Genomic DNA, 109,002 nt, shown 5'->3' with positions numbered 1-109,002 from the left:
CAACGTGTGCAATTATGGCACAAATTATTGCAAATGCTTCTCTGGGATCCCCCTTTGTTCAGAAATGGCAGACATTTATGGCTGTGGCATTACTTTTTGGTAATTAGAAGGCTGCTAAATTCCGCTGTGCACCACACTTGTATAAGGCCCAGCAGTGAAGGGGTTAATTAGGGAGCTTGTAGGGTTCATTTTAGCTTTAGTGTAGTAGACAACCCAAAGTATTGATCTAGGCCCATTTTGGTATATTTTATGCCAACATTTCACCGCCAAATTCGATCAAATAAAAAAAAAAAAAAAAAAAAGTTCACTTTTTCACTAACTTTAGTTTTCTCACTGAAATTATTTACAAACAGCTTGTGCAATTATGGCACAAATGGTTGGAAATGCTTCTCTGGGATCCCCTTTGTTCAGAAATAGCAGACATATGGTTTTGGCATTGCTTTTTGGTAATTAGAAGGCCGCTAAATGCTACTGCGCACCACACTTGTATTATGCCCAGCAGTGACAGGGTTAATTTTAGATTTAGTGTAGAGATCAGCCTCCCACCAGACACATCCCACCCCCTGAGCCTTCCCAAACAGCTCTCTTCCCTCCCCCACCCCACAATTGTCCCCGCCATCTTAAGTACTGGCAGAAAGTCTGCCAGTACTAAAAAAAAAAAAAAAAAGCTTTTTTTTTTTTTTTTTTAAATATATTCTGCTGTGTAGGATCCGCCCTTAGCCTCCAACCTCCCTTATCCCCCCCCACCAAAGAGCTCTCTAACCCTCCCCCCACTATTTGCCACCATTTTGAGTACTGGCAGCTGTCTGTCAGTACCCACTTTGAAATTAAATAGGGCTTTTTTGTTTTTTTTAAAAAACAGACTTTTCTGTAGTGTAGCTGCCCCCCTCCATACCCTAACCCCTCCCCGATCGCTTTTTATGTTTTTTTCCCACTCCTCTGCCACCCACCACCCTCTCCCACCACTTATTTTTTGGAACAGTCAGACAGACTAGATCACGGAAGTGCGTGCACGCCCCCCACCCTCCCGCGCGCACCCGACAATTTCCCACTGCTGGCCAGAAGTTTGCCAGTGATGGGCCGCCCACCCGCCTCCCTACAGTTTCTCCCAACCCCCAACGATCTGCACCATCGCTGGCCGATGCAGAGAGAGCCACAGAGTGGCTCTCTCTGCATCGGTGTGCCAAAGAAGGTATTGCAGTGATGTCTCAATATCGAGGCATCACTGCAATACCTTAAAAGCTGATGGAAGCGATCAGGATCGCTTCCAGAGCTTTAAACCCCAGAGGACGTACAGGGTACATCCTTGGTCACTAGGGGTCCTAGAGGCAGAACTTATTTTCACTTTCTGCAATGAAGAATTTTTAGTAAAAAAAATTCTGCAGGTCATTTTAAAATAAAATTCCATTTTAAATTAGGCAGTTACAGTGAAGCACCAGTTCAATTGCAATGTGTTGGTTAACTAAAGAATAAAACCACTTTTAATGTTTTATAATATAGTGCAATAGTTGAAAATTGCATTGCAAATTAGCTGCAGACAAAAAAATGAAATTGTAAAATATCTATTGAAAAAAATTGTTTCCTTTTCTCTTAGTCTAACATAGAAATGTAGTAATAAAAAGGTGCAATGCTCATAAGAGCGTCTTACATTCAAAACAAACAGCTTTGCAGAGTGGGAAAGGCTAGGGGAGGGTTTGAAAAAAATTCTGAGAGCCAGTTAATGATCAATGCACTACTGCTTTGCAGCGCTACTGCATATTTGACTTAACTTCAAACAGCACTTTGCTCTAGATGCAGTGTGTTATGGAACACTTACATAGAGCAGCCAGAACACAGCTCAGAGACCTGTCTGATGTGGAGCAGAGCTGCAAAGTTAAAGTGCTAACAGTTCCTGCATGTGTTCTGTTCTTTCTGTAGACATGCTGCATTTTCTGCAATGACATCTCAGATCACTGTATGTTCTGCCTTGGGGCTAGGGGTTAAAGAAAACAGTCAAAGCACACTGTGAGCAATGCACACCTTTTTTATTACTACATTTTTACCATATAATTAGAGCAAAAGAAAAACTTATTCAAGACACATTTTAAAAACATTTTTTATTCTCTGCAGCTAATTTGAAATACAATTTTCGCTGAGATGTTATAAAACGTTAAAAATTGCTTTATTCTCTAGTCAATCAACACATTGCAATTGAGCTGTTCCTTTAGTGTAACTACCTAATTTAAAGTGATTGTAAAGTTTAAGGAATTAGTGTCCAGTATCTAAAAATATCCATTAAACTTTACAAACGCGTTTTTTTTTTTTTTTTTTTTTAAATACTTACCATTTCGTCACGCATTTCCTTCTGTATTTTGCATATTGATGACAAATCCTCCAATCATTGCATGCCCCACGAGCTGGACGCAACTGGGGGCATGCCCTGAATGGAGGAAGCCGGATTCATCATTCATCTGCAAAATACAGAAGGAGATGTGGGCGGACGATCGGTTGTCCGTTCACTGTAACGAAATAGTAAGTATTAAAAAAAAAAAAAAAGGTGTTTTGTAAAGTTTAATGAATTAAAGTGCCCCTGTTTTTAAGAGTATTTTTAGATACTGGACACTTATTCCTTAAACTTTAAAATCACTTTAAAAGGTAGATTAACCTCTTAAGGACATATGACGGATGTTTTCCTTCATAAAACCATTGAGCAAACTGAAAGCTGTGTCCTTAAAGGGTTAAACACTGAGACGGTAATATAGAATGACAAATCATTAAAAAAAAAAAAAAAAATTGCAATTCCACACAGCCATTAGCTGCACACTCTAGTGACCTATTTATAACTGTCCCTAATTGGTCACAGCAGGAGAAGGTAACTTAAGTTACAACATGGCAGCGCTCCCTTTGTTTTACAGACACTAAAACTTTACACTTATTTTGTCAATATTTAAATTCCTAATGTTACTTTGAAAAATACATCTACATGTTATTCTCAGACTATTTTTTTCTTTGAATGCATCATTATATATAGCATTTATTTAGTGTTTAATGTATATTTAATTTAATTTCAAAATGACCTGCATAAAAATTTTCATACAAAAAAAAAAAAAATCTCATTACAATACATGTGTCTTGCACTGATGAGAGGATTCTGTCTGGCCCCTCTGACATAAAGCCCAGATCGATGAAGGGTTGCAATGATGGTTGTCCTTCTGCAACTTTCTCCATCAGGTTTTTGGTCACCTCTCTTACTAATGCCCTTTTCTCCAGATTGCTCAGTTAGGCCACATATTTAAAAGGGACAGCCTACTTGAAAATATTTATTGTTTAAAAAGATAGGTAATCCCTTATTAGCCATTCCCCAGTTTTGCATAACCAACACAATTATATTAATACACGTTTTACCTCTGCAGAGACTTAGATACAAGATAATCACAAACTGCCACGTTATTTCAGTTCTTTTGACAGACTTGCATTTTAGCTAATCAGTGCTAACTCAAATAATTCCACAGGAGTGAGCACAATGTTATCTATATGGCACACATGAAATAGCGCTGTCTAGCTATGAAAAACTGTCAACATGCACTAAATAAGGAGGTGGCCTTCAAAGGCTTAGAAATTAGCATAGGAGTCTACCAAGGTTTAGCTTTCAACAAAAAACACCAAAAGAACAAAGCAAATTTGATGATAAAAGTACATTGGAAAGTTGTTTAAAATTTCATGACCTTTCTAAATTACTAAAGTTTTATTTTGACTAGACTGAAGAAGCAAAAACTAGGTTTGTTTTTCACCTCAGAAGTGGCGAGATCAATCACCCCGACCCTCGCTCGTTTGGGGAGATTGACATTCCATGCTCTAGCGCCGAAGTAGGGGGCAGCTTTGCACAAGAATTCTCTTGTGCAATGATAAATGTGGCCCTGCAATGAAACATTTCAAGTGGTGACTGCAGTTGGACAGGTTCACTACTTGTCCACCTGCAGGTATGGTAAAATTACCCCGCCCTGTATATTGAAAATAAAAGAAAAGCATGGCTTGCCTGGCCAGACTAGTTTGATCTACAATGTGTACGAGGGTCAAACCACTTTATCAGATGCTATAGAAGCATTGTGTCTACACTGTTTTTTTATATTTTGTTGAATATTTTTATTATTTGCAATTGATTGTTTATAAATATATTAACATGACCCATATTAGTTTTATTCATTTTCTTCTGTATATCGCAGTCTTAAAACGGTTTGTTTTTCCATCACTCTCTAATTATTTAGATAGCACCTATATGAATGTGTTTTATACTGATTAAACAATTTAGATGCTCCTTTTAGATAGCAGCCAAGAAGCTGCAATATTTGGATTTAAGTTACCGATTAGGAATATGTATTGTTTCCTTGCAGGAAATATGCTATTCACATAGAAAACCATTATGTTGATCAGATGGGATGTCCCCAAAATGGCAAATTGAAAGCTACATATGTGCAAAAGCCCAGACAAGAATGTTTATCATACAGAAACAGACACACATACACACTGCCACACCTTGCAAATGTGGAAGCAAACAGCATGAAGACAGAGATAATTATAAAAAAAAAAGGGAAAGACTATAGGCCACTTACAGGGGTAATATGCATACTCAATGCCTACTCTCATATAGCGAAAGTGGAACACATGTATTGCTACTAATAATATGTGCATACATTTTCTTTTTATAATTACATTTTTTTTCCATTTTTAATGTTCTAGCCTACAGAAGTTCACTGCAAACTGTATAGTTTTATATGAATATATATGAATCTATTACTCATTTTGTCACCTTATTAAGGACTTTAGTTAATTTAGGTTTAAGATACCTTTTGCTGTCTGTCAAAACTGTAAAAATAGCTGGTTGAGTTTAAGGCAAATACTGTTTAGCACTTTAATTAAAACAATGTATTTTGTCCAGTGTTACACAAATAAATAACCTCTGCCCAATATCCAAGTGTAAATCTGCATTGCATAAGCAATGCTAGAGGGAAATATGTCAAAGGAATGTGCTAGTATGACACAGCAGAACTGCTTTGTGGAGACAAACCTGAAAAGCATAACACATGTAATAAACAAACCGTTGTTAATGTTACAGGTTGGTATTGTTAGTTATTTAATTCTTAGGAAAGTCTACTAATATCCTTTATACTATTATAACGTCAAAGGGGCTTAAAAGGCAACCCCCTCTTTAAACTGTCCCCAATGATCCATTTTCCTATTGGAGAGTATTAAATAGTTTATTAATACCTCATTTACCTTTATTTTGTCATTTCAAATAGCTGTTTTTTGCCTATTGAATCTGCCACTGTGCTAAAAAAAAAAAAAATCAAAACTGCAGTAATGGGTAAAGAAAACTTAAGTAAACATGAGGCAGCAGTTCTAATCATTCACCCAGTGGGGGTGGGACAGCAAGATACTAAAATTGTAATTTTCAGTTGTTCAGTATTAGACTTTTTAAATACAGAGATAAGGATACTTTTGAGTTTATATTGTGATAAGATTAAGTTTGCTCTCCCTACAAGCCCAACCCATTTTAATGGGTTGTGGTTTCAAAGAGTAAAAACAGCCATTTCATATACAAAGATAAATATATTTTATAACCTACAGCTAGAATATCAAGTCATTAGAAACATATTAAGAGGAAACCAATGTTATGGTAAAATGTCCCTTTAAGCTCACTATGTTCCTAGTCATCACATAGCAATGCACTGAAGTCACAGCGTCAAACAAATTTTCATTGTCTTTTATGGCTACTCAATGGGAAAAATAAACTAATAGCTGTTAAATATTGATGCAAAAACGCAAGACAATTGAGTTTGTCAGTTTAATAGAAAATGGTAATGTCCCCCACTATAAACCATCTGAATATAAATGTGCCTGGGTAAGAAGCAGTGGTCAAGTTACCTGCCTCCTTTTTGTGACACAGACAGATAGCAAGTATATTACATTTTCTGAGACAGTGGCAATTTATGAGCTAGGGAAATATGATATTTTGATATTTGTAGAATAATTACAAAAAATAGCAGACAGAAGAAAATACTAGGGGCCAGTGCTTGACAAATGTGTTTAAAAATTAGGAGCCAGTAAGAATATTTAGGAGCCAGGCATATTTTTAGAAGCCAGACCGTTGGATTTGTATATAGACATATGGAGAATAACCCAAAAAGTTAGGAGCCAGGGGTAAAATTCTAGGAGCCAGTGGCTACCAGGCTCCTGGGTTTGTCGAGCCCTGCAAGGGGCTATGGCACCTAAGAATATGTCAAACCCTGATATAAACAAGATAAATAAAATAAGACTTTAAGCCTGTATTTTTAATTTGTATTTGTCAATTATTCAATTCTACTGTATTACTTAGTGCAGGGCTCGACAAACCGAGCAGTCCGGGAGCCACTGGCTACTAACTTTTTGGGTTATTCTCCATATATCTATGTACAAATACCAGAAGCAAAGCACAATATGTGAGGCTTCATGACTTGGTGATCTATGATAAAACACAGCTCGTGATCCCTGGTAAGACAGAAAGAACTGTCAGTGAAAAAGTACATTGTGGTATTCATGCAGATAACTGCTTGCTTTGAGAGTGTTTTTGCAAGTTAATTAAAAGAAAAATAATGCAATGGAACCCATTTAGCACAGAAAATAAATATAAGTAATGGTGGTTTAAATATATGGTATAAAAAATGTGTTGCCATATTTTTCGCAAAAGGCTTACAATGATAATAAAAGGTGAAAAAATGGCAATCACACACTTTTATACTATTAATGGAATATATATATATATATATATATATATATATATATATATATATATATATATATATATATTGTATGTATTATATGAAAACAAGCATTAAATGGACGTAAAGTCAAAAGTAAACAAAATGAATAGGACAAAGTATAACATCATAAAACAACTTTCCAACATAACGTAGCTATAAATATTGCTGCAAAGTAGTGCAAACACTGCTATGAGATTGCTGACACATGCACTCTCCTCAGCTTAAAGGGAGATTAAACACTTTGAGATGGTAATATAAAATGATAAATCATATATATAAAAAAAAAAAAATTGTGAGCATTTCAGTTCCTGCACACTCTAGTGACCTATTAATAACTGTCCCTAATTGGCTACAGCAAAGAAGGTAACCTAAGTTACAACATGGCAGCTCCCATTGTTTTATAGACATTAAAACTTTACACTTATTGTGTCAATATTTAAACTAATGGAACTTTAAAAATACATCTACATGTTATTCTCAGACTAATGTTTTCTTTGAATGCATCATTCTATCTAGCATTTATTTAGTGTTTAATGCCTCTTTAACTAGAGTTAACCTTTAACAAAGAATGCCAGAATAAAGTAAATTGGAAAATTGTTTAAAGGGACATTCCAGTCAAAATATAAATGCACATAGATTTATTGCATCTTTGTATAGAAACATATTTGCAATATACATGTATTGGCAAAAATGCTTCTATTAAGAGTTATAACTGTTTTAGTGTTAACATTTTTCTCTGCATCTGCATGTGAAGCATGGCTTGATATTTTCACTGCACCCACGTTTTAAAAATGCAGCTGCTCAGATCATCACAGTGGGACTTGTATCATGTCAGCAATTAACAAATTGAATCATTACCAGATGGTACAAGCACGTTAGGCTCTCCGAACAAGTGTTGTGTTTAAAATGCTGGTGCACGGTGCATACTTAAAGGGACAGTAAAGTAAAAAAAATATTTCATGATTTAAATAGGGCATGTAATTTTAAACAACTTTCCATTTTACTTTTATTACCAATTTTGCTTTGTTCTCTTGGTACTCTTAGTTGAAAGCTAAATCTAGGAGGTTCATGTGCTAATTTCTTAGACCTTGAAGACTGCCTTTAATCTGAAAGCATTTTGACAGTTTTTCACCACTGGAGGGCGTTAGTTCATGCGTTTCATATAGATAACATTGAGCTCAGGCACGTGAAGCTCCTAGGAGTAAGCACTGAGTCGCTAAAAATGCAAGTCTGTCAAAAGAACTGAAATAAGTGGGCAGTTTGCAGAGGCATAGATACAAGTTAATCACATAAGTAAAAAGTATATTATTATAATTTTGTTGGTTATGCAAAATTGGGGAATGGGTAATAAAGGGATTATCTATCTTTTTAAACAACAAAACTTCTGGTGTTTACTGTCCCTTTAAATACGCTTTTGAAACAGCTATAGCTTTTATTAGAAGCATTTTTGCTAATGCATGTATATTACAAAATTGCTTCTGTTCAATACCGAAATGCACCCATGTGGTTTCCAATTTTGGCTGGAATAGCCCTTTAAAATAACAACCTTTATCTCAGTCGTAAAGATTTAAATGGATATGAAAACAAAAAAAAATATTTTGTGATTCAGACAGAGCATACAACATTAAAATAAGTTTCCAATTTACTCCTATTATCACATTTTCTTTGTTCCCATGATATTCTTTGTTGAAGAGATACCTAAGAAGGCATCTGGAGCACTACATGGAAAGAAAAAGTGCTGCCATCTAAAGCTCTTGTAAATTAATAACATTCTTGCAAAACTGCTGCCATATAGTGCTCCGGACATGGTCTGGCTCCAAAGCTTATGTCCCTGCTTTTCGACAAAAGATATCAAGAAAACAAAGAGATAGATAATAGAAGTAAATTAGAAAGTTGTTTAAAATGGCATGCTCTATCTGAATGATGAAAGCAGTTTAGGATCATTATTATTATTATTATCAGGTATTTGTAGAGCGCCAACAGATTCCGCAGCGCTGTAAACATAGAGGGCCCTACCGAAAGTATCACTGTTGTAGTCGGCTCTTATGAAGCGATCTGTAAACAGCTGGGCCCATAGGCTTGCAATCTAAGGGGTTCAAGGGGAAAGCAATGGCGTTAGGAAAGGTTAGTGTTGGTTGTATGCATCCCTGAATAGTAGAGTTTTTAGGGAGTGCTTGAAGCTGTTAAAACTAGGGGAGAGTCTTATGGAGCGATGCAGGGAATTCCACAAGATGGGAGCCAGTCTGGAGAAGTCCTGTAAACGTGAATGTGAGGAAGTAACAAGAGAGGTGGAGAGGAGGAGATCCTGAGCTGATCGAAGGGGACGGGAGGGAGAGTATCTAGAGACAAGTTCTGAGATGTAGGGGGGAGCAGTGCAGTTGAGAGCTTTATATGTCAGGGTGAGGATTTTATGTTTAATCCTAGAGGCAAGAGGAAGCCAGTGAAGGGATTGGCAGAGAGGTGCAGCAGATGAAGAGCGACGAGTAAAGGATAATATATACTTTGATTAGCAAAATCATGACAGTGGACTGTACTGAATAGAAAAAATTGGACACTCCAGACAAAATTAGACTGTACATGGGTGCATTTCAGTTTTAAATAGAAGCATTTTAATATACATGTATTAGCAAAAATGCTTCTAATAAAAGCTATAGTTGTTTCAAAAGAGTATTTAAATATGCTCAGTACACCAGCATTTTAAACTCAGCACTTGCTAAGGTGTTTGTATGATCTGCTAATGACACAATTTGCATAATTGTTGACCTGATAGAAGACCCACATGCTCTCTGAGCAGCTGCAGTATTTAAAACACAGGTGCACTGAGAATATCTAGCTATGCTTCACAAGCACGTGCAGACAAAAATGTTGTCATTAAAACAGTTATAACTTTAAAAGTATTTTGCCAATATATGTAAATTGTAACTATATTTATGTCCAAAGATGAAATTCAACTGTGCATTTCCTTTAAGACTAGTTTAAGATCTATTTTTTTTTCTCTCACTACATTCTGATAGGATATGTTAAAAAAATCTAATGGCTCACTCAACCTGATTCTTATTTTATCCCTTGCTAAACACGTTTTCTAATGAGGCACCACAAAGGGATTTATATGGGCCATATTCCTGCTGTTTTTGTCAACTAGGTTATGATTAATAATACTCACTTATTATCCTTTTCCCATAATCCGTGTAATTATCAGGAGGTATCCCATGGATTTATATACAATTGATTGTATGTAGCCCTATTGCAATAGATAAATAACTGCTTCAGATGGACACTGCAAAGATCTTGCCTTTGTTGGGCAAATTCTCTCTTCCTAGACAAAATCCTTATAAATTTGTGATAGCTTACATTATTGAAGGGTAACTGATATTCCATCACCTCTTCACTCAGAAGGAGGTATGTTATGGAGAACAACAAAATAATAAACATCATGCTTGAAAAAAACTTTGTGTTGATTATTAGTTGATAAAGATGTCTAATCAGTTAGGAAAGTGTTAGCTACAGCATATGTGATATGATTTAGCTGCTCAACAGAAGTCAAGTACATGTTAAAAAGATAATCAAGAAAACTGCCTGTTAGTGGGTCCTATGCTCCTGGGGACAGTACTTGAAGAACTGGTTTACTGTAAAGTTCGTCCTAATAAAAGCACAATGAAATAGAGATCTCAGGGTCCGACAGTAAATAAATATCAATAGGGATGCAATGTCAGATTTATTTATTGATCAGATTAAAGCGATAAACTATTCAACTTTATTTTTAAATTCCATAGTGATTTGGCAGTCAAGATGTTAAATGACAACCCATGCTTTCTGATTTAGTCATGTGATTCACTGTATGCTTCCATCATTGTACCCTCTCTGATGTCCTGCATGACTCTCTACCCTCCTGTCACTGGTTTGCCTTTCTAGCATGAGTGTCTCCATTAACAACACATTTCACTCCTCCGTTTTCTCACCTTGTTGTCCCCCTTCTTCGCACTTCTGTGTTTTAATTCCCTTGGGTACCAGCAACTAAGCGGCCGCTTCAAATGAAGTAGGAAAGTCTGCTTTCGCCTGGGAAGACTGAGCACCATGAGCAGCGCCATGTCTGGGACCGCAGAGCGTAATGGGAAACTGGAGGACTTCCCCCACAATCCTGGTACCATAGAGAACGAAGCAAATTGTGGTTCAGCTCTATGGTGCGCGCTGTTGTGTATTGAAGGATTGTAGTGGTTTTTATTGTAACAGTGTTGCAATAAGCACGGCCGATGTCATCCCTTACAAGTTGCAAAACACATTATTTACAATAGAATGCTCGGTTTATTGAACTGATGGGACACGACACTGCGTCACAAGTGAGATATATCTACCATACCAGTGGTACTCATTAGATGAACTTTTTGAATGTACAGTACATAGAATATTTAGAAATACTTTTAAATAAACATTTTTTCTAACAATAACAATTATGTCAATAATGGTTTTGTAAAGGCTTTATTATTGCCATATTCTTTGGAGGGACATTTGAACATGCGTGTGTGAAAAACATGTAAAATAAAAAAAATTTGAGCATTTGAACTTTAGTGTTTTGCAATATAAAGATGTACCCTTTAAAAGCATCGTATTTTATTAAAAGTAGGAAATTTGTGGTATGTAACCTATTGTCCCTTTGTGTGTTTCCTAATTCGTTTGTTTTTTAATCATGCTCGCTGGAAAGATATTGACAGGCTGGGTCAAGCAGAGCAACAGAGTTGAACGACCCTACTTGTCAATTCCCCAGTTATAACAGAGAAGTATACACTGACTTAAATTAATACATAGGGCTAATCCTGCTTCTGATTGACCCCTGGGGCTTCTTTTGTATATAGGGAACTCACAACCGTCCCAAATCCTGCTGGACCTGCCTGCAGCTTTTCCAGTCAGTTCAAATGTCCCCAGTAACACGAAACTCAATATTTTCATGATTCTGATAGAATACACAACTTTTCATGTCATTCGTTAACTATTTCGTTCATTCCAACTATGTTGCCCAGTGAAGATGTCAGTTTTAGGGCTATAAAAGTACAAAAACTACTGTGTGCCTGCTGGTGAGTGCCAGGTTTTCTGTGTGTTGTGTTCATAATTTGTGTAATGTTTCCCTGTGGGCTGTCACCCAGGCAGCTCAGGGCTTAACTGCCTGGGTTGCTGGTAACTGTCTGTCAGTGTTTAGGGCTGCAGAGTTTACAGTGCCTTAGGATGTATACCCGGTCCAATCTGAGAAACCTTGCTTGGCCAGACGTGAAAAACAAACTGGGGCTGCCCTAAGGAGATTCTCTAAAAAAAAAGGGTCTGTCCCTGTAAGTTGTCTCGCATAGAAAGTAATATAGATCACTGGAAAGGGAAGAGCTGGGGAGAGTGAAGTTAGCAAGGAGCAGGGAACGCACTTTAAAAATTAAATCCTGCAACAAATTCTACATTTTGATCATTGGTGATCTCAAGATGGATCAAAGAATAGTATCTCCTCTTTTAGTTGGTCTTCTGAATCATCTTATATGTATGTTTTTTGTTTTCTATTTGTATAGCACTCAGTTGGCTACAAGTGCATTTTTACATGTCCAAATCAGTAAAGAACACAGTATATATGAAATACCTGTCCCAAAAAAGCTTACAATCTTAATTTTTTTATATATATTGAGAGCTCTGCAATCAGAATTTTAGTTTCTGCATAGCTCATTTTCATCCAAATGTATTTCATTTGGGGGGAAAAACACATACAAAAAGCTAAAAATGTATAGGGTAAAAAAGATACAAAAGGGCAGACCCCACCCACTCAATCATGATAGGAGCAAAGCATAAATATACATTTGTAAATAAATGTTAAAGTGAATGTCAATTTTGATGCTAAAGTGCCCGGTTTTTAAAACTTTGATTAAAAACAGGGGCACTTTAATTCATCAAAATTTACATTTCACTCCTGTTGTGAACAAAAACTTACCTTTTAATCTTCACAGCAGCTCCAGCTTCCTCCACCCGTTTCAAAGCCTCTTCCTGGGTCTAAAATGAGGCATCCGGCTTCCTCCAATCACAGTGTTGAATCAGACACTGAATCTCCCGGGGATGACCTATCAATCATTTCTGACATCAGAAATGGCTTGTGAGACCGGAGGAAGCTGGAGCTGCTGTGAAGATTAAAAGGTAAGTTTTTTTTCACAACAGGAGTAAAATGTAAATTTTGATGAATTAAAGTGCCCCTGTTTTTGATCAAAATTTTAAAAACCGGGCATTTTAGCATCAAAATTTATATTCACTTTAAGAGCATTAAAAATTGCATGTTAAAACATACATGACTGATCTGGGAATGCGAACCACTTATGTGTAAGCCATGGTCGCAGCACCCAGTATGAAGATGAGGTGCTTTACCAAACAGAACCAATAACATGGTAATAATCGTGCTACTGTTGTATCTAGCTGTTTATTTTTCCTTTAAAGGGATACTGAACACAAAAAAAATTATTTCATGATTCCGATAGAGCATGCGATTCTAAGCAACCTTCTTATTTACTTACACCAATTATCAATTTTTCTTCTTTCTCTTACTATCTTTATTTAAAACAAACAAAGAGTAGGGAACAGCAGCCAAACAATTAGGCACAGGAGCCAGGAGACAGCCACTTCATCCACATCAGTGGAACTCCAAAAGAAAGGGTGCTCCAGCCTTGGCAATTTGATATAAAAGACCTTTATTGTGCCATGGTCCACAAACAAACAACTTTTCAGACCTACATTAGGTCCTTAGTCATGTCTACCTGAATATACAGAGAGACTACCTTTATAACAGATACACAGGTGTGAATCAATTATGCAGGTGCACATCAACTACACATTGATTATAAAACATCGCCATCTAGTGCTTACAAATTTTATAACATTTAAAGATATTTGACATCTTAAACAAGCACTATGTAAAGTGTGTAATGACAAAGTTACCAGAATTCACAATTAAAACATATACATATAGTCCCTATGCATATAATTAAAAAATGAGAAGCTACATTTGCAATAATCAAGATAATAAAGCAAAATCTGGAAACAATCCTAGTGATAAAATTGTTAGAAAATGGCAACAAACATGTATGCAGCCATGCAGATACAAAAGATATGAATAACACACAAATATATATGCAAGAGTATGTTAGTACATGTGGTTCATAATAATATCATAGGTACCTCTATATCAATAATAAATCTGTACAGGCATCATAATCAGTATATGTTGCATACAGATAGAGTATTTATTTAATTGAAGAGCGACCAATCAAAGTCCTTGTTAAGACCCTTTGTTTTCAGAGTGTGTAACTTATTGATCCAAAACATTTCCCTGACCTTAAATTCTCTTATCGTCGCCCCTCCTGGGGATATCTACTCTCTCTATAATCTGGAAGTGTAATTGGCTGATGTTATGGCCAGCTTCTATAAAATGTGATGCGACAGGGGCATCCTTATTTTTGCATCTTATATTCGATTTGTGTTGTGTAATCCGCTCTCTAGCTTCCCTACAGGACTCACCAATATAATAAAAACCACACAGACATTTAATAAGATATATTATAAATTTGGACCTACATGTTAACTATTGTTTGATCCTATATTTTGTACCTTGTGTGGGATGGTGAAAAAATTCACCTTTTATCATAGAATTGCAATTACTGCACCTTAGACTGGATAACAACATGTCTGTCCTGGACCTATAGTTTTCTGAATATCTGTTTTATCACTACCTATACAGGGAGTGCAGAATTATTAGGCAAGTTGTATTTTTGAGGATTAATTTTATTATTGAACAACAACCATGTTCTCAATGAACCCAAAAAACTCATTAATATCAAAGCTGAATATTTTTGGAAGTAGTTTTTAGTTTGTTTTTAGTTTTAGCTATTTTAGGGGGATATCTGTGTGTGCAGGTGACTATTACTGTGCATAATTATTAGGCAACTTAACAAAAAACAAATATATACCCATTTCAATTATTTATTTTTACCAGTGAAACCAATATAACATCTCAACATTCACAAATATACATTTCTGACATTCAAAAACAAAACAAAAACAAATCAGTGACCAATATAGCCACCTTTCTTTGCAAGGACACTCAAAAGCCTGCCATCCATGGATTCTGTCAGTGTTTTGATCTGTTCACCATCAACATTGCGTGCAGCAGCAACCACAGCCTCCCAGACACTGTTCAGAGAGGTGTACTTTTTTCCCTCCTTGTAAATCTCACATTTGATGATGGACCACAGGTTCTCAATGGGGTTCAGATCAGGTGAACAAGGAGGCCATGTCATTAGATTTTCTTCTTTTATACCCTTTCTTGCCAGCCACGCTGTGGAGTACTTGGACGCGTGTGATGGAGCATTGTCCTGCATGAAAATCATGTTTTTCTTGAAGGATGCAGACTTCTTCCTGTACCACTGCTTGAAGAAGGTGTCTTCCAGAAACTGGCAGTAGGACTGGGAGTTGAGCTTGACTCCATCCTCAACCCGAAAAGGCCCCACAAGCTCATCTTTGATGATACCAGCCCAAACCAGTACTCCACCTTGCTGGCGTCTGAGTCGGACTGGAGCTCTCTGCCCTTTACCAATCCAGCCACGGGCCCATCCATCTGGCCCATCAAGACTCACTCTCATTTCATCAGTCCATAAAACCTTAGAAAAATCAGTCTTGAGATATTTCTTGGCCCAGTCTTGACGTTTCAGCTTGTGTGTCTTGTTCAGTGGTGTTCGTCTTTCAGCCTTTCTTACCTTGGCCATGTCTCTGAGTATTGCACACCTTGTGCTTTTGGGCACTCCAGTGATGTTGCAGCTCTGAAATATGGCCAAACTGGTGGCAAGTGGCATCTTGGCAGCTGCGCGCTTGACTTTTCTCAGTTTATGGGCAGTTATTTTGCGCCTTGGTTTTTCCACACGCTTTTTGCGACCCTGTTGACTATTTTGAATGAAACGTTTGATTGTTCGATGATCACGCTTCAGAAGCTTTGCAATTTTAAGAGTGCTGCATCCCTCTGCAAGATATCTCACTATTTTTGACTTTTCTGAGCCTGTCAAGTCCTTCTTTTGACCCATTTTGCCAAAGGAAAGGAAGTTGCTTAATAATTATGCACACCTGATATAGGGTGTTGATGTCATTAGACCACACCCCTTCTCATTACAGAGATGCACATCACCTAATATGCTTAATTGGTAGTAGGCTTTTGAGCCTATACAGCTTGGAGTAAGATAACATGCATAAAGAGGATGATGTGGTCAAAATACTAATTTGCCTAATAATTCTGCACTCCCTGTATCTGCTCGGACCAAATAGTCTTTAAAGGGTTATAAATTGTTTCTAATTTGTATGAATAACAAATACATTATAAGATACTTCAATACTAAAAGTTTTAAATGCATTTACTTTTATCCCAAAACAAAGCTTCTTCTTATATATAATTCATATTTTTATATCTTCTATAAATGGCTCTAAAGACCGCCCCAAAAACGGCTGGAATTCAGAATTATTCAGGCTCTCACATACTCCAATCGCACTGCAGTTTCATGTCTCCAATTTGAATATTCATTATGTTATGCCACTTGAAAGATCGCATGCGCTGTACAATTTAAAAACAACCGCTGCCCGCATACTTGCTGTTTACCTTAACTACCGTTCAGCATTTTTATTTTTCTACAAATAGAATCTTCATTTACTGAAACCAATTAGGTGTGATGGAGCCAATTACCCCTATTCACTGCCATCTACCAGCCCCAACATCGTACCCACCCCAGCCGTGCGTGACACAAGCTGTAATTGAGGGGAAGGGCTGAGCCTAAACAGTGATCGGTTCCAGAGCATACAGCCCAGCACTTTGTGACTGAGAGACACCCTTCTCTTAAACTGACAATATTCTAACAGGCACATTTCATCTGAAATGCTCCTTCCCTGACCTGTACTACTAATAAATGGAGAATGGGGGCTGAGGGGGAGGTACAAACCGGTGAGCAAGAGCGGCTGCCTGTCAGATTCTGTGACCCGTTTGTCCCATGCGCACATTGTGGTTGCAAAATCTGATGACAGACATCTATTCTGTCAGATTTTGCAACCAGTCATGTGTGCACTCAGAAATGGAGTGACTTCACGGTCGCATATTTCGACAGAACAACAGCGTAGGGATGATGCTGCGCCAGCTGACACAGAAAGATCAAATTTGCGCATGCGTGGGCCAGAATCGATAGGAAATGCGCATGCGGGCCGCCATGATTGTTCTACTCAGGTAGAACACAGTAATTTGCTGTGCATAATGAGGTTCCTGAAGGGTTTGGCAGCAATAATAATTTTGTCAGGAAAATAAAGGTAAACGATTCAAATTGGCTAATACATGTTATTTGCAATATTAAAGTACTTAGTAAGTTGTTTTGAAAGATGTAAAAAAAAAATTTGGGTTTACTATCCCTTTAATGTTTTTATTGCGTTTATACGCTGACATAGGGGGATTGTCAAATGTTCTCACTAACGGTTTAAGATCCTTTAGAATATACCAGTGTCTTCTGAGTATACAGTTAATTTTGTTGCTCATATGGTTATAGTTACTTATAAAAATCAACCTATCTTCCTTATTGTCCCTTCTCTGATTAGTTGCCTTTTGCAGCATGCCCTTTTTTCTGTTTATCTATTAGATAGTTGGTATAACCCCTTCTCTTGAATTTATTACCCATCTCTTCCAGTCTATCATGGCATAATTTAGGTTCTCTAACTATCTTCTTAACCCTTAAAAACTGACTTTTTGGTAAAGCTTTAAAGACATTTGGAGAATGATGGCTATTATACCTGAGTATGCTATTCCTTTCTGTTGGTTTGGTATAGAGGACAGTTTTAAGAAAACATCTTTCTTTATAAACTACCGTATCTAGAAAGTTAACAAAAACTTCAGTGGCCGTCAATGTAAATTTTAGTCCCAAAACTGATCTATTCAAATCATCTACAAACAATAATAGGCTCTCAATGTCGCCCCTCCATACGCCAAAAATATCCTCTATGTACCTCCACCAGGAGGCACCATAGCGTATGAACAGCTTGTGAGGATAAACAAAGTGCTCCTCACAGCTGCCCATAAATATATTGGCATATGTAGGGGCGACATTGGAGCCCATAGCAGTGCCCTGTCTTTGCTGATAGAAAGTGTCCTTAAAAAGAAAATAATTCTGATACAGAATAATGTCAAGAAGTTCTATAAGGAAGTTGATTTGATCCTCGTCATAAAAACCTTCAGTTCTTAATAATGCCTGTACAGATGTTGTACCACTCACATGTTTAATTGATGTGTATAAGCTACATACTGTACATCAAGGGTATAAATAATACATTTATCCCCTACAAAATCCATGTTGTTCAGTTTTTCCAAAAAGTCACTGGTATCTTTTAGATATGAAGTCATTTTAGTTACTGAAGGTTGTAGCACCTTATCAAGAAAAATGGCAATTTTAGAAGAAACTGAATTCATACCAGCCACTATAGGCCTACCCGATGGTCTAATGGCATTGTTGTGTATGTTTGGTAATGTATATATAACAGGCCTAAGTGGATGTTGAACCAAAAGGCAATTTTTTAATGTGTCTGTGATAATACCTCTTTTCACAGCCCTCATAGTTATTTATTCAATTTCCTTTTTTATTTTGTTAGTTGGATCTGCATCTAGTTTCTGATATATCTGGGCAGGGGCGGACTGACAAGTCGGGCAAATCGGCCCTGGCCTGAGGGCCCGACTTCTTAAAGAGGCCCCATGCATCATACTGCTGCTGCAGTTTTTTTTTTCTATTAATTTTTTTTCTATTAATATATATATATATATATATATATATATATATATATATATATATATATATATATATATAAATTGCCTTGAATTATTTTTTATTTTTTTTGCGGAGGGTGTGGGGGTGCCCCGGTGCGGTGGTGGAGGAGACGTGACTTGTGTGAATGAAGTCAAGGAACTTAGCTCAAGCAGGAGCCGGTTAGCCTAGTAGGTAGCGTGACAAGTAGGAAAGAAAAGACTGGAGCGTGGAGCCAGTGTAACAAGTAAGCGGCAGCCTGCCCTGCAATATGTGGACCGGCCAGTGTGTATAAATCCGGAATCCGGTCCACATAATAATGATCACCTGCCCAGCTGCCCTGGCAGCTCCGCCTCCCCACGCAGTGCGCACACAATTTTAACTGTGCATTAGAGGCTTAGGCGGCAGCTGACAGACAGTGGCCACACATGATTTTCAGTGAAGGAGCCGAGCTGCTGAGGAGGACTGAGTCAGGCGGGCTGAGGCGACAACGAAGACGACTAAGGTAAGTGATAGTGAAGTAGCCGGCTGCTGTCGAAGGGGGGGCCAGTGCCAGATCATGTCAAGAGGAAAGTGGTAATGAACCAATAATCATGTGTACAATTAATGGCAGGAGGAGGTGATAGATCATAGACGGATAATGTGATGGAACATGGTGGAGGTTAAATATAAGGACAAAGGCCGGGTGATGTAGAGTAGAGTTGTGTATTATAAATACAGGTTAGTGATATATGGGGCATTAAAATGATTGGGGTAATGGCGACCGTTATAATGTTATTATGTATGGGTAATACAAGGAGGTGGTCATAGAGGACAAATGGTAGTATTATAGGCTGATATATGGGCAATACAGAGGGTGACAAAGGGGTCTTATAAAGTTATAGAGGGGTAATATAAGGGCAGAGGGTAATGGAGGTTTTTATAAAGTTATGGGTAATATAAGAGGAAGAGCGTGAAAGAGGGATATTAGGTTATAGTTGGTTAATATAAGGACAAAGTGTAATTATAATGTAGGGGTATTATAAAGTTATATATATATAATTATCTGTATATAAGGTACTGGGGAGGCGCTGTGTGTGTGAGATAGAGGTAACCTCTCTATAATATATTTCTGTATATAAGGTACTGGGGAGGGTCTGTGTGTGTGAGATAGAGGGAACCTTTCTATAATATTATATATCTGTGTATAAGGTACTGGGGAGGGGCTGTGTGTGTGAGATAGAGGGAACCTCTCTATAATATTATATATCTGTATATAAGGTACTGGATGGGGGGGGGCTGTGTGTGAGGCATAGAGAATCTCTATATAATATTATATTTCTGTATATAAGGTACTGGTGAGGGGGCTGTGTGTGTGTGAGAAAGAGTGAACCTCTCTATAATATTATATATCTGTATATAAGGTACTGGGGAGGGTGCTGTGTGTGTGTGAGACAAAGGGAACCTCTCTATAATATTATATATCTGTATATAAGGTACTGGGGAGGGTGCTGTGTGTGTGTGTGAGACAAAGGGAACCTCTATAATATTATATATCTCTATATAAGGTACTGGGGAGGGGATGTGTGTGAGACAGAGGGAACCTCTCTGTAATATTATATATCTGTATATAAGGTACTGGGGATGGTACTGTGTGTGTGAGACAGAGGGAACCTCTCTATAATATTATATATCTGTATATAAGGTACTGGGGAGGGTGCTGTGTGTGTGTGTGAGACAAAGGGAACCTCTATAATATTATATATCTCTATATAAGGTACTGGGGAGGGGGCTGTGTGTGTGAGACAGAGGGAACCTCTCTGTAATATTATATATCTGTATATAAGGTACTGGGGATGGTACTGTGTGTGTGAGACAGAGGGAACCTCTCTATAATATTATATATCTGTATATAAGGTACTGGGGAGGGTGCTGTGTGTGTGTGTGAGACAAAGGGAACCTCTATAATATTATATATCTCTATATAAGGTACTGGGGAGGGGGCTGTGTGTGAGACAGAGGGAACCTCTCTATAATATTATATATCTGTATATAAGGTACTGGATGGGGGGGCTGTGTGTGAGGCATGTGTATAAGCTACATACTGTACATCAAGGGTATAAATAATACATTTATCCCCTACAAAATCCATGTTGTTCAGTTTTTCCAAAAAGTCACTGGTATCTTTTAGATATGAAGTCATTTTAGTTACTGAAGGTTGTAGCACCTTATCAAGAAAAATGGCAATTTTAGAAGAAACTGAATTCATACCAGCCACTATAGGCCTACCCGATGGTCTAATGGCATTGTTGTGTATGTTTGGTAATGTATATATAACAGGCCTAAGTGGATGTTGAACCAAAAGGCAATTTTTTAATGTGTCTGTGATAATACCTCTTTTCACAGCCCTCATAGTTATTTATTCAATTTCCTTTTTTATTTTGTTAGTTGGATCTGCATCTAGTTTCTGATATATCTGGGCAGGGGCGGACTGACAAGTCGGGCAAATCGGCCCTGGCCTGAGGGCCCGACTTCTTAAAGAGGCCCCATGCATCATACTGCTGCTGCAGTTTTTTTTTCTATTAATTTTTTTCTATTAATATATATATATATATATATATATATATAAATTGCCTTGAATTATTTTTTATTTTTTTTGCGGAGGGTGTGGGGGTGCCCCGGTGCGGTGGTGGAGGAGACGTGACTTGTGTGAATGAAGTCAAGGAACTTAGCTCAAGCAGGAGCCGGTTAGCCTAGTAGGTAGCGTGACAAGTAGGAAAGAAAAGACTGGAGCGTGGAGCCAGTGTAACAAGTAAGCGGCAGCCTGCCCTGCAATATGTGGACCGGCCAGTGTGTATAAATCCGGAATCCGGTCCACATAATAATGATCACCTGCCCAGCTGCCCTGGCAGCTCCGCCTCCCCACGCAGTGCGCACACAATTTTAACTGTGCATTAGAGGCTTAGGCGGCAGCTGACAGACAGTGGCCACACATGATTTTCAGTGAAGGAGCCGAGCTGCTGAGGAGGACTGAGTCAGGCGGGCTGAGGCGACAACGAAGACGACTAAGGTAAGTGATAGTGAAGTAGCCGGCTGCTGTCGAAGGGGGGGCCAGTGCCAGATCATGTCAAGAGGAAAGTGGTAATGAACCAATAATCATGTGTACAATTAATGGCAGGAGGAGGTGATAGATCATAGACGGATAATGTGATGGAACATGGTGGAGGTTAAATATAAGGACAAAGGCCGGGTGATGTAGAGTAGAGTTGTGTATTATAAATACAGGTTAGTGATATATGGGGCATTAAAATGATTGGGGTAATGGCGACCGTTATAATGTTATTATGTATGGGTAATACAAGGAGGTGGTCATAGAGGACAAATGGTAGTATTATAGGCTGATATATGGGCAATACAGAGGGTGACAAAGGGGTCTTATAAAGTTATAGAGGGGTAATATAAGGGCAGAGGGTAATGGAGGTTTTTATAAAGTTATGGGTAATATAAGAGGAAGAGCGTGAAAGAGGGATATTAGGTTATAGTTGGTTAATATAAGGACAAAGTGTAATTATAATGTAGGGGTATTATAAAGTTATATATATATAATTATCTGTATATAAGGTACTGGGGAGGCGCTGTGTGTGTGAGATAGAGGTAACCTCTCTATAATATATTTCTGTATATAAGGTACTGGGGAGGGTCTGTGTGTGTGAGATAGAGGGAACCTTTCTATAATATTATATATCTGTGTATAAGGTACTGGGGAGGGGCTGTGTGTGTGAGATAGAGGGAACCTCTCTATAATATTATATATCTGTATATAAGGTACTGGATGGGGGGGGGCTGTGTGTGAGGCATAGAGAATCTCTATATAATATTATATTTCTGTATATAAGGTACTGGTGAGGGGGCTGTGTGTGTGTGAGAAAGAGTGAACCTCTCTATAATATTATATATCTGTATATAAGGTACTGGGGAGGGTGCTGTGTGTGTGTGAGACAAAGGGAACCTCTCTATAATATTATATATCTGTATATAAGGTACTGGGGAGGGTGCTGTGTGTGTGTGAGAGACAAAGGGAACCTCTATAATATTATATATCTCTATATAAGGTACTGGGGAGGGGATGTGTGTGAGACAGAGGGAACCTCTCTGTAATATTATATATCTGTATATAAGGTACTGGGGATGGTACTGTGTGTGTGAGACAGAGGGAACCTCTCTATAATATTATATATCTGTATATAAGGTACTGGGGAGGGTGCTGTGTGTGTGTGTGAGACAAAGGGAACCTCTATAATATTATATATCTCTATATAAGGTACTGGGGAGGGGGCTGTGTGTGTGAGACAGAGGGAACCTCTCTGTAATATTATATATCTGTATATAAGGTACTGGGGATGGTACTGTGTGTGTGAGACAGAGGGAACCTCTCTATAATATTATATATCTGTATATAAGGTACTGGGGAGGGTGCTGTGTGTGTGTGTGAGACAAAGGGAACCTCTATAATATTATATATCTCTATATAAGGTACTGGGGAGGGGGCTGTGTGTGAGACAGAGGGAACCTCTCTATAATATTATATATCTGTATATAAGGTACTGGATGGGGGGGCTGTGTGTGAGGCATAGAGAATCTCTATATAATATTATATTTCTGTATATAAGGTACTGGTGAGGGGGCTGTGTGTGAGAAAGAGTGAACCTCTCTATAATATTATATATCTGTATATAAGCTACTGGGGAGGGGGCTGTGTGTGAGACCGAGGGAACATCTCTATAATATTATATATCTGTATATAAGGTACTGGGGAGGGGGCTCTGTGTGTGTGTGTGAGGCAAAGGAAACCTCTATAATATTATATATCTGTATATAAGGTACTGGGGAGGGGGGTGTGTGTGAGACAGAGGGAACCTCTCTATTATATTATATATCTCTATATAAGGTACTGGGGAGGGTGCTGTGTGTGTGTGAGACAAAGGGAACCTCTATAATATTATATATCTCTATATAAGGTACTGGGGAGGGGGCTGTGTGTGAGACAGAGGGAACCTATCTATAATATTATATATCTGTATATAATGTACTGGGGAGGGGGCTGTGTGTGAGACAGAGGGAACCTCTCTATAATATTATATATCTGTATATAAGGTACTGGGGAGGGTGCTGTGTGTGTGTGATACAAAGGGAACCTCTATAATATTATATATCTCTATATAAGGTACTGGGGAGGGGGCTGTGTGTGAGACAGAGGGAACCTCTCTATAATATTATATATCTGTATATAAGGTACTGGGAATGGGGCTGTGTGTGAGACAGAGGGAACCTCTCTATTATATTATATATCTGTATATAAGGTACTGGGGAGGGTGTTGTGTGTGTGTGTGAGACAAAGGGAACCTCTATAATAATATATATCTCTATATAAGGTACTGGGGAGGGGGATGTGTGAGACAGAGGGAACCTCTCTATAATATTATATATCTGTATATAATGTACTGGGGAGGGGGCTGTGTGTGAGACAGAGGGAACCTCTCTATAATATTATATATCTGTATATAAGGTACTGGGGAGGGTGCTGTGTGTGTGTGATACAAAGGGAACCTCTATAATATTATATATCTCTATATAAGGTACTGGGGAGGGGGCTATGTGTGAGACAGAGGGAACCTCTCTATAATATTATATATCTGTATATAAGGTACTGGGAATGGGGCTGTGTGTGAGACAGAGGGAACCTCTCTATTATATTATATATCTGTATATAAGGTACTGGGGAGGGTGCTGTGTGTGTATGAGACAAAGGGAACCTCTATAATAATATATATCTCTATATAAGGTACTTGGGAGGGGGATGTGTGAGACAGAGGGAACCTCTCTATAATATTATATATCTGTATATAAGGTACTGGGGATGGGGCTGTGTGTGAGACAGAGGGAACCTCTCTATTATATTATATATCTGTATATAAGGTACTGGGGAGGGTGCTGTGTGTGTGTGTGAGGCAAAGGGATCCTCTATAATATTATATATCTGTATATAATGTACTGGGGACGGGGCTGTGTGTGAGACAGAGGGAACCTCTCTATATAATATTATATATCTGTATATAAGGTACTGGGGAGGGTGCTGTGTGTGTGTGAGACAAAGGGAACCTCTATAATATTATATATCTCTATATAAGGTACTGGGGAGGGGGATGTGTGTAAGACAGAGGGAACCTCTCTATTATATTATATATCTCTATATAAGGTACTGGGGAGGGGGCTGTGTGTGAGAGAGAGAGGGAACCTCTCTATTATATTATATATCTGTATATAAGGTACTGGGGATGGGGCTGTGTGTGAGGCATAGGGAACCTCTACATTGTGTTAAATTTGTATATATTAGGTTTTGGCAGGCGTTCGACCTCTCTATAGTACTGTATATCTCATGAGATGCTGTAGGAGGGGAGCAGCAATGTTCTACTGGGAGCTACCTGAACATGTTGGGTGAGCCAATAACAAGAGGCATATATGTGCATCCACCAATCTTCAGCTAAATCCAAGTAGTCCATTGCTGCTCCTGAACCTACCCAGGTATGCTTTTCAACAAATGATAAGAAGTGAATTAAGCAACTTAGATAATAGAAGTAAATTGTAATGAATTTGTTTAAAATTGTATGTTCAATATGAATCATTAAAGGGTCAGTAAAGTCATAATTACACATGCATTATTTAGACAGAGCATAACATTTTAAACAACTTTCCAGTTTACTTCTATTATTTAATTTGCTTCCTTCTCTTGTTTTCCTTTGCTGAAAGGTTTAGGTAAGCTCAGGAGCAGCAAAGAACCTAGGTTCTAGCTGCTGATTGGTGGCTGCATATATATACCGATTGTCATTGGCTCACCCATGTGTTCAGTTAGAAACCAGTAGAGCATTGCTGCTCCTTCAACAAATGATACCAAGAGAATGAAGCAAATTTGATAATAAAAGTAGACTAAAAACTTGTTTAAAATTGTATGTTCTACCTAAATCATTAAATAATTTTTGGGGTATCATGTCCCTCTAAAGTTTAACTTTGACTTTATTCTCCCTTTAAAATTAATTTCTCTAAACCTGCCCTGGTTTCAGTTAAAATAGAGATAGTTTTATCTTTATTTAGTATAGATGCACACTTATAGAATCATGCATCTCTTATTAAAAGGATTTGTTGTTGTTGCCATAAGCACTTGCCAATTTACAATATTTAGTTCTTATAAAAAAGATTGAAGGAATCAAATAGTCTCTTTATATGGCAATTAAAAGCATGGTGGGGGAGGGGCACATGAGATGGAAGGGGCAATAGGGTGGAGGATTGCAGATGAGGTACGTAGGTGGAGCAAAGAGGGGGTGGGGGCCCTATCACACTTTTGCCCGGGGGCCGTGGTTGGTCTCAGTCCGTCCCTGTATCTGGGTGTCTTGCAATTATTTTAAAATTTCTTGTACATAATCAGTTTTATTCATAATTACAATAGCACCGCCTTTATCGGCTTCCTTAATGGTTATATTGGTATTGCTTTTCAGCTTATTTAACCTCTTAAGGACATATGACGGAATTTTTCCGTCATAAAACAATTGAGCAAACTGAAAGCTGTGTCCTTAAAGGGTTAAAGCCTGTCTATCATGTCTAGAAATGCTACCATGGGTTCCAGCTGTGCATTTTTTATCCAATGCTGTATAAGTGGATATGCTATGTGAAACAGTGGGGGGGTGTAAAATTACTCTTATTTTTAATGCCATATTTGTTAGGGTTATTAAAACCATGATCAATAGTGTCTTGTGTAGCTGTACTTGGTAAAATTGTGCCAAAATAGGCTTTAAGCTTAATTTTTCTAAAAAAGTTGTGTAAATCTTTATTTAATTCAAACTCATTAACCTCACTAGAAACTGAAAAGGACAAACCTTTATTCAACAGTGCTAATTCATTCACACTTAATTTGTGATCTGAAATATTGTGTACCAAATTTTCAACACTCAAAATAGTCTCCTTCTCTTTACATATATTAGTATTTACATTACCATTGCTCTGTGATACCTCAATGTAGCTTCTCATTTTTTAATTATATGCATAGGGACTATATGTATATGTTTTAATTGTGCATTTTTGTAACTTTACACAGTGCTTGTTTAAGATGTGAAATATCTTTAAATGTTAGAAAAATTGTAAGCACTAGATGGCGCTGTTTTATAATCAATGTGTAGTTGATGTGCACCTGCATAATTGATTCACACCTGTGATCACAGTTTTAATAACCCTAACAAATATGGCATTAAAAATAAGAGTAATTTTACACCCCCCTCTGTTTCACATAGCATATCCACATATACAGCATTGGTTCAGCAAGAAATTAACAATGCCCTATGGATGAATACAAAATGCACAGATGGAACCCATGGTAGCATTTCTAGACATGATAGACAGCGGCTTTAAATAAGCTGAAAAGCAATAACAATATTACCATTAAGGAGGCCGATAAAGGCGGTGCTAATGTAATTATGAAAAAAAACTGATTATGTACAAGAAATTGTAAAACAATTGCAAGACACCCAGATATACCAGAAACTAGATGCAGATCCAACTAAAAAAATAAAAAAGGAAATTGAATAAATAACTATGAACGCTGTGAAAAGAGGTATTATCACAGACACATTCAGAAATTGCCTTTTGGTGCAACATCCAATTAGGCCTGTTATATATATATATATATATATACATTACCAAAAATACAAAAATGCCACTAGACCACCGGGTAGGCCTACAGTGTTTTTTTCTAAAATTGCCATTTTTCTTGATAAGGTGCTACAACCTTCAGTAACTAAAATGACTTCATATCTAAAAGATACCAGTGACTTTTTGGAAAAACTGAACAACATGGATTTTGTAGGGGATAAATGTATTATTTATACCCTTGATATATGTAGCTTATACACATCAATTAAACATGTGAGTGGTACAACATCTGTACAGGCATTATTAAGAACTGAAGGTTTTTATGACGAGGATCAAATCAACTTCCTTATAGAACTTCTTGACATTATTCTGTATCAGAATTATTTTCTTTTTAAGGACACTTTCTATCAGCAAAGACAGGGCACTGCTATGGGCTCCAATGTCGCCCCTACATATGCCAATATATTTATGGGCAGCTGTGAGGAGCACTTTGTTTATCCTCACAAGCTGTTCATACGCTATGGTGCCTCCTGGTGGAGGTACATAGAGGATATTTTTGGCGTATGGAGGGGCGACATTGAGAGCCTATTATTGTTTGTAGATGATTTGAATAGATCAGTTTTGGGACTAAAATTTACATTGACGGCCACTGAAGTTTTTGTTAACTTTCTAGATACGGTAGTTTATAAAGAAAGATGTTTTCTTAAAACTGTCCTCTATACTAAACCAACAGATAGGAATAGCATACTCAGGTATGATAGCCATCATTCGCCAAATGTCTTTAAAGCTTTACCAAAAAGTCAGTTTTTACGGGTTAAGGAGATAGTTAGAGACCCTAAATTATGCCATGATAGACTGGAAGAGATGGGTAATAAATTCAAGAGAAGGGGTTATCCCAACTATCTAATAGATAAACAGAAAAAAAGGGCATGCTGCAAAAGGCAACTAATCAGAGAAGGGACAATAAGGAAGATAGGTTGATTTTTATAAGTATAACCATATGAGCAACAAAATTAACCGTATACTCAAAAGACATTGGTATATTCTAAAGAGTCTTAACCTGTTGTGGGAACATTTGACAATCCCCCTATGTCAGCGTATAAACGCAATAAAAACATTAAAGACTATTTGGTCCGAGCAGATATAGGTAGTGATAAAACAAATATTCCGAAAACTATAGGTCCAGGACAGACAGGTTGTTATCCAGTCTAAGGTGCAGTAATTGCAATCCTATGATAAAAGGTGAATTTTTTCACCATCCCACACAAGGTACAAAATATAGGATCAAACAATAGTTAACATGTAGGTCCAAATTTATAATATATCTTATTAAATGTCCGTGTGGTTTTTATTATATTGGTGAGTCCTGTAGGGAAGCTAGAGAGCGGATTACACAACACAAATCGAATATAAGATGCAAAAATAAGGATGCCCCTGTCGCATCACATTTTATAGAAGATGGCCATAACATCAGCCAATTACACTTCCAGATTATAGAGAGAGTAGATATCCCCAGGAGGGGCGGCGATAAGAGAATTTAAGGTCAGGGAAATGTTTTGGATCAATAAGTTACAAACTCTGAAACCAAAGGGTCTTAACAAGGACTTTGATTGGTCGCTCTTCAGATAAACAAATACTCTATCTGTATGCAACATATACTGAATATTTTGATTATTGCAAATGCAGCTTCTCATTTTTTAATTATATGCATAGGGACTATATGTATATGTTTTAATTGTGCATTTTTGTAACTTTGTCATTACACACTTTACATAGTGCTTGTTTAAAATGTCAAATATCTTTAAATGTTATAAAAATTGTAAGCACTAGATGGCGCTGTTTTATAATCAATGTGTAGTTGATGTGCCCCAGCATAATTGATTCACACTTGTGTATCTGTTATAAAGGTAGTCTCTCTGTATATTCAGGTAGACATGACTAAGGACCTAATGTAGGTCTGAAGCGTTGCTTGTTTGTGGACCATGGCACAATAAAGGTCTTTTATATCAAATCTTTATTTAAAAAGCAGGAATTTAAAGCTAAGGAGCCAGCCCATTTTAGGTACAGTACCCTGGATAGCGCTTGCTTATTGGTGACTACATTCAGCCAACCAATAAGCAAGCATAACCCAGGTTCTGAACCAAAAATGGTCCGGCTCCTAAGCTTTACATTCCTGCTGTTTAAGTACAGATAGCAAGAGAACGAAGAAAAAATGATAATAGGAGTAAATTAGAAAGTTGCCTAAAATTGCATGTTCTATCTGATTCATTAAACAAAAATTTTGGATTTAGTATCCCTTTAAGCGTTATATGAATTACATACATAAAACTGTCTAAATTATTTTTTTCCTAATAATTTTATAGTAAAATTTATAATTTGACTATTTCTATTTGTAACTAAATTTAGGTATTGACTTAAAACATTTAACCTACTTCAAATCTGTAACCATTCTTTTCTTCTCTCTTTCGCCTCAAGTATATTTTCTGACTGCTTCAAAATTCTATATTGTAATGTAGGTGTAAGATTAAGTAAATATAGATTAAATTTCCTCAGAAAGAAATGCATTCTGCTATTTATATCCTCTAGAACAAACTGTTCTACAATAAATTGGCTATGCATAGATTTAATAACCTTTTTAGAAAAAGAAGAAAACTTCTTCAGCATCCATTTCAATCTGTTTTTTTCCATCCAGCCATCACTACAATTATAAACAGAGGTATTACGTCACTTGATAATCCTGGTAACCAACCAATTTATTTTAAAGTGACAGTCAACACCAGAATCCCTTTCGCCCGTTCCACAAAAGTTTGCGTTCGCCGTTCGCGAACCCAATTTTTTAGGTTCGCGACATCACTACTGTATGTTGCACAATCAAGCTTCTTGCCCAAAAAAACCCTGGATATAGACTGCTCGAGCTTGGACTCCCAGAGCATTGTGCTCCAGGAATGGGTCGATGAATTGACCATACTCATTGTCCAAGCTCTCCATATCTATATCCGGGATTTTTATGGCAATATTGTGCAACATACAGCAAACCATAAAAATTAAGGAGACTTTGGAGGGGGCGTACTGAAGAACACCACCAGAGATGTCCAAGCAGCGGAAACGGCTCTTCAGCACGCCAAAGGTGCGCTCAATAACAGATCTTGTCGCAGTGTGTGCATGGTTGTAGCGCTCTCTCTCTCCCCCATCTCTTTTGTGCTCTCTCTCTCTCTCCCCCATCTCTTTTGCACTCTCCCCCCTCTCTTTTGCGCTCTCTCTCTCTCCCCTCTCTTTTGCGCTCTCTCTCCCCCCTCTCTTTTGCGCTCTCTCTCCCCCCTCTCTTTTGCTCTCTCTCTCTCTCTCTCTCTCTCTCTCTCTCTCTCTCTCTCTCTCTCTCTCTCTCTCTCTCTCTCTCTCTCTCTCTCTCTCTCTCTCTCTCTCTCTCTCTCTCTCTCTCTCTCTCTCTCTCTCTCTCTCTCTCTCTCTCTCTCTCTCTCTCTCTCTCTCTCTCTCTCTCTCTCTCTCTCTCTCTCTCTCTCTCTCTCTCTCTCTCTCTCTCTCTCTCTCTCTCTCTCTCTCTCTCTCTCTCTCTCTCTCTCTCTCTCTCTCTCTCTCTCTCTCTTTCTCTCTCTCTCTCTCTTTCTCTCTCTCTTTCCCCCCTCTTTCTCTCCCTCTCTCTCTTTCTCTCTCTCTTTCCCCCCTCTTTCTCTCCCTCTCTCTCTTTCTCTCCCTCTCTCTCTTTCCCCCCTTTCTCTTTCTCTCTCTTTCTCTCCCTCTCTCTCTTTCCCCCCTTTCTCTTTCTCTCTCTTTCTCTCCCCCTCTCTATCGCGCGATCGTACCCGGCCATGCCCCCTTCACGGCCATTCACACCCGGTCACGCCCCCTTCACATCAGCCACGCCCACTTCTGCCGCAGATCAGCTAGGGACTCAAAGGCCAGGTGTGTTTGTCTTTGTGCTGTCTCTACTGCGCATGACAGCTTCGGAAAACACACTTGGCCTTTTATATTATAGGATGTACTTTAATTACTTTACCTGCAAATTTATACTGCAGTACCTCATCATTAACACTTTCTTTTAAGTGTCTGAATTGTACAGCTCTAACTCCCCCCACACAATTCCTTTTTATGGCTGCATATATATCCACCAATGATATGGTAGAATGCAAGACTTTAACACTCCTAACCTGCCGGTGCATGCCTAGAAGCAAATAAGCTGCTGTGAACTCAATTAAAATACAATGCCACCCCCCATCGGTCTACTCCAGAAAGCACAGCTATGTAAGTCGTTTTGCTTAATTTTGAAAATTATTTTAAAATACTTGCCAGCAATTTTTAAACCATTTTTTTTATGCAAACTATTTTTACTTAATTAGCCCTTTTAAATATGCACAGATCTCAACATGTTTTATGACACTTTAACTCTCATGAGATTTCATAGTAAACGTCTGAATACGGAAATGACATGAGTGTGCATGAGGCTCACTACCTTGCCGGTCCCGGGACAGACATACTGATTTGCTGCTTAAAGTGCTTTGCAATACTTTGGACATTTTGAGGTAAAATATCTTTCTTTTTTACATATAGATGTGCAGGTGATATTTTCTAGTCAGCTTTTTACAACTATGCTGCATCACTTTCAAGTGTTTCAACATTTGGGTATCATGGCCCTTTAAGAAGTATGTACTTTTGGTAACCTAAAATAAAAGACATCCATATATGTAATACTATATTATATAGACAGTGGGCGTTTATTTACATTAAGAAGCATCTGTTACAGGGAAAATGGGATACTTTCCTTGTCTTTAGATTATATTAAAGGGACAATCAACTCCAAAATTTGTATTGTTGAAAAAAAAATAGATAATCCCTTTATTACCCATTCCCCAGTTTTGCATAACCAACATGGTTATATTAATATACTTTTTACCTCTGTGATAACCTTGTATCTAAGCTTCTTTTGACAGCCCCCTGATCACATGGCTATTTATTTATTATCTATTGACTTGAATTTTATCCAATTAGTGCTGTGTTGTGCACAACTCGGGAGTGAGCACAATGTTATATATATGGATCACATGAGCTAGCAGTCTCCTGTTGTGAAAAGCTAATATAAAAGCATGTGATAAGAGGCTGTCTGTAGTGGCTTTGAAACAGGCAGACATTTAGAGGTTTAAATGTTATACAATATATCATAATATGACAATGTTGGTTGTGCAAAGCTGGGTAGAGTGAAGATGTTATTTATCTTTGTAAACAATAACGATTTTGGTGTTGACTGTCCCTTTAAGGAAGGGTCCCATATAAATGGATTATTTGTAATCAAGCTTTTGTATACTATCTGACTTGAAGGTTAAAAAAAATGTTTATGGAGAATCAGAAAGTATTGCTGCAATACTTTAAATGATCAAACCATTTTAGTTTCTGAATGTTTTGTGTGTGTGTGTATGTATATATATATATATATATATATATATATATATATATATATATATATATATATATATATATATATATATATATATATATATATATACATACACACACACACACACACACACACAATTACATTGATTACAAAGTCTAAACAGTTTCAAACCTAATCCTGACAGGCCATCTATGTTGTCATAAAAAGGATACAAATAGAGAGAGCCTAGTGTTCATTTCCAACTGCTTAGAAACATTGCAGCATGCCAGTATCATAAATACTATATTAGATGCTAATTGAGGTGAGGGGCTATGTTGTTATAAGTCTTCTAAGGACAGATGATCAAAAATTCTCCACCTTGGAGAGAAATTATAGTGCAGACTTCACAGCGGCTGAATTCTCTAAGAAAAATGACAGAATCTAAAAGCTTCCGAAAGATGAGATCTGACTCCTATAGAAAGAAATCAAGCTCTCTGGGATAGATAATCTCACAGGGAAGTGTGAAGTTAACAGTGGAGCACCTGAAACTGATTATTGCCGGTGCTCAATGATCAAAAGTTTGCTTGGCCAGACGTGAAAAACTAGTCTGACTCAAGATGGGGCTGCCCTAAGGGAATTATCTTAAAGGGACAGTAAATCCAAACATTTTCTTTCATTGTTTAGATAGAGAATACGATTTTTAAAATGTGTTCAATTTACTTCTATTATCAAATTTGTTTTATTCTCATGTTATTCTTTGTTGAAGGGATACCTAGTTAGGTAGCGTGCACATACCTGAAGCACTAAATGACAGGAAATAGTGCTGCCATCTAGTGCTCCTGCTAATGTATAACATTGTTGCAAAACTGCTGCCATATAGTGTTGTGGACACGTGCACACTCCAGCTTTTCAACAAAGGATAACACAAAAACGAAGAAAATTTGATAACAGAAGTAAATTGGAAAGTTGTTTAAAATTATATGCTCTATCTGAATCATGAAATTTTAAAAATTGGGGTTTATGTCCCCTTTAGAAAAGGGGCTGAAGTTGTGAGGTGTCTCTAATAGAAAGTAATAGAGATCACTAGAAAGGGAAGAGTTGGGTTGAGTGAAGTTAGCAGGAAGCAGAGGACACACTTAAAAAATTAAATCCTGCAACAAATACAGATCAGATTTCTTTGCTTTCAGGTACTTTGACACACCCTTCAATTTGCAAGAAAAAAACAGTGAGATCTGCATGGAGAACATTTTGAGAAAATATGCCAGACCTGAAGGAGAAATTTCAGCTACATCCATGGAACATCTTTGTTCAGTTCACTAGCAGAGACAGGAAACTCATTCCTAAACCAGTACACTTTGAATTTCTTATTATTGATACAAATTTTTAACAGAGGTTTTTGCATATGCAGTGTAGTTTTATTACAGTTCTACTGTGTGTCTCAAATAGTTTTTTTCCCTGCATAATATCAGTGATTTTTAATTTTTCTCTAAAATACATTGTTTGCAGGACAATGTCATTATGATTTAATGAATTAAACAATAGTTACATTTTTCAATTACATATTTATTTGTTTGTATGGTTTTTAAAGGGGCAGTAAAGTAAAAATTAAACTTTCATAATTATTTAAACAAATTTCCAATTTACTTGTATTATAAAAAGTATGTTGTTCTCTCAGTGTATTTTAAAGTCCCTTTAATAAGTGTATTGTGAATTTTGAGCAAACGTTATCTGCATACAGCTGGTGAGAAAATATGAGACTTGCAGAAGTAAAATGCTCAGAGAATATGATGAGAATTGTGAGAGCGATTCCGACACATCCAGGGAACTCCTGGGTTCAGACCAAATAACTTGTATGTCCTTGCCAATTGCTGGAACTGTCAGGCTTATTTCACAAAGGATAAATTCAAAGTGCAATGTAATTTGTAAAAGATACAGAGAAATATACCTGGTATGTACAGAAATTTGTAAAATCACAGTCCTAAATGAACTGCTGTATACAGAATTTAAATGCATTAAAATACAAACTACAAAGTGCAAAGATTAAATTTAATACAACTTTAAGGACAAAACCAGAAGTTTTAAGCACACAATGTAAATGTAAAAACAACTCTCATATCATGCAGCGCTATATTGCATTGGGTTTGTCTCTCCTTCACATACAGAATTGCAGGGAACACCCCTCATATAAAAATAACTTTTGCCTTTCTAGAATCTTGTGAATGATCTTGCAGATCATTTTACATCATCTCAACTGATCATTTTAGATCATCTCATCTGAGCAGAGGGCTTTAGATCATCGGGCCCTAACTGAGATATAGTGAAATTACCTAATCCTGTAAGCCCTTGTTTCTCATACTGTGTTACATTTGTCCTTGGTGTACCTGGAGTATTGGTAAGGGTTACGCAGTGGTCTATGACCTTACATTATTGTTTTCCCTAGTACAGCTAAGGTAAACATTTAAAGGGACTATAACTATAAACTACATTATTATAAACCTTCATATATAAGAATAATTTTGCAATAATAACTGCAGCTTTATTTTGTCAAATAAGTATATTGTTTTTATATAAACATGGGAATAAGGGAGCTGTTAAATAATTTTGGATATGTGTATAATTACAACAGAGGTGCAGACCCTATAATACTATAATCAAAAAATATGGAGAAAGAAAATAAGGATAAGTAATCCTTATAAAAAGATAGGGAATTCAGCACTCTCCACTACACATTTAGGAAAATGAATATAAGTAAAAATCCTAAATATCTATATATATATATATAGATGAGCGTGGAACCTGGTGGGTACAAAGAATAGAAACGTGACAATTAGCATGCATTCAAAGCACCAATAGTTTATTAATTACAAAAAGCAAAAAAAATGAAAATTCATATATATGAAGCTTAATATCTAAGAGAGACGTCTCATGGGAAAATAGGTCATATGTATAAGCATAACAAATAAAGTGGCTTAATATAATAGTGAACCTGCAACACCTCTATCAGAGGACAACCCCAAAGTTATTGGTTATATAAGGGTAATGTTGTCATAATAATATCTTGAGGATCTATGCAGTTCACTTAGACATAAAGCCATAGTAGAAGGTAAAACCACAGTTAAATCGTTATGCAAAAAGTGACACAAATACAACAATTTCAATATACCAAATCTTAAACACAACACCAAAATCAGAGGACAGTCCCGAATGGAAGGGTTAATACTGTCATGATACAAGCATAGGATCTATGTGTTTGAAGATAGGTATTATCCAGCAGATTTGAACAGTGTGATACAATTATTATATGACTCAACAGCATAAGAAAAAGAGAGCTGATAATTAGTCCTTCCAGACCGGCTGTAAGAAGCGCAAACCAGGCATCCACTTATTGTGCGGGAGGAAAGAAGAAGTGCATTTCCACTGCCTGTATGTGATATTGTATATTTCTCATGCACTCACAGTCTTTTCAATATGATGAGGTGCTGAATCCTTGAACTGCTGCAATACGGTAAGTGTTGAAGTTGGAAGCAAACAATGAGTCACTTTGAGTAATCCAAAAGACAAATCCCACAAGTAAGCGTCTCATCAGAGAGATCGGCTGCTGCGACTGTCTACACGCGTTTCATCCCCTTGACTGACAGGGACTTCCTAAGGGCTGACGTCATAGTCCTAAACTCGGCCTTTTATAGGCCAAATTGAAACACGCCTCTGGGAATCAATGAAAGTGTAAATGCAACAATGAAACAATGATTAAGATAAAATATATATACATAATACCTACGTAATATAAAGTAAGTGATAAAACTAGGTACTTATAAATGCATGCAAACAAATTTCAAGTAAAGCAAAAAATCATGTAAATGATATCACTGGGGGCGGAACCCGTAGGTGAGAGTAGCTCCAAAGACACAGAGGGCACCAGTAAGGGTTCAATTATATAGTGCTTAGACACAGAACTTTGTCAGTATCAAATCAAAATATATATGTGTGACAGGTACAGGACTGTTTAATGCGGTAGAGGTCAAAAATTGTATAAAGAACATTCCTTATATTTTTAAGAGACCGCTGCAGGATCGAACCTAAGACTTCAAAGCTCCCTGACTTAATAAAAATGATTACCTATACTAGTCTTAACCCACTCTTCTAAACAGGAGAACCACATATGGTGGTAGTCTAAAGCCATTAGGCATAAAGACCCGATTGCCAATTAAATCTAACACATGAATTTGCAGGCAAACCTCAGAAATTTGGGTAATTTAAGAAATATGAAGTACAGCGCCCAAATTATGGGACAAAGGATAAGGCAAAGAAAATTTCATCAGGAAAGCTTGTTTTTAATATTATTGATTTAGTTATTATTGGGGCGAGGGTTCGAACCTAGAACCTAAAAGGTATCTGAATGTTCAATTAAACTGAAACAGTACTAGTCCACTAGACCATAGTAACCAGAGATCAGGCTTTATTAAAAGATAAAGAACATAATCTTGAAAATTACTTCATCTATAATTAGAAAACAATAGTACATCATTCATTAAAATGATGACCAAACGAAAAGGCAAGAAAAAATCAATCAATCAAGAGTATTACAGAAAGGAAGCAAATTCAAGTTTTTCATTTAACCCAAAAGGTGCACATGTATGCAAACAGTATATCCAACCAGTTTCTTTTTGGAGGAGACATTTGTCTTGATCTCCTCAAGTATATTGTTTTATGTTTATTGTTTTCACTGATTTCCCTGTCCGCCAAAACAAAAGAACCCCTGCTCACCAATCACAAACTAATATTGAGATATAGCACAAACTCTGTTAGCACATGTGCAGACTGGGGTAGCCTGCACTCTTGTATTGCCTTAAAGGGACATTTTGAAAGTTTTTTACAGTTAGACAGTACTAGTTCATGTGTGTCATATAGATAACACTGTGCTCACTCCCGTTGAGTTATTTAGGAGTCTGCACTGATTGACTAAACTGTATGTCTGTCAAAAGCACTGAGATAAGGGGGCAATCTGCAGAGGCTTAGATACAAGGTAATCACAGAGGTAAAAAGTGTATTAATATAACATTGTTGGTTATGCAAAACTGGGTTATGGGTAATAAAGGGATTATCTATCTTTTTTAAACAATAACAATTATGGTGTTTACTGTCCCTTTAAGGTGGCTTAGCACTGATTCAACTTAGTTAATATTGTAAAGAATAAACTGATAATTCGCCTTTTAAAAGCATGTGACACCATAGAAGCTGGGAGATAGTCAAACAAGCACAATTTTTAGATGTATTTTACAGCAAAAGGCTGCAAAATAAATAATTAATGTATATTGCAATAATGTTTCATTTGTAATAATGAAACAATTTCTGCGTTGTTGAAATGTCAAGTTTAATGGTCCTTTAATATCACAGAAATCACTCACTGGGGTAAATGTAATAAATCCCGGCGAACATGATTCGTTATAGCGAATCATGTCTGCCCGGCATCGCTAAATGCTGATAGCAATCAGCCTCTAGTTAAGGTGGCGGATAAGTTAAGGAGCAGCGGTCTTACGACCGCTGCTTCTTAACTTTTGTTTCCGGCGAGCCGGAAACTACAGGCGTAGATAGCAGCATCCGCTGCTTGTTAAATCTACCCCACTGTATCTGACTCACCTGCACACAGTTTGTGACATTTGAGGAATCCAGCTGATAAACACTGATATAAAATGTGTCACAGGGAACGTGCCAGGTAAAGTGTATAGAACTATGAAAAAGTGTTATAGAGAAATGTGCCAGATATAAGAAAATGTTCCTAAATAAAATGTGCCATGCAAAGTATGACTTCCCTCATCATGGGCCCGATCCGATATGCAGCGTCGCCCGCAAAAGCTGGCGACGCCAAATTTTGTGCTGGTTTGGTATCTTATATACGGCGTAACCTAGAAGTTACGCTCGTATATTTTTGCCTCCAGACGTAGTTTTTTGGCCCATAGACAGGTATACCAAACCAGCGCAGTTTGGTATCCAATATACAGCGTAAGGAAATCTTACTCCATTTTCACCTCGCCACAAAATGCAGGCGTAGTAAACCTTACGCTGAGTATTGGAGCCTCGTAACTCCCTAAACTACCTGCAAAATAAAACCTAACACCTAACGCATGCGCAATGTCTATCTACCTGTCAACCGCAATCCCCCGCCGCAATCCCTAATAAAGTGTTTAACCCCTAAACCACCGCTCTCAGACCCCGCCGCCACCAACATTAAATGTCTAACCCCCTAATGTGATCCCCCTACACCGCCGCCACCTACATTAAAATTATTAACCCCTAATGTAATCCCCCTACACCGCCGCCATCTATATTAAAATTATTACCCCCTAATGTGAGCCCCCTACCCGCCGCTACCTATTTTAACTATATTACCCCCTAATCTAATCCCCCTACACCGCCGCCACCTATATTAAATGTATTAACCCCTAATCTAATCCCCCTACACCGCCGCCACCTATAATAAATGTATTACCCCCTAAAATACTAAAATGTACCTACCCTAAACTAAATTACAAATAGCCCTGAAAAGGGCTTTTTGCGTGGCATTGCCCCAAAGTAACCAGCTCTATTACCAGCCCTTAAAAGGGCCTTTTGCGGGGCATTGCCCCAAAGTAACCAGCTCTATTACCAGCCCTTAAAAGGGCCTTTTGCGGGGCATTGTCACAAAGTAATCAGCTCTTTTACCTGTAATCTAATCCCCCTACACCGCCGCCACCTATAATAAATGTATTACCCATTAATCTAATCCCCCTACACCGCCGCCACCTATAATTTATGTATTACCCCCTAAAATACTAAAATGTCCCTACCCTAAACTAAATTACAAATAGCCCTGAAAAGGGCCTTTTGCGTGGCATTGCCCCAAAGTAACCAGCTCTATTAACAGCCCTTAAAAGGGCCTTTTGCAGGGATTGCCCCAAAGTAACCAGCTCTATTACCAGTCCTTAAAAGGGCCTTTTGCGGGGCATTGTCACAAAGTAATCAGCTCTTTTACCTGTAATCTGGAGCGTGGAGGATCCTCTTCATACGATCACCGCCGTACACTGAATAGGAATTCAAGGTACGTGATTAAAAATGGCGTCCCTTGAATTCCTATTGGCTGATTTGAGCCTTCAAATTCAAATCAGCCAATCGGATGAAAGCTACTTTAATTCTATTGGCTGATTTGAATAGCGAATAGAATAAGAGCTACTGTAATTCTATTGGCTATTCTAATCAGCCAATAGAATTACAGTTGCTCTTATTCTATTGGCTATTCAAATCAGCCATTTTTAATCGCATACCTTGAATTCCGATTCAGTGTACGGCGGTGATCGTATGAAGAGGATCCTCCACGCTCCATGGCTCCGGTCTTCAGTTCCAGCGTTGCCGATCTTCAGTTCCTGCATCGCTGGTCTTCAGTTCCAGAGAGGACGGTCCTCAGCTCCGCGGTCATCGGTCTTCAACTCCTCCGCTCCGCGCCGGCTGGTTCCTGGAAGAAGAAGAGGTCGCCGCCTGGAAGAAGACTTCTCCGCCTGGAACAGGACCTTCTCCGCAGGTCTTCAGGACAGGTAAGGAGCACTTGGGGGTTAGACTTAGGTTTTTTAAGGGGGGATAGGGTGGGTTTTAGAGTAGGGGTGTGTGGGTGGTGGGTTGTAATGGGGGGGTTGTTCTTTTTTTTCACAGGTAAAAGAGCTGATTACTTTGGGGCAATACCCCACAAAAGGCCCTTTTAAGGGCTGGTAATAGAGCTGATTACTTTTTGTAATTTAGGGTAGGGACATTTTTTTATGTTGGGGGGCTTTGTTATTTTATTAGGGGGCTTAGATTAGGTGTAATTAGCTTAAAATTCTTGTAATCTTTTTTTATTTTTTGTAATTTAGTGTTTGTTTTTGTAATTTAGTTTAGAGTATTTAATTATATTTTAGTTTAGATCATAATTGTAGTTTAATTAATTTATTGATAGTGTAGTTGTATTTGTAACTTAGGTTAGGATTTATTTTACAGGTAAATTGGCAATTATTTTAACTAAGTAGCTATTAAATAGTTATTAACTATTTAATAGCTATTGTACCTAGTTAAAATAAATACCAAGTTACCTGTAAAAAAAATATAAACCCTAAAATAGCTACAATGTAATTATTAATTATATTGTAGCTATCTTAAGGTTTATTTTATAGGTAAGTATTTAGTTTTAAATAGGAATATTTTAGTTAATAAGATTAATATTATTTAGATTTATGTCAATAATAATTACGTTAGGGTTAGATAGGGTTAATATTTATAATATATTAACTATATTAATTATTAACTATATTAATAATATATATAATATAATAACTATATTAACCCTAATATAATTAGGGTTAATATAGGTGGCGGCGGTGTAGGGGGGTCAGATTAGGGGTTAATATATTTAATATAGGTGGCGGCGGTGTAGGGGGATTAGATTAGGGGTTAAAATATTTAATATAGGTGGCGGCGGTGTAGGGGGGTCAGATTACAGGTAAAAGAGCTGATTACTTTGTGACAATGCCCCGCAAAAGGCCCTTTTAAGGGCTGGTAATAGAGCTGGTTACTTTGGAGCAATGCCACGCAAAAGGCCCTTTTCAGGGCTATTTGTAATTTAGTTTAGGGTAGGGACATTTTAGTATTTTAGGGGGTTAGACATTTATTATAGGTGGCGGCGGTGTAGGGGGATTATATTAGGGGTTAATAATTTTAATATAGGTGGCGGCGGTGTAGGGGGATTAGATTAGGGGGTAATATAGTTAAAATAGGTGGCGGCGGGGTAGGGGGCTCACATTAGGGGGTAATATAGTTAAAATAGGTGGCTGCGGTGTAGGGGGATCATATTAGGGGTAATATAGTTAATGTAGCTGGCGGCGGGGCCTGGGAGCGGCGGTTTAGGGGTTAATATATTTATTGTTAGGAGTGAGAGGGGGGATTGCGGATAGAGGGGTATACGTGTCGGGCTAGTTTTGGGAGGCGTGTTAGACAGTTACGGGTGATTTAATATTTTAGTAAGTTTTTGTAGGCGGCGGAAGTTTCTAAAGTGCCGTAAGTCACTGGCGACTCCAGAAATTTGTACTTACGCAAATTTCTGGACATCGCTAGTTTGTCAGACTTACGGCACTTTAGCATCTGACGGCGCCGTATATGTGATAGCTCGAGTTGCGAGCTGAAACTACGGGCGGCGCAGGTTTCCACGTTTGCGCCGAAACCTGCGCTGTATATCGGATTGCGCCCCATATGTTTTCTAATTTAAGGGACATAATATTGAGGAACGATTTGCATGTTCTTGCTGTTATCTCTATAAATTGCTATCTATATTATTTGTTGCTCTAATATTTAGTATTTGGATAAAAAATGGATTTTAAAATAACTTAAAAAAGAAAACTATATTTTATATCAAATAGTCACATTCTGGGGTATGATTGCCTCTTATTTTTTATAAACTTATGATATTTATGTGTTGCAGTTAGGGAACATATAGGGGTACTTGCTACAAAAAGGTTGAGAAACACTGTAGTAAGCCAGTCCAACAAGTACTTACATAAATCACATACATCATCAATTAGGTTTTTCAATACTAGGTAGCTGTAAGGAATCTTTAGAAACCGACGCTGATTATTTCATTAAAAGGACAGTCTAGTCAAAATTAAAGGAATAGTCCAGGCAAAAATTTCTCCCCTTTAAATTATTCCCAATGATCCTTTTAACCTGTTAGAGTGTATTAAATTGGTTACAAGTAGCTCCTTTACTCCTGTTTCAGCATTTGAAATAGCTGATTTAGCCTGTTGTATCGCCACCTACACTGAACAAATTAATACTGGAGTATAGGCTATTGAATAGCCTAAGTATACACAGCCAGCAGAAGAGATTACACTCTCAGTGGGATGCAGGATAGTTAAGTAATAAAATGATCATTTTCCATTGTTGTCTCTATGTATTGAGCTTTGGTGTTCCAGCCAAATAAAAGATAAAGAAGCAAGTCTGTTTACACAAACTTAGAACATAATGAGATCTGATATCACCTTTAAGTTCAACCCATTGTAATAGGCTGTGGTTTCAAAGCACAAAATCAGCTACTTCATATACACAAATAAGCATGAAAATGGAATTTCTCAAATATTTTATACTCTGCAGTTGGTATAACAAGTCATTTAAAATACATTAATGGAAAAACAATTTTACAGAGTACTGTCCCTTTAAACTTACATTCAAATTAAGATACCAAGAGAACAAAGAAAAATAATAGGAGTAAATTAGAAAGTTGCTTAAAATTGCATGCTATGAATCATGAAAGTTTAATTTTGACTAGACTGTCCCTTAAAAAATTCATGATTCAAATAGGGCATGCAATTTTAAACAATTTTCCAATTTACTTTTATCATCAAATTTGCTTTCTTCTCTTGGTATTCTTTTTTGAAAGATAAACCTAGGTAGGCTCATATGCTAATTTCTAAACCCTTGAAGACCATCTCTTATCTCATTACAGTTTGACAGTTTTTTTTACAGTTAAACAGTGCTAGTTCAGTTGTGCCATATAGATAACATTGTGCTCACTCCCATGGAGTTATTTATGAGTCGGCACTGAATGGCTAAAATGCAAGGCTGTGAAAAGAACTGAGATAAGAGGTCAGTCTGCAGAGGCTTAGATACAAGGTAATCACGAAGGTAAAACGTATAACCGTGTTGGTTTTGCAAAACTAAGGAATGGGTAATAAAGGGATTATCTATCTTGTAAAACAAAAACAAATTCTGGTCTAGACTGTCCCTTTAAGCTGGAAAACCGTGGATTTTTGATCCCTAAAAACTTAAAGCGCACATGGCAGGATTCCTAATTTGCAGCTTGTTGTCTTTTCTGCTAAAGCTGAATAATGTAACAGTGGAAACTCTAGTTGGCTACAGACCAGGGACATGCACTCAAAGGAGGCAGGGGAGGCAGTGCCTACCCTGCCATATGTGGCCAAAGCTTATTATTAAATTTTAATTAAAACAAAAACAACAAAAAAGTCAAAAAAAAAAATATTTCCACCCATGTAATGCTATGGAGAGGCAGGTATAGGAACGCTTCTCTCCATTGCAGTACATGGGTCAAAGGAAAAGCTGTGCTGCAGCGCCACCTGTGTTCTATCAATATATTAGCAGCAAAAATTGAGACCAATAGGAGGCACCCCTCTTGATGCCTTCTAGCAAGTGAAGGATATATAGAATAATCAGAAGGAGGATGCAGTGAGCAGGGTCATGTGACACAACTGGAAGCTGAGGTAACCTAAGAACAGAAGACACCAAGCAGAAGAGTAAAGTAGTATTCTACATCTCTTGTGAATGTGATTCACAAATTGTGTTCAGATACAGCTCATTAACAGGGGGGGGCAGTAAGTGAGCATAACCCAATACTGACAGGAAGTCAAAGGGTCAATTCAAACTTAAATCCATAATTTAAAACCCAGAGTTTGAAGTTAAGTGTGCAGTGTCCACATTATTTAAATTAAAGTTTTTGACATTGAATATTGCTAAGCCTCCCTTTTTCATGGTTATTTTATTAAATTTAGTACAAACTCCATATATGTTATGTCTGTTCAGTCAGAGGATGCAGTATCTATTTTTATTTTTCTCTGTGTCTCAATTTATTTAGAGACTGCTGTTAACTTGTAATTCACAAATCAATTGAAAGCTGTTGCATTGTGTTTATATTAATAAAAAGGAGATGAGTCATTTAAAAAAAGATATGTAATTATTGCAGTTAAATGTTTTTAGAAATAGTGCCACTGTAAAGTAACTGGTTAAACACATAGTCAAAGGGAGACATTTAAAATTAAACTTTCATGATTGAGGTAGAGCATGCTATTTTAATAGACTTTTCTAGTTATTTAAATTTTGAGAATTAGCATCAACTGTTACTGGCCCCATGTCAGCAAATCAAATTAGTTTTTGAAAGGAACATGAAAGTCATAATTACATTTCCATAATTCAGATAGAAATTGCACAAAAAAAATAAATAAATAAACTTTATATTTTACTTTTATTATTATTTACTTCATTCTTTTTGTATCCTTTGGTGTCCTTTGTTGAAGAGCATACCTACGTGGGATGTGCACATGCGTTTCTTGAACACCATATTGCAGCAGCTGTGTTGGCAGTATTGATAACTTGTCCTTTGTGTAAAACTTGTATGGTAAACTATTTATATTTTTACAATACAGTAGTGAGTAGAGAAGAGATTGTGTATCATTCTAATTGCTTAGTAACTGGCACTGTGCCACAGAATTGTGTGAGTGTGTATGTGAGCAGAGTGTGTGTGCTTTATTCTCCAGGTAATCAATACATTTCCGATGAGCTGGTGCTTTAGTGCACTGTTTCTCAACAATGGTCCTCAAGTACCCCCAACAGGCCAGGTTTTCATTATAGCTGAACCAGTGCACAGGTGAAGTAATCAGCTGATCAGTAACTCAGTGGTTACTAACTTGCTCTCACCCATCACCTGATTATGTCACCTGTGCACTGGTTCAGCTATTATTTAAACCTGCCCTGTTGGGGGTACTTTTGGCCCTCTGTACATGTGTTTCTCCGGCGTATCATATCTAGTGCCTCACAAGCCTCTGACCTCACTGCACATCACTGCTACAGACTCAAGTCTGGGTTGTCTCCTCCAATTAAAGGGACAGTTTACTTAAAAATGTTATCCCCTTTAATTTGTTCCCAATTATCCATTTCACCAGCTATAGTGTATTAAATTGTAGCTTGTTTACCTTAATTCGGCATTGGAAATAGCTGATTTAGTCTTTGGTATCCCCACCTTTACTGAATGTTTCTGGTCTTAAATAGACAGCCTACACTAAATTAAATATAGGCTATTTTAAATAAAGCTTTAAGTGTAGATAAAATTTGCAATTTACATGCATTACCTATTTTGCAGCTAACTCTAGTAAAAATGGGAAAAACCTTGCTGGGTGTTTTAATGAATATGTTTACTTATGCCCTATACTCTAATCATTGAGCTGTTTTCTCCTCACTCCCTAACTAACTGCCTACAGCCAGGAAGTCACTAACTGGGAAGCAAGTGTGTACACAAAGTGATAACATAATGAGATATTTTACATGCAAGCTCAACCCATTTCTATAGTCTGTGGTTTCAAAGCACAAAACCAGCAATTTCATATACACAAATAAACCTTTTTATACTCTGCAGCCGGTATAACAAGTCATTGGAAATACAGTAAAGGAAAAACTATTTTACAGTATACTGTCTCTTTAAGTAAACTGGAGGGAGGCATTTGGCAAATGAAAAACAATTGCAACAAACAAGGCATTAAGCTGTTCTAATAACATTCAGATTCTACTGATAAATTATTCTATTGGAAGAAAGTGTTATAAGTTCAAGGGGGTCTATTTAAGAAGCAGCGGATGTTGCCTCCTACCCACTCTGCTTTAGTTCCGGCTGAAGCAGAAGTTAAGAAGCAGCGGTCCTAAGACCACGGCTCCTTAACTCGTCCGCCACCTCTAAAGTGGCGGACAACAATCCGCCCGATCGAATACGATCAGGATGATTGACACTCCCTGCTAGCGGCTGATTGGCCGCAAATCTGCAGGGGGTGGTATCACAAGAACTGCTGGTGCAATGATAAATGCCAACAGCGTAAGCTGTCAGAATTTATCGATGTGCGGCGGACATGATCCGCTATATCGGATCATGTCCGTCCGCACATTAATAAATGGACCTCAAGGTGTTTACTGCCCCTTTAACTGTAAGAAATTGAATAACACTTGTTCAGTATGACAAAATAGGCACTAAGGGGCTAATATCTATAGGTCTCTGGGATGGCGAGATGATTGAAGCAGTCTTGTCATATTGCAATATCCTTCAAAGAATTTTAGAAAGGCAGATTTTAGCATGAGAGTTGTTTATCTAGATAAGTGGGTTATGGATGTGAAGAGACACATACATTGTAATATAATGTTCAAAAATGCCACCAAAGATTTTGCTTTTGGTCATCAGGTCCCCTATAACTTGATAAACACCATAAAGTTTTACTAAGGTGTTTTTAACATATGTTTTAAAAACCTTGAATTCACTGAGTATTTGGATGCAGATGAGTTTATATTTCTGTATATACAAAACTTTTAGATATACACAGAACTTTACAACAACCCTAGCGGTATATTTTTATGCAGGGAAATGCTCATTGTACCAGTCTGGGAAGTAACTTAGGTTACCAACACAATAAATGTATTTTGCTCATTGATTCTTCCTTTTTATATCTTGTCCTGCTGTTCTCCTCCCAGTTCCCTGATCGTACTCCTATTCAATATATGTTTTCTGTAAGTAGAATATACACAGTGGCCTGCTCACCGTCCCCTGGGAAGCATAAATCTATTTTATTCTACCATGCAATGTAGCACAGAAGCTTTGGCTGAGGATCCCCTGCTGGTACCTATTACAGACGAAATGGAAGTTTCAAAGCAGGATCACAGACTATGTTATTTCCCAATTATCATTATAACACATGGCCAGTCAAGGCCCTGTTTTATGTATCCAATGGGGTCATTACAGCCATCCTTTATAATGATCTGGAACAAATACAGAGGGGAAGAACCATTTTCTTAGGACACTATCTTGTATGATTTAATTTAGAGGGCTGATAAGCGTACGCAATAAAACACATTTATTGTCAATTTATAGAATTTATCAGATTGCTCTATCTTTTATAATGAGATTATGTTCAAGAATGCAACGTAGGCTGCACAACTGGTAGTCTATGTGCAATCTAACTTTTCACTTCATATTTTATTTTATTTTTTCACTTATAGAACGTTGTTTATTTTGCTCTCCCTACATTATTCCAATAGAAAGTACATTGCACCCAGAGAAAGCAAGTAAGTTAAAAACACTACTGATGCTCTTTTTTTGGAAGTAACACAGAAAGCAGTGTGTGTTACAGAATGAAGGGCATATACATAATGTGATAGAATGATACATAATGTGATAGAATGTAATATAATGTGATAGAATGAGATAGCATATATCATATGAGACGGTATGGAAGACAGTCTGAAGAAACAAGTGTCTTAAAGGACGAGTAAATACAGTAGATTTGCATTATAAACGAATACATGATAAAAAAGATGATGCAATAGCAATTAGTCTAAACTTCAAATGAGTAGTAGATTTTTTTTCTGCCAAATTTCAAAGTTATGTCTATTTCCCCTCCCCCTCTATCATGTGACAGCCATCAGCCAATCACAAATGCATATATGTATATTCTGTGGATTCTTGCACATGCTCAGTAGGAGCCAGCAACTAAAACATTATAAATATTAAAAGACTGTGCACATTTTGTTAATCAAAGTACATTGGAAAGTTGTTTAAAATTGTGTGCACTATCTAAATCTTGAAAGTTGAATTTTGACTTGAGTGTCCCTTTAAAGGTGGAACAGACAGCCAGTGCAAAACAGAGTAGAGGCACTGAGAGCAAGTAGTACGTCAAATACAGGCTCCTACAACTATAGCCTTGAGGTAGAAATGTCCCAAATGTTTTGTTGTATTTGCCAAACCCAATTAGGAATTGATATGTAGCAGAGTTAGTCCTGGGAAGTCTGCAGTGTGCACTTTAAAGGGACACTGAACCCAATTTTTTTCTTTCGTGATTCAGATAGAGCATGCAATTTAAAGCAACTGTCTAATTTACTCCTGTTATCATTTTTTCTTCATTCTCTTGCTATCTTTATTTGAAAAAGAAGGCATCTAAGCTTCTTTTTTTTTTGGTTCAGAACGGTGGACAGAACTTTTTTTTTTTTTAATTTTCAAAAAGCTTTCTTGAATAGCTTAAAGTACACTATAGAAACATAACATAACACAAATCAATTCACTTAAGTGTACAGAGTAGAATCAAGTTTTGTACATATCCAACATATGAATTATTTTTCTTTTCACATAAGAGTCAATTGTATCCAATGAAAAAACTTACTTTCTTTTGTACTTAGGGTAAAAGATCTCATAGGAGGTATTTTCATCTCATATGCAAAGCAATATAAATCAATACCGTAACGGAGTATTGCAAGGATGTGTATTCCCTATGTTGCAGTTTAAATGTGTGATGTATGGTAATGATACATTACTCCCAGCAGAATCTGTGTAGCCTGCACATCACATGAGTACAGTACATAAGTGAAAGAACACAAGGCAGGAAAAGAGAGAAAGAAGAAAAGAGAAGAAAGGGGAGAGAAAAAAAAGGGGGGAAGGGAGGGGAAATAGGGTAAGGGGTATAGGTACATCCAAGGGGGAAAGGGAAGGAACCAGTCCATAGACCTTAGTGGTTATTAAGTACCTGCAGGTACCTAAAGAGGTTTAAGGAGCCACATACTCCAGATCATCCAGTATTTGTTCATACGCTCAGTCACGTTATAGTAGCCCCGTTCCATAGAAGCTAAATAGTCTATGAGTTGTGTTAACTGAGCCAAAGTAGGAGCTCCGTCTTTTTCCATGCCCTAGCAATACAGACTTTCGCAGCAATCAGAATCACAGCTATTAACTTTTGTTGAGAGTTTGGCAAATCTTGTAGACCTATATGTAGAAGAGCCAGAGCAGGAGACCTGGGAAATGAAAAACCTAGGTCTGTGAGTAAGGAAAATGTCTCGTCCCACAAAGGGGCAATTTTTTCACAGCCAGTACTGCTGAGAAGCAGAGGGTTAGATCTTAGATAGTTTAAGGGGAGTTAGATACCATTTTAGGAGGACTTTAAAGTAGGTCTCTAAGTGTGATACACAATGTATGGCCAATTTAGTAATTGTTGTCGCATGGTCTACGTCTTCTAGGGTAATCTGGACATTCATCTCACGACCCCAGGCCTTTATCTGCCATGGTATTGTCTCACTGAAATCATTTAGAAGGATTATGTGGTGATTCGTAAGAGGTCTTATAAGCTTGGTCTCTTGTGTCCATCTTTTTTCTCAGTTAGTGTTTTCCCTAAGATTTGTCTTGGGGAATCCCCAAGCCTGGCAATATCCCAATATTCTGTGGCTTTCAAACATAAGCCACCTGGGAGCCTCATCCACTCGGTCCACTATTTGCCTAGATGTCAGCATCCTCTTTTGGTGATAGAGGTCTCCTGTACAAGTAATGTTCCATGAGGACCAGTCCTGTACATGAATATTCAGAAGGCCTGTCAAAAGATCCTGAAGACTGTGGATAGGTGAGGGGTGTGGAGCTATTCCCTTATAGTGTCTAAGTCTATGCCAGGTCTGGCAATTGTCAAGGATTATGCTGTTCGTGATTAACAGATCAAGGAGCCTATGTTTGGGAACCCAAATTAGATCTTTTAGGTGAAGATACTTAGGAATAACAGCAGCTTCAATCAGAAACCATGCAGGTTTCTCTTCTTCATTGCTCCAACCAGCGATATGGGTCAATCTAGTAGCGTCATGATATAAGTATATATTGGGAAAAGCAATGCCGCCTCTGCATATAGGCCGTTGGAGAATACGATACGCCACTCTCGGTTGTTTGCCTTTCCACACATAGTTAATGAACAAGGAGTGGAACTGAGAGAGGTAGACTTTCAGGATAGTGAAAGGTATGCACCGAAAGAGGTAGAGGATTTTGGCAAGGATTTTGGGCAAGATGGACATTTTCAAGGTAGAGATTCGTCACATCCATGAGATTTCCCTGAAATCCCACCTCTGTAGGAGTTTCTTGATTTCAGCAATCAGTGGCTCAAAGGTGTGCTTAATGACCTTATTGATATCAGGGCCAAGCAATATCCCTAGATGTTTTATAAGTTCTGTATGCCAGGTGAAAGAGAATCGGGTTTTGAGATTTGTCAGGGTCACTGGGTCTATATTGATAGCCAAGGCTTCAGTCTTGAGTACATTTACTTTATAGAGACTTAGAGTCCCAAAAAATGCTAGAGTCTTAAAGACTTCTGGTATTGAAGAGCTTGGGTTAATTAACAAGACTGTTAGATCATCTGCGAAGAGAGCAATCTTCTCAAGCCTCTCACCTATCATTACTCCTTCAATTCTTTGGGAGCGTCTAATTTCTTGAGCAAGAGGTTCCATGGCTATAGCAAAAATCAAGGGCGAAAGAGGGCAACCTTGATGGGTGCCATTCGCTATGGAGAAAGGTTTAGATCTAAAGCCTACTCCTCTAATAGTTGCAAAAGGCGCAGAGTATAGTGCTTGAACCATTTTAATGAATGGTGGGGGAAAGCCAAATGTCCTCAAAACCTGCCAAATGTACTCCCATCGGACCCTGTCGAACGCCCTTTTAGCGTCCAGTGACAGGGCCACAACGGAAATTCCCTGTTTAGCTGATTCCGAAAAGACCTGTAGCAATTTTCGGGTATTCTCAGGCCCTTGCCTACCTAAGGTGAAGCCAACTTGGTCTATCTGGATTATATTGGGCAGCATATGGACAATCCTATTAGCCAATAGTTTAGAGTAAAGCTTGACATCTAAATTTATGAGCGAGATAGGTCTGTAACTGGTACAGTACAAGGGGTCTTTCCCAGGTTTAGGGATTGCAATAATAGATGCTTCCAGGAACTCTTTAGAGAAACTACCCGAATTGGCCACTTCAGTAAATAAGGAACATAAAATGGGAGCCAAGTGTCGTCTGAATTCCTTATAGAAGGAGCCGGTAAAGTCATCTGGTCCAGGAGACTTGTTTGGCTTGAGCTGAGAGATGACCTTATATATTTCCTTGTTGGTGAATGGAAGCAGATGTGTGCTTCTTGCATCCTCCGAAAGTTCAGGGAGATCAAGGGTATCCAAAAACTCCTGAATCCTATTCGAAGGGGGTGTAGCTAAATTTTCTGCCTCCTCTATATTATATAGCTTATAATAGTAATCGGCGAAGACATCACCTATCGCTTCAGGTGCTAAGATTTTGGACCCATTGACATCTATGGCCTGAATCCTGGAATGAGCAGTCCTAGCATTAAGCTTCAGCGCAAGAAGCTCATTCGCCTTATTGCCCTTATAATACATTAGTTGTTTAAATTTTGCTAAATTAGCTTTAACTTTATCTTGTTTCAGCTGGAGAATTTGCTGTCTAAGGATACCAATTTCATCTGACACGGAAACGGAAGGATTACTTCTGTTGTTTTTCTCTAAGTTTCTTAAGTTCGCTACCAGTTGACCCAAAGGGCCTCCCCTGTTTTTCTTAAATCTGGAAAATTCAGTAACACAGAATCCAGTAATAAATGCCTTTAGCGCCCCCCATAAAGTTTGGGAAGAAGTCTGCTCTGGTTTATAGAATTGAATAAATTCCTCAAGCACTTTAGTAAGGGAATCCCGAAATCCTGGCTCTTCCCATAAAGAGTTAGGAAATCTCCATGTGTGTCCACCTTTGCGAGCGATCGCCGGGAAAATATCAAAGGACACTGCATCATGGTCCGACCAAGTACAAAGATGTATACGAGAATCGGTGACCTCGTTAAGAAGTCTAGAATTCATAAAAAAATGGTCCAGCCTGGAATAAGATTTATGTGGGTTAGAGAAAAAAGTAAAATCCCTATCTTCAGGATGACATGACCGCCAGACGTCATATAGATCATGTCTTGCAATCAGAGACCGAAATTTGGCTGCTGTAGAGCTAGTATAGGAATCAATGGATTTACCAGACATAAGTTTATCTAGTTTAGGAACCTCAACGACATTGAAGTCGCCACCTATTATAATGTGTCCCTGTCTTACCAATTTCGCCTTATTTAGGACAGTTGTGAGAAACTGTAACTGCTGTTGATTAGGGGCATATAAATTGATCAGAGTGTACCAATTGCCATTAAGTTTACAAACACAGATGATAAATCTTCCCTCTGGGTCTTTTTCTAGATAGATTTGGTCGAACTGGAGATCTTTATGTAAGAGTATTGCAACTCCTCTAGTTTTGTCAGTGTAGGAGGCTGTAATAGGGTCTGGATACAAAGAGGACTTATACAGATGGAGCCGGTCTATAGTCCAATGGGTCTCCTGAAGGAGCAGGACATCTACCTTAAGCATTTTGCCATAGGCCGTCAATAGACTGCGCTTACCAGGTGAATTTAGACCCTTAGTATTTAAAGGGACACTCAATCAAAATTAAACTTTCATTATTCAGATAGAGCATGCAATTTTAAACAACTTTCTAATTTACTTCCATTAACAAAATGTGCACAGTCTTTTTATATTTAAACTTTTTGAGTCACCAGCTCCTACTGAGCATGTGCAAGAATAAGTGTGTATGCATTTGTGAATGGCTGATTGTTAACACATGGTACGTGTATGCATTTGTGATTGGCTGATGGCTGTCACATGGTACAGGGGGAGTGGAAAAATACATAACTTTTAAAATTGTCAGAATTTTTTTACTACTCATTTGATGTTCAGACTAAGTGCTATTGCATTGTCTTGTTATCTTGCATTTGTTGATAATGCAAATCTACAGTGTTGACTGGTCCTTTAAAGTAAGGTATCTCAGAGAGGTCTCCATAGATGAAACGAAGGCTGAGGGCTAGGGAGAGGTAAAACAAAAACAAACAAAAAAGGGGGGGAGGGAGGTGAAAATAGAGTGAGAAAAGGGTGAAAGAGGAAGGAGGAAGAGGGCAAAGTAGAAAAGTGAAAATTAAAGATGAGAAGTCAAATAGAGTAAGAGTGTGATGATTGTTACTAAAGGAGTCAGATGTACAAATAGTGAACAGAAGTATGAGACATATAGGGATTCGTAGTGATCCACAAGTTTACAACCGTAAACTTTAAAATAGTGTGTGGGGGGGAGGCAAGGCCAGATTAGGAAGGCCCTGTTTAAGATAACCAATTGTTTGGAGAAGGAGAATTGAGAAAATTTTGTAAAAATTTATTCTCTATTAGTATATTAGATGTGTAGAAATGGAAGTAGGAGAAGCAAGTGCCCTCCCTTAAATATTATATGTGTGAGATCCAGTGGGGAGGGGTAAGGAAAGATGAAGAATCGTAATACTATGGAAAATATAAGAAAGTGTCTATTATGGACCTAGATGATTATAACAAAGAACTGGTGACTCAAGGCTTTTAAGCCTTAGAGATCTCCACCCTCAAAGTATGAGCTACTGTAGTATCAGCAGGCAGATTCACCCATACTAACTTTCTGTACCTGGTCCATTGTGCTCTTGTAAAATATCTCACCAATGTATTGATCCAGAAGCTAAGGGCAACAGTACTCTTGGGGCGTCAAGCTACCCCAAGGAGACTAAATATGCCTCTGAAAACAATCAAGACCCCCAAGGGGATCAAGACATTGATGGTGTCAGTGTAGAGCTGAGATGCTGTGGGGAAAGCAAATGAGGCAACCAGTATATTAAGAGTCATAAAAATATACCTTAGAGCATGTCTAAACAATATCATGTGACACCAGAAGGATCCAATTAGTTTAGGGAGGTCAAAATCTTTGTGGAATATTGTGGGGATGTTTGTGCTTCTAGATGTATGTTCCGCTAGTCTCTTTAGTAATAGTAACAATCTATGAGGGTTAATTAACCTGATGATAGTTAAGAACAAAGATAATAATATTTAGGTAAAGGTGTCTCCTGCTCCCAGCTCGATTTCCCCACAGAACACGGCAGCATCACCTTCGATAGTTAACCAGATAATGATAGGGGAGCTGGAATATCAGCCCGCTATCCTGCCCCATGGGGAAAGCAAACCCAAAACCACGAAACACCCAGTTTTGTGGGTGAGGGAATATACTTGTATTTTAAGTGTTGGTCTTGTATGGTTAAGATAATATGTATACATTTACAGCAATGAGCACTAAATATAATGTACCGATGGGTTACCTTCAGAGCCCTATCCGACAGTGCTTCCTAGGCCAACAGGGGGCCACAAGAAGACTAAGTCTAATTCGATACGCTGTCCAATCTGGCAAAGGAGGCAAGACATGAGTGTTTACATGGCATAGCAGCAAACGAACAGAGCATAAATTACACAAACAAACTGGAAACAAGTTTATGAAGTTCCCCTGAGAAAAAATAAAGCTCAACCTGTAAGGAATAACGAATAGTATCTATAAGGTCTTTCTGAGAGTCCCGGTAGACGTCTGACAAACTTTTTCGTCTAAGGCCTATAACAAATAATGCATGATGCTTCCTTAGATATGCAGTAAGAAGATCTTAATATGCAAATAGTAACCACATAGACCATCTAATATAGTTTACCAATGGCTTGCTTTTAGAGCCCCAATTAACAGCCAACAGTGGGCCACAGGAAGACTAAGTCCCTCAGATTACGCTGTCAAAACTGGCAAAAGAAGCAAGACATGAGCTTTTACATAATAGAACATAGAACACATAAAGAAAACAAAAACATAACAAGCAGAACATATATTACATAAACATACTTAGCATGTGAAGATTAATAAACCATATCTATAAAGTCTTTCTTATAGTCCCAAAAGGTGTTTTAAGGGGCACTTTATATCTTAGTTCTGCAACAAATATTGCAAAATTCTTCTTAGGATATATTGTGAGAAGAAAGGCCTACAGAAGGGGCAGGCCTAAGGGGGAAAAAAAAGAATAACAACAGCACAATTCAATTATAGAGGTCTATACTTATCCGCTTATCCTGGAGAAGAATCCCTGGAAATCGAGCTTCTTTTACTCGGATGTGGGCGTTGTGGGAGAGGGTTCCATTTATCTGCAGTCGGACGAAGCTGCGAAGGACTGGAGGAAGAATGAGCAGCAGAGGCCTCTGCCTTATCCCATTTTTTTAAAAGGTCTTCACCTCTGGCTGGAGAATCGATTGTAAAAAGAGATACCTCCTTGTGGATAATTAACTTAGTGGGATACCCCCATCTATATTTGAATCCTCTCGCACATACAGATTGAGTCAGCTGATGAAAGGTGTACTTGGATATGGCTTAGAGTCTCCGGTAGCTGAGGTTTGTTAAATGCTGCCCTCATAAGTTGCTCCTTATAGGTAAAAAAGTGAAACCTCGCTATGACATCTCTGAGCTTGTCTTTGGGAGCATTTCTACCCCTTGGAATCCAGTGTACTCTATCTATCAGCATGTCATTGGGTTCTGAAGGAGGAGCCAATGAGATACAAAAGTTCTTGACATAAGACTCTAATTCAGCCTGCAAAATCTCCTCGGATATGCCCCTAAATCTAACGTTGTTACGGCGTGACCTATCTTCTAGGTCCGCCACTTTCTGTTCAACTTCTGAAATATAATCTGCAAGGTTGTGGGAATGGGCTATTATGTTTTGCTGTTCAATCGCCATGTCCTCCTGCTTGCGCTCCAGCGCCTCTGTCCTTTCCCCCATTTCTGCTAAGTCCTTTTTAAGGTCCGCTACTGAAGACTTAATAGTAGATGTCAGATTGTCCTGGAGGTCATTCAACCTCTTAGTTAGAGTATCAACAATATCAGGCCTATAGGAGGGCTCCATTTCTTCTTCCCTTTGTTGGGACATAGGTGATTTGGGGCTATTAGACCTCTCTTGGCAGGAGTGGGGTGACAATGCTCCTTTAGAAACAGTCGGATCTTTAAGTTTAAAGTGATCTGCTACTGAATTCCTAGACCTGGTTGTTGTTTTCCCTTTATTCTTGCAGGGTTGAGACATTGCTTATATAAAGCTAAGAGAAAAAAAAGAGAAGGTATAGAAAGTCTTATGCCTGGCCTGGCCAGAAAATTGGGAAAAGAAATGGGGGAAGCACTTAATTTCTGTATCTCATCCAACAGCAGAGTATAAATATCTAGCTAGGGGAGGGCACCCCAGCACAGGCCCCTCTAGCCCTGCATAGTAGTTAAACCCTTATCTTTAGGAATTAGGGAATATGATCACCCAAACACTGCAAGGGTATTATAACTAGGCGTGGGGGTAATATATACCTTTACAGAGCAAAGCACTAGGGGATAGAAAAAAGAAGAAAAAATATATTTTCTCTCTACATGCTTTTAAGTGTACACAAAAACAAAATATATGAGGATATAAGATGATGGCTTCTATTCACCTCACTTAGTTGATGTAGTAATATCAAAATAACACAGTCACTGTAGCTTGTATCTCATTAAAAGTCAATATACGAGGTAAAAAGCTGAATCTAGCAGTCCAGGGCTATGTATCCCTTAATATTAAGGCAAGCAACTTGCTACTTACAGTCTGCCACGTGGGATGCTTCTGAAAGTGCTGTGCCTTAAACTCTGTTAAAAGGAGTTTCAGCCAATATTAATACCTCTCACAGGGCTGATGTCCCTCAGAAGGGATCCTGTTGCTGCTGGGTAAACGTTTTCCTTTTTGGGCTGCTCACGAGTGCCGGTGTAGGCCGCAGCCGGGGCATTTCCTGAGAATTGAGCGTCCTGGTGTAGCGTCCGAATTTTTTTTTTTAAAAACGGACAGAAAACAGCCTCAGATGCCTCTACTAACTGCCCCAGGTGTTTTGTGGGCAATTTCGCCAAGTTTAGGGAAGGTTAAGAGGTTAAAATTCACTTTTATGACCAGAGCTCTTTCTCAACACATCCAAACAGTTATGCTGCAGGCTCCACCCCCCCGGACAGCACTTTTTTATTGGTGGATGAATTTATCCACCAATCAGCAAGAACAACCCAGGTTGTTCACCAAAAATGGGTCGGCATCTAAACTTACATTCTTGCATTTCAAATAAAGATCCCAAGAGAATGAAAAAAAATTGATAATAGGAGTAAATTAGAAAGTTTCTTAAAATGGCATGCTCTATCTGAATCACGAATTAAAAAATTTGGGTTCAGTGTCCCTTTAATTTTCAGAGTTAAAGGGCCATAATAGTAAAATAAACCTGCAGGTTCTAATTAATTAGAGCATTTAATTTTAAGACAATCTACCCTACACTACTGTGCATTTTACTCCCCTTAAATAGAAGAGCCCCTCCGGACCGACAGAGAACTGATTTTCTGAGCAGAACCCACTACTGATCCAATCAGCAGTACTAGTCGCATGACTCAGCAGTAGCCTATGTGTCCTGAGCGGTACTTTGAATGTGTGTTCAACACCTTTGACAAAGTTAAACCCACAGTAGTGTAACAAATTAGAGCATGTCATTTATGAACCTTTAAATGACAGGAAAATTGGGCAAAATTATATTTGTACTAAAATGAAACATTTTATATTACAGCCTCAAAGTGTTTATTGTCTCTTTAAACGAAGTGAGCAATACTACAGCTCAGAAATCTTTAAAACTCAGTTAAAAATAAAATGGCAGTACCTTAAGCTACCTGTGAGCTGCTTTTCTCAGAAAGTAGGAGGGTTTACAGGGCCTGCCAGTTCAACCATGAAGTCATCCAGCATTTCTTAACTCCTTCACTACCAGGAGTTTCAGAGAACTTGCCCAAAATATTGGAGAATGTTTAGTATTTTTACTATCACTCCATTTAAACAGAAATAGAGCCTTGTTTTTTATTATTTTATTATTTACTTATCAAAACTATATATTTTTTTTAACCCAAGGTATTGATCTAGCTCCATTTTGGTATATTCCATGCCACCATTACACCGCTAAATGCAATCATATAAAAAAAAAAAAAATGTTAACTTTTTCACAAACTTTTGGTTTCTCACTGAAATTATTTACATACTGCTTGCGCAATCATGGCACAAATGATTGTAAAAGCTCCTCTTGGATCCCGTTTGTTCAGAAATAGCAGACATACATGGCTTTGCCATTGGTTTTTGGTAATTAGAAGGGCACTAATTATTCTTCCCGGCATTGAAGGCTTTAATCGGGTAGCTTGTAAGATTAATTTTAGCTGTAGTGTAGAGATTACCCTCCCATCTGACACTTCCCACCCACTGTTCCCTCCCAAACAGCTCTCTTACCCCGCCTACCCACGCTCATCCCCACCATCTTAGGTACTGTCACTTACAATTTTAGGAAATATTGTTGCTGTTTCTAAAGCAATGAGTATACAATCACCAGCCACTTTATTAGGTACACCTTGCTAGTACTGGGTTGTACCCCCTTTTGCCTTCAAAACTGCCTTAATTTTTCATAGCATAGATTCAACAAGGTGTTGGAAACATTCCTCAGACATTTTGGTCCATATTGACATGATAGCATCACGCAGTTGCTGCAGGTTTGTCGGCTGAACATTCATGATGAGAATCTCCTGTTCCATCACATCCCAAAGTGTACCTTATAAAGTGGCCGGTCAGTATACATTAGGCAGTTCTTAGCTTTAATTAGTTAATGGCTTGTTAATTGTTTAAAGGGACAGTCAACACCCAAAATACACTTACTTTATTATATTAGTTTCCACTCGATAAGTCTATACATCGGTATTCACAGGAGTAGTCCACACGGAATAGCTACTTTTTTTGTAAAAGTTTAGTGCCGTTTTGAAAAAAAAAATGGATCCCAAACTCCTCCTAAATCTGTCACTTTGATCCTGATTTTCCCCGCAAATCGCCTGAGTGTCGGCCACGACGACTCCTCCTTGTTCACAGTCAATTGCGCATGCGCAGTTTGTTCAAATTGTCGCTCTGTCTTTTTATGTACGGACATGACACAAAGCAAAGAGAATTCGCATGCGTTAAGCTAAAAGCTCGGCCTCCTGATGTCATCAACTTTGCCAGGCACGAGAGCATTAAAAAAAAGCAGAAGAAGCTGTGGGGAAGAAGACAATGAGAGCAGGAGTTTGGGATCCATGTTTTTTTTCAAAACGGCACTAGAACTAACCCCTTTAATTCAGGCATAGTTTTGTTTGCAGCAAGCTCCTCCCTGGGCATTTCCATATATGGAAGGTGCTATCCAGGCCATAGCTTCAGCAGAATGCACTCATGCACAGTCACATGGCACTTGACTAATGCAGTGCACACTATAATTCTGAAGCTTTTACAAAGCATGTGACATTATCCCTATGGAAACAAGCACGCCTCTTGGCAACAAACAATAGCAGTACCTGCTGTCCATCCTCAACCCCCCTCCAAAATTTGCATAAGTAATTATCCTCACTTGCACACTTTGTTACATGATACCACAAGGTTTGGAGTAAGACTCTGATAAGGGGGTGGGGCAGGCTACACTTGGCAACACTAAAGTGTAAGTCATTTTGCATATTTTTGGAAATTTTATTGAAGGGACAGTACACTGTAAAATGTTTTTTATATGAATGTATTTTCAATGACTTGCTATACTAGCTGCAGAGTATAAAATTGCATTTTTCAGTTTATTTGTGTATATAAAGTAGCTGGTTTTCTGCGTTTAAATCACAGTCTATTATAATGGGTTGAGCTTCAGGTAAAATCAGATCTCATTATGTTATCACTTTTATGTACACAGTCTTAAGACTGCTGCTCCTTAACTGGTACGCCGCCTCTGAGGTGGCGGACAGCAATCCGCCCAATTGTATGCAATCGGGTTGATTGACATCCCCTGCTAGCAGCAGATTGGCTGCCGGCATTGCACTAGCAGTTCACTAGAATGATAAATGCCATCAGCGTATGATGTCGGCATTTATCGATGTGCAGCGGACATGATACGCTACTTCATAACATGTCCGCTCGCACATTGTTAAATACACCCCATGATCTTGCCTGGTCTCGGGCCCCATTGTGTTGGAAAGCATGACAATTCACAACTTGAAAATGTTTCTAGTATTGCCCTTTTGTGTTTTGCTATCTAATATATAATTTTATGAGGGGGGACTCTTGTATCGGTAGACATATACGACAGGCTGAGTTTCTGCCAGATACATATTTCCACATAGGTTAAGAGTTCTTACAAGCAGGGTCTTCTATGATCTAAATTCTCCAATGATCCTTTTGCTTAGGCTGATCCCTTTATGCCCTATACAGAATATTGTTTTAGCCAATGACTAATAAATTGCAAGAATTACTATTTTACTTAGAAAATGGAAGTCCTGTTAGTTTAATATATGCTTCCATTGTGACCATGGATATATTTATGCCTTGCACAATATTTTCTTTATATAGTCACCGGGTTTTTCATTGTTTCCATATAGATATGTTTTATAATTATATTTTTTGGTTGCTCTGCCCTACTCCATAACATTGAAATGTCGTCTGTGGCCGGAGCAGCATATTATAGTCTTGATGAAAAAAAGACAACCAATCATATTATTAAATTAAAATCTTTGTGACTAGTACATGAAAGGGTATACTATAGTTGGAGGATTGTTCTTGTTCAGTTTTGTTTACTTCACAACTTTGGTGTTAACGCAGTATAGTGCATGAACATAATAGCAACCACATATTTTATAGAATTCATTGTATATTCACATTTCTATATATTTGGATATATTTTAGATGTTGATGGTTCCTCTATTCATATACTTATGTGTAACTTTTCTGTTCTTTTTAGTAAATGGCATTCTAATTATCATTTATCTAAACTTCGCAAATAATAGGTTCCAAAAGAGGCCCTTCTTAGTATTCTCCCAAAGAGTCATATTTATATAATTAGAAGTCAAAGAGTGACTTCAATTTATGTTGGGAGATCTCCTCATTAAAATATAAAAGAGGTTTGATTTTGATATTTCCTGTTTGCTCTTACCCTATTAGTATAATGTTGTACTTGAGATCTGCATGATTTGAACTTCTGTTAACTCAACTAGTTTATTATTATATGTATGATGTATATGCTTTCCTGTATTTTATTTATGTTTTGAAACCTAAAAACAATTTATAAAAAAAATGCTATATATTTTTTATTTTGCACTTGTATGTTCTTTTAAAATTAAGTTATAGTATCAGGAAGCAGGACTATATAATAGCAGTATTTTGTTTAAAGCAACTTTTTAATATTGATGTGTAACAAATGTTTGCTATTACCAGTGAATACCTCCTGGATTAGCAAATTTTACCCACAGATGGTGCTGATCTTGGGGCATACACTAAGAGCCTTAACATGCTTTAAACTATAATATCTCTTAAAAGATTTTGGCGCTCCATAAATATGAGCATATTTGTTTTTAATATTCATAATGACCTTGGATATTAGATTGAAAACAGCAAAATTATTTTGCTTCAGCAGTCAGAATATTTACAGTATAGCCAATGCATGGTGTTGTTTTTCTTTAAACCCCAATGAGATAATAGACCAGGCAAGATCCCGGGATATATTTACCAATGTGTGAGCGGACATGTTATGAAGTAGCGTATCATGTCCGCTGCACATCGATAAATGCCGACAGCATACAATGTCGGCATTTATCATTGCACCAGCATTTATCATTGCACCAGCATTTATCATTGTACCAGCAGGAGCTTGATAAATATGCTCCCATAAGACTTTGCATTTATTTAATATTATAAAATCCTAGGGAATTAGTATCAAGTTATACCAGTCTTATAGTCTAATAGCAAAATAAGCAATTGAATATCTGCTTACAATACAATATATAAAAGCGTGAATAAACGTTAAATTAGGCTAGCAGAAATATTGTCTAACAAGCATGTTTCCCAGATATATAAAAAATAAAGTCCAACCCAGGTATGTAACAAGCTTCACACAAAACTTTCCCTTTAGTCTACTTTTTACTCCCACATAGCTCCTGTTACCAAAGGGACCATGGCAAAGGACTTACACTGATACCCTTATGTGAAATTATAAACCGTGAGTCTTAAAGAATATATATCAGAGATGGGCTCCATTTATCAACCTGTCAATATCAATTACGCTGTGAATTTCCCGTCAAAGTTGATGCGTGGATCGAGTGTCAAAGTTATTAAGTTGTCTTCCTTTTGGCATTGTAGTAAAAAGAATTTGCACTCACTATAGTGCAAATATAACTGAACAACAATATATCTTTGAAATCGGCTGATTTTATAGATGTTCGGTGGTTAAATGTTTGAAACTCAAATGCATTACTTGAAGTGTAGATGACACACGTATTATTTGTCAAATAACTTATTCAATTCGACCTTCTGAGAGTAGCGATATCACTAGTCAGTAAGAGGTGTTGCCAAGAAGCTGTCAATTTAATAATGGAGGTTGCAAACACTGGTCTGAATCACAAAGAGAATTGTGATTCAAAGATTGCACTTATCTAGCACTTCTATTACCCCTGTAAGTGTCAGACATCAAACTGAGCAAAGAAGAACCAATGGGCAGGGTTCTACAATTAAAACATAACTTTTATTGTTACAAAAAATTACATAAAATCAATGTGTGAGTGTGTGTAATTTAAAAACACATAGAATCTCGAATCTGCATCAATATTGCAAGTGAGTAGCGCTAAGGTAGCTAACACACTCACACAATGATTTTATATCATTTTTTGTAACAATAAAAGTTATGTTTTAATTGTAGAACCCTACCCATTGGTTCTTCTTTGCTCAGTTTGATGTCTGACACTTACAGGGGTAATAGAAGTGCTAGATAAGTGCAATCTTTGAATCCCAATTCTCTTTGTGATTCAGATCAGTGTTTGCAAGTTGTTTTGTTGCACAAGCACTCTAGCTCATAAGGTATATCCACATTTAAACCCGACGGAGCATCCCCAACTAATTTCAGTAGTGCTTATGCTATTTGTCTTTTAACTCTAATAATGGAGGTTGTTGTAGCATTGATTACAACTACTATTTTATTGTAACAACATAGAAGATTGAAAAATTTGCATCAGGATCCCTAGAATTTTTCAACCAAGATGTGGACTAAATGCTTTGACAGACAGAGAGATTATCCAGCATTTTAGGCTCAATACAGAGTCTTTACTAATGCTTTATAAACAAATGGGAGATTGACTGGAGCCTATTACATCTAGGACCCAGGCCGTTTCGGCTAATGCTAATGCTAAAGCTGTTGGCAGTGCTTGATTTCATGGCAACTGGTTAATTTCAGCCAGTGACAAGTGTGGTGATAGGGAAGCAACGTTTCCCTGTCATTTTAATACTGTTTTAGATGCCTTGATGAGTATTATTTACCTATTATGTTTGTTTGCCTAGATCCTCTGAAGAGTCACAGTCAATTAAATAAGCTTTCTTTAATATTGATGGTATGCCCAATGTTATAGGGGCTAAAGACTGTATGCATGATCATGTAAAACCACCAAGAGAGCATGAGGAGTAGTATCGCAATAGAAAGCAGTATCATTCTCTTAAAGGGCCATAATACCCACATTTTTTCTTTCATGATTTAGAAAGAGAATGCATTTTTAAACATCTTTCTAATTTACTTCTATTATCTAATTTGTTTTATTCTCCTGATATTCTTTGCTGCTGATTGGTTGCTGCACATAGAAGTCTCATGTGATTGGCTCACCCATGTACATTGCTTTTTCTTCAAATACGGATTTCTCAGAAATGAAGCAAAATAAATAATAGAAGTAAATTGTAATGTTGTTTAAATTTGTATGTTCTATCTGAATCATGAAAGAAAGATTTTGGGTTTAGTGGCCCTTTAATGTCCAAATGGTGTGTGATACACAAATGCACATTCTAAATGTCTGTGCTGGATTTCATGTCATGATGCCTTTATATTTCGTCTTTTGCAGAAAGATTGAAAATGGAGAAATGCCAGACGGATTGCTTATCAGTAACAGATGAAAAATCATAACATTTGTGCTTTTTTTTTATCTAGGAGATGCTGGCTACCCATCTATGCCATTTTTTTTTACTCCTGTAAACAACCCTCAGACTGCAGCTGAAATAAATTATGATGCACATACAAGCACACAAGCAGTTATTGAGAGTACTTTTGGTGTCTTAAAAAGCAGCTTTAGTTGTCTGGATCACTGGACATGTTATTGTTCTCCTTTTTTAAAATGTTGAAACATAAAGTAATAAAAATAATTAAAATGTCTAATTATTTTCAATGGATCTTATTTACAAGATTATGATAGTGTGATAATACTAAATTATAAATTTGTATTTTGATGATTAGTTTCAAGTATCTTACACACTATAGTGCTTAATAAAACAACAAGCATATTGACTTACACATAATTCCAAATGTTCCATTTTTAAAAGTTATGCGATTGGGGTATGTGTATTATATTGTATGTGCATATGTACCATGAAGGGTGTTAAAACAGAAGAAGGTAATTGTGTCAATCCTCTTTTTTATTTTTCCTTTTTTTATTTCAAACAAGCTTTATTGCTTAATTTAAACAGGATACAGGTCATGCATATATCTACATCAAGAGTTTAAATACATTGTAATAAAATGGTATGGAAACAACGGTTTGATCAGAATGGTCATTTAAATAAACTGGTTTCCATGGTGAGGTTAGTCTTCTCCTACTGGTTTCCAAATGGTTAGGCAACTCTGGTAGTTAAGTTCAGTGGCAATTAGGTAATATACAGTTATAAGGGGTGTTATGTCCATATGGGCTGAATAGAGGAGCATGTTTTAGATCCACAATAGCTTGTTTTTTTGTTTGCTTTTTAAACAGTATTATGAAGAGTAGTAAAGAATACAAATTCAACCTCGAGGCCTTCGTGTTAGGCCTAACTATTAAGAAGGTAAATGTTTAGTTAAAGGGTATGTGTAGGGGACAGAGAGAGGGAGAGGGAGAAAAAAAGGAGGGGGGACATAGAGTGTTAGTGTATATATATATATATATATATACTGTATATATATATATATATATATATATATATATATATATATATATATATATAATTTCCTAATGGTTTCCATAGTTCCAGAATGCACTCATGTACTTCCGTTGACCCTGATCTTAGGTAATGGTATCTTTCTATATGGAAGAGTTAGGACACTTGATTCTTCCAGTCCTCCTTAGTCGGAACAGATGGGGTTTTCCACCTTTGCGGTATTAGAAGTTTTGCACTGTTGATCATTATCTTTTAGAAGTGATTTTTTTGCAGTGTTCTTGAGTTTGGGAAGGGAGTGAAACAGTAATGTTTATGGAGATGTGGGGATAATGGTCTCTAGGACAGCAGACTTGGAGAGGGTGACCTCTTTCCAAAAGTTCTCCAGTTTGGGGCATTGCCACCAAATGTGTAGGATGGTTCCAACTTCCCTGCATCCTCCCCAGCACTTCTCGCTCTTGCGTTTGTAGATTCATTTTATTCTATCAGGGGTGAGGTACCATCTGGAAATTAATTTAAAATTGATCTCTTGAATTCCGGTGGAAACAGAGTGGTGCTTGTGCTCAAGAAAGATTTTTTCCCAGTCTTTCTGAGTAAGGTTCTCATTGAGTTCTCTGTTCCATTTGTGGATACATGATGGTGTAGAGGTGTTATTCTGCATTAATAAAAGTCTGTAGAGGGTAGATATCTTGTGTCTAGTGGGGGACTGTAACATACACAGAGTCTTGTAAAGGGAGAGGGGGCGTGTTATTTTTTGTTTGGGTGCGAGGTTACTGAAGTAGTGTTGAAGTCGAGTGATATTGTACCAGAAGGTGAAGGGCGGTTTATCAAGTTTGGCTAGATCAGAAGGAGATTGTAGTTTATCATCCAAGATAGTTTTGTGTACAACGCAATCACATATATGTTGTCTTTGTGTTGGGTCTGTTTTGCATGTAAGGAAAGGTAAATCAGGATTATGTTTGATAGGGGTCATGGGGGATAGACGAGAGGATATGTATGTAGAAGTATTAATAAGAAGAGGGTATTTTAAAATGTTATGGTTTCTTTGGTGAGGGGGAATCCAGGTCTGCATCCAATTGCACCCAGCTTTTCTGTTGTGAGTTTTGGCACCATTCAATCAATCTCTGGAGCAACCTAGCGGATCTATAAATGTGTAAGTTTAGTACTACAAGGCCTCCCCTCACCGTGGGTAGGTATAAAGTGTTTTTGGGGATGCGGGGTCTTATTTTCTGCCAAATTAACTGTTCTAGTTATGTGATGTATGTTTGGGGTAGGGGGTATGTAGAGTTTGCAGTATCTATAGTATTCTGGGTAAAATGTTCATTTTTGCTACGCTTATACGTCCTAGCCACAAAAGAGGTTTGCTATGCCATGAGAGTAAGTCCTTAGTGATTCTGTCCATGAGAGGTTTATAATTATGATCAAATATCATAGTCATAGTTGATTATGGTGTGGAAATGTTTAGGAGTTCTGATTTGTGTAGGTTTAAATGGAAATTGGAGAGTTTTCCAAATTCCTCAAATTCCGACAACAGGGCAGGAAATGACTGGGAGATATTTGTCAGGGATAATAAAATGTCGAAGGCGTACATTGATAGTTTATGTTCTGTATTGTGTACTTGTATACCCTATATAGTGGGATTATTTCTTATTATTTGGGCTAAGGGTTCAATAGAGAGTGCAAATAAGATTGGGGATAATGGTCACTTATTCTTGCAGAGGGGTTAGAATACAGGTGGAATATCTGGTTTATAAACTCTTAACTAAAGAGTATTTGGGCTAGGGTAGATCTAAGGAACAACCAGTTTACCCTTTTCAAAACCAAATTATTTTTCAGCATTGGTTGATACCAGTACCAATGGTGTGATGGTGATGTGGGCATGCGAGGATAACTGAAGAATTTTTAGGGTATTGTCTTTTTTCTCTCTCCTGTGACAAAGCCTACCTGGTCAGGGAAAATCAGCTTGGTCAAATATTTGTTAACATGTGTCGCTAGGATTTTCCCATATAGTTTGATGTCAGTGTTTAAGAGAAATATGGGATGGACATTTTAAGGTTTAGTTGGGGATTTCCCAGGTTTTTGGAGGACCACTATGTGTGCTGTTAGCATTGTATCGGGAAAGTCGCCGGATTCCTCTATAGTATTAAAAACTTGAGCAAGTTCTTTTTTTATTTTTAACTTAAATAGTATAAGATTTATAAAATTATAAGCTCACATCATTCAATTACTAGTGATTTTTCAATGCTGTATCGCAGTGTCTTTTTCTCAACTCAAGTCCTCAATTGCCACTAACAGGCCAAATTTTTAAACATGTTATAATTGGAGCATAGGTGTAAAAAGAAAATTTATGCTTACCTAATAAATTGATTTCTTCTACGATACGACGATCCATGGATTTCATCCTTACTTGTGGGATATTATCCTCCTGCTAACAGGAAGTGGCAAAGAGCACCACAGCAGAGCTGTACATATAGCTCCTCCCTTCCCCTCCACCTCCAGTCATTCGACCGAAGGTTATAGGAAGAGAAAGGAAAAACTAAAAGGTGCAGAGGTGACTGAAGTTGTAAATAATAAAAATATAATCTGTCTTAAATTGACAGGGAGGGCAGTGGATTCGTCGTATCGTAGAAGAAATCAATTTATCAGGATGAAAGGGAGGGACAAGACAGAGACCTAAACGGAAGGCACCACTGCTTGAAGAACTTTCCTCCCAAAAACAGCCTCAGAAGAAGCAAAAGTATCAAATTTGGAAAATTTGGAAAAAGTGTGAAGAGACGACCAAGTTGCAGCCTTACAAATCTGTTCAACAGATGCATTGTTTTTAAAGGTCCATGTGGAAGCCACAGCCCTAGTAGAATGAGCCGTAATTCTTCCAAGAGGCTGCTGTCCAGCAGTCTCATATGCCAGGCGGATGATACTTCTCAGCCAAAAGGAAAGAGAGGTAGCCGTAGCTTTCTGACCTCTACGCTTTTCAGAATAAACAATGAATAATGAAGATGATTGACGGAAATCCTTAGTTACCTGCAAGTAGAACTTCAAGGCACGGACCACGTCCAGATTATGTAACAGACACTCCTTCTTAGAAGAAGGATTAGGACACAAGGAAGGAACAACAATTTCCTGATTAATATTCTTATTGGAAACAACCTTAGGAAGAAATCCAGGTTTGGTACGTAAAACCACCTTATCAGAATGAAATATGAGATAAGGTGAATCACACTGTAACGCTGATAGCTCAGAAACTCTTTGGAGCAGAAGAAATAGCAACCAAAAACAGAACTTTCCAAGATAACAATTTAATATCTATGGAATGCATAGGTTCAAACGGAAGCCCTTGAAGAACTCGAATAACTAAATTCAAACTCCAGGGAGGAGTAATTGGTCTAAAAACAGGCTTAATTCTGGTTAGAGCCTGACAAAAAGACTGAACATCTGGCACATCTGCCAAACATTTGTGAAATAAAATTGACAATGCAGAAATTTGTCCCTTTAAGGAACTCGCTGATAAGCCTTTCTCCAATCCTTCTTGGCGAAAAGACAGAATCCTAGGAATCCTAACTTTACACCATGAGTAACTCTTGGATTCACACCAATAAAGATATTTACGCCATATCTTATGATAGATCTTTCTAGTGACAGGCTTTCTGGCCTGTATCAAAGTACTGATAACCGAATCAGAGAATCTTCGCTTCGATAAAATCAAGCGTTCAATCTCCACGCAGTCAGCTGCAGAGAAAATAGATTTAGATGTTGGAAAGGACCTTGAATGAGAAGGTCCTGTCTCAAAGGAAGTTTCCATGGTGGCAGAGAGGACATGTCCACCAGATCCGCATACCAAGTCCTGCATGGCCATGCAGGCGCTATCAGGATCACTGAAGCTCTCTCCTGTTTGATTTGAGCAATCACGTGTGGAAGCAGAGGAAACGGTGGAAACACATAAGCTAGGCTGAACAACCAAGGCACTGCCAAGGCATCTATCAGTTCGGCCTGAGGATCCCTCGACCTGGATCAGTATCTTGGGAGCTTGGCATTCTGTCGAGACGCCATTAGATCCAACTCCGGTCTGCCCCATCTGAGAATCAGTGAGGCAAATACCTCCGGGTGAAGTTCCCACTGCCCCGGATGAAAGGTCTGTCGACTTAGAAAATCCGCTTCCCAGTTCTCTACTCCTGGGATGTAGATTGCTGACAGATGACAAGAGTGGGCCTCTGCCCAACGGATTATACTTCTCTCATCGCTAAGGAACTCCTTGTTCCCCCTTGATGATTGATATAAGCCACAGTCGTGATGTTGTCTGACTGGAATCTGATGAATTTGGCCAAAGCCAACTGAGGCCACGCCTGATGCGCATTGAATATTGCCCTCAGTTCCAGAATATTGATTGGAAGTAGAGACTCCAAAGACCCGGAGCCTTCAGGGAATTCCGGACTGAGCCACAGCCCAGAAGGCTGGCGTCCGTAGTCACTATCACCCACAAGGGTCTGTGGAAACAAGTCCCCTGGGACAGATGATCTGGCGACAACCACCAAAGAAGAGAGTCTGTAGTCTCTTGATCCAGATTTATCTGAGGAGATAAATTTGCATAGTCCCCATTCCACTGTCCGAGCATGCACAGCTGCAGTGGTCTGAGATGAAAGCGAGCAAATGGAATGATGTCCATTGCCGCTACCATTAATCCAATTACCTCCATACACTGAGCCACTGATGGTCGAGGCATGGACTGAAGTGCTCGGCAAGTATTTAAAATCTTTGATTTTCCGACTTCCGTCTGAAATATTTTCATCACTACCGAGTCTATCAGAGTTCCCAAGAAAGGAACCCTTGTCTGTGGAACAAGTGAACTTTTCTCTATGTTCACCTTCCAACCGTGAGTTCTCAGGAAAGACAACACTGTGTCCGTCTGAGACTTTGTCAGTTGATATGTTGACGCCTGGATCAGAATATCCACTGCTATGCTTCACGGTCTGAGAACCGCCAAAAGAGACCCTAGAACCTTTGTGAAGATTCTGGGTGCTGTGGCCAACCCGAAGGGGAGAGTCACAAACTGATAATGTTTGTCCAAGAATGCAAACCTTAGAAAATGATGATGATCCTTGTGGATAGGAATATGAAGATAAGCATCCTTCAAGTCCACGGTAGTCATATATTGACCCTCCTGGATCATTGGTAAAATTGTTCGTATAGTCTCCATCTTGAAATGATGGGACTCTGAGAAACTTGTTTAGGCACTTGAGGTCTAAGATGGGTCTGAAAGTTCCCTCTTTTTTGGGAACCACAAATAGGTTTGAGTAGAACCCCTGTCCCTGTTCCGATCTTGGAACGGGACAAATTACTCCCATGGTAAAAAGGTCTTTTACACAGCATAAGAACGCCTCTCTTTTTATCTGGTCTGCAGATAATCTTGGAAGATGAAATCTCCCCCTTGGGAGAAAGTCCTTGAATTCCAATTGATAACCCATGGGTCCTATTTCTAGCGCCCTGGGGTCCTGAACATCTCTTGCCCATGCCTGGGCAAAGAAAGAGAGTCTGCCCCCTACTAGATCCGGTCCCGGATCGGGGGCCGCCCCTTCATGCTGTCTTGGTAGCAGCAGCAGGCTTCTTAGATTGTTTACCCTTATTCCAGTTCTGGTTGGGTCTCCAAACTGACTTAGATTGGGTAAAGTTCCCTTCCTGCTTTGTGGAAGAAGAGAAAGCAGAGGGTAATCCTTTAAAGTTCCGAAAGGAACGAAAATTATTTTGTTTACCCCTTATCTTGACAGACTTATCCTGAGGTAGGGCATGGCCTTTACCTCCTGTAATGTCAGAAATAATCTCCTTCAATTCAGGCCCAAAAAGGGTCTTACCTTTAAAAGGAATAGCCAAAAGCTTAGTTTTTGATGACACATCAGCAGACCAAGATTTGAGCCACAACGGTCTACGTGCCAGAATAGCAAAACTTGCATTTTTCACTGCTAATTTAGCAATCTGAAAATCAGCATCAGTAATAAAAGAATTAGCTAGCTTGAGAGCTTTAATTCTATCCAAAATGTCATCTAACGGGGTCTCCACCTTGAGACACTTCTAGAGCCTCAAACCAAAAAGCTGCTGCAGTAGTTACTGGAACAATGCAAGCCGTAGGTTGTAAAAGAAACCCCTGATTAATAAATAATTTCTTTAGAAGACCCTCTAATTTTTTATCCATAGGATCTTTGAAAGCACAACTGTGCTCAATGGGTATAGTTGTACGCTTAGCCAGGGTAGATATTGTTCCCTCTTTGCCCCCCCTTTGCCACGAGTCCCGAATGGTGTCTGATATGGGAAACATTTTCTTAAAAGTAGGAGGGGGAAAAAACGGTATACCTGGTCTATCCCATTCCTTTTTAATAATTTACGAAATTCTCTTAGGAACAGGAAAAAACATCAGTGTAAGTGGGTACTTCTAGATATTTATCCATTTTACACAATTTCTCTGGTGGTATCACAATGGGGTCACAATCATCCAGAGTCGCTAAAACCTCCCGAAGTAATAGGCGGAAGTGTTCCAGCTTAAATTTAAAGGACATAGTGTCCGAATCTGTCTGAGGCAATACATTCCCCGAGTCTGAAATGTCTCCCTCAGACAGCAATTCCCTGACCCCCAACTCAGAACACTGTGAGGGTACATTGGAAATAGCTAATAAATCATCAGAGGATTCAGTATTTACATTAATACCTGACCTACTGCGTTTACCCTGTAACACTGGTAATTTAGATAATACCTCCGTAAGGATGGTTGACATAACTGCAGCCATCTCCTGCAGAGTAAAGGAATAAGACGCACTAGATGTACTTGGCGTCGCTTGCATGGGCGTTAAAGGTTGTGACACTTGGGGAGAATTGGATGGCATATCCTGATTGTCTTCAAACTGAGAATCATCCTTAGACACACTATCTTTACTTAAAACATGCTCTTTACAACAGTGGCGGCTGGTGACTTTTGAAGATGGGGGAGCACTAGCCCTGCCCCTCAGATGGCTCTGCCTATTTTATATATATACATACTGGGTAGTGGTACAAAAGTCCTGTCACTGGGGCAGTATAAGGACATATATATATATATATATATATATATATATACACACATATATGAACTGGTATAAAGTATTTAACAACAAAATTGTGCACTTAACTGAAACATTCTCTTTTTGTGAAAGAAGCTTTCACTTTTTAATTCACAATTTATTAGATTATTTTTTTATAGCACCCTCTCACAAAGTTAATATATGCCTGGTCATTGCAAGCTGTAATGCTCCTGAGCTGATCTCTGCTTGCTCTAATCTCATAACCAGGATAGCAGCTGCCACTCATTAGCTTGATTACTTGAAGATGATTAGCCGATTATTCAGGCTCATTTTATAGTCATGCAGGGTGGGAAGACAGCAAGGACAGACACACAGTACAGAATCCCAGAACTAGAGACGCAGTAGTAACATAGGAGATGGAAGCAGCAGTGATAAGAGATGGGATAGTGACAGTACAGGACAGGAGAAAGCCAGTTACATATTGTAATTTATTTGTGACTTGCCACAACTGTTTCTTTAGGAGTTTCTTTATATTTTTTGTTGTATATTTGAGTTCAATAAACTGTCTTTTAGCTGCATAATAAGAATCACTGATAAGCGTTTAGAGGTGTCGAGGGGGTACAGAGATCACTAGCTGGTTCTTCAGAGGGTAGTGGGAGGAAGAGGATGTTAGCAAGTGAGGTGGTGTGGATTAAATTTAACCCGTTACCCAATATTCCCTCAGTTATCCCACCAGAGTTAAGGTCCACACGTCACAAACCCTTGGCTTCATTATTTATAAATCAATAGAAGAACGATGACAATCCAGTCTGCAACTATGGGCCCGGTCCGGTTGCAGCAATGGCGACCCTTGACTGCAAATAGTTATGGTGTAACTGTTACACCCCTGCCTCCTCCCACACACACAGTCAGCTCTTAGTGTGCGATGTGTCACGTGACAGCTGTCTCTCACTCACACACTACGAGCTGTGTGATTAAGAAGGCTATGGGTTGGCCTGTAGGTGGCGCTGCAGTCAATGCAGTTTTAAAGTGGAAAGTTATTTTGCCTATACTTCTATCTATCGCACTGCACAGCATGTGATATAGATAGAAGTATTAGGAAAAAGCCCATTCCACTTTCAGCCTAAAGATTTAAAAATAAAAATGTTAATGTTTTTTATTCAAAACTGCAGTGGAGCCTGGAGGATTTTTTTATTTTAATAAGCAATAAAGGTTTAAAATTTTTATTTTTTATTTCTCACTCTTTTTTTTTTTTTTTTTTGTTAATCAGGGGGTCAGGGTCGTCAGGGGGTTCATGTGCTCAAGTGCTCCTATAGAGGAGCCTCCACTGCTTTACAATGTAAGGCCCTTTCAGTACAAGAGGCACACAATGTAAGAGGGGGTTCCACAATGGCATCTAAACACATAGAACACTGAGTTTCCTCAATATCAGACATGCTGAACAGACTAATAAGTCGTTTCAACACTTTAATAAATGCTTTAAACCGTTTACAAAAAAACGTGTACTGTGCCTTTAAAAAATAAAAAGTGAACTCTTTTTTCAAAAATTCTTATAAACGTTAATTTGACTCCAAAATTAACACTATCCTAAATAATGCTTCCAAAAATTATTGCACACTAATTATTGAGGGAAAAATAAACTGCTAAACAGTATTTATAGCCATATAAAATAAGTCAGCCTAAAAATACTCTCTACACCTTGCCACAGCACTGCTGTGGCGCCTACCTTCCCCCAAGGTTTTTAAGAAAGGACTTGACAGTAATCCGGAGAGGAAGAACTTCTGTTTAAGCACCACCGGAGCTAAAGCCAGCTGCCTTCTAGTCAGAATACAGAGCGCGTCTAAGCGCGTGAAAAATAGGCCCCGCCCATCAGGACTGATGACTGAGTAGGCCCCAAAACAACCGCATGGGGAGCGGTTTAGCAAACTTAGCCATGTGGAATAAAAACCCCAAGTAACGGTCAGTAATGTTAACCACCGTAAACATATAAAACCCCAATGTCTTATAATGAAAAAATGCAGCACATAGCCCTCATTATAAACCTTGCCCAAACGTCAACAGAAAATCAAAATGAACAGGTTTCAGTAACACCCTCATTGAAAATAGGTCTACTGCTTACCCCTTCCCTAAAAGGAAATACATATTCAGCCATCTTCTGACATACTAAGTCTCTTCAGAATAAAAGGCTGCACATACCTCAAATGCTGCAGACAGCATGACACAGTCTCCACACTGAAGATGTTTCCTGTATTACCTTCAGATCTGTGGTAACCAACATGGATCTTAGTTACAGCTGCTAAGATCATCAACCTCAGGGCAGAATTCTTCTTCCAAACCCCCCTGAGGGAAACAGTACACACCGGTACCATTTTAAAATAAAAAACTTCTTGATTGAAGAAACTAACACTAACACCTCACTTTACCTCTTCCTAGTATAACACAGGCAAAGAGAATGACTGGAGGTGGAGGGGAAGGGAGGAGCTATATATACAGCTCTGCTGTGGTGCTCTTTGCCACTTCCTGTTAGCAGGAGGATCATATCCCACATATCCCCTCGTCGTATCTTGTAGAAGAAAATGATATAATTAGTAACCATACGATATTTAAGAAACACTACTTTAACATATTTGCATCTTTCAAATCTGTTAACTTCACATACATTTTTTTAAAGCTTTTTTTTTGTCTTTTAGTATTTGGTTTACTTTTTTCTTTTTTGATTTTCTCTTTAGTTCTATATCAGTTGTTTCTGAAATAAATAAAGGTAAAATATATTAAAATAATAATAAAAATATATAGTGAAGATTTTTAAAATTCAAAGCAAATTACTATTTAAGAATACCTTCCAAAGGTGTCCTTGATGACTTTGAAAGTTCTTCAGGCTGTGATGAACTCTCAAATTGTGGAGGACTTCCAGGGATTATGGAACTTTCAGACTGGGTTGGACTGCCATGACCAGGAGAACTATGAAAAAGTGGAGGACGGTCAGAGCGTGGAGAACAGTCAGGGCATGGAGAACTGTCAGGACCTGGAGGAATGTTAGGTTGTGGCAGACTGTAAGGGTAGGCATGTCTGTCAGGGAGTAGAGTAGTTTCAGGTCTCTGAAGAATGTAAGGGTGTAGATGCCTGGTAGGGTGTCGGTGCCTTTGGAGAGCATTACGCCTACAGTGCCCCCCACTAATATTGGTACTCTTGGTAAATATGTAAAGTAAAGAGTAAAGAAGGATATGAAAAATTGTCTTTATTGTTTATCCTTTTGATCTTTTGTTAAAAAATATATAAAAAATACTCTGCTCCCATGGATATCAAATAATGTCAAACACAACACAGGTTTATATAAAAAAAAAGTTAAATATACTGTATGTGTGGCACAATTATTGGCATCCTTCAAATTTTGAGGTTGACACTGGTGAACTGTTCTCTTCAGTTCACCCCACAGGTTTTCTATGGCTCTCAAGTCAGGGGACTTAGATGACCATGACAGGACCTTGATTTTGTGGTCAGTAAACCTTTTAGTGTTGATTTTGATGTATGTCTTGGATCATTGTCCTCCTGGAAGATCCAACCACGGCCCATTTTAAGCTTTTTGACAGAGGCAATCAAGTATTACTTTAATGCCATGTATCCTAACAAAATGTCCAGGTCCTCTGGCAGAAAAACAGCCCCAAAACATTAAAGAGCCACCACCATAATTAAAATTGGGCATGAAGTACTTTTCCATATGGCTACCTTTCTGTGCGCCAAACCCACCCCTGGTGCTTATTGTTAAAAAAACTCTATTTTGGTTTCATCTGACCATAGAGCCTGATCCCTTTTGAAGTTCCAGTAGTGTCTGGCAAACTGAAGACGCTTGAGTTTGTTTTTGGATGAGAATAGAGATGATGTCGGATTGTAGTTTTGGAGACTTCCTGACCACAAGTCGCAACTAATTCCTGCATTTTTCCAGCTGTGATCTTGGAGATATTTTAGCCACTCAAACCATCCTCTTCATGGTGTGTTGAGACAATATATAGACATGCTCTCTTCCAGGTTGATTCATAACATTTCCAGTTGAATGGAAATTCTTAATTTTTGCCCTGGTGGTGGAAATGGGCACTTTCAATGCTTTTGCTATTTTCTTATAGCCACTTCCCATTTTGTGAAGCCCAACCATCTTTTGCTGTGCATCACAGCTATATTCCTTGGTCTTACCCATTGTGATGAATGACTAAGGACATTTGGAATATGTGTTACCTCATATTTATACCTCATGGGAAACAGGAAGTTGTGGTTGAACCATTTCCTGTTCCTAGTCACCCAGGTTTACTTAAAAAAAGTTAAATATCAATGGGAATATGCTTCAAAAGGAAATTTATGCTTACCTGATAAATTGATTTCTTCTATGATACGACAAGTCCACGGATTCATCCTTTACTTTTGGGACATTATCCTCCTGCTAACAGGAAGTGGCAAAGAGCACCACAGCAGAGCTGTCTATATAGCTCCTCCCTTGACTCCACCACCCAGTCATTCGACCGAAGGTATAGGAAGAAAAAGGAGAAACTACAAGGTTCAGAGGTGACTGAAGTTTTAAATCAAAAAATATAATCTGTCTTAAATTGACAGGGCGGGCCGTGGACTCGTCGTATCATAGAAGAAATCAATTTATCAGGTAAGCATAAATTTCCTTTTCTTCTATAAGATACGATGAGTCCACGGATTCATCCTTTACTTGTGGGATACAATACCAAAGCTACAGGACACGGATGAATAGGAGGGACAAGACAGATACCTAAACGGAAGGCACCACTGCTTGAAGAACTGTTCTCCCAAAAATAGCCTCCGAAGAAGCAAAAGTATCAAATTTGTAAAATTTAGAAAAGGTATAAAGGGAAGACCAAGTCGCAGCCTTATAAATCTGTTCAACAGAAGCATCGTTTTTTAAAAGCCCATGTGGAAGCCACCGCTCTAGTAGAATGAGCTGTAATTCTTTCAGGAGGCTGCTGTCCAGCAGTCTCGTATGCCAAACGGATGATGCTTTTCAGCCAAAAAGAAAACAGAATTTATGCTTACCTGATAAATTACTTTCTCCAACGGTGTGTCCGGTCCACGGCGTCATCCTTACTTGTGGGATATTCTCTTCCCCAACAGGAAATGGCAAAGAGCCCAGCAAAGCTGGTCACATGATCCCTCCTAGGCTCCGCCTACCCCAGTCATTCGACCGACGTACAGGAGGAAATATGCATAGGAGAAACCATATGATACCGTGGTGACTGTAGTTAGAGAAAATAATTCATCAGACCTGATTAAAAAACCAGGGCGGGCCGTGGACCTGACACACCGTTGGAGAAAGTAATTTATCAGGTAAGCATAAATTCTGTTTTCTCCAACATAGGTGTGTCCGGTCCACGGCGTCATCCTTACTTGTGGGAACCAATACCAAAGCTTTAGGACACGGATGAAGGGAGGGAGCAAATCAGGTCACCTAAATGGAAGGCACCACGGCTTGCAAAACCTTTCTCCCAAAAATAGCCTCCGAAGAAGCAAAAGTATCAAATTTGTAAAATTTGGCAAAAGTGTGCAGTGAAGACCAAGTCGCTGCCTTACATATCTGGTCAACAGAAGCCTCGTTCTTGAAGGCCCATGTGGAAGCCACAGCCCTAGTGGAGTGAGCTGTGATTCTTTCAGGAGGCTGCCGTCCGGCAGTCTCATAAGCCAATCGGATAATGCTTTTAAGCCAAAAAGAAAGAGAGGTAGAAGTTGCTTTTTGACCTCTCCTTTTACCAGAATAAACAACAAACAAAGAAGATGTTTGTCTGAAATCTTTAGTAGCCTCTAAATAGAATTTTAGAGCACGGACTACGTCCAGATTGTGTAACAAACGTTCCTTCTTTGAAGCTGGATTCGGACACAAAGAAGGTACAACTATCTCCTGGTTAATATTTTTGTTGGAAACAACTTTCGGAAGAAAACCAGGTTTAGTACGCAAAACCACCTTATCTGCATGGAACACCAGATAGAGCGGAGAACACTGCAGAGCAGATAACTCTGAAACTCTTCTAGCAGAAGAAATTGCAACCAAAAACAAAACCTTCCAAGATAATAACTTAATATCTACGGAATGTAAGGGTTCAAACGGAACCCCTTGAAGAACTGAAAGAACTAGATTTAGACTCCAGGGAGGAGTCAAAGGTCTGTAAACAGGCTTGATTCTAACCAGAGCCTGAACAAATGCTTGAACGTCTGGCACAGCTGCCAGCCATTTGTGAAGTAAAACAGATAAAGCAGAGATCTGTCCCTTCAGAGAACTTGCAGATAATCCTTTCTCCAAACCTTCTTGTAGAAAGGATAGAATCTTAGGAATTTTTATCTTATTCCATGGGAATCCTTTAGATTCACACCAACAGATATATTTTTTCCATATTTTATGGTAAATCTTTCTAGTTACAGGCTTTCTGGCCTGAATCAGAGTATCTATTACAGAATCTGAAAACCCACGCTTTGATAAAATCAAGCGTTCAATCTCCAAGCCGTCAGTTGGAGGGAAACCAGATTCGGATGTTCGAATGGACCTTGAACAAGAAGGTCCTGTCTCAAAGGTAGCTTCCATGGTGGAGCCGATGACATATTCACCAGGTCTGCATACCAAGTCCTGCGTGGCCACGCAGGAGCTATCAAGATCACCGAAGCCCTCTCCTGATTGATCCTGGCTACCAGCCTGGGAATGAGAGGAAACGGTGGGAATACATAAGCTAGGTTGAAGGTCCAAGGTGCTACTAGTGCATCTACTAGAGTCGCCTTGGGATCCCTGGATCTGGACCCGTAGCAAGGAACCTTGAAGTTCTGACGAGAGGCCATCAGATCCATGTCTGGAATGCCCCATAATTGAGTTATTTGGGCAAAGATTTCCGGATGGAGTTCCCACTCCCCCGGATGGAATGTCTGACGACTCAGAAAATCCGCTTCCCAATTTTCCACTCCTGGGATGTGGATTGCAGATAAGTGGCAGGAGTGATCCTCCGCCCATTGAATTATCTTGGTCACTTCCTCCATCGCCAGGGAACTTCTTGTTCCCCCCTGATGGTTGATATATGCAACAGTCGTCATGTTGTCTGATTGAAACCTTATGAATTTGGCCTTTGCTAGTTGAGGCCAAGCCTTGAGAGCATTGAATATCGCTCTCAGTTCCAGAATGTTTATCGGGAGAAGAGATTCTTCCCGAGACCATAGACCCTGAGCTTTCAGGGGTTCCCAGACCGCGCCCCAGCCCACCAGACTGGCGTCGGTCGTGACAATGACCCACTCTGGTCTGCGGAAGCTCATTCCCTGTGACAGGTTGTCCAGGATCAGCCACCAACGGAGTGAATCTCTGGTCTTTTGATCTACTTGAATCGTCGGAGACAAGTCTGTATAATCCCCATTCCACTGTCTGAGCATGCACAGTTGTAATGGTCTTAGATGAATTCGTGCAAAAGGAACTATGTCCATTGCTGCAACCATCAATCCTATTACTTCCATGCACTGCGCTATGGAAGGACGAGGAACAGAATGAAGTACTTGACAAGAGCTTAGAAGTTTTGATTTTCTGACCTCTGTCAGAAAAATCCTCATTTCTAAGGAATCTATTATTGTTCCCAAGAAGGGAACTCTTGTTGACGGGGACAGAGAACTTTTTTCCTTGTTCACTTTCCATCCGTGAGATCTGAGAAAGGCTAGGACGATGTCCGTATGAGCCTTTGCTTTTGACAGAGACAACGCTTGAATCAGGATGTCGTCCAAGTAAGGTACTACTGCAATGCCCCTTGGCCTTAGAACCGCTAGAAGGGACCCTAGTACCTTTGTGAAAATTCTCGGAGCAGTGGCTAATCCGAATGGAAGTGCCACAAACTGGTAATGCTTGTCCAGAAAAGCGAACCTTAGGAACTGATGATGTTCCTTGTGGATAGGAATATGTAGGTACGCATCCTTTAAATCCACCGTGGTCATAAATTGACCTTCCTGGATGGTGGGAAGGATCGTTCGAATGGTTTCCATTTTGAACGATGGAACCCTGAGAAATTTGTTTAGGATCTTGAGATCTAAAATTGGTCTGAATGTTCCCTCTTTTTTGGGAACTATGAACAGGTTGGAGTAAAACCCCATCCCTTGTTCTCCTATTGGAACTGGATGAATTACTCCCATCTTTAACAGGTCTTCTACACAATGTAAGAATGCCTGTCTTTTTATTTGGTTTGAAGATAATTGAGACCTGTGGAACCTTCCCCTTGGGGGTAGTTCCTTGAATTCTAGGAGATAACCTTGAGAAACTATTTCTAGTGCCCAAGGATCCTGAACATCTCTTGCCCAAGCCTGAGCAAAGAGAGAAAGTCTGCCCCCCACCAGATCCAGTCCCGGATCGGGGGCCATCCCTTCATGCTGTTTTGGTAGCAGTGGCAGGCTTCTTGGCCTGCTTACCCTTGTTCCAGCCTTGCATCGGTCTCCAGGCTGGTTTGGGTTGTGAAGTATTACCCTCTTGCTTAGAGGATGTAGAATTAGAGGCTGGTCCGTTTCTGCGAAAGGGACGAAAATTAGGCTTATTTTTAGCCTTAAAAGACCTATCCTGAGGGAGGGCGTGGCCCTTTCCCCCGGTGATGTCTGAAATAATCTCTTTCAAATCAGGACCAAACAGTGTTTTACCCTTGAAAGGGATGTTAAGCAATTTTGTCTTGGAAGACACATCCGCTGACCAAGACTTTAGCCAAAGCGCTCTGCGCGCCACGATAGCAAACCCTGAATTTTTCGCCGCTAATCTAGCTAATTGCAAAGCGGCATCTAAAATAAAAGAGTTAGCCAATTTAAGTGCTTGAACTCTGTCCATAACCTCCTCATACGAAGATTCTTTATTGAGCGACTTTTCTAGTTCTTCGAACCAGAAACACGCTGCCGTAGTGACAGGAACAATGCATGAAATTGGTTGTAGAAGGTAACCTTGCTGAACAAACATCTTTTTAAGCAAACCCTCTAATTTTTTATCCATAGGATCTTTGAAAGCACAACTATCTTCTATAGGGATAGTAGTGCGTTTGTTTAGAGTAGAAACCGCCCCCTCGACCTTGGGGACTGTCTGCCATAAGTCCTTTCTGGGGTCGACTATAGGAAATCATTTTTTAAATATAGGGGGAGGAACAAAAGGTATGCCGGGCCTTTCCCACTCCTTATTTACTATGTCCGCCACCCGCTTGGGTATAGGAAAAGCATCGGGGGGCACCGGAACCTCCAGGAACTTGTCCATCTTACATTATTTCTCTGGAATGACCAAATTGTCACAATCATCCAGAGTAGATAATACCTCCTTAAGCAGTGCGCGGAGATGTTCTAATTTAAATTTAAATGTTACAACATCAGGTTCAGCTTGTTGAGAAATTTTTCCTGAATCTGAAATTTCTCCCTCAGACAAAACCTCCCTCCTGGCCCCTTCAGATTGGTGTGAGGGTATGTAAGTAGGCATTTTGGATAAAATGTTTGCAATAGAATTTTCCATTACAGCCGTTAATTGTTGCATGGTAATAAGTATTGGCGCACTAGATGTTCTAGGGGCCTCTTGTGTGGGCAAAACTGGTGTAGACACAGAAGGGGATGATGCAGTATCATGCTTACTCCCCTCATCTGAGGAATCATCTTGGGCAATATCATTATCTGTGGCATCATTGTCCCTACTTTGTTTGGACACTATGGCACAATCATCACATAAATTTAAATGGGGAGAAACCTTGGTTTTCATACATATAGAACATCGCTTATCTGATGGTTCAGACATGTTAAACAGGCTTAAACTTGTCAACAAAGCACAAAAAACGTTTTAAAATAAAACCGTTACTGTCACTTTAAATTTTAAACTGAACACACTTTATTACTGAATATGTGAAAAAGTATGAAGGAATTGTTCAAAATTCACCAAAATTTCACCACAGTGTCTTAAAGCCTTAAAAGTATTGCACACCAAATTTGAAAGCTTTAACCCTTAAAATAACGGAACCGGAGCCATTTTTACATTTAACCCCTATACAGTCCCAGGAATCTGCTTTGCTGAGACCCAACCAAGCCCAGAGGGGAATACGATACCAAATGACGCCTTCTATAAGCTTTTTCAGTGGTTCTTAGCTCCTCACACATGCATCTGCATGCCTTGCTCTCCAAAAACAACTGCGCATTAGTGGCGCGAAAATGATGCTCTGCCTATGACTAGAAAAGGCCCCCATCTGAAAAAGGTGTCCAATACAGTGCCTGCCGTTTTTTTAAAACAATCCCCAAGATTATAATAACTATTTAGAGTTATAATCTGCCAAATATGCTTAGCAAAGTAATCGTTTTAGCCCAGAAAAATGTCTACCAGTTTTTTAAGCCCTTATGAAGCCCTTTATTCTTTTACTTAATCTAAGAAAATGGCTTACCGGTCCCCATAGGGGAAATGACAGCCTTCCAGCATTACATAGTCTTGTTAGAAATGTGGCCAGTCATACCTCAAGCAGAAAAGTCTGCCAACTGTTTCCCCCAACTGAAGTTACTTCATCTCAACAGTCCTGTGTGGAAACAGCCATCGATTTTAGTAACGTTTGCTAAAATCATCTTCCTCTTACAAACAGAAATCTTCATCTCTTTTCTGTTTCAGAGTAAATAGTACATACCAGCACTATTGTAAAATAACAAACACTTGATTGAAGGATAAAAACTACATTTAAACACCAAAAAACTCTTAACCATCTCCGTGGAGATGTTGCCTGTGCAACGGCAAAGAGAATGACTGGGGTAGGCGGAGCCTAGGAGGGATCATGTGACCAGCTTTGCTGGGCTCTTTGCCATTTCCTGTTGGGGAAGAGAATATCCCACAAGTAAGGATGACGCCGTTGAACCGGACACACCTATGTTGGAGAAAGATAGGTAGCCATAGCTTTTTGACCCCTACGCTTTCCAGAATAGACAACAAACAAAGAAGATGTTTGACGGAAATCCTTGGTCGCTTGCAAGTAAAACTTCAAGGCACGAACCACGTCCAAGTTATGTAACAGACGCTCCTTCTTAGAAGTAGGATTAGGACACAGAGAAGGAACAACAATTTCTTGATTAATATTCTTATTTGAAACAACCTTAGGAAGAAATCCAGGTTTGGTACGCAAAACCACCTTATCAGAATGAAAGATAAGATAAGGAGAGTCGCATTGTAATGCAGATAGCTCAGAAACTCTTCGAGCAGAAGAGAAAGCAACTAAAAATAGAACTTTCCAAGATAGAAATTTAATATCTATGGAATGCATGGGTTCAAACGGAACCCCTTGAAGAACATTCAGAACTAAATTCAAACTCCATGGTGGAGCAACAGGTTTAAACACAGGCTTAATTCTAACCAAAGCCTGACAAAACGACTGAATATCTGGAACATGTGCCAGACGCTTGTGTAGTAAGATTGACAAAGCAGAAATCTGTCCCTTTAAGGAACTAGCTGATAACCCCTTCTCCAATCCTTCTTGGAGAAAGGACAAAATCCTAGGAATCCTGATCTTACTCCATGAGTAGCCTTTGGATTCGCACCAATAAAGATATTTACGCCATATCTTATGGTAAAGTTTCCTAGTTACAGGCTTTCTAGCCTGAATCAAGGTGTCAATAACCAACTCAGAGAAACCCTGCTTAGATAAAATCAAGCATTCAATCTCCAGGCAGTCAGTTGCAGAGAAATTAGATTTGGATGTTGGAACGGACCCTGAATGAGAAGGTCCTGTCTCAGAGGCAGTTTCCAGGGTGGCAGAGATGACATTTCCACCAGATCTGCATACCAAGTCCTGCGTGGCCACGCAGGCGCTATCAAGATTATTGAAGCCTTCTCCTGTTTGATTCTGGCAATCAGACGAGGCAGGAGAGGAAAAGGAGGAAACACATAAGCCAGGTTGAACGACCACAGTACTGCTAGAGCATCTATCAGTACTGCTTCAGGATCCCTTGATCTGGACCCGTAACAAGGAAGTTTGGCATTCTGACGAGATACCATCAGATCCAATTCTGGTGTGCCCCATTGATGAATCAAGTGTGCAAACACCTCCGGATGGAGCTCCCACTCCCCCGGATGAAAAGTCTGATGACTTAGAAAATCCGCTTCCCAGTTCTCCACTCCTGGGATATAGATTGCTGATAGATGGCAAGAGTGAGTCTCTGCCCATCTAATTGTTTAATATCCCAGTCTCTGCCCATCTAATTGTTTAATATCCATGAGAGCTGAGTATTTCTGTGTATTCTTTTAACAAAAGGTTAAACAACAAAAACAATTTTCACAGCCTTCTTTGCTCATATTTACCAAAGGAGCAAATATTAGTAGAGGGCACTGTATATTGTTACTGCCGTCTTACAGAAAAAACTGTTCTCCATTGTCTCTTCCATTAGTATAAGAGGTAGAGGTGGTAAAAACCTGTCATTTCTGAGAATTAAATTTAAAAGTGGACGTAAATATCTTGGAGGCTCGGTCCCCAATGTGTCCTATCTCTTCTTATCTACAAAAGATAATTATAATAAATGTAATTCTATTGTGCTTAAAAAACCTAATGATTACTAAGAATCAAACGGCAAGAGCAATGGTTTACAGGAATACCTGAAAACATCAGTCAGACAAAATCAAAGATTTAAAAATGAGTAATTGATATTCAATGTGATCTTCACTTGAGTATTACTAATTTAACAATCATGATTTATTAATTTTATTTATTTTAAAAAGGCACAGAAAAATTTCTGTTTGAAGAAAATCAATATATCATTTGTAACACAAAATTTTAAATCTTACTATTACATTAATATTATATTATAAAATTGATTGTAAAAATAAACATGACGCAGTATGAAAAACAAAGACGACACTTTATAGATTAATAGCCATTTATTAGAAGCGTTATTCTGTTATATGTTACTTACACACAGCTAGAAGATCCTATATAGATTTATATAAGCTGTCTCTTTCCATCTAAGGTCACTGTATCTGTGCAGACATTGCCTACGTGTTCTTTTCACTACACTCACATGATACATTCTTCTCAACATTGCATTTATAGTCTTATCTCTGGAGTCCTGTGTGACCCCACGAACACCCCTATAATCTTTTAGTAAACTATAACTCTAATTCCGTACACTAGAACTAACATCTCACCAGCAGTAAAAGCAGGAGGTTGTGCCATATATTTTTTTAAAATATCATTTTTATTAGGGAAGACAACATGCACAAATAAAACAAGATTCCATGATAATGTCATATTACAACAGAAAATGGTTGTTCACTACAATGTCAGGGAGCAGAATATAAGTTTCATGTTTAAACACATTATCTATAATAATAAGTTAACAGTTGAAAGTTGTATTTCAGTATATGTCATAAAACAGGAATAGCAGTTGTGCATAAGTCCTAATCCCACACTTTTCTTTTTCCTTTTTCTTTTCAAAACACAAAATAGTAAACCTAACTAAACAATATAACCCTAACTAACAAGTGCAAATGGTAAAACCTCTGTCAGAGGTATCTGTTACGGACCTGTCTGTGCAGGCCCGTTGCAGTGCTGGGGCCTGGCTGGAGAGAAAAAAAAAAAAAAAAAAAGGGGGGGGGGGGAAGAGGAAGATAATGTAGTGGCAATAATAGGGGAGAAGAGTGGGGAGGGAGGTAAGGATACAGGGAGATTGCGAAATTTGACTTAATATCCCCCATTAAACGTTAGTTGAGTAAGTGGTCCCAATCTCCCCCTAAGTGTGTCCTCCATGAAGGTAACGGAGTCCTGAAACGGTCTGAGAATTAGCCTCTGAACCTCCAGCTCAAAGGTGAGTATAAGTCTGCGCCATTTACGTAGGAACACACCTAATCTATTCTGAACATCGGGTCTCACATCCATCTGTTCTATGAAAATTTGTGATTTTAGCAGATTTTTGAAACCTCTAAAAGAAGGTCCTTTGTCTGCTATCCAGTGTTGAAGTAAGTGTTTCCTAGCCACTAAAATAATTAGGCTTAGTATCGAGTCCTGTTGTCGGAGTCTCTCATCCCACAACAGAAATATTATAGTCTCAGGGAGTATGTCAATTTGTATCTGCAGCCGCTTTCTCAACCAGAATTGTATCTTACCCCAGTATTGCCTGATTGGGGGGCAGTCCCATATATAATGGAAGAGCCCAGAATTAGCTGATGCGCATTTGGTACACCTGTTCGGGCAGGATGGGACCCATTTGGCTAGCGCCTTTGGGGTGAGGTAGGCCCTGTGCAAGAAACGTATTTGAGATTCTCTGTACGAAGCTGACAAAGTCGCTTTCCTGGTTTTTTCCAAGCTGTTTCTCACTTCTATCCAAGAGACCTCTTTCAAGCCCTCCCTAACCCAACCTGCCTGTATCGAAGACTGATGACAAGTGGAAAGGTGGTGTAGGAGTGTGTGGTAAATTTCCGAGAGCGAGAACCTACCCATGGCAAATAGTGTCTGAGAAAGGCGGAAGGGAGAACCTTCCCAAAAATCTGCACTGTCCCTGATCAAAGCCCCCATATAATGCCGAACCTGTAAGTAGGCATAGAAATGAGCTCTTGGTATATTGTAATCTCTCTGCAAAGCCCCAAATGTTTTGATTGTTTTTGTTAGCGGGTCTAGCAGGTGTTTAAGTGAGGACAGCCCCCGCGCCTCCCAAACTCGAAAAGGCAGGGTCTCAGAGCCTGCCGGAAAGTCTGGGTTCCTCCTAATAGGTAAATAGGGAGAGGCATGACAAGTTTTACCCAGGTACTTATGTGCCAGTAACCAGGCCTTCAAGGGGTCTTTGTATAGCATGCTAAGACCCAGGGGTCTCAGGGATCTTGTGTCAGGCACGTGTGGAAGGTAAGCCAAAGAGACATCACCCAACACCGCCTGCTCTAGATTTATACGACAAAAGTGTCCAGTGCCAACCTGCCAGTCCACTACCAGTCGGGTTAGTGCGGCCCAATTGTATAGCCGGAAGTCTGGGAGTGCCAGTCCTCCGTGGAGAAAGGGCAAGCTAAGCTTGTCTCTTGAGATCCTTGATTTCTTCCCCTGCCAGATAAAGGCTCTCGCTGCCGTATTTAAGAGTTTGATATCGGATTTGTTCAAAAGTAAGGGAAGCATGAGCAAAGGATAGAGCAATCGGGGGAGCACCACCATCTTGAGTAGAGCCACCCTTCCCGATAATGAAAGTGGAAGAGATCTCCAGCTGTTCATCGAAGCCTGCAATTTCGCGCAAATAGGGGTCAAGTTGTTAGCATATAGTCTGTTGGGGTTAGCTGAGATCCTAATACCCAGGTATGTAATATCCTGGTTGGCTACTGAGAAGGGGTACCTCGCCTCCGAGCCCCCCCGCGCGGTTCAACCAGAGAATCTCCGATTTTTGCACATTGACTTTATAGCCGGAGAACAGGCCAAATTCAGTAAGAGTCTGCAGGATATTAGGCAGATGCGTTTGGGGGTCCTGCACGAAGAGGAGCATGTCATCCGCGTACAGAGCCAAGTGCTCCGGGACACCCGCGACATCGATACCTGGAAAGGCCTGACGAAGCTTGATGGCTAATGGCTCCAAAGCTAGATTGAAAAGGAGGGGTGACAGAGGGCACCCCTGCCTAGTACCTCTGTGCAACTGAAGGCTGGGAGAGAATATATTGTTCACTAGCACATTTGCCATTGGTGTCTGATAGAGATTTTTGATAAGGTTAAGGAAGGGACCGGTGAAGTTGGCTTGAGCCATAGTGTAGAACAGATGACCCCACTCCACTCGGTCGAAGGCCTTTTCCGCGTCCAAGGACAGCAGAAAGGCCTCCGGTCTGTCTTCCCTGTGGCCACGGGCACCGGCCCAGAAGTGTTGGACAATCTGTAAGACCCTTCGCACATTAACCGTCAATGAGCGCGCATGCATGAAGCCAGTCTGGTCTTCATGAATGATACTGGGCAAAATAAATTTCCGCCTCTCGGCAAATAATTTGGTAAGGATCTTATAGTCCGTATTCAGTAAATAAATCAGCCTATAAGACTCAGGTAGCAAACCATCCTTACCCGTTTTATGTATCAATGTGATAGAGGCCGACAGGAATTCCAGGGAAGGGGTCCTCTCTCCTTCGGAGTAGGCTGTGAACAGATCCACAAGGGAGGGGGCCACTTGTGGCTTGAGTAGGCGATAGAATTCAATCGGCAGGCCATCTGGACCAGGCGCCTTACCCATTGACATGCTCATGATGGTTCTTTCTACCTCCTCTCTTGTTATAGGGGCATTCAGCGTGGCCAACTGCTCCTCTGAGAGTTTTGGGAGAGTGATAGTCTCCCAAAAGCGATCCCTCGCCTCATTCCCTGTAGGGAGTTCGCTCGCGTAAAGAGAGGAGTAGTAGGAGGCAAAAGCCTCTGCAATAGCCCCCGGATCCCTCAGGACCTTGTCCCCGACCTTAATCGCCGCAATATGCTTGGAGGAGGTGTTTAGTTTCACCAGAGTGGCCAAAAGTTTTCCCGATTTGTCCCCAAACTGGTAATATTTACCCCGGGTCCGTATGAGTGCTTGGGAGGCCTGGTGCGCGAGGAGTGAGTCATATTCCAGTTTGATGCTGGTGTAAGCGCGGTAAGTGTTGTGGGAGGGGGTAGTGCAATATGCACGACAGGCCTCTGCCAACCTATCTCTCAATCCCGTGACCTTCTCTGTGCATTGCCTTTTTCTGCGGGCCATAAAAGCAATGATGTTGCCTGAAAGAACGGCTTTAGCCGTGCCCAGAAGAGTTCTGGTGTATTTAGGTGTTGGGCATTGTTTGTCCTATAGTCATCCCAACAGTGGACTAGGTAGGACTGAAATTCTTGGGACGTCACCAGATATTTTGGGAAGCGTAGGGTACGTCTGTTGGGCATCTTGGGTGCAGTGTCAAGGAAAAGTGCTATAGGAGCATGATCAGAGACAATGACTTCACCTATCTTTGTATCTATGACCTGAGGGATCACCGAGTTTTAAATCATAAAGAGATCAATGCGTGACATGGAGGGTGTTGCCCTGGAGATGCATGTATAGTCTCTGCCATTGGGGTTGAGTTGTCGCCAGACATCAGAGACGTCTAGGGCACCTCTCAAACCCTCAAAGATTTCTCTCTCAAATTTATCTGAAGCTTTGGGTAGACTCCTCGCTGCGCATCTGTTAGGGTCTCTAAGTCTATCGCAGTGGGGGTTGGGAGCTAGATTGAAATCTCCACCTAAAATGATGTGGGTACCCATATAGGGCGTGAGTAGGGTCGTGATGGAATCCCAGAACTTTCTGTCTCTTTGGTTCGGGGCATAGATGTTACATAGGGTGTAGATGCTAATCTGCACTACCAGGTATCTACCTTCAGGGTCTTTAAGCACATTCACAATCTCATATTCCAATTGTTTACTGAACAGTATAGCTAATCCTCTACTAGCTGATTTATATGAGACAAACTCAACTCTTCCCACCCAGCCAGTCTGTAATTTGCTATGCTCTAAGTCTGAGAGGTGAGTCTCATGTAAGAATGCAATCTCAGCCCTTTTTTTCCTAAGGTGGGTTAAGATCGACTTCCTCTTAATAGGGGAGTGGATACCCCCTATATTCCAGGAATATAAATTAAATCTTATCTAGTGGGTATGATGGGAGTGTTAAGGGCATTTTCATGTCTAAGGGCGGTGAGGTATATGTGGTATCGCAGACGGACATAGGTGGGGCGGGGCGGAAGGAGAAAAGGAAGAGGACTGTGAGGACGAGAGAGAGATGAGAAAGGAGACAGAGAAGAAGAAAAGAAAAAAAAAAAAAAAAGGAAATTTTGTTTCAAACCTTTGCGGCATGTGTAGAGGCTCCCGGTTCAGCCTTTCACCATGCCGAGACCCAGCCAGGCCCCATTGAACAGACATTGCAAACAGCGGTGCTGTAAGGAAATTCAAATTTGTCATCAGAACCCAATCTAATACAGCATTTATAATAAGATCAGTAAAACTTGACATGTTATGACAGTTATTCTTTTCATCAAGTGCACCAAAAATAGGAGGCAGTCCTAGAGAAGCTGCCTCAAACAATAACTCGTAACATTTGTAATAAAACCTTGTGAGATCACAACCGGCACAGCCCCTCAGGGCTGCCCCGGACGTGGACCCTGTGTCTGGGGGTGGGCCGAGCATCCGGCTCTTCCCCAAGGGGGGTCCCAGTAGTAACATGAATAATTGGGGCAAATTCAGAATCCAAGCCCAATCAACCATTATGGCAAATTAAGTCAGGTAAAATTAGCCTTAACTAAACATTTATTAGCTTTATCTAAATTTCCCAGACATCCCTCCTCCCCTCTCAGGTGTCTCTGAGGGCTGTGTGTGGGGCTGCGCGCTAAGGGTTCATAGTTGTCTAAGAATTCCTGGGCAGCGGCTGGGGTCTCGAAGAATCTGGAACCCCTGGGGGTGACCAGTTTGAGCCTAGCGGGGTACAAAAGGTAGGCCTGTTTACCCTCCCTATGAAGCTGTGAGCAAAGGGGTGAGAATTCTCTGCGGCGTTTCATTAGGTCCGCAGAGAAGTCTTGGAACAGTAGTAGCCTTGAGTTTTCAAACATCAGCTCGTCCACTTTTCTGTAGGCTCTTAAGATGGCAGTTTTGGTTTGAAAATGCAAGAATTTTATCATTATGGGGCGAGGTTGCTCCAGATTCTGACTAGGTCTATCCGGTCCTACTCTGTGCTCCCTTTCCACCCCTCCAATAAGGTCTTTAATAGATACATTCAGCAGTGATGGCAAAGTGTTTTCTATAAAATGAATCAGTTCCTGTTGTTTAACGGATTCTGGGAGGCCAAGGAGACGCACGTTATTGCGCCTCGATCTATTTTCTAGATCATTTATTTTCATCTGGAGGGAAGTGTTTTGTTTCTCTAAGTGTGCTACTTTACTCTATGTATTGATATTAGAGTCTTCCAGATCAGATATTCTACCCTCCGCCTCCCCCATCCTGGTTGAGAACTGCTTGAGTTCACCTGCAAGGGTGTCTACACCCCTTTGTAGGTTGTCAATTTTAGGCATGAAAAGTAGGGTGATTTGTTTTACAATAGGGTGGGTTTCCACCTGCTCCCCCTCCAGTGGGGCTTCAGAACTATGACCCTGTGTGGTTTGATCACTAGCAACTCTATGGCGTCTGTCATTGGCTTTACTACGACTCGCCATTGGGGTGTTGGTTAGATATTTATCCATATACCTATAAACTGTCAAGGGGAGAAGTAAGGTATTAAAAAGCAGGCGTTACGTTGCTGTTACAAAATATAATGGCGGATGCCACTTATAGAGATACCAAGACAAGATAAGGCAATTATCGAACAGAATACATTAACCATCAATGAGCAAAATAGTACGCAACAGAGAGAATATTATCAAAACCTGTCAGCAGAAGGGATATGCACTTCTTGCGCCTTCACCCCAGTCTGCAATCTCCTGCGTGATCTAGAGAGTAAAACCAAGCTGTTTTATAGGGGAAAGAAGCGTGATTAGAGGCAAAAACTGACAGTAGTGATATACAATGCAATACAGTGTAGCCTTATGGTAGAGAGAAAATTGTCCTCCCGATAGGGGTCTGCACAGTCTCTGTCCCTCAGATCACTAGGTGCCCAGGCACGGTGTGATTCAGTTCTCCTCTCCAGAGGCTCTGTAAAGCAAAGTGACCGCTTCTTTCTCTCCGCAATGCAGAGGCAATCAGGAGGCGAGCAGTCGCCAGAGAAAGTTATCTTATTTCACCAGGTCTTGCTGTAGGGTATTATGTTAAGTTCTGGTGCAAGTTCAGCAAGAATGTCTGGTTAGTTTCTACCCCACAAAAGGCTAGGCAGCTTCAGAAGTAGTTATCTCAGTAAGTGACAAAGAGAGTCCCGGTCCAGGTGCCCAGGGCCCGTGGGGGGAGTGTGTTGAAGCCTGCAATTTCGCGCAAATAGGGGTCAAGTTGTTAGCATATAGTCTGTTGGGGTTAGCTGAGATCCTAATACCCAGGTATGTAATATCCTGGTTGGCTACTGAGAAGGGGTACCTCGCCTCCGAGCCCCCCCGCGCGGTTCAACCAGAGAATCTCCGATTTTTGCACATTGACTTTATAGCCGGAGAACAGGCCAAATTCAGTAAGAGTCTGCAGGATATTAGGCAGATGCGTTTGGGGGTCCTGCACGAAGAGGAGCATGTCATCCGCGTACAGAGCCAAGTGCTCCGGGACACCCGCGACATCGATACCTGGAAAGGCCTGACGAAGCTTGATGGCTAATGGCTCCAAAGCTAGATTGAAAAGGAGGGGTGACAGAGGGCACCCCTGCCTAGTACCTCTGTGCAACTGAAGGCTGGGAGAGAATATATTGTTCACTAGCACATTTGCCATTGGTGTCTGATAGAGATTTTTGATAAGGTTAAGGAAGGGACCGGTGAAGTTGGCTTGAGCCATAGTGTAGAACAGATGACCCCACTCCACTCGGTCGAAGGCCTTTTCCGCGTCCAAGGACAGCAGAAAGGCCTCCGGTCTGTCTTCCCTGTGGCCACGGGCACCGGCCCAGAAGTGTTGGACAATCTGTAAGACCCTTCGCACATTAACCGTCAATGAGCGCGCATGCATGAAGCCAGTCTGGTCTTCATGAATGATACTGGGCAAAATAAATTTCCGCCTCTCGGCAAATAATTTGGTAAGGATCTTATAGTCCGAATTCAGTAAATAAATCGGCCTATAAGACTCAGGTAGCAAACCATCCTTACCCGTTTTATGTATCAATGTGATAGAGGCCGACAGGAATTCCAGGGAAGGGGTCCTCTCTCCTTCGGAGTAGGCTGTGAACAGATCCACAAGGGAGGGGGCCACTTGCGGCTTGAGTAGGCGATAGAATTCAATCGGCAGGCCATCTGGACCAGGCGCCTTACGCATTGACATGCTCATGATGGTTCTTTCTACCTCCTCTCTTGTTATAGGGGCATTCAGCGTGGCCAACTGCTCCTCTGAGAGTTTTGGGAGAGTGATAGTCTCCCAAAAGCGATCCCTCGCCTCATTCCCTGTAGGGAGTTCGCTCGCGTAAAGAGAGGAGTAGTAGGAGGCAAAAGCCTCTGCAATAGCCCCCGGATCCCTCAGGACCTTGTCCCCGACCTTAATCGCCGCAATATGCTTGGAGGAGGTGTTTAGTTTCACCAGAGTGGCCAAAAGTTTTCCCGATTTGTCCCCAAACCGGTAATATTTACCCCGGGTCCGTATGAGTGCTTGGGAGGCCTGGTGCGCGAGGAGTGAGTCATATTCCAGTTTGATGCTGGTGTAAGCGCGGTAAGTGTTGTGGGAGGGGGTAGTGCAATATGCACGATAGGCCTCTGCCAACCTATCTCTCAATCCCGTGACCTTCTCTGTGCATTGCCTTTTTCTGCGGGCCATAAAAGCAATGATGTTGCCTGAAAGAACGGCTTTAGCCGTGCCCAGAAGAGTTCTGGTGTATTTAGGTGTTGGGCATTGTTTGTCCTATAGTCATCCCAACAGTGGACTAGGTAGGACTGAAATTCTTGGGACGTCACCAGATATTTTGGGAAGCGTAGGGTACGTCTGTTGGGCATCTTGGGTGCAGTGTCAAGGAAAAGTGCTATAGGAGCATGATCAGAGACAATGACTTCACCTATCTTTGTATCTATGACCTGAGGGATCACCGAGTTTTAAATCATAAAGAGATCAATGCGTGACATGGAGGGTGTTGCCCTGGAGATGCATGTATAGTCTCTGCCATCGGGGTTGAGTTGTCGCCAGACATCAGAGACGTCTAGGGCACCTCTCAAACCCTCAAAGATTTCTCTCTCAAATTTATCTGAAGCTTTGGGTAGACTCCTCGCTGCGCATCTGTTAGGGTCTCTAAGTCTATCGCAGTGGGGGTTGGGAGCTAGATTGAAATCTCCACCTAAAATGATGTGGGTACCCATATAGGGCGTGAGTAGGGTCGTGATGGAATCCCAGAACTTTCTGTCTCTTTGGTTCGGGGCATAGATGTTACATAGGGTGTAGATGCTAATCTGCACTACCAGGTATCTACCTTCAGGGTCTTTAAGCACATTCACAATCTCATATTCCAATTGTTTACTGAACAGTATAGCTAATCCTCTACTAGCTGATTTATATGAGACAAACTCAACTCTTCCCACCCAGCCAGTCTGTAATTTGCTATGCTCTAAGTCTGAGAGGTGAGTCTCCTGTAAGAATGCAATCTCAGCCCTTTTTTTCCTAAGGTGGGTTAAGATCGACTTCCTCTTAATAGGGGAGTGGATACCCCCTATATTCCAGGAATATAAATTAAATCTTATCTAGTGGGTATGATGGGAGTGTTAAGGGCATTTTCATGTCTAAGGGCGGTGAGGTATATGTGGTATCGCAGACGGACATAGGTGGGGCGGGGCGGAAGGAGAAAAGGAAGAGGACTGTGAGGACGAGAGAGAGATGAGAAAGGAGACAGAGAAGAAGAAAAGAAAAAAAAAAAAAAAAAGGAAATTTTGTTTCAAACCTTTGCGGCGTGTGTAGAGGCTCCCGGTTCAGCCTTTCACCATGCCGAGACCCAGCCAGGCCCCATTGAACAGACATTGCAAACAGCGGTGCTGTAAGGAAATTCAAATTTGTCATCAGAACCCAATCTAATACAGCATTTATAATAAGATCAGTAAAACTTGACATGTTATGACAGTTATTCTTTTCATCAAGTGCACCAAAAATAGGAGGCAGTCCTAGAGAAGCTGCCTCAAACAATAACTCGTAACATTTGTAATAAAACCTTGTGAGATCACAACCGGCACAGCCCCTCAGGGCTGCCCCGGACGTGGACCCTGTGTCTGGGGGTGGGCCGAGCATCCGGCTCTTCCCCAAGGGGGGTCCCAGTAGTAACATGAATAATTGGGGCAAATTCAGAATCCAAGCCCAATCAACCATTATGGCAAATTAAGTCAGGTAAAATTAGCCTTAACTAAACATTTATTAGCTTTATCTAAATTTCCCAGACATCCCTCCTCCCCTCTCAGGTGTCTCTGAGGGCTGTGTGTGGGGCTGCGCGCTAAGGGTTCATAGTTGTCTAAGAATTCCTGGGCAGCGGCTGGGGTCTCGAAGAATCTGGAACCCCTGGGGGTGACCAGTTTGAGCCTAGCGGGGTACAAAAGGTAGGCCTGTTTACCCTCCCTATGAAGCTGTGAGCAAAGGGGTGAGAATTCTCTGCGGCGTTTCATTAGGTCCGCAGAGAAGTCTTGGAACAGTAGTAGCCTTGAGTTTTCAAACATCAGCTCGTCCACTTTTCTGTAGGCTCTTAAGATGGCAGTTTTGGTTTGAAAATGCAAGAATTTTATCATTATGGGACGAGGTTGCTCCAGATTCTGACTAGGTCTATCCGGTCCTACTCTGTGCTCCCTTTCCACCCCTCCAATAAGGTCTTTAATAGATACATTCAGCAGTGATGGCAAAGTGTTTTCTATAAAATGAATCAGTTCCTGTTGTTTAACGGATTCTGGGAGGCCAAGGAGACGCACGTTATTGCGCCTCAATCTATTTTCTAGATCATTTATTTTCATCTGGAGGGAAGTGTTTTGTTTCTCTAAGTGTGCTACTTTACTCGATGTATTGATATTAGAGTCTTCCAGATCAGATATTCTACCCTCCGCCTCCCCCATCCTGGTTGAGAACTGCTTGAGTTCACCTGCAAGGGTGTCTACACCCCTTTGTAGGTTGTCAATTTTAGGCATGAAAAGTAGGGTGATTTGTTTTACAATAGGGTGGGTTTCCACCTGCTCCCCCTCCAGTGGGGCTTCAGAACTATGACCCTGTGTGGTTTGATCACTAGCAACTCTATGGCGTCTGTCATTGGCTTTACTACGACTCGCCATTGGGGTGTTGGTTAGATATTTATCCATATACCTATAAACTGTCAAGGGGAGAAGTAAGGTATTAAAAAGCAGGCGTTACGTTGCTGTTACAAAATATAATGGCGGATGCCACTTATAGAGATACCAAGACAAGATAAGGCAATTATCGAACAGAATACATTAACCATCAATGAGCAAAATAGTACGCAACAGAGAGAATATTATCAAAACCTGTCAGCAGAAGGGATATGCACTTCTTGCGCCTTCACCCCAGTCTGCAATCTCCTGCGTGATCTAGAGAGTAAAACCAAGCTGTTTTATAGGGGAAAGAAGCGTGATTAGAGGCAAAAACTGACAGTAGTGATATACAATGCAATACAGTGTAGCCTTATGGTAGAGAGAAAATTGTCCTCCCGATAGGGGTCTGTACAGTCTCTGTCCCTCAGATCACTAGGTGCCCAGGCACGGTGTGATTCAGTTCCCCTCTCCAGAGGCTCTGTAAAGCAAAGTGACCGCTTCTTTCTCTCCGCAATGCAGAGGCAATCAGGAGGCGAGCAGTCGCCAGAGAAAGTTATCTTATTTCACCAGGTCTTGCTGTAGGGTATTATGTTAAGTTCTGGTGCAAGTTCAGCAAGAATGTCTGGTTAGTTTCTACCCCACAAAAGGCTAGGCAGCTTCAGAAGTAGTTATCTCAGTAAGTGACAAAGAAAGTCCCGGTCCAGGTGCCCAGGGCCCGTGGGGGGAGTGTGTTGATACCGGGCAGACCCAGCAAGCGTCTCTGTGTTGTGTTTAAAGCACAGCTAGGAGCGGTGGCCGCTTATATATATATATGGGCAGGGGAGGCTCATATGAGGGTGCAGGTGTAAAGTTCTTACCCGATGTCTGTGAGAATGGCGCACCTCCCCGATGTGTCTGTGCGTTTCAGCGCCGAATGGAGGGAGCCTACTACGGCCCTCTCCGGTGTTAAAAGGCCTTCCCAGGCAAGAGGATTGATTCAATGACTCTCCGGTCGTTCACTGCCAGACAGCGGCAATGACCATGTGCCCAGGCGCCAATCCAATGAAGCAGAGGTCCAGAGTCTGGGGTATCAGGCATCGGGTATTGTAGTGGCCTTTCCCTGCAATATTCGGCCTCACCTTCCACTCCTCACTACGCCGGCTCCAGGTAGTTTCAAGCGACGTGGGCCCAAGATGTCGTCCGCCGCACCTGCCTCGCAGCCCCACACAGCAGGCCCGTGCGGGAAGAAACCGCAGGGAGCAGAGAGTCCGGGCCGGATTGACCCCCACAAGTACAACGGCAAGTCTGCGTCCAAGGGTTGTGTCTTTTCACTCCAGGGTGTTAAGATAGGGGTCTTCGGTGGGGGAGCTAGGATAACTCCTGTGAAAAAGTGCAGAAGGGGATTTCCGTCAAGTAACCCCTCCGCTCCGGGCAGCGAGACCTGCCTAGGATTTTTTCGTGGGGCTCCAGGGAGGCAGCTGGATATATGAGAGGCAAAATTAGCCGTAGATGAGCTACAAGAGGCAGTTTATTAGGCAATTTAGAGCAAGTTGGTACGGAGCTCTGCTGCCTATCCCGGAGCCCGCCCACCGGAAGTCCTCAGGTTGCCATATTTATTGAATATTCTCCTCCCCCTATAATATTTTAAATTTAATTATTTGTGATATCTTTGGCACAAATATAAAGGCGTCTAAATTAATGCAGATTTATCTTTTGCAAAAATAAAATGAACTGTAAGGCAAAGTTAAAAAGAAGTTTGTAAATACATTTTGGATTGTTTCAATTTTAAAAAGTGAATAATATGTGCATCAAGAATATAATTTTTTGTTGTAAAAAAAAACTAATTCTAGAGATGCATGATTGATACAGTTATATTAATCTAAAACTTATTACTTTCCTTTTGAAATTAATATTTTTTTTTATTATTTTTTTTTTTCAATCAAGCTTTATTAGACAAATCAAATAAAAATATAATACAAGGTCACTTGAGTATACAAAATTATACAAAGCATGGTAGCCTGAGAGCGCACGGCGCCACCAGGATGGTAAAAGAGTGGTTACCGTTTAGCGAAGAGAGGAAAGAAGAGTTGGAAGAAAGGGGAGAAGGGGAAAGAGAAGAGAAGGAGAGAAAAAAAAGGGGGGTGGTGGTGGGTAGGCCATAAGCCTCGGGGAGTGTTTTCATATAGCAGAATTGTAATTTGTAGACCTCACGCAGGGGCAGAGTTCCAGAGGGCCATCATCAGTCCAAAATTAGCTAATTGGTTGCACTTAAAATAGTGTAATTTCTCCAGGTTTAATAGCTCTTCCACAGAGGAATGCCATTCTGCAAGCGTGGGTACTTCTTTAGATTTCCAGATCTTGGGGATAAGTCGCTTAGCTCCAGTGAGCATTAGCAAAAGAAGAGCCCGCCCATGGTTAGTTTTAATGTTAGGAAGATGTAGGAACAATAGGGTTTCAGGCGTGTTTGGGATGACTATGTTCAGTTTAGCTGACATTACACCCAGGACTGTCACCAAAATATTGGTCAGTCTGGGGCAAGACCACCATATATGTGTGAGTGTACCCAGCTCTCCGCACCCCCTCCAGCAAGCCGCATTGGCAGCCGGAAATAACTGATGGAGTCTGGCAGGTGTGTAATACCACCTTGTCACTAGCTTTAGCTGTATTTCCTGTACCCTAGCTGACACCGAGGATTGTTTAATCAGATCAAAAGATTTGAGCAAGTCATCCTGTTGTTAAGTTCCCTATGCCAAACCTTAGTATATGAGGGTAACTGTACAGGGAGTGCAGAATTATTAGGCAAATGAGTATTTTGACCACATCATCCTCTTTATGCATGTTGTCTTACTCCAAGCTGTATAGGCTCGAAAGCCTACTACCAATTAAGCATATTAGGTGATGTGCATCTCTGTAATGAGAAGGGGTGTGGTCTAATGACATCAACACCCTATATCAGGTGTGCATAATTATTAGGCAACTTCCTTTCCTTTGGCAAAATGGGTCAAAAGAAGGACTTGACAGGCTCAGAAAAGTAAAAAATAGTGAGATATCTTGCAGAGGGATGCAGCACTTTTAAAATTGCAAAGCTTCTGAAGCGTGATCATCGAACAATCAAGCGTTTCATTCAAAATAGTCAACAGGGTCGCAAGAAGCGTGTGGAAAAACCAAGGCGCAAAATAACTGCCCATGAACTGAGAAAAGTCAAGCGTGCAGCTGCCAAGATGCCACTTGCCACCAGTTTGGCCATATTTCAGAGCTGCAACATCACTGGAGTGCCCAAAAGCACAAGGTGTGCAATACTCAGAGACATGGCCAAGGTAAGAAAGGATGAAAGACGACCACCACTGAACAAGACACACAAGCTGAAACGTCAAGACTGGGCCAAGAAATATCTCAAGACTGATTTTTCTAAGGTTTTATGGACTGATGAAATGAGAGTGAGTCTTGATGGGCCAGATGGATGGGCCGTGGCTGGATTGGTAAAGGGTAGAGAGCTCCAGTCCGACTCAGACGCCAGCAAGGTGGAGGTGGAGTACTGGTTTGGGCTGGTATCATCAAAGATGAGCTTGTGGGGCCTTTTCGGGTTGAGGATGGAGTCAAGCTCAACTCCCAGTCCTACTGCCAGTTTCTGGAAGACACCTTCTTCAAGCAGTGGTACAGGAAGAAATCTGCATCCTTCAAGAAAAACATGATTTTCATGCAGGACAATGCTCCATCACACGCGTCCAAGTACTCCACAGCGTGGCTGGCAAGAAAGGGTATAAAAGAAGAAAATCTAATGACATGGCCTCCTTGTTCACCTGATCTGAACCCCATTGAGAACCTGTGGTCCATCATCAAATGTGAGATTTACAAGGAGGGAAAACAGTACACCTCTCTGAACAGTGTCTGGGAGGCTGTGGTTGCTGCTGCACGCAATGTTGATGGTGAACAGATCAAAACACTGACAGAATCCATGGATGGCAGGCTTTTGAGTGTCCTTGCAAAGAAAGGTGGCTATATTGGTCACTGATTTGTTTTTGTTTTTTGAATGTCAGAAATGTATATTTGTGAATGTTGAGATGTTATATTGGTTTCACTGGTAAAAATAAATAATTGAAATGGGTATATATTTGTTTTTTGTTAAGTTGCCTAATAATTATGCACAGTAATAGTCACCTGCACACACAGATATCCCCCTAAAATAGCTAAAACTAAAAACAAACTAAAAACTACTTCCAAAACTATTCAGCTTTGATATTAATGAGTTTTTTGGGTTCATTGAGAACATGGTTGTTGTTCAATAATAAAATTAATCCTCAAAAATACAACTTGCCTAATAATTCTGCACTCCCTGTATGTCTGGTGGAATAAGGAGGAGTTTGTATATTTTGGAAATCAATTTCTTAGGTGGAATGGGTCCAGTACACAGGGCTTCAAATGGTGTTAAGTCTCTAAGAAATTTGCTCTTTTGTTTATGAGACGTCAGGAAGTGCGAGAGTTGGTGGTATCGTAACCAAGAGGAAAAAATGGGCCCTAGTTGTTCCTGTAATTTTTGCTGAGACCTGAGCTTACCTTCCTCCTGGGCAAAATGTAAAATTCCTGTTCTTAAACTGTAAGGTGAACACATACGCTTGCTAAGGTCATAGTATGGTGTTTCAGGGTTTTCTATGATGGGGAGCATTGGTGAAAAGGTGGAGGAAATATGTGTGCTTGTGGCTATTAGTCTGTCCCATGTAAGAAGAGTCTCAAGTGTTAAGTGATACTTTTGGATCAATTTGGGGTGTTTTGACGCCGGGATCCACGCCAGCGTACCGACGTTGCTTAGTTGGAGAATCTGTCCATCAATTCTAACCCATTGCTTTTGTGTGGTGTTATGAGCCCATTTAACTAGTCTCTGTAACAGGATGGCCCTTCTATACAAAACTAAGTCAGGAAAGCCCAAGCCTCCCCTGTCACGAGGGAGGTACAGCATCCTCCTTGGTATTCGTGGTCTAGTCCCTGTCCAGATAAATTGCTCTATGGTTCTCTGTAATTGGGGTAAAATATCTGTCGGTAAAGGAGTTGGGACTGTCTGCATTACATATAGTATGTGGGGTAAAATATTCATCTTGATTAAGCCTATCTTCCCTAACCAAGACAAAGATTTATTCTTCCACGAGGACAAATCATTAATAATCTCCTTCCGCAGGGTTAAGTAGTTATTTTTAAAAATATCTGAGGGTTCAGCTGATAAGAATATACCTAAATATTTCAGTTTGGATGCAGCTATGGGTACTTTATATTCTGTTCCTAGGAGCTGAGTGTGTGCCGCAGGTGCATTTATATTAAGGAGCTCTGATTTTGATAAATTTAAATGAAAATTAGACAAAGCTCCGTACTCTTCTAGTTCCTTCAAGAGCTCAGGTATTGAGGTGTCAATACTCGTAAGAGTGTAGAGAATATCATCGGCGTATAAAGCCTGCTTATGTTCCTCATTTCCAATTTGCACTCCCTTTATGTTTGGGTTGTTTCTGACCTTCTGAGCTAGTGCCTCGATTGAGAGGACAAAGAGTAGGGGGGATAAGGGACACTAAAAGATATATAAGAAGCGCTCACAAGGGCTAAAGACAATTTAAATTTATTAATTACAAATTTAACTTTGATTAAAATAAAATAAAACTTCAGAGTGCGCACTCTTACAAGACAATTTAAACTAAACCTTACAACAATTCTTTAATTAATTCAAAAAACTTTATCTTAAGCCAACTTTTCTTTTCTTATGTGCAAAAGGTGCTGTTAGCAGATATTAGTGTTAAAACAAACTATCCCAAGTCTCTTGTTTATTTCTAAGCAAGATTTATATAACAAAGGTGGGGAGATCGATTTAGCTCCTTAAGTTCAATTAGATTCAAATCCAATAGCCAATCAGGTCTCTCTGTTTACGTTATTTGGTATTTTCAAATCTTAACCGTTTTACCGGTGATTGTATCCAGGCTATTTTAAAACCAAAGTTCTTTATTCTCTTTAAGATACTTGTTACTTTTAATGTTGCAGTTCTTTGTGTAAAAAAGTATCTATTTTGGCTTCACACAGTTATTTTTAGCGGTGTAACAGATACGGCTTACCGTGATTTTTCTACCGCTGATCTTCACTTGTAAGAACAAGAAGAAATCCCCGCCCTCCGATGACAACGGACAGTCAGCCTCTATTGCCTCCAGGCTAAAGGGAATCCTCTCATTTGCTTATAGATGCGGGTTCTTGATTTTCACACCCAATATTTACTTGCTTTTGTGGAAGCTGTCAGATCCTTGGAAATCAATCCTTTATGTCCAAATCAGACTTCTAAGGCTGTGTGTCTGATTCTGTGTATCCTTTGTGTCCTATCATCAACGCGTTTCCGCTCACAATGAGCCTTTTTCAAGATGATATCCTCAGGTGTAATCCACCTTCTTATAGCCTTCTTAATTATCTGCTTGACCGTTACTTAAAGGGATTTTTTGTATCCTCTTACTTAAACTAATATATGAAAATGTCTACAATCAAATGTATAAAAATTATATAAGATTGTCCTTCTTATATTAAAATTTTTTTTCATTTTGTTAATGGATATATATATATATATAAACACACAATTGATTTATAAAATGAAATGAATAATAAACACTTTTCAAAGATTTGGTTTTTCTAATTATTTCTCAACCTCATAGAGAAGATATTGTGAACGACTAACAAATGACTCTTAAACTAACACTTCAAATTTTTAGTATTATACCACTTCTTACATTTGTAGTAAAATCTATATCATTATGGATATTTTTTTAAAAAAAATTTCTATTACAATTCTATAAAAATATTATTAAAAGGAGATTGATTTAATAGATAGTTTCAAAAGATAAAATTAGGGTACCTATCCTAACTTTTAAAAAATATAAATCTATAATTTAACTATAATATGATTCATAATAATATAAAAAAGTTAAAAATCAAAAATATATTTATTAAAACTTATTAAAACTTATTAAAAATGTTTTAAAGAACTATTTAAAAAATAATTTATTCATTATCTTCTATGTATAAAGGGATTTAAATCTAGTTCTGCATTTAATCCTAGGGGGTGGAGAGTTTTAAAATTATATATAAGCTCTGCTTCATAATATAAAAGATCTTCCTCATTATTTCCTCCCCTCCAATTTTTCTTTATACTTTTTATACCCCAGAATGTAAAACCTGATGTGCTTTGGTTATGTTTTTCTTTAAAATGCTTTGATAAAAGATGTCCTTCAAACCCATTCTTTATGTTATTAAGGTGTTCCCCTATCCTATCTCTTAAAGGCCTGCTCGTTTGACCTAAGTACGGTTTTAAACATGAGCATTGGATTAGATAGATTATATTTTTATCTCTACATCTAATCATATCTCTAATTTTATATTCTTTATTAGTTACAGTGGATTTTACTTGTTTTGTTTTAAAACTATGTTTGCAGGCAGTACATAAATGGCATGGGTAAAAACCTGATAAGCTTTTATTATATAGATCTACTTGTTTTTTCCCACTTTTTTGTTTAAATTCACTAGGGCATAGTATATTTTTAAAATTTTTTGCTTTCTTAAAAATCATTTGGGGTTTTTCAATTAATTCTTTCCCAATAAGGGGGTCCATTTTTAAAATATTCCAATGTTTATTTAAAATTTTATTTAATGTATTATGTTGATTATTGTAAGTGGTTATAAATGGTACTGAAATTTTTGATCCTTCTTTTTGTGGCAAAACTTTTTTCTTCTTAGTTAAAATTTCATTTTGGGATATTTGACCAATATCTTCTTTCACCTTATTTATATCTTCTCTCTTATAACCTCTGTCCAGAAATTTTTCTTCAAGTATATTTGCTTGCTCTATATAGTCTTCATTTTTCGTACAGTTTTTCTTTAATCTTAAAAATTGCCCTTTTGGAATATTTCTCTTCCAATTCATGTGATGGCAACTATCTGCATGTATATAGTTATTAGTATTAACTTTTTTTAAAAAGTTTTTTGTGACAATTTCTTGATTTTGAATATTTATTTCAATATCTAAAAAAGACAGATTAGTGCAACTAATTTCATGGGTGAACTTAAGTCCATATCTGTTATTGTTGATATCTTCCAAAAAAAGGTGTAATAATTCCACTTCTCCTCGCCATATAATTATCATATCATCTATATATCTGCGATATAGCACAAGGTTTGCCTCCCAGTTATGTGTCAGAATAAATTTTTCTTCAAACAATCCCATATATAAATTGGCATAACTGGGGGCAAACCCTGTGCCCATCGCAGTCCCTTTTTGCTGTAAATAAATTTTACCATTAAAAGAAAAAGAATTATTTTTTAAAATGAATTCTATACAATTAAGCAGAAAACTGATTTGTACTTGTGACATATCTTTATCGTTGTTCATATAGTATTTTACAGCTGTTAAACCTAGATCATGGTCAATGACCGTATATAATGAGCTGACATCACAACTAACTAGAATATAATTATTTTCCCATTTAATTTCCTTTAATATTTTTAAAAGTTCTGTAGAATCTTTTAAATATGCTGGTAGATCTTTCACATATCCTTGAAGAAATGTGTCTACATATAGGGACAAATTTGATGTAACAGAGTCAACGCCAGATATTATCAGACGGCCTGGGGGGTGTATTGGATTTTTATGCAATTTCGGCAAATAATAAAAGACTGGTGTTTTTGGATATTCTATAATAAGAAATTGATACTCTGTTTGTGTTATAAGATTTATCTTTTTTGCTTCTCTCATCATTTCTACAATTTTTTCTGTTTATTTTTGGGGTTATTTTTTAAAATTAAATATGTTCCTTTATCTTCCAAAATTCTTTCTGCCTCTTTAATATAGTCTTCAGTATTTAAAACTACAATCCCTCCCCCCTTATCCGCTGATTTTATGGTTAGATTTTTATTATTACTAAGTTCTTTTAAAATAATATTTTCTTGTTTTGTTAGATTTTGTCCCATATTGTCTTTAAAACGCAGGTTTACTTTCTCTAAGTCTTTTTTAACTAGACTTTCAAACAGTTCCAAGTGAGCTCCTTTTTCTTGGGATGGGAAAAATTTTGATTTGGATTTTAAATCAGTGTGTTGATATATATCTGAATTTTTATTATCAAAATAAGTCCTCTTTGACTTCTCTTGTATTGGATTTTCAATAAAATACAGTTTCAAAGTCATTTTTCTTATAAATAAGGGATAAGGGACACCCCTGACGAGTGCCATTTGAAATAGTAGATTTGTCTGATAAAATACCATTCAGTCCAACACGCGCATTGAGCGCTGAGTATAAAGCAAAAGTCATATTAATAAAGGCTTGCCCAAAATTCATTACCTTCATGACCTGACGCAGAAAAAGCCAATCGACGCGGTCGAAGGCCTTCTCTGCGTCCGTTGAAAAGAGAGCCATGGGCACTCCCTCTTGAAATTAATATTTTATACGTAAAGTGATATACATCAAAGGGCATCCACTTAAAGGAGATCATCAATTAAACATTTTTTATTGAAACAATGAAAATATGATTAAGACTTTTATTTTAATCAACAATGCATAACTAACTGTGAAGATAAGATAAAACACAATTAATTAATAACTTAAAAATTAAACTTTAAATTATTCTGAACCATCATTTGAAGGTGGGTGAGTAGGCCTTAAGTGCTGACATTACGCATTTGAACATTCTTGAAGTAATGACAGCAAGGTCATTGTTTTATGCAGAAGTTCATTTTGTTCACAAGCTAGCCTTGCATTCTCCCTTTCTCTCTCCTGCTGCCATTGAAACTTTCTATTATCAAGATCAAAACAACCAGAATCAATTTTGTCTCTTACCTTCAAATGACCACAAATCTCACTGGATATCTGACCAAGCCTATCCATACAGGAACCAGACATATGATGACCTCACACCGGTCCTTTCCAAACTCCCTAACAAGGTTGACCCTGAATTGTGAGGTTGTGCAGCTGATATGGGTGGAGATGGTTGAGGAGAAGGGACTGGTGTTATATCCGTCACTTCAACATTCTTTTCTTCCCTTTCAAGCACCATGTTTCCTATATATTCAGCTTCACTAGAAGCAACTTCAAGTGATGGCACTTCCAAATCTGCAGCATCAACAAGCTATAGTCGAAGAACCCCAACTTCATCCTCACTGACCAATATTTCTATACAAAAATTTAAAAAATAGATATTTATTTTCTCTTCAAATAGCTACTTTTACTCTATTTCTGCTTTTTAAATAGCTCATTTTTAATGTCGTACCTACATATTCTGAAGGTTTCTATACTTAAAGGGACAGTATACACCAATTTTCATATAACTGCATGTAATAGAGACTACTATAAGAAGAAAATGCCCAGATACTGATCTAAAAATCCAGTATAAAACCTTTTAAAAACCTACTTAGAAGCTCCCAGTTTAGCACTGTTGATGAGGTTAGGCTGGGTAAACATGAAGTGCAGACACTCCCCACCTCCCCCTGCATATAAAAAGACAGATAACATAAACAGGAGCCAGCAGTCGTCTGTAAACGCGTGTATAGATCTGACACTGTGGGGTTTGGTTATTGAGTCTGAAAATCATAACAATGTTAATAAAATAAATAAGCAAAACTATACATTGATACAAAAACACTCCCAGATGGGCTATATAAATGAATCATCTACAAAACATTTATGCAAAGTAAATCTAGTATACAATGTCCTTTTAAAGTGAAGGTAAAGTTAGATCGTTCTGTAAGCACTATTCAATTTAACACCTTGTAAAATATACAGTTGCTAACTTATTTTCAGTGAAACATTACCTATTTCAATAATAATTTTCTTTTACTTTTCCCTACAGTTCCGTTACAAACTCCTCCCATGAGCCATTTCCTGATTTATGAGCTTATGACGTATAGAGCAGTCCCACCCGCTCTATACATGTCTCCAAGGCTCGTGCACGGCAATAAAACCAACTGCGCATGCGCAAAATCTCTTCGCCGATCTACAATGCGCATGCAGTAATCCCAGTCTTTGTTTCAGCTTCGATATTGTTGCCATCTGTAGTAATAAGTCTGCTACGTAATGCTGTTAAAAAAAAATTGCAGTTAGCATGCGCAAAACGGGGCCGCGCTTAGCTTTCCAAGGAGAGGTAACAATGCTAACGCATGCGCGTAGGCCAGAAAGTCAATTGGCTGGTGTAAAAACGTAATCAGCAGGTGAAAAAAAATATTACGGGTTGAATTTTACGGTTGTTAAATGAGTAATAAAAATGGCGAAAACTCGGTTTAAAAATAAAATTAGAAATTTTGATGAATGAAAGTGCCATTCTTTTGTGCTGAAATGTAAAGTATTACATTGCAATACAGCAAACTTTACCTTCACTTTAAGTATAGCTTAACGAAAACCTGTGTAAACTTCAGAACAGATTACACTCACAATAGGAGGTAGAAGAGATAAGATGTTCATTTTTAATTGTTAGAGATATTGTTATTTAGTTTACAGCAATACTCACCAATAATTGGAGAGATTTTCTATATGAGAATACTGAAGAAAAACTAATACATATGTATTGCTATAATGGTTAACTATAAGAAAAAGCCAACTAGGCCATAAGAGCACACCTTGTCACTGCATATTGGTACAGTCTCTCTAATACTGTAATACATTCACCTCCCAAAATCCCCAAGCTACTGGTCTATCTGCATAAGGATCTAACTACCCTATCCACCCCAGATAGCTCTTTCTTGACCTGCATACAAACCCCACTGGCACTTTGAGCATTTACTAGGCTGACCATATTTCCTTGAAACAAAAATGGGACATTGAGATGTCAAAAACGGGACGGGGTTAATATTCTTTATTCATAGGGAAAAAAGTAAGATTTTAACAAAAGTTAACTTTTATGACATGAATTTAAACTATTGAGCCAACAATTATTCTTCAGTGACAGAAGAACTCATACAAAACATTTTAGGTAGACGTAGAGCTAGAGGGGGATTGTACCATGAATATATGTTACATGTAATGCATGGAAGAACTGAGAAAAATGTGGAAATACATAGTTACTTGATAATGATAACATCTGTACAACCAGCACTGCAGCAGCATAATAATAAGCATAATTAATGATAATGACAATAAAATTGATTGACAGGCACAGACACTGGTCTTACCTTGGCCGTGCACAATTCTTGAAGAAGTTCAAAACTTAGACAGTTGATCTACTTCCTTGTCTTGATCACTATGATTGTACTATGTTCACACTGTGACACAAACAAGAAGATGGCAAGATGAATTATCTCTCTGGTGATGGACTGGTCAGCCACTAATTCAGATGATGGCAGAGGCAGATGATCATCACATCAGATGATGACAGAATCCAGATCTAGTCCGACTCCTGTAAGTTACTAGGCACTGCAGCTGAGCTAGCTAGTAGTTCTAACTTCCCTCTCATCAGGCGTGACCAGTCTCTCTCCTCAATTTAGTTTGACAGCTCACAACTGAGTACTGACCTGCTGTGCTTTCACTTGACTCACTTGCTATCAATGACACGCCCCTAATTTTGAGCACAGGTGGCATAGACGCGGTCGGAGTGATGTGGATCATGTGGGCATGGCCACCCAACCCCAACCCTGCAGTTAAAAAAAAAAGTTAAAAAAAAACTGCCCTTAAGTGGCGTGTGTGCTACAAAATTACACTTGCGCTGCCCGCACGGTCTGATAACCCTCAAAACGGGACAAAATGAATATTATTAAAGAAACGACGGGACAGGGGAGAAAACATAAAATAACGGTACTGTCCCTTTCAAAACGGGACGTATGGTGAGCCTAGCATTTACGGTATTTAAAATGCTGGTGCACTGAGAATATCTAGCTATGCTTCACATGCACGTGCAGAGAAAAATGTTAACCCTTAAACAGTGATAACTTACAAGAAGCATTTTTGCCAATACATACTGTATATTGCAAATATGTTTCTAATCAAAGATGTAATTCATCTTTGTGCATTTAAATTTAGACCAGAG

The 109,002-nt window shown here is 39.2% G+C and overlaps 2 protein-coding genes across 3 annotated transcripts in view; both read right to left on the bottom strand.

The window, feature by feature from the left end:
• The window catches only part of ABCB7 (ATP binding cassette subfamily B member 7), a 558,087-nt gene extending 547,213 nt beyond the window's left edge, over positions 1-10,874 (bottom strand). The window contains exon 1 of the mRNA XM_053699205.1: positions 10,736-10,874. Within this exon, the coding sequence (XP_053555180.1) occupies positions 10,736-10,864 (129 nt within the window). The 5' untranslated portion in view covers positions 10,865-10,874. The remainder of the gene's footprint in view (positions 1-10,735) is intronic.
• Positions 10,875-35,490: 24,616 nt separating this feature from the next.
• On the bottom strand, positions 35,491-95,582 carry LOC128645890 (uncharacterized). 2 transcript variants are annotated; one of them, XM_053699204.1, is made up of 3 exons: positions 94,654-95,582; positions 75,035-75,156; positions 35,491-36,362 (listed from the first exon to the last, which is right to left on the bottom strand). In XM_053699204.1, exons 1-3 carry the CDS (start codon positions 95,070-95,072, stop codon positions 36,316-36,318), a joined length of 588 nt encoding a protein of 195 aa, XP_053555179.1. In that variant the 5' UTR covers positions 95,073-95,582; the 3' UTR covers positions 35,491-36,315. The 2 variants fall into 2 exon arrangements, with proteins under 2 accessions (XP_053555179.1, XP_053555178.1); XM_053699203.1 differs by lacking the exon at positions 35,491-36,362 and adding an exon at positions 74,760-74,941.
• Positions 95,583-109,002: the final 13,420 nt, after the last annotated feature.

Source organism: Bombina bombina, chromosome 1 (genome assembly GCF_027579735.1).
Source record: "Bombina bombina isolate aBomBom1 chromosome 1, aBomBom1.pri, whole genome shotgun sequence".
Taxonomy (NCBI): domain Eukaryota; kingdom Metazoa; phylum Chordata; class Amphibia; order Anura; family Bombinatoridae; genus Bombina; species Bombina bombina.
Note: the sequence above shows the minus strand (reverse complement) of the source record. Positions and strands in the feature narration are given on the sequence as shown.

What these genes read in the sequence shown, in the direction of transcription:
- LOC128645890 (XM_053699203.1), bottom strand. Translation starts at nt 95,072, where the DNA reads ATGGTTGATTGGGCTTGGATTCTGAATTTGCCCCAATTATTCATGTTA. An exon ending in CCTCTACACACGCCGCAAAG is followed by an intron (nt 75,157 to 94,653) that starts GTTTGAAACAAA and finishes ACTTTTTCATAG; the next exon opens with TTCTCCTGGTCATGGCAGTC. An exon ending in ATCAAGGACACCTTTGGAAG is followed by an intron (nt 74,942 to 75,034) that starts GTATTCTTAAAT and finishes TATTTATTTCAG; the next exon opens with AAACAACTGATATAGAACTA.